The 143,696-nt window shown below is 31.1% G+C and overlaps 3 protein-coding genes and 1 pseudogene across 4 annotated transcripts; 1 reads left to right on the top strand and 3 right to left on the bottom strand.

Annotated features, from left to right (window-relative positions):
• Nucleotides 1-2,135: 2,135 nt before the first annotated feature.
• LOC142319463 (SET domain-containing protein SmydA-8-like) lies at nt 2,136-55,732 on the bottom strand. 2 transcript variants are annotated; one of them, XM_075356779.1, is made up of 8 exons: nt 55,503-55,732; nt 46,453-46,514; nt 36,138-36,464; nt 33,643-33,765; nt 15,147-15,317; nt 9,185-9,411; nt 6,392-6,742; nt 2,136-2,438 (listed from the first exon to the last, which is right to left on the bottom strand). In XM_075356779.1, exons 2-8 carry the CDS (start codon nt 46,488-46,490, stop codon nt 2,200-2,202), a joined length of 1,476 nt encoding a protein of 491 aa, XP_075212894.1. In that variant the 5' UTR covers nt 46,491-46,514; nt 55,503-55,732; the 3' UTR covers nt 2,136-2,199. The 2 variants fall into 2 exon arrangements, with proteins under 2 accessions (XP_075212894.1, XP_075212902.1); XM_075356787.1 differs by lacking the exon at nt 2,136-2,438 and adding an exon at nt 3,391-3,636.
• Nucleotides 55,733-66,383: 10,651 nt separating this feature from the next.
• On the bottom strand, nt 66,384-82,313 carry Rpn9 (regulatory particle non-ATPase 9). Its single transcript, XM_075356768.1, has 8 exons — nt 82,115-82,313; nt 79,882-79,995; nt 77,290-77,479; nt 74,006-74,142; nt 71,976-72,090; nt 68,978-69,166; nt 66,740-66,937; nt 66,384-66,555 (listed from the first exon to the last, which is right to left on the bottom strand). Exons 1-8 carry the CDS (start codon nt 82,222-82,224, stop codon nt 66,457-66,459), a joined length of 1,152 nt encoding a protein of 383 aa, XP_075212883.1. The 5' UTR covers nt 82,225-82,313; the 3' UTR covers nt 66,384-66,456.
• A 9,801-nt stretch (nt 82,314-92,114) lies between these two features.
• LOC142317535 (uncharacterized) lies at nt 92,115-112,638 on the top strand. Its single transcript, XM_075354095.1, has 5 exons — nt 92,115-92,177; nt 95,467-95,631; nt 96,814-97,047; nt 106,420-106,544; nt 112,485-112,638. The coding sequence occupies exons 1-5, from the start codon at nt 92,115-92,117 to the stop codon at nt 112,636-112,638; spliced, it is 741 nt and encodes a 246-aa protein (XP_075210210.1).
• A 30,510-nt stretch (nt 112,639-143,148) lies between these two features.
• LOC142318591 (U4 spliceosomal RNA) lies at nt 143,149-143,309 on the bottom strand (annotated as a pseudogene).
• Between the last annotated feature and the right edge of the window lie 387 nt (nt 143,310-143,696).

The raw sequence follows: 143,696 nt of genomic DNA, 5'->3' as shown, positions 1-143,696 counted from the left end.
CACAGGGAAAGCATTCATCTATTATCAAATCATCATACTAGTATGAACAAAAGATAATTTTGCAAATGACTTCTCTTTTATAATAAATTATCAGATGGTAATAATCATTGGATAATAAACAGTTTAAAGTAGTAGTAAGGCAATATTTTTAGATAAACCATTATACAGTATAGATGCATTCATCACTACATAGAGCTATTAGCAATAATATTAAGTAAAATACAAGATTTTTCTCTACTAAATATGTGTATCCTAATTAATATGATGTAATTTTTATTTCATTTAAATCTAGGTAAAATTTGTAATTATTAACATTCAACAGCAAAGTATTTAGTGAAATTCTGCATTTGGTAATTATACAAATCCAACTCATTTAATGTCCTATAGACAGGATACTCTTTAATATTATTAATGTATGAATCAATGTTTACTTTGTAAATCAAACAATTATTAAAGATTATTACAATCATTATTATCGTTAACTCCAAGTTGAGAAGATCAGTACATCACTAAAGATGATTACCAAGAATCATAGAAAATGTTATGATGTAAGTTTTGAAAAAAAATATATTTTTTAGATTTAATTTATTTTGTAGTTTTAATAAAAATTATTGTTTTAAATAACAATAAATAAACATTAATAAAGAAAAGAATTGCATTAGTAGGAACAAAAAAAAATTAAAATGGAACAAAAAAAAAATTATACATCTAAAAGATTTTGGGACTAACAACTCTCACACCCTACTGCTACTAGTGGGGATATAATAAAATTCTAATCAGGAAACTTCAGTAACACAAACAAAAAGTACACACATAAACCTTTTTCAGGAAGTGTTGGTAAATGTGAATGACTTTCATAATGAAGTGGCATTTTCATTGGAACTGCTAAAATTTTGTTTTTTTTCTCTAAAGAGACAACAATGGTCAAAATCAAGAATATGAAAAAAAATCTTATTTTCTAATTAAAATTACGTGAAGAAATTAAAGAAACAACTCTTTAAAATTCTATGTGTAGTTTTACAGTTAAAACATACAAAATCTACATGGAAGATTAAAGAAGAATAAAAATTTTGAAGATGCAATTGAAATTTTCAAGTAATATGTTTATGATTACAAATGAGGAATTATTTTAAAAAGAAAATTAGAAAATAGATGCTTCAGATGGAGAATAAAAATTAAAAGAAATTAAATAACTAATATATAAATTGTAAAAGTAATACATAATGTAATTAATTTCCCAACTAATATTGTAAACTTAAGAATTTGTTTGTAAACTTAAACAGTAGCGTAAATTATATTATACTGAAAAAAAAAATTGCTTCCCAACACCTAACTGTTGTTGGGTTGACACTCAATGTCGTAAATATGTCAACCTGTTTTAAGAGTGACAAATAATCTATCTTACGACTACCAGAACAACCTTTGTGGTAAAGAGGTTACATTTTCTTTGTCTTTGAAGGAGCAGATTTTAGGGTCAAACTCAGTTAGGTTTACCATTTTTTACACACCAAATATTTATCTCTTTTTAAGTGAATATAATCAAGCATTAACCAATAAGTTAAAGAAAATAAACAACCAACTAAGATAATTTTAAAGAATAATCTTATTAAATGTTATTTTATTTGCTACACGGAATGTTAGAAAGAATTTCAATAAGTATTTTGTTTTGTCAAGACTTAGGTTCAGTTGCATCAAAAAAACTGTTTTATTAACTGCTGGTTAGAAATGTTATCTACTAACCTGTCCAACGTGTCACCATTTTATGAACCAAACAGTAGAAATACCATGAACTAAGTGAATTTTTTAATTTGTTACATTTGTGACAATATAATTGAAATCTTCTCATCCTTCAGACCAGTATTTCTTCATAATAGATTTTTTACAACTTTACATCCCATCAAACAGTCTTACTTTAATTTAAACAAGTGCATTTTTTAAAATTCCCTGAGCAGTTTTTACTTGAATTGATTTTACAGTCAATAATTTTTCCTTTTTAGTAGTTCAATTTTGATAAGGTTTCAATAGGCACATTGTTTTATTGCCTCATCAGTAACTGGCTGAGAGTACCTCGGCCATTGATAGTGCTAGAAGAGGAGAAACTGGGGAACAATTGAATGAATTATTTTTCATTTATGAAGCCATAAATATATTCTTTATTTTATTACATATATTACGGTTATTACATAAATAACATTTATTTTAACTTTTTAATATTTCAAGGGAAGCTTTCAACTGTTCCAGAGAAGTTTGACCCATTTCTCCAATAGAACCTTCAGGAGTATTTGGATCTTCTAGAGAAAGTATTATAACAGCTTCTTGAAGAATATTCACAACTTCTTCCATTTTTGAACAAAATATTGCTTTATCCATTTCATCATATTCATAACGACTTCTAGTAAATAACATGAATGGAACATGTAATTCATATAGAATCAGTCCTGAAACAAGTAACAATAACATAAACATCTTACATCTTAGGAAATGAAAAATAAAAAGTTTAACATAAATATTGAAATGCAAAATAATATTTATTATAAAAAAAATGTTAAAATGCATAAAAATAAAATAAATATAATGTTATACTTATAGTATAATATATGAAGGTATACATACATACATATGTATGTATTGTTTCAGTAAACTGCACCACTGCTATCTCATTACAATCTGGAGTTCTTAAACACCGAAAATGTATATCTGAGTTGCATTCTGAAAATTGAAAGGTGTGAAGTAAGGAAAAAAGCTCATGACTAAAAGTCACATTTAATAAACTAGTTCCTACATATCACCAAATTTAACGCTTGAATGCAAACCAAAATTCATCGACCCAGTTCAGATTTATTTTTCTGTATTTTTTAATCTCCTACTGCTTCCAATTATTACTATATATTATTTTTATTTTCATGAATAAAATCAGATTAGATACCTAAAATAAAATAAATTACAACATGCACATGCATGAACACATGCACACACAACACGTGTGCATGCACACACACACACACACACACACACACACACACACACACACACACACACACACATACACATGATGTATGATCTGCCATAAAGTAAAACAGCTGAGGAATGGTTGTGTAACTTACTGTGCACAATGTCCAGCAGTGCACACATTCTACATTTGGTTGAATTGCTTTACTTACTTAATGTTTTTTTGCATAATAATTTACTATTGCTATTATTATAGGTATTATTATTCAGATAGACTGTATATGCTATCCACAAAAGAAAAGATGTCTTAATAAAAAAACAAAATAGTTTTGTTGTAATTAAATATTCATTAAATTACTCACTTTTTTCTTTTTTTTTTATACATCTGTAGTTTCCCCGCGCCCTTAAGCTGGACACGTAGTTAAGCATAAACTCAGGTCTGGGGGGGGGGGGGTGCCTGCACCTCAAACTGCCTCAGAAGGACACAAGGAGCCGCTCAGGCAGCCAGGACTCGTTCTTTTTATATGCCATGCCTCAAATGAGGAGTTCCCAAAAGGGAACTGACACCTCGCCTCTAGTGGGTGAACTCCCAAAGAGATCCCCCACTGGGATTATGGACTTACTCACTTAGCAGTTATCATTCTTACACAGAAATTTTCATTTCTTTCATCCACATACAATTTAAACCTGGATAAAAGAGCCACATTTTATTATGTTCTAACAACTATTTATAATATATGTTTAGTCCTTAATATGGTATATTAGGTATTCTTGAAAGGGTTGGTCGACAGATTCAAATACAAAAAATAAACAACCCTATTATCACTTAATTGTAGACCGTGGTACAGTAACAAGTGAGGATTTTACTGAGTATACAAATTATATTCACAAGCAGGTTTAAAGTACAACAGATCCTTATAAATACCATATTCATAGCTCAACTCATTTCATAGTACTACAACTACATACTCGTACATGGTAGTATTGCAGTCAGCATGTTGAGCAATACTGGGTACATTTTCTTTGCATGCTTTTAGGGTTTATTAGGCTAATGATCACAGCAGTCAAATGCAAAAAGAAAATAGTAGTAAAATTCTTCTATTTACAAAACAATATTCCTCTAAGAAGAACAGCAGCTAAAATAACAATTAGGATTTTAAAACTATGAAAAAAGTTTTTTTAATTTTTTTATGAAAAAAAAAAATGTTATTACATTTTAATAACAATAGACCACAATGCAAATATATTAGAATTTTGTGAGGCATTGACTGCTGTGATTGTTAGAGTTTTATTTAAAACATTTTTTAAATAACAAACTGAAGCAAAGTTATTATGTTGATGTAATTTTTTTACTTCTATATAACTATCTGAAATAAGTACTTTTTATTATATTATTTTAAATATCCAAATTCTGAAACATGCCCAGCTAAAAAAATGAAAATAAAAATTCAAATAAATAACATCACTGTAGTCAAATAAGAAAAGAATAACATAACAGTTATCACTAACCAAATTCCATTTACAAAAAATATATTATAGCACTTATAGAATCCAACCAACAGATTTCACATCTCAATTTAAGTCATAATTAACAAATCCAATATACAAACTGTTTCCTAAAACAGAAGTACCCTAAAACTCTCAGTCTTCAAGACTTTCCAAAAATATATAGGCCTAAAATTCTTATTAGCATTATTATAAATTACGAAAATACCCTTACCCAACAACTTGACTAATATGTAAGGTGTCATCCAAAAAAAATACATAAATATACTAACACAAACTTAAAAAAATAGTTCAGATCATACAAAACAATTCAAAAACATTCCAATCCCTCAACATTAGCACCATTTGATGTTACAAATGCCTATACATAAATATTTCAGTAACAGAAGTACTCCGATTCTTAAAAACAAATTATCATAAGAACAGATCACGGAAATAATAAAATGTTAATAAAATTACTTTACTCTCAAAAACAAATTACATACAACCTGATTGTCTTCAGGTAATATATATTGGTTGATAGATTCAAATACAAAAAAACAACCCTATTGTCTCTTAATGTAGACCATGGTACAATAACAAGTCTCTGTTTTCACTACCCATGTAACACGTTTCCTTCAACAAATAGTCAAGCATGTTTACTCAAAACATACATACACAAAATAATACAGAGTTACAAATTTGTTGACAGTACAAGTATTTTATATCGTAGAAAAATAAGCTAATGTAAACAATTATTTATGTGCCTAAACAAAATATACCAAATAAAACTTCATAGATGAATGAATGCAAACAGTACATTCAAATAAATCTTCCTGACCATCATAAAACCAACACACAAAAACACACTTTTTAAATTTACAGAATAACAATAAGTATTAACCTGTCATTTACTTATCTCAGACTACAAAAAAAAACATAAACTATCTGCTTTTAGAAATATGAAGCACATATTATTCAAAAGAACTTCATCTAAAAATTACAAGGTATTCAAAATTATGTAATACCTAACACACAAAAATGGATGTTACAGCAGATAACACTGATAACATTACTACACAAAATAAAATAAATATAATTTTTTTTTTTAATATCACACTGAATGTATAAACAAGAACTTTGAGAAAATACTCACAAATTTTAAAAAAATCTGTAATTAGTATGGCCTTGGAAACAAAAAAAACCTTACAACCCCAATTACCAAACGCAATACTCATAGTACATAAATTGAACTGTTTGGAAAACATAATATTCTATATTAAAGAGGATTCAGCTGCAAATAAACATACAAGTACAATGAATACTTAAAAGCCATCACAGCATCATAAAGTCAATATTTGGTCAACCTCATATACACATTAACAACAAACTTTATATTCTACATATAAACTAAGGACTAAGTCTTGACACATTCTAATGTAATAACTTATAGAAATTTACAATAAATTAAATGAACAGACACAACTCCCATCTAATACACTTTTTGATCAAATTCTAAACCAATGTTTCACTAATTCAAAGGCACCACTAGCAGTAATTAACTGATGTCAAGCTAAAACATCTTTTAATTACAGCAGTAAAATGGCAACAAAGAATTATATATTTTACAAGTTCTTATTTAATATACTACATTCTGTTTATCCTTCAAAATGTTGATTGTTATAAATAATTTCCATCACAGACAAAATAAAATGTTCTACAAGTTTTTGATGATGTTCTTGATTGATCTTTGAAAACAATTCCTCCTCACTTCTCTAATAAGATTATTCTAACTTTATCAGCTGTTGTTACATCTTATATGACATCATAAGTGACAAAGAATAGATTTATGAAACTGAAAATTAGCTAATTTTATCTATGCTCTCTCAGGTCAGGTCAATTGGAAATTAATTTTTTAAACTGTAAAACAATAGATGAAAATAACAAATAAATATACCTCTTATTCTAGAGTATCCAGGCTCAATTACATTAATGACACTAAGAATCTGTTCACAAAGTTCAATTTTTCGTTCAAGTAAAATATCAGGAAGGTCCTCAAAAGTATAACCATTAGCTCGACCATAAAGTTGAACTAGAGAATGTCTAATAGAAGTATTAAAAGCATGTTTGGGATGTAAAACACTTCTGTACTGTCTTAAGATCTTTTCTCCTTGTTCAATTGTATAATCAACCATTGGTAACGATTCTAGCTGTTCTATTTCTGATTCAATCAGTTTGTAGATTCGTTTAACCTGATCAGCAGTTAAATGGAATTCACAACTGTTGCAGTTCCACTTAGCCTCAGGATCTGTAAGAAAATATTTTTAGTTATTGAAAGGAAATTCATAAATGTATACTTTCTGAAATGTATTAACATAGAACTGCTTATAACAGTTTCTTCTTTGAATGAAAATCTTTAGAATATTTCTTATTTTTATTAGGTATTATTTTCCTACTTAATATTCAAAATTCTTAAAAAAAACTTTTATAAATTAATAATTTTTTGACACTGATGCAGATAATTGTTTAGTTTAGTCAGTTTCCATAAAAGATTTAATAATACAATAAATACAACTGTGTAAAAAAAGAATCAATTCACATCATAATGCGGCTTTTATGAAATTCTCATATTGTATCATGTTTTCCTCTACTAAACAGTAAAAGAATGGAATAAATAGTTAATACTAATATTTATTAAAATTAATTTTTATTACTCTTATATATATTTCTCCAAACAGTTTTTCAGTTACTGTCAGGTCTCTCTCTATCTCTTTTTTCTCCCTCACTCGAGCGCATGTGCATGCATGTGTGTGTGTGTGTGTGTGTGTGTGTGTGTGTGTGTGTGTGTGTGTGTGTGTGTGTGTGTGTGTGTGTGTGTGCAAATGTAATTACTGGTACCAACTTGCCAGTAGCTGCAGATGTAGTGCTACATAATTGTAAACGTATTGGTAAGCATGTAGTCTGGAACAGGCTCAGGTCAACCACTCCTGAGACGTGTAGTTAATTGAAACCCAACTACCAAATGGTATCCACAGTCTAGCATTCAAATCCATATAAAAGCAACTGCCTTTACTAGGACTTGAAACTTAGAACTCTTGACTTCAAAAAAAATCTGATTTTGAGATGACAAGTCTAAACACTAGACCACTTGTTCTCAAAATGGGGAATAATGCCTCCTTGAGGGTGCTGGAGGCCTTTGGGGGGTGGTAGAAGACCCACAGAAAATTGGGGACCTAATTGCGAGGTTTTAATTGCTATCATTTAAAATGTAAGTTTCAACTGAGAAATAGGATGTGCCACATTTAAAAACAACAATTGCAATTGCTGTTTTTAAGAGTGCATCTTACAAACAGCAATTACAATTATTATTTTTAACAGATGGTAAGTTTAAAGTTTTGGGAGGGGTGCTAGAAAATTGTTTATTCTCAATGTGGGCAGAGGGCGAAAACGTTTGAGAATCAATGCACAACTCAGTGGATTAATATTTACTACTACTTCTAAAAGAATATATTAACGATATGAAGTAAACAAAATCCTAAAAATAATAAAAAATTGAATGATTTTACATTCTTTTTCTGTTTAGCCTCCGGAACCATTGTAAGATATTACTTTAGAGAAAGAATGAGAATGGTACGTATAAATGTGAATGAAGTGTGATCTTGTACAATCTCAGGTCAACCATTCCTGAGATGTGTAGTTAATTGAAACCCAACCACCATAGAACATTGGTATCCAAAATCTAGTATTCAAATTCATACAAAAGTAACTAACTACCTTTAGTAGGATTTGAACCTTAGACTCTCGACTTCGAGATCTGCTGATTTGCAATGATGAGTTTACTAGACCAACCCGGTGGGTTAAGTGATTGAATGTTAAAGTCATTGAAAAGTGGACCAATACAAAAATGACCATGGAAAAGAAAAAATAGAAATATCCAATTGAAAATAAATATCAGGAGTAGCATGAGTGTGTAGATGAAATTTTTAGATTTTAAAGGCTTAAATATAAAGAAATTAAAATAAAAGCAATACTACTAGTGCAACATTTGCCAATCTTCCAAAGCTCTTGACAACAGAAAACAGACAATACAAAATGTAAATAATGTTAACTGATAGAAAGTTTAGATAAGCAGCATAGAAAGAAAATATAATTTTCAATCAACATACAAAATACAATTTCTAAAATAATTACACAATTTCAGGAAATTTTTTTGATTAAAAAAACACATTAAAGCAATTCAGATAAAGTGCAGAAATATGATTATGAAATTTTTTTATAAAGCTGTAACTGCCAAGTACCATATTTATCAGCAAAGATGTAAATATAAAGTTTTATTACAAATAAAATTTTATCTTACCCATATATTTAAAGCAGATCTAAATGTGTGTGAATAGAATTGATTAAAAAATCTTAAAATTTTATTTATCCGCTTATTTTCATTTCTCATATTTCACTGAAAATTTCAATAGTGACATTTATATAATTTGTATTGTATCAAGTAATTTGTTTTTAATTTATTATGTTACATACAACCTTCGATAAGAAACAAGTATTATTTATGCATGTATATCTGCCTTTACATTAAAAAGGGCAAATTTATAAACACTTGCAATATTTTACTAGAAATTTTGCATCAAATCAAAAATATTGTATGATCTTAACTTTTTAGTAAAGATAATACTAACCATTACAAACAAACACCTATTTTGTATATTAAAACAGTGTATCATAAAATAAATATGACACTTACCAAGAGGAGCAGTACTCAATATGAGTCCATTGTCACATTTTGTACATTTCAAAGAGCTCATATGAGTACCTAATTCAGTTGGATCTGAACAACGTTTACAATTACAATCAAAATATTTTGTAAAACGTAAATTTGCTCTTCGTGTAAGTGTCGGTGCTATGCTATATGTATATGATGAAAACAACTCTTGACCAGCCTGAACTTTTATAGTTGTTCTAACATATACCCTATTAAAAAATAAGATTAAATATTTATTAATAAAGCAATTATATAAAAATAACATAACTGGTAATAAATAAAAATTGAATTCCATATTACCACATTCATAAAAATTAAAAATATGTTTTAAATTGACATATACCAGATATACAAAAATGAAGAATATTGGGGCTTAAATTAGTTATATCTCTTAAGGATGAGGTGTACAGTGTTGTTTTAAGGTAGAATCAAAGAGCAAACAAACAGTTTTAGTTGCACACATGGCTGTGGATTGATTCCTTACACTTCTGCTTGACTGCGCCACTTGTAAATATGACTCCTGAACAGTAAATCTGTTTTTCCAGTTTGCTAATAATAAATGTAAATCTGTAGCTACAGTTCAACCTGCATTCCATAGATAGTGTGCAAGTGACAATAGCATTTGTTGATGATAAATCAGTTTGAAACAACTGGATATCTGTGTAACGTGTATCTTCTTCAGACTCCTTTCAATGACCAAAGGTGTCTGAAGAAACTGTTGAACAAGTCAGGGAGTCTTTCTTTTAGGTCTTATAGACCTAAAATATCTGTAAGGAAATCCAGCCACGAACTAGCAATGCCAGTGATTGTGTGATATATTTTAAGGAAACACATAATGTTCATATCAATTGCAGCTGTTACAGGTTTTGAAGCCTTTGAATATGCTGTGTGACATGACTTTGCAATCAAAATGTTGCAACATGAAGATTACAGGTTTCTATATCATACTGAGTTTAGTAATTAGTTAACACTTCATCTTAGTGGAAAAGTTAATACACATAACTTCTGTATCTGGGAGTCAGAAAATCCCCGTGAATTCTTGTAATGCAAAAAGGCTCCCCAGAATTAAATGTTTTCTGTACAATATCCTGACAGCAAGTTTAAGAACCACTCTCTTTTTGTTTAAACATGCTGTATACATGAGCCCTTCTTCAACTGAAAGAGAGACCAAACAATTTTATTTGGAAAGAAGATTGTGCACCTTCTTACTGCCATAACTCTTTACAGCATTGGTTGAATGAGATTTTTCACCAAGCACTGGATTGGTTGGCATAGTCCCAACGCCAAAGCTTATTTGCACTGGCCTCCAAGGTCATGCAATCTGGACCCACATATGCTTTTTTCCTTTGAAATTTTATAAAGACTATTGTGTTTCCACTACCTATTGATATACTGATTTGAGATACAGGATTGAAGTAGCTGTCACTTCCATTACTCCAGACATTCTGATTAACGTATGGGATGAATTTTCCTATGGGTTAGTTGTGTACTGTGTGACAAAGGTAAAAAAATGGTAAAAAGTAAAAAATGGTAAGAGTTACTCTTTCATTTTATTTGTGATTAGTCAAAGTTAAGAGAAATTAAATAGCTTTAAAATTCTAATATTTTTTTTTTGTACATCCTTAAAATAATGTAATAATTGTACAAAATTTCATGAATATAGTTTCCAGTCTGATTGACTTCCCTAGTATAACACCAAAGAAAAATAACAAAGTAGACTATAAATGTTTTAAAATAAGCACTATTACTTCACTGTGAATAATCTATCATTGTATAAAGATTGTATTAACCATACATAAAAACTGTATGTCTAAATTTACAGAGGATTGTTACTCAAAATAGTCACTCTGGTACATCTTGGTAAATGAAGACAGCAAGGAACCTAATAAATTATTGGCAATTAGAAATTACCTACAAAACTTTTTTCTTTTTTACCAATTCTGTGTTTAGTATAAAATTTATTTTACTAATTAATTAGAAATTGTTTAATTTTTTTTAAATATGTGATTTTTCCTTAATTATTTAATTTTTAGTGATAAATTTTTAATTCATTTGAATAAATTAATACATACATTCTGCTGATGAGATGAAATTTAAGATATTTATTAACCATAATAATAAAAATTAACTATATAGTATATAGTATACTAGAGTAACTAGAGTAGTATATAGCAGTGATTCACAACCTTTTTAACTCCACGACCACCCAAAAAGTAAAAAAATATATTTATTGAATATTTCACGATCCCGCAACACCAACCCAATGAAACCTACTTAAAACTACTTAGCTGCATTGATAGCAACAGGTATGAACATGCATGTAGAAGTGTACAAACATTAGCAATTTACAGCTTCCAATTTAATGTATAAGTGCTCCTTGTAATTTGGTCTGCTTGCATAATATTCATTGTGAATGTGTCATATTCAAACATGCATGTAATACAGTTGAGCCGGTCATGGTCTCAGCAGAATAAAAGAGATGTAAGAAATTGTAGAATGTCAGTTTAGTTTTGAAAGTGAAGCATGCCTTTATTTATGTTTATAAATGTGTAGTTTCATTGAAATAATAATATTAATCAATTGAGGTCTCAGTTTTTTAGTGTGCAGTCAAATGGTATAACTGTTTTTTTTCCCAATTAGATTCTTATGCAAAATGAATAAATTTGTGAAAAACAAAGTGAAGCATCTACATCCAGTGAATTTGTTGGTAAAAAGACAGGATTGTACAAGGATGGTTATTTAAATTATGTTTTTACCTCATTGGATGGAAAGCCACAGTGCGTTGTTTACTTTCAAGTACTTTCTGATGTAAGCATGACACCATCAAAATTAATTTGATACTTTGAAATTAAATATCCAGATTATAAAAACAAACACTTGGAATTTTTCAAAAGAAAATGACATACTTGGAGAAATCAATAAGCTTCCATTTGCCAATCAAACCATAATAATAAAAATAGCATCATATCTCATTGCATTAAGAGTAGCTAAGATATCCAAACCCCATACAACCGCAGAAAACCTTATATTACCTGCTGCAATTGATGTGGTCAGGTTTTAATAGGTGTGGAAGAAGCAAGAAATTGAAAAGAATTCTGCTTTCTAATAACACAGTATCAAGATGAATCAATGACATGGCTGCCAATGTTCGCAATCACATAATACAGCGAGTGAGTTCAAGTGAATTTTTTAGTATTAAATTTGATGAAGCAGCAGATGCGGCAGATATTTCCCAGTTTCATGTTTTGTAAGATATGAATGTTAAAGGGAGAAAATTATTAATCAAAGAAAATATGTTATTTTGCAAATCAATACCCGGTCATACAACAGGACACGTCTTTTTGAAGTTTTCTATGAAGCTATTGAAAACTGCATCATGGATTGAACAAAATTTATTACACTGAGTAGTGATGTTGCAAGGCTATAACAGAAAAGAACAGCGTGTGTTTCTGAAAAAATGAAAAGATTGTCTTACACCAAACAGAATAGATTCACTGCTTCTTTTACAGACATGTTCTTACTACAAAAAATGTGCCAATTCTTTGTAAAGCTGTAAAAATGGTTATTTTATTAATAGTTGACCATTACAGAATAACTGTTTGTTAAACTACCCGATGAAAGGGCGGAAAAAAAATATCTTCTTTTCCATATAGAGGTTAGATGGTTATCATAAGGGTTACTGTTAACTAGTTATTGGAATGCAAAATGAATTAATAATATTTTTCCAGGATAAATAAACACCATTCTCAATGTTTTTATAGAAAAATAAGTATATGTTGCTGTTGGCTTACTTAGCTGATGTATTTTCCCATTTAAATGAATTGAATGTGAATTTACAAGGACGTGATAAAAACATTTTATTAATGACACACAAAGTTCATGCTTTTATTAAGAAGCGTTTTTATCTGGATTAATCTCCTTCAAAGCAAAATTTTTAAATGTTTTCGATTATACTGAGAAACTCACTTCTGATTACTCACTTTCAATTAATTATATTGAGAAAAATTTTGATGAAGAAAACACTATTATTCACCATAGTTTGGATAGCATGAAAATGCATTTGCATGAGCTAAAAATTCAGTTGGCAGAGTATTTCCCGGAAGACAAATGTGGTCACATCTTAAGATTTACTTACATTTTGCTTTTTTCGATGAAGTGAATGTGGAAATTTAGTCACAGAAGCATTGAAAATATTAATCCCTTTCTCCATGTACTACCTCTATGAAAAGGGTTTTTTGTCTATGGTTGCACTAAAAACTAAATATATGAATTGCCTTTTATCACTTGAAAACAATTTCCTTTTGAGTGTTAGATATACATATGTAGATCCACGTATAAAGAAACTTTTAAATGAAAAACAAACATAACCATCTCATTAACTTATTTTCTTTATATGTGTACTTACAAATGTAAGTAAAATGTTTATAATAAATGTTTTTTTTTTTTCTCATAAAGTTTTTTCATTATTGTTTACATGTTAAGTTGAAAGCTAATTTTATAACTCCCTTTTCATATCATTGCCACCCTCAGGTTGAGAAACGCTGGTATATAGTAACCAATTAAACTGTCTCTTATAATTCTGAATAAACAAAACAGTTCTTAGAATAATAATAAAAACTATACTTTGATAACTAAGAAATTCAGAAGTGAACCATAAACAGAGATCTAATGAATTCTTATTTAATTGGCCAGAAATTCAAAATAACCTGAGATTTCATCAAATGATTTTTTAATTTTTTATATTTAAAAAAAAAATGGGACAAAGCTTAGGAAAACTAAAAATTTGGAGTTGCTATAAAAACTTCAAATATTTTCCTAACTTATTGAGCCATCTAATATTGTAGAAACAGATTATGGTTATTTGACCACTATACTCTAAAATTTATGGAGCCTGATCTTATCGACACAATAAATTAGTACACACAAATGAAAGTATTAATCTTTTTACATTTAGTACATGGCTTTTAACCCTAAGTACAACATGATCACTCTGAACACTAATTATTACTTAACAATAATAGTTGTGATATCTGTATGTTGTAATCATTAATTACTGTCATAATTTTTTTTTTTTTATTTATAACCAGATGTATAGAATTAACAATAAAACTAACTTAGGAATCAAAAGAATACTAAATTACTCATAAACAGTCAACTTTACACACTTTTATGAAGTTTTAATAAACCTCTGAAAGAACACAAGTACAGTAATGAATACACCAGAATTAAAACAGAATACTAAATTAATCTTTAAAAATTTATGAAATCTATAAAAACTGTTTAGAGCACAATTAGTAACTAATTTGACTGTAATAAAATCAATTTCCTTATTTTACCCTGTAAATTTTTTTTAATTACACTCAATCCTTTCCTACGGTTCAAGAAAACTAAATTTTACCGCACACTGATGAAAATTAATTTATTAACTGCAAGTAATTAATTTATTTACATCATTTATTTTCACTCATAAATATAATCTTCAAATTAAGTAATGATTCCATTATTAGAGCCAATCATCCAAAGACTTTCATTTCTACAATTTTCACATACTGTAATTAATAATTTTTTTTTTAAATAAGCCAAAAAATTACAAACAGTTATCAACAAGACAATATTTGCATACATGAGGTGAAATAAAATATAGATAATACTTATATATCCCCTATAATCAGCTTAATCCATATACTTTCAGTCTTTTTACAGTCGCCCAATTGCACCTACCCTACTCTTTTTTCTTTTTCTTTTATATGATGAGAATTTTTAGTGTGAAAAATGTCAAGCCTGATCAGAGTTTAAAATTAGATCCTTCTAAGTGATAAACAAAGACACTAATACATTTCCTCAGAAGTCATCATTTATTGATCTATAATGTAATATATCAAAATAATTATTGATCTGATACATTTATTCTGCAGAAAAATAGAAATATTAAAAAGAAGTATACCTGTAATCATTTTGTGGTATTACACTATGAGTTGTATTAGCTACACAGTTATGAGACAGTATTGCCAGCTGTGGGTAAAGGCCACGAATTGGTTTACCATTATCAGTTTTTACTTCAAAACAGTTAGTTTCTAATACACCACACACAAAATGAATTAATTCATCGTTAAACCTGAAAAAATGGAAAATTAAAGTAAATAATCAACTTTTTCATATTATCTACTTTTTAAACATAGTTACTGATATGTAATCTGATAAACATAAAAATATTTTTATTAATAATAAATATTGCCAGAATGTTTCAGTATACAACAGCAGCTAGGTTCAAACACAATACAGTAATATTGTAGTAAGATAAATAAATAAAAAAATCAGCAATGAATTACACAACTATTTCATTTTGTAAAAAAAATTCTGATGAGTAGTAAGTGGTCTAGAGTATTGGAAGTGTCAAGCAGAGGGTTTGCAATTAGAGGAGTATTAAGTTATTTAAGCGACTTTATTGATTAACAAAATATGTTTTGATCATTAAAAACTTGAAATGTCAAAACATTTTTTTTTCATTTTGGGTTTTTTTAGGTTAAGGTTTAGTTCGATGTTCTCTAAATCTAACACCCTGTCTCGTAAAAGGTAAACAAGGATTTAAAAATTTTCAAAAAGCTTTTCTTTGTTTAAGGTCAGGGGTTTATAATTTTGGAAAATTGTAGAATTTTTGATAGTCCCATAATATGAAACACAAAATACCAAAGAATTTAGAAAAAGATATATTAAAACCGAAGGGAGATAGAGCAAAAATACAAAAAAATACATATAATTATAATTTAATTTTAAGAACTGAGGGTTGATTATTTTGAAAAAAAGGTTTTTTGATCTATTTATACAATTTAGGTTTAAAATCTGCCAAAGAAAACCTTTTTCTAAGGTGCCTCTTAAGAAAATCGAAATTGGTTTCTTCACGATATCCCCAATCCCCTAAAAGAAAAAATTAACATGATCAATTAACCACATTTAGAATTTCTTGAGCCAAAATTTGGAGAAAATTGGTTTGATCAATCTGAGATATAAGCCCAAAAGCGTACAACACATATTCCTACATACATACTCATATACATCCTTACATAAATATGCTTTTTTTGTATAGATTAACTAGATCGGCCCTAAAACATAAAATTTGAAATACCAGTACCCTATTTTTGATATGATCATCATACTTTTCCTTTCAGTATAGCTATTCTAGCTATATTCACCAGGAAAGTAATACATACCCAAGAGAACAAGTCAAAAAGTAAAACAAAATTTTTAAAAACCGTTTACTTTTATCTCCACTAAAAAAAATTATGCTTATTTTTCAATATAATCCTCTCTCCTTCTATGCACTTCAGTCTATTTTTCAACAAGCATTTAATTTCCTTCTTGGAGATAAGGATTGGACGAATCAGGATTGGACGACTGATAATCCAGCAGTTTAATAACTGAAATCTTGAAGGCAAAAATTTGTAATTATGATTGTTTGAGGACGATCGTTACCATGAAACAAAATCAAACCTTTTGAAAATTTATACACCTTTCGGACTTGTTTTTTGCCAGCGATTAGGTCATTGCATACCCTTCTAACATATCCAAGAAGTTGATTCCCATTATAGTTTTTCTAGATAAAAAGGCACCTGTAACTCTCTCTAACCTAGTTTCATATTGCACAATAACTTTTGGGCATATTAGCTTTATTAAAGGATAATAGAGATTCAGTAACCTAGATTCTAACAATTGATTTGTTGATGTACTCATCCTGAAACATGAAATATAGTTTCTTCAGTGGAAGAAAACTTGTTTAAAATCTCTCCATCATAATAATAACCTGAATATTTGAAGTAAATTCAAATCATTTAATTTTGTCCTGTGGATAAATTTTATGAAATACCTGAATTTTTAAGCAGTGAACTGTAATAATTTTTTTTGAAGTTTAAACAATTCAATGATTTTTTCAGGCTATGCAAACGACTTGTTTGCACAGCATCAAAGGAAGGTTGTCAAATGTTGATGGTCATTATGGATGTAATTGGTTCAATAGGCTGCCTGTTCCTCTGCCCACAGAAAACCACAATGATATTGCTTAAGTGCTGATTGGTTGCTTCCGGGTTTGGATGGCTGGTCTCCCCCCTCCCCATTCGGTACGTTATGGCTCAAAAATACCTGGGTGTTATCCTTGAGAATTTTTGGTTCAAGGAACATCTGCAGTATGTAGCAAAAAAGGCCACTGATGCTTTTTATAGAATCCGTAGTCATTCATCCCGATTGGGGGTTGAATTACTGTACCATGCGTATCTTTTGCAAATGTGTTGGTAAAGCTATTATGATGTATGCTGCGCTTGTCTGGGCTCACCGCATGACTTTAAGGTATTGCGTGGACATTTGGCTGCGAGCCCAGCGACTCCTCTTGCTGGCTGTAATAGGCGGTTATAGAATAGTCTCGCGGGAGGCAGTCTATGTTATATCCGGAGTCAACCAACTGATATCTTGGCTAATGAGCGGAAGGAACGCTACATTTCCAAGGTAAATAACCTGTTGACGTCAGAACGAAAGCAGGAGATTGAAGATCGGGGCCTTGCGTCTTGGTAGGGTAGATGGGACGAATCCTCCATAGGTCGCTACACGCATGGTATATTTCCTTCAGTGTGATTTAAGTGCGATTGGATGGGTCTCCACCAATCGGTATATCACACAGTTTCTCTCTGGGCATGGTACCTTTCAGGCAAGTTTGGCTAGGTTTCGATTGTCCGAGTCAATGCCCGGATTGTGGGACTGATGATACAGCGGACCTCATCCTCTACTTCTGTTCCTGATACGAGGTCCACCGTTCACGAGCTGTTAGAAAACATTCCTTTCTGGATCTCTGTATTAACTGGATGATCCGTGAGGAATGGTCTATAGCGGCTGGTTTTCTCCGCGCCCTTGCGGCGTGTAGGTCTGCAGAGGGAGTTTAATCGAGGTACCAGATCGTGGAAGGATCCCGGATGTCTAGGGTTCCAGCCTATGCATTGGATTGGTTGGAGGTAGGTACATTGGCACATTGGCATCGTGCCACGATTATATTGGTGTTGTTTGTGATTTGGGGCTCCCGCTGGTGGGGTTGGCCGCGCTGCCGTGGTATGGTAGCCCGTGCGACCGGGGGCGTGGCTTCCTTCCGCCGGTGGTGGTCCTGGTTGTGACTTGGTAATGCCGCGCGAGACTCCATGACGGGACCAGGTGGTGGCGCGGGGTTTATCGCCGGCTCCTGCGCGGCCCGGAATGAGGTTATGTTTCCCTTGTTAGGTGACTTAAATTGGTCAACTTGTCTGGATGTAGGTCTGAATTTCTATGTTGCGTAAAACATTATTTTGATTGGTATGAGTTAACATACCATACGTTACTTTTCATGAGTTAACATACCATACATTATTTTGATGGTTGGTAGCACTGATTTAACTTCCAACTTGTTCGTTTTCTGAGGCATTCACAGTCACGAACGGTGCTGTCAAATCTGGATTAAGCGCGGGGTTTGCGCTTCCGCGGTTACGGTCAGTTAGTTTGAGGGAATCATGTTAGGTTGGATGTGAAGATATCCGTTTGAGGCCTCTGTGAAGGCAAAATTTAATTTTTATTTACTGATGCAAATGTCTGCCGAGGCATTTACATCGGTGGCATCCCGACCGAGACCTGGCTGATGACTGAGATGTAATCAGTTAAAGGGTCTAAAGACAACCTCCGGTAAAGCCCCTTAGGGTTCGGAAGGGAAGGGTAGGATGGCGACCGGTAACATCACAAGGTGTGTGTCTTCCCGTATGGGGTTGGGATGCCTGTTTCTCTGAATTGTTTGTCCCACTAGCAAATAACTGAATGGTGGTTCTTCAGTGAATACATAACAGTATTTATGCCTAGCAAGTGTAACAGACTTAAATTTAACAAGCCACAAAACTCATTGAATCCTTCCTCTGCACCAAATCATAGTGACTAATAAGTTTCATACAGCTATTGATTTTATAACATAACATGCATGTGGTGGTGGTAGAATTTGTGTGTATTGAAAACTTAGTTTTTTTCATGCTGATGTATACTTCGTGTCGGTATTATTATTATTATTTTTATTTATTTATTTTTTTATTTTTTATATTTTTACGGGCATCGACTGCTAAGGTCATTACCTCTCGTCACATTCTTAAAAAGAGATTATAGTATCACCATCAGGATCGTCATATGTAAGGGTGTAAAGAGCCCTTACATTTTATTTGAAAGCACAAACTAAACAAAACATTTAGACATAAAAAATAAACAAACAACACTAATGGGGTGTAAAGGGCCCCAATCTTAAAAGTTTGATAAAATATCACACAGAAATAAATGTATTTACAATAACATTATCTCTTTCTACCTGTCTCGCTTATTTATTTATTTTAGCACCCTCGGGGCGATCACAAGCGCCGTTAAGCAGCATATTAGCCGCCCCAGGATGCCGTGGCAGTTGACTCCCGCCTATAAACAGTCCCGTAGGACGTAACCCATCGGGGTCCTCCCAGCGTCATAAGAGCAATCTGACCACCTGTTCAGGATGCCCCTCAGCGGGGAGGCTGCCCTTCCCAGTCCTGACCTACTGAGCAACAGGCATGCATTGCGCCTATCCATAGCCTCGCGCCCACAGTCCACCCTTGAGGGTCCCCTATGCCATCATTGGACACACCCCGACTCCCTGCTCTTGTATGCAGGCGAGCCAGGACGGCCTAGGCAGAGGGGTTACCTTCCGTCACTATACGTGCCACACTTCGAGACTCCTTATATTTATAAAACTACCCCTTAGAGTTTCTTTATCACAGCTTTAAATATTCACTTTTATAGACTTTTCAGAAGTCCACTGGCGTGTAAATATGCAACTATTTTACTTTCATTTTCATTATCTAAATCAGTAGTAATATCATTTCTTAGCAGGAACCTCTTTTTCAGCTCCTCGTATATGGTACACCCTTCTATTAAATGCTTAATTGTAAGTATTTTATTACAAACACCGCACATTGGTCTCTCTTCGCCGGTTAACAAATATGAATTTGTTAATCGCGTGTGACCGATTCTAAGTCTGGTCACAGCTACTTGTTCTCGGCGAGTCAACTTCACGTCACTTTTCCATTTATATGAAGAAGTTTTCACTGAGTTTAACATCTGCCACTCTTACAGGAAATGCATCCAAAACATCGCTGACTGTTGCCTTTCTGGCAGCTTCGTCTGCGTTTTCATTACCTGTAATACCAGCATGCCCTGGAGTCCATACAAATACGCATCGCTGTCCTCGTTGATTTAGAACGTACAAAATCTACAGGATGTTTGCAATTAGGCCATCCTTATTGTTCTTGTTCCGAATTGCACCAACTGCACTTAAAGAATCGGAACATATTAGCACTCTCTCTTCGCAATAGTGTTCTGTGTAGCGAAGAGCTTAATGTATGGCAGTAAGTTCTGCCGTATAGACACTGGCCATATCTAGCAGTTTCCAAAAGTGGGCTTCTCCATTTACATATATGGAGCATCCAACACCATGTTCGGTTTTAGAACCGTCAGTATAAATTCTAATATGTTCTTCGTAGTTACCGGCGGTTGCTAAAAATTCCTGTTGGATGATCACTGCTGGCTTCTTTTTTATTTCTCCCTCAGAGAGATCCAACCTTGTATTTACCGCTGGCAAGAGCCATTGCAGTATTTCTCTCGTGGAAATTGCTAGTGTCTCTGGAATAGCAATTTCGTATTTTCTTCTTAATTCGTGGTACCTAATTCCGGCTGGTCTGAATAGGTAGCACGATGTTCATATAATGCGGCCATAGGATGATTCGTGAAAAGTTTATTTTTTATATGAGCAGGAAATGCCCATACGTTTGCTGCATATCTTAACAAAAGGATCTCTCTTCTATAATCTAGTGGCATTATTCCGGCTTCGGACATTAGACTAGTCGCCGGACTTGTGCGGAAAGCGCCTGTCGCATATTTTATTCCGCTATTATGAATTATTTCTAACTTTCTCAAATGCGACTTCCTAGCGGATGAATATACAATACATCCGTAGTCTAGTTTCGATTGAACCAATGCCTTACAAAATCTCAATAATATCTCTTTATCTGAGCCCCAATTAATGTTCGATAAACATTTTATAATGTTTAGGGCTTTTTTGCATCTATCACACAAGTCCTGTATATGTAATCCCCACGTAAGGGATTTATCCAATACTAGTCCTAAAAATCTCACATTGTCCTTGTATTGTATTGGATTATTGCCAACTGTCAACGTAGGCCTTTGGTGAGGAATTCTCTTCCTACAGAAGTGTACACAACATGGTTTTTCTGGTGAAAACTGGAATCTATTATTCCTCGCAACTTCGTTTAGAGCGTCAATCGCCCGTTGTAATTTGTATTTCACCATAGCTCTTTTATTGCTGGCATACACAATTGCCAAATCATCAACATAGACGCTTTTGCTGATTTCTACTGGAATGGCTAATATCAATTTATTAATGGCGATGGTAAACAAGGCACCGCTCAGCGGCGAACCTTGTGGTATGCCACTTTCCAACATTCTTTCAGATGAATATTCATTGTTGACACATACTTGGAAAGTACGGTCGTTCATATAGTTGCTGAGTAAAACTGGCAGATTGCCATGAATGCCCCATTCATGTATCTGGAGCATTATTCTATGTCACCAGGTCATATCGAAAGCCTTCTGAAGATCAAAGAAGACTCCGACACAATGTTTCCTTGTAATAAAGCTGTTGTATATAATGTTCTCTAAGTTGATCATTTGATCGGTGGTAGAATGGTATTGCCGAAAACCTGCTTGGTATGGCGATATAAGGTTTTCTTTTTCTAAAATCCAAACGAGTCGATTATTAATCATTTTTTCGAGTATTTTTCCATAGCACACGTCAAAGAAATAAGACGATAGTTATTGGGATCTGTTAAATTTTTATTTTTTTTTGGTACTGGAACAACATGTGCTTTTTTCCACTGCTGCGGGTACATTCCGTCCCGCCATATTTGATTAAATAGTTCTAATAATCTGCGTTTTGCAGTGGTCGTTTTGCAGAGCTGCCTGATCATATTATAATGGATTTCATCCGGACCAGCAGCTGTGTTGCCTGCTTTCTCCAACGCTTTCACGAATTCTTCCATTTTAAATGGTACATTATATGAGTAATTATACTGAGTTCTGAAATTTAGTAGACCTTCAAGTTCTTCTTTTTTCGTCCGAGAATCTTCTTCGTAGTTAGCCGTTTTGCCGGCCTTCTCGAAGTGATTGGACAATAACTCTGCGATTTCGTTTGGAGTGTCCTTAATTTCATCTTCATCTTGAAGGCTATATGGAAGCAAAGTTTTTACGCCCACAAATCGCCTTCACTTTCCTCCAAATGTCTGACGCAGTAGTAGTTCTGTCGATGGATGACACGTATTGCTGCCAGGATCGTTTCTTTGAGTCTATTATGAGACATTTTGTATACGCCCTGTATTTTTTAAAGGCAATAAGATTATTTGTGGTAGGACGTTTCTTAAAGGCGTTATACGCTCTTTTCTTTCTTTTAATAGCTTTACTAATTTCATCGTTCCACCATGGAACGGGTTTTCGTAAGTTTCCCAGATGTTTTGGTAATATATCTCGATGCCGAGTCAAGTATCGCATTTGTTATAGCGTCGACATCATCTTCGATAACTCCAGTTATTTCAGGGAGTATCGTTCTAGCTGTGAAGCTCGTCCAATCTGCCTTACCAAACAACCATCTTTTAGAGATGGGGTATGTTTTTCTTGTAACATCAGTTACAATTTGCACCGGGAAATGATCGCTTCCAAGCAAATCGTCTAAAACATGGAAGGTGTACCTCGGTGCTATCGATCCGCTTATGAGTGCAAGATCTATACTGGACGTTGATCCATCTCTGGCATTGAAAAAGGTTCCAAACCCATCATTTAAGAGAATAAGTTCAGAGTTCATCAGGAACCTTTCCAATTCTCTTCCGCGGGGATCTACTCGATCCGGTCCCCAAAGAGAATTATGAGCATTAAAATCACCCACCAGTAAAATAGGTGGGAGAAGCTCAGAAATTAATCGTGCTATGTATTCGGCATATACTTGCCGAATCAAAATTCGGCAAGTATATGCTGCAAACAGTGACCTGAAGCGGACGCTTCATTCTAATGGCGACGGCTTGCAGGTTTGTATTTAGATCAACAGCTTCGGCGGTAGCTCTGGTCGATGTTAATATGGCTACTCCACCTCTAACTCTCACATTTGGCGGTTGATCTCGCAGAAATATATCGTATCCTCTTAATTTAAAATTTTCATTTCGGCTAAAATGTGTTTGTTGCAAACATACAAATCGGGTCTACATCATGTACCAAGCGTTGGAGCTCATGGATGTTTGAAAAACATGCATTGATGTTCCATAGTACAATCGACTCGCTGATTTTAAATTAAATTATGGACTTGGTTTTCCTTTCAGCCAACCTTTTTTCCTCTTTTTTTCCATACTGCGAAATACTCGCAAAGGACGTCGTCGCCCGTATAGCTTTCGGTTTCCGAAACGGAGACAACCGAAGCCGCCGACAACGACAGACATGGATCGGCGCCGGTTTCAGGCGCCAATTTAGAGACGGCAACCTGGCCGACCCCCGACACGGGGATCGCACCAGTCACCGCCTGTGGAAGGGGGACACTTGCCCCCCTTGTGTGATTTTTTGTGGCCTCTGTGGTTTAGAGGCCACCTCAGTTACAGGAGGCTTGGGAGCCTCTATAACAGTCTCTGTACCAATCACTTTCTTCTTATCATGAAGGATCTCGCTAAGACGGACTTGACATTCTGGTTTGGCGTCCGTTTTCTTCTCTACAGGAGCAGCTTTCATTTTTACAGGGTTATCTTCAGGAGGCTGTATTACTATCTTTGGCTTAACAGCTTCTTTACTACTGAAAGGCTTCATCTTGTTTTCGATGATTCTTTCAATTAAGCCAGCCAAAGTGGGCGCAAGTTTGTTTATGATTTGAGTCTCATCTACAGCAACTGGAGCAGGAGCAGGAACAGCTGCCGCAGCCTGAGCATAAGTTGTTGTTGCTCTAGGCTTGCGGGCGTTAACAAACTTCTTTGCTTCGAAGTAGCTGACCTTTTGCAGGGTTTTTACTTCCTGCACAGCCACTTCGTCTTTGTAGACAGGACAGTTCCTGGATCTACAAGAATGCGTTCCCTTGCAATTGATACATGTAGGAGGCTCTTTACACGGCTCTCCTTCATGCACCTCATCACCGCACACGCATATTTGCGGTCTTTCATATCTAAGAGTAGTGTGGCCAAAGCGTTGGCACTTAAAGCATCTCATTGGCTGCGGGACAAATGCCCGCACATCCTCTAATCGATGAATCCCCGCTCGTACCTTCTCCGGCAAAGTAGGCCGGTTGAAAGTGAGGACATGAGAGGCTGAGGGTAGGACCTCACAGTTCCTTCTCATGTTCAATCGACGACACTCTATTACTCCTTGTGATGACAACTCCTCAACAATTTCTTGCTCCGAGCAATTTAGAAGATCCCGAGAGACGACCACACCCCTTGAGGTGTTGAACGTACCGTGGTAATCGACGTGTACAGCCAATTCTCCAATCTTTTTAAGCCCTAGGATCTTCTGAGACTGAGCATCATTTACAGTCTTAACATGAAGTCCAGTGAATGTTTATCTAATTTCCTTAACAGGGCCTCCAGCGCATTTAGTTATTTCCCGAGCAATGAGAAAAGGACTCACCCTCGAGAAATTTCCATCCTCCTTTGTAATGACCAGATACTTAGGTTTTGGAACATTACTATTCTTGAAGAAAGCTTTTTGCAAGCTTTTTCTAGCCTCAATTTCAATCCTTCTAGATTCTGCACTTTTTCTCCGTTTCGCCTCAGGCGAAACGGCCGGTTCTAAACGAGGGTGTTTACGTGAACCCTCTGCCACGTTTGGTTGTTCAACTTGCATGAACGTTTGATCCCTTCTGTAGTAAGGCTAGCTGCCGGGGTACACCCCCTCCAGGGCTACCAACCCTGGAGGTCCGTTCCGGTACTCCGGTGGAACCGGCATATGTCTTGCAGAGAGCGGATGCGCAGTCTCTGCATTGACTCCAGGTCCTTACACACCGAGGTTTTCAGGGCTCCCATGCGCCGAAAAACATGGGCACCTTAACTACATGCTTGCCATCGCTGGGGGCATGTGAACAGCAAAAGGCCTCCGTTACACCTGCAAATAAATTCGACCGTGACCGCCACATCGCCAACTCTAAAGGTGGTATCAATCCATGCCCTTATCGTTAAAAATTTCGTACCAGCAGGTGGCTGCGAAATCCAATCTTTAAGTTCGGCATGTAGATGTAATTCGGCCAAAAATTAACATGTCTGAGAACAACACTCGGAACCCCGTTAGCCAGCTGCATGTATTGTCCGTGAGTACAGCTGTTGCCGCCCTGGACGTGGAACGTAGATGTGTTCGGGACGTGGGAATTATCTACCTCAGGGCATTTATTATTATTATTTTTTGAGGTTTTTAGGGGCATCGACTACTTAGGTTATTAGCCCCGTCACACTTCAAAAAAAAATTAGAAAAAAGGTTACGACATCAAATTCTAATACAACTTTCGAATCCAAAGTTACGAGTCGTAACTGTTGCGTTCACGCGTTGCGTCCGGTGACAAGTGTAACACATAAGTCAAAATGTATTGTGCTGGGTGGGCGGAGATCACAGTGTCAGGCTGTCAGAATTCTAGCAATTTATGACCTTGGCAAATTCCCAGAATGCATTAAACTATTGCTAGAAAGTTTTGTCTTCTACAGTCGCTTCAAAGTCCATGGTACACGGAATTCCACCCCCGACATTGCGAGCGATCAACGATCGACCAAAATTAGCCTCGCGATCGACCGGTCGATCGCGATCTACTTGTTGGCCACCCCTGCTTTAGGCCATCCTTTCTTGCACCGTTTTTCCATTCTTCGAACGGCCTCAACTTCTGATGAGAGTGTGTCTGAGGCCTCGGACATGGCATCTTCTTCTCTTTCTGATGCCAATGACGTTCGCCGGCTTACATCAGGTGATGTAAGCTTCGATGGTGCAGTTAGCATCGTTGCAATTGAATCTAAACTCGCAAGCGATGCAATTTCGGCAGCTGATGAACTGTATTCAATCTCTAAGGCTGCGTTTGGGCCGGCTGATATAGATGCTCTCGCCGCGGCTGCTCTCTGAGCTTTTGGAGGCTCTATGCATATAGTTTTATTATCGTCTGTGTCTGGTGCTTTCTCAATAATGACTTGCACCTCAATTTCGGTAGACCCAGACTTTTCCTGTACTTTTGGCACAATTTCCTTAGCTTTCTTGTTAGAAGAAGGAGTGATTTCTTACCTTTTCCGAGTAGATCAAGATTTTTACTCATTACGTCAATTGGTGGCCTTATAATCGCAGGTTTGGTACGTGTCGTCAACGACATCAGACCGGGAACGAGCCTTCTCATGTTTACTTTGTTCTGTCCGATGAGTCGACTCAATCTTTGAATCAATGATTCTTACTATCATTGTCGAAAAACTTGGGCCCATCGTATTAAGCAACTGCTCCACATTAATTTTAGATGTGGAAGGAGCAGCCGCTGCTTCTGCATATGTAGTCGATGGTCGAGGTGATCGTGAGTTGACAATTTTCTTCTCTTCAGGGTAACTAACTATTTGAAGCGTTTTAACTTCCTGAATAGCCGTTTCCAATTTATATATAGGGCAGTTTCTTGAACGACAGTTGTCTCTTTACAGTGCATTGCAGTACTGTACATTGCAGTTAATGCAAATTGGAGGGTCTTTACATGTATCACCCTCATGTGTTTTCACATATGCATACTTCCTGCGCTTCACATCTAGCTGCAGTGTGTCCGAAACGTTGATACTTAAAACAACTCATCGGCTGCGGAATGAATGCCCGTACATCAAGCCGATGGATGCCAGCTCGTACCTTTTCAAGAAGATTCGGCCTATTGAATGTCAAAACATGCATGGCGAAGGAAGAATCTCACCATTTCTTCTCATAGTAAGTCAGCGACAATGTGTCACTCCCTGACTAGACATTTCTTGTACAATTTCTTCTTCTGAACAGTTTAGATGATCACGGCAAACAACAACTAAATTCTCTGGATGTGTTAAGGGTGCTATGAGGTTGGACAGAAACCGCAAATTTACTGATCTTCTTCAATGCCTGAACTTTCTGGCTTTACATGTCGTTGATAGTTTTGACATGCAATCCATTAAAAGTCTTCCGGATTACCTTGACAGGACCACCAGCACAATTAGCAATCTCTCTAGCTATTAAGAACGGACTAACTTTTTTGGAAGTTACCATTCTCTTTCGTAATGACCAAAAATCTTGGTTTGGGAACATTATTCCCAAACAAAGCTCTTCTTAAATCTCTACTGATTTTATCACCATCTTTTCTAATCTTATCAGACTCCTTACTTTTTTCCTCTTGGCTTGTGGTGAATCGGAGGTTTCTAAACGAGGGTGTTTACGTGCACCCTCTGCCACGAATGGTTGTTCAAGTGTAATCATTTGAAATTATCCCTTCTGCAGCAAGGCTAGCCGCCGGGGGTACACCCCCACTCCAGGGCTACTAACCTTGGAGGTCCGATCCGGTACTCCGGTGGAACCAGCATATGTTCTGACAGAAAGCGGATGCGCAATCTCTGCACTGAATCCAGCTCCTACTCACAAAAGCTTTTAGAGCTCCCATGCACCGGCATACATGGGCACCATTGCTACATGCTTGCCATCGCAGAGGGCATGTGGACAACGGAAGGGTCTCTGTTACACCTGCAATAACATTGACCCTGGCCGCCACATCGCCAGCTCTAAAATTGGTATGATTCCATTTCCAAATCGTTTGTTTGTCCATATCCTGCAGGTGGCCGAAAAATCCAATCCGTCTGGTGACCTGAAGATGGAAACAGGTAAAAAAAAAGTAATATATCCGAGGAATTTACTCGGAGCCCCGTTAGCCAGCTATATGTATTGTACATAAGTACAGCTGTTGCCGCCCTGGACGTGGAACGTAGATGTTGTGTTCCGGACGTGACGATTAACTACTTCAGGGCATTATTATTATTATTATTTTTTTCTTTCCGTAGGGGAGGAAAAAGCTCTGCCAGCACCGTCGGGCCCGCCCTGACGGCAGTACGGGGGTCACCCGCTAAAAAACCTCCCCTCCTACCATGCAGGGGCCGGATCTAAGCCATATGGTATGTACGGTCCCTGCATGATCACCCAGGCACTCTACTATCCGAATCCGTGTGCCCGGAAGGCATCCCCAGGGGGCGATCGACGAGCGACGACTCCGAGGAGCCCCCGCCGCCCACCCCCAGAAGCTGGCCTCCCTTGATCACACGTCATCGAACTCCAAGTCTCCATAGATTCGCATCTACTAAGCCTGCCATCGCCTCTCTTCATTGGCATTCTCTTGTATCATTTATGTGATCGTAGCCGAGACACACTACCACTTGTTGCTATTGCTGAGCATTACCTCGATTATATTGTTGGCCCCCTCCACACCCTGATCCTAGAGCACTACGAGGAAGTTGCGCCATCTAGGGCAAAAAAAACACTACATGCTCTGCTGTATCCAGTCCGCCGCAATCGTGACAGCGAGTTGTATGGCATCTGCCCATCCTGTTTCGGTAGTCCCGAAAACATCCATGTCCAGACGGGAACTGGGTGAAGGCGCTTAGCAACATGATAAGAAATATGGACGGTCTTCAGACGGGTAAGAGGAAACTGTTGGCCAGTGTGTACTCTTCGGTGGTGTTATATGGAGTTCCTGTATGGCTGGAGGCGTTGTCGAGAGCCAGGAACGTGAGGCGTTTGGTTATGCAACAACATAGGCTAAACATACGTGTCATCGCAGGGTATCGTACGATCAGCGCCGAGGCGGTTTCGGTTATAGCCGGAGTACCGCCCATAGACTTACAAGCGCAAATGAGAGCTTCAATAGTAAATGGAGGGGACAGAAAGGAGGCAATTGACGGTCTCTACATGACTTGGCGTGACAGATGGCGAGATTCGGACAAAGGAAGGTGAACCTATTGGCTCATAAGAGAAGTCAGGGACTGGGTGGAACGAAAGCATGGTAACACAATTATTATAATTTTTTTTTTTTTTTTTTTTTTTTGAGGTTTTTAGGGGCATCGACTACTTTGGTCATTAGCCCCATCGCACTTCAAAAAAAATAAAAAAAAGGTTCAATTATTCACATTTCTATGAATCAAAACTGTTCAAAAATTTACGTTCTTCTAACTTCGAATCCAGAATATTACTTTCTAGGCTTTCCTTTCGGCCATCCTTTCTTGCACCGTTTCTCCATTCTTCTGACGGCCTCAACCTCTGATGACAGCGTATCTGAGGCCTCAGACATGGCATCGTCTTCCTCTCTTTCGGATGCCAGTGACGTTCTGCGGCTGACGTCAGTTGATGAAAGTTTCATCGGTGCTGTTAGCATCTTTGCTAGGGAATCTAAACTAATAAGCGATGCAGTCTCCGCGGCGGATGAGCTGCAGTATCTCTACTGCAGTACTGGGTCCAGCTGAAATAGATGCTCTCACCGAAGCTGATCTTTGCGCTTTTGGAGGCTCTATTGGTACAGGTTTTTTATTCTCTACGTCTGGTGGTTTCTCAATAATAACTTGCACCTCCATTTCCGTAGATTCAGATTTTCTTGTCACAATTTCTTTAAGCTTGTGACTAGACGACGGAGTGATCCGTTTCTCTTTGCTAGATAAGTCAAGATTTTTTATTCTTACTTCAGTTGGTGGCTTAATAATCGCAGGTTTAGCTGGTGATTTAAACTGTGCTGGTGCGTCTCTGATGTCAACGGCGTCAGTCCGGGGATGAGCCTTCTCATCTTTAATTTGCTTTCTCTGATGAGTCGACTCAATCTTTGAATCAATGATTCTTTCAATCATTGTCGCAAGACTTGGTGCCATCGTGTTAAGCAACTGCTCCACATTAATTTTAGATGTGGAAGGGGCAGCCGCTGCTTCTGCGTAAGAAGTCGATGGTCGTGGTGTACGTTGATTAACAATCTTCTTCGCTTCAGGATAACTGACCTCCTGAAGCGTTTTAACTTCCTGAATCGCAGTTTCTAATTTATATGTAGGGCAGTTTCTTGAACGACAATTGTGATGCCCTTTACAGTTAACGCAAGTTGGAGGGTCTTTACATGGGTCCTCCTTGTGTTTTCTCTCCACATATGCATATTTCCTGCGCTTCACATCTAGCTGCTGTGTGTCCGAATCGTTGACACTTAAAACATGTCATCGGCTGCGGAATAAATGCTCGTACATCAAGCCGATGGATGCCAGCTCGTACCTTTTCAGGAAGATTCGGCCTATTAAATGTTAAAACATGCGAGGCCGAAGGAACAACTTCACCATTTCTTCGCATGGTTAGTCTGCGACAATGAGTCACTCCCTGACTCGACATTTCTTGTACAATTTCTTCTTCTGTACAATTAAGAAGATCGCGACAAACAACAACTCCTCTGGATTAGTTCAGTGTGCTATGCGGTTGAACAGAAACCGAAAATTCACCGATCTTCTTCAACGCCTGGACTTTCTGGCTTTGCACGTCGTTGATAGTTTCGACGTGCAATCCATTAAAAGTCTTTCGAATTTCTTTAACGGGACCACCAGCACAATTTGTAATTTCTCTTGCGATTAAGAATGGGCTAACTTTTTGGAAGTTTCCATTCTCCTTTGTAATAATTAAAAATCTTGGCTTAGGTACACTATAGCAAAATAAGCTTTTACGTAAGTCTTTACTGATTCTATCAGCATCTTTCTTGATTTTGTCACATTCTTTGCTCTTTTTCCTCTTCGCTTGTGGCGAGTCGGAGGATTCTAAACGAGGGTGTTTACGTGCACCCTCTGCCACGTTTGATTGTTCAATATTCATGAACGGTTGATCCCTTCTGTAGCAAGGCTAGCCGCCGGGGTACACCCCCACTGCAGGGCTACTAACCTTGGAGGTCCGATCCGGTACTCCGGTGGAACCGGCATATGTCCTGGCAGAGAGGGGATGCGCAGTCTCTGCACTGACTCCAGGCTCCTACTCACCGAAGCTTTCAGAGCTCCCATGCACCGACATACATGGGCACCATTGTGCACCGACATACATGGGCACCATTGCTACATGCTTGCCATCGCAGGGGCATGTGGATAACGGAAGGGTCTCCGTTACACCTGCAATAACATTGACCCTGGCCGCCACATCGCCAGCTCTAAGAGTGGTATGAGTTCATTTCCAAAATCGTTTATTATTCCATTTCCTGCAGGTAGCCGAAAAATCCAGTCCGTTTAGTGACCTGAAGTTGGAAACAGGTCAAACTTAAAAAAGCATAACCGAGGAATTTACTCGGAACCCCGTTAGTCAGCTATATGTAATGTACGTAAGTACAGCTGTTGCCGCCCTGGACGTGGAACATAGATGTTGTGTTCCGGACGTGGGGATTATCTACCTCAGGGCATTATTATTATTATTATTCAGTCTCATTTACGAGACCTCAGCAGGCTGTCGTAGGACTACGATCACGTCAGGGGCGGCGCAGGGGTCGATTCTTGGCCGCGACCTTTGGAACGCCATCTAAGATGGTTGCTGAGGCTGGAGATACCTGAACAATCTGCCTTGGTTGGGTACGCTGATGACGTTGCGCTAGTTGTCGCAGACCGCGACGTGGAGCGCGCCCAACTGAGGCTCAGTCGAGCCATGCACAGAGTCGGTGCCTGGCTGGGCGACCAAGGATTGTCTCTAGCCCTCAGCAAAACGGAGATCGTAGTTCTGACGAAGAAACGTATCGACACCCTTCTCTCCCTGCGGGTCGGGGTAGAGGTTGTCGAGACCAAGCCGGCCGCAAAGTACCTCGGTATGATGATTGACCGGAAACTCAGCTTTGCTGAACAGCTTCGTACAGCCGCCGACAAAGCTGCGGGAGCCGTAACTGCTCTCAGCCGGCTTATGGCGAATGTCGGCGGACCGAAGGCCAGCAGACGGCGATTGCTGATGCCCACGGTGCATTCCATCCTGTTATACGGGTCGGAAGTGTGGGCCCAGGCATTAAGAGTTGCGAGAAGCCGGAAGCGGTTCGCGCAGGTGCAACACACCGCAACCTTACGAGTCACTTCCGCATATCGGACGGTCTCCGAGCCTGCAGTACTTGTGGTCGCCGGCGTCATACCCATTGCTACTTTAGCAAGGGAGCACCAGGTGATCTACAGGAGGCGACGGGCAGGCAAAGACCGGGTGACTATTGCCAACGAGGAACGCACTCACATGTTCCTCGCATGGCAAGAGACCTGGGACCACGAGACCAGAAGACAATGGACCGCAAGGCTTATTCCTCTGGTCAGACCGTGGACGGAGTGCCAGCATGGAGAGGTGGAGTACTACATGACCCAATTTTTAACGGGTCACGGGTACTTCTGCACTTACCTCCATGTCATAGGGAAAGCGCCATCCCCCGACTGCCTGTATTGCCCCGGTGTACGGGACGAAGCTGAGCACACCTTCTTCAAATGTGCTCGGTGGGCGGAAGATCGAGGGATACTAGAGGCGGATCTCGGGGCACTGAGTCCCCCACAACGTGGTTGCGATGATGCTCCGTGACCTGAGCAGCTGTTAAAGTGTAGCCAGATACGTCGGCAATCTTCTCAGGGCCAAAAAGGTTTATCTGGATAGTCCTGAAAATTAGATAGCACCTAATAGGATAGGCTAGAATAGGAGGACTCGACCGGAAGTAATGTGTTAAACGGTTCCGGGTCGAGTCCTGGTAGAAAGGGGGATGGTTTTAGTCGGTAGTCTGCTGATAGTGATTGGATAATACCATCAGCGGGAGCCCGACACTCCGTGCGTAAATGCATTTCCACCTCCCACTACAAAAAAATAAAATTATTATTATTATATACTTTATATTCGTTAATTATTCTTGTTTTGATCTGAATGAATTTGCTGCAGCTAAAGAGAAATAAAATATTCTGCCTTTATCATTTTTACTTACACGTTTGCCTAAAATTAATAACATTGATGAATCATAAATGATATTATTACCCTAAATAAAAATTGTCAATATATTATTAAATAAATTTAAAATTAAAGGCTTCTTTCGAATGAACTGGATTTCTCATCTTGGGCTCCCAAATATAAGGTGGTATAAGTAAAGTGAGGGAAAAATGAAGTATGACTGGAGGGATTGGTTTTAATCTATATTTATAAAAGTAGATAATTACTGATATATATTGTCATTATATTATATAATTATATATATAATTACCTGTCATTCAATTTGCATTTTTTCAGTTTGCAAGGTGAGAAATCCAGTTCAGCAGAAAGAAGCTTTTAACTTTAAATTTAATATTATATTAACAATTTTTATTTTAGGGTAATAATACCTGTCAGATATTTACCTGTCATTCAGTTTGCATTTTTTCAACAGAAAATCAACAATATTTACTTGTTCAGTATTCCATTCTTGTTCAGCTTTCCTTTCTTTACAATGAGATTCCATTGGACCAACTTCACGTTCCCACCTAAAACATCAACACTGAGTTAAGAGTTAAATTATTTCTAAGACCACTCCAAATGCATAGGTCTATTGCAAGTATAACCATATTATATTACTGGAAAGGAATATTTGAATCAGTTAAAATATTTTATCAAGATAAAAACAATTGTAAACTAATATTATTGATATTAGCATTCTCAAATATTAAAAAAAACGGTTTATAGTCTAATAATAAAGCACTATGATGCAAATAATGGTTTACAGGGAAAATCAATATATTTTTAGAAATGTAAAATCTGCAAAGACTACAATAATCCAATCTTCTGTTAAAGCAGTATAATTCAGAAAGAGATGGATAACATAATAATCCAGGGGATTTTGCAGTTAGGAGCATCAAACATAGAATACTTAATGCAATTTTGGAGCATTTCTTGTTTTTAAAATGTCTACACGAGTATACATTTAGGATTTAGACAAATAGTTCATAAAAATATAATTCCTATGCAGATGATGTAACAGAGTATTTTCTATTTTAAATTAAATGAACTTACTAAATAATTTTATATGTTAACAAAATTTTTACTGTAAATTTCACCACAAGGAATAAAAAATGAAGATACTTGCCAGTATATCTCTATTGATATTATTGTGAAATTGTACCCTCAAAAGCAGCTATTAAATTTCTTAAGAATGGAAATGAATAGTAAACATTAAATCATTATTTTTCTCAAGCATATTTTCAGAAGCACAGACTATCAAAAAGTATGTTTATTATTAAAAAAACAAAACTTGCAATTAAAAGTCTTCAAAGATAGTACTTTGAAGTTGTTAATAGTTGAAAATTTTTTTTTTAAATATGAGAGACGAGGTATGATCATCTACTGGTGTTTGTCGAATAACACTACGAACCAGGCAAAATACATTAGAAGTAGTAAAGTTTGAATGCTTAGAAGTAGACATAATTCACTTTCTTTTTTAGTCATGGATCTTATTCTATATTTTTTTTTTTTTAGGAAGACTAGATTAGTAAATTATAGCAATTTTTTTCTGAAGGAAAAGAGGCTGTTATGTTATATCTTTAACTTGGGTTGGGAAGAGTCATAGAAGAGGGCATTTTCATTCAAACTCTATGAAGTTTCTTCAGCATAGAATCATCAGTCATATGAGCAAAAAAGGTAACATTAGTCCAATAAAAAAGAAATCAGTTTTCACATTTATTAGCTGAACAGCACTACTCAGACTATAGTTAATTTCTTAGGCTAAATGTTGATGAAAATGGATGTACTAAGCGGATTTCTCACCAACCTAGAGCAATTAAGATGCAGACTAATTTATATAAATTTCAAAAAAAGAAATAAAAAGATAAAATTATACCTAGTTAAATAAGAATTTTACTTTGTTTAGTTTACTTTATTTTGTTTAGAAATTCATAAATCAAAGTTTAATTATTTTTTTTTAAATTTATAATACTAACTGTAACAATTTCATTATGGATTATCTATAATAATATTACCTAGACTTATTATCTAATAAGTCTCTAATAAGTCTAATTTTTTTATTATCATAAATAGATAAAATAAGACAGTTCTGATGTCAAATGATAAGCCAAATGATGATGATGTCAAATGTTAAATGAAACGTAAATTAATTGTTGTAATTATATTAAATCCAACTTGACAAAAAAATCTAGTGATAAAGTAAAATAATAAATAAATCTGTTCAACATTATTTACCTCTATTAAAAAATATATGTAGAAATTAAAAAGAAGTGTTCTTATCTTTGTACTTTTTGATTTTACATATATTTGCTGAGGTAAGGATACATCCACTCCTTACATCTAAATCTAACCATCCAACATTCAGTAAATTTGATAAAAGAAAATTTGCAACATGATGCCGTCAATGAATAAGATTTTGAAGAATACTTCTTCAGAATTTTTTTTTATCATGATGTAAAGTAAAAGATTTCAATCAGCTGAGGGAGAATAGTTCTTTGTGAACTGTAAAAAATATGAAATTTACTCCCAAGATTTTATCCCTGGTTAGTGGTAGTTTATTAACCTAGATCATAGAGTTTTCCCCTTATGCTCAAGAAAGCAGGGGAATGTTAGCGAACTAATAACTGTTTTCTACTTCTATTTTTCTATTTATTCACCTAAAATGTAATTTTGATCATAGTAAATCAAATTATACTAATATTAATAATAAAAAAATTATGTAAAGTTAAAAATCTCCAAAATATTTATAACTTATACAGTTTTTCTTAATTATTATTTATAATCTATTAAGCTTCTGGTTATTTTTACTGCTAAGATAATGGTGTACAATTTCTTTTTATAAGAACTTTACAACAAACTTTTTATAAGATTTTTTTATAACAAATTTTAATTCACTTACCTTTCAGGATCACTTTCTTTAACTAATAATACTCTTAAAGGTGTTATACATTCAAATTGAGGAGATGGTGCAGAAGGATCTTCTTGAAGTTGAAAAGTGACTTTCGCTGAACTAAAAACTTTACATTCAGCCTCTGCATGTAAAGGATTCAATCCACATTCAGATGAACAGATGGGCCAACGACACTGAGAACATAAAATTGAGCCATCCACATATGTATAGCAGCCCAGACACAGTAAAGGTGAACATGATTTTGGACCAACAGCAATTGGTAATTCCTCCAGAAATGTTTCACCTGGTTCCAAGTCCCTACTGGCAACTGCATACCTTAAAAAATATATTTAAACTATACAAATATAAGTTATTTAATTTTAAGTTTTACAACGTATAATTTTAAAATGATATTGTAAAATTACACTCATGAACTAAATCCATGTTATGGCTAATTAGAGTAATTTTATCTAGATGTATATAAAAGGCAATGTCGTATGTGTGTTCGCTGTAGACTAAAAAATACTGGACTGATTTACTGGTCTTTTGTAAAATCGTCCAGAGAAGATTTAAAGCTATTGAAATTCTCAATCTGATCAGTAGAAAGAAAGTTAGGGGTATTTTGAACCGACTACTGTGTTTAGAAAGTAGTTTGAATTAAATCCAATAGATAGTGCTGATGATCTGACAATTGGATTTATTTGTATTCTGACTTTTAGTGTGACTTTTCTTCTGAAAGGTTAAATTTTGTGAAGTTCCTTAATGTTTTATAAGTTTGTAAATGTTTAGTATTAATCGTGATGATTTTGCAGCCATATCCTCTTTCCGTTAAAAAGTTATTTTCCACCGACTGCTGTGTTTAGAGAGTGGTTTGAATTAAATCTGAAAGGTAGTGCTGTTGTTTTGACAGTTGGATTTATTTACATTCTAACTTTTATAAAGCGAAAGGTTACATTTTGTAAAGTTTCTTAATGTTCAGATTTTAATATTTTATCAAACTTTCAATTGTGTTCATTTAATGTATATATTGTGGTAATTACATTTATATGTTATTTTAACATTATATTGTTAATATAATTTATTGTTAATGTTAATTTAACATTAATGTTAAATTATGCCTAATTTAACATTGGCAGCAGAACACGGTATAGCAACTCAGATGCGAACTGGCATATAGTGTATGGACGCGCTGATACAATCATCACTACCGCCGCGTAGATGACCGCGCAGTTCTCCACCAGAGCGCCCCACCACCCTCAGACTCGAATAAAAGAGCGTTCACCACGAGAGTGAACGCAATTCATCGTCGACCACCACCTGGAGAAAAACAGGAAGAAGAAGAAGAAGAGGTTCTCTTGCCGGCTCAAGGTGGGCCCTCCCGGCAACATCCCTGCCGGAGTAGCAGTCCTGACCGGCCCGCCGAGGGAGTCGCTGGACGCGGACGCTACCTTCCCGCTCCAGCTCGCTGGGCTTCAATCGCCCTGGCCGGCGGAATCGGTAGCAGTAGCCGGCACAGCGTGGGATCACTCGGGGAGAACCGCCTCGGCCGCGCCGGCGAAGGACGACCGATGCCGACCCGACACTGCGGGGCTGTGGGGGCCACCACTGCCACGCTGTAGTGGGGACCCAACTTCTGGTGAGGGAAAGCCCGGTCGGACTTCAATGGACGGGCCGCAACTCCCCGAATTCGCCGGAGACCAGCTTCCGGATCCAACAGCTCTTCACACAGCTAACGCAAAAAATGGCCCTTTTCAGGGCCACCACAATGTTATGGACCGTCGAAGTCATTCGACGACAACAGCCCTTCTCAGGGTTACCAATTACAACGAGCTGTCGAAGACAATCGACGACAAAGACGTCCCTTTTCAGGGCCACCATAAAGTTAGTAAATGCCACATGCCTTCGAAGCCATTCGGCGACAATATATATATACCCAAATCTAGCAATAGCAAATCATTGCTGGGTCGCCTAATTAAATGAATTTTTTAATTTATAAAAAGCATTTGTATGTATAAGAATCCATACATTATTCAGTTAAATTAATTTGTAAATACTTTTTTATCACTCTGATGCCCTAGAGTGAAGACACCCACCTTGTGATGATTCCAGTCATCCACACCACCCCCTCTATTCCTAGCCATGATGGGCTGGAAGTCATTTTATTGACCCTCAGACACTGATAACATATCACAGTCATCAGCTAGGCCTCTGTCAGGAAGCCACCAATTCAAATGCCTTAACAGATATTTCCGTCAGATTTTAGCTAAGCCTTAGCTTAGACTTCTTCAAACACCTTCACTCTTCTGACCTACTTTGTAATCCTCACAACTATTTACTGAGTTTGAGGAAATGAAACCTCCATGCCTCAGTCTAACACCAAAGAAAAGAAATCACAATTAAATAAACTTTAACTAGTTAGACTGTAATAATCAACTTATAATTAAGTTGAATCTATGTAATATCAAAGGACTCTCTCAAAGTATAAAAAACTGTTGATTGCAACAGCAATAATTTTGACCTGGAGCCATCCCAAGTTCATTTTAAACAAATACATAAAGAAACAGAGCAGGAATTTCTTTCCATCAATATTGAATCATTCTTAGAAGATTTCACTGGAACATCAAACCCCGTCAGCAACTCCTGCAGGGCCAGAAACCTTAGGAGTCTAGGAACTATGCTCCATTCTCTAAGAGTTTTCCAATCATTTTTATAGCACTTAAATTTAATGTAATGAGATTTTGATTCTGTATAGCAAAAGATATAAAATTTTAAACTAAGAAAAGACAAAATTTTGCTGATTTTGTCTTCAACACAGTCATCTTGCAATTTGATACATTTAGACCAACAATCCAACTTTCAATAAATTATTTATCCAACTCTGCAAAATAAGCAGTTGTGTCAACTTTAACCTCATCATTTAAGGTGAATCTTTGTCCAGTGATCCATTTCTTCAGGTTTGAGTCAAGAAAGTAATTGCTGGGAGCAAAATCCAGTGAATACAGTCCATGTGGAAGCACTTTGAAGTTAGGTCATGGAGTTCTGCAGCAACAACCTAAGACATGTTGCAGCAAATTATAGTGAAGAAAAGCACTTTCTTTTTGGCCAGATATGGACATTTAGCCAGAATTACATCTTTCAATCAGCCCAATAGTGAAATGTAATACTCCTCGGCACCACCAGGGCACCACACGACAACTTTATTTACAGATGACTTTATTTGCAAATGAAACCATTTTTTCTTTCTTTGGTGTACTTTCACTTGCTCCCAACCTGTGCTTGGTCTCTGTTGTGTAATGGTGAATCCACATTTCATTTTACTGTTATAAAATGTCATTCTTTTTCTGATTAGGCTTCTATTCTCCTTATTACTTTATTTTTCAGTATGACCCTTCATTTAACCTTCCCCTATTTCCTTCATATATACATTTCAAATATACCCACCCTTTCCTTTTCCCTTTTTCTTATTGTCTTTGACTCACAAACATGCAGAAGTTACCCCAAATATGGCATTTTACAAGATGCTTCTTTAGCTTTATCTTATTTCATGATTGTTTCTTTATGTTAACTGTTTCACAAGCCATTGCTATTGTTACATTATTTTATTCTTACTTATTCATTCTGTTATATTACATAAATATTTATTTACTTGTTCAGTTCTTCCTATTTCATTAGCTTACCCCATCTTCATTACATTTTTTTTCATAACATTCATTTGCATTCCATATTTGTCAGCGCTTTCTAATTTTGAGACCATCTTGAAGATCCTGTTCATCATCTCCCAAAAATTATCAGGTCATCTAGTGTTATAAAATTTATTTTACTTCCTCCTACACTAGTTCCTTCATGTTCTTCAAGAGCATTTTGTTTCATATACATTATATTTCATACCTTATAAAACAACATTTTGTTTTTATATTTACCAAACAATAAGTGTATATTGAACCCACATTATTACTGATTCTTAGTTTATTTATGGCTTCTATTTCAGTTCTGGTTGAACTGTTTGTAGCTCAACTTAATACTTCCCCACAACATAATTCTGAGGTGATGATAGTTTTCCATAAATTCTTAGGTTATTCTCAGGTAGTCCTTTTTTATTTCAAAAGTAACTATTTTTTAGAGCATATTTGAATTAAACACTGATAAATTATTTTCGCTAACATGTTGGTCTCAACTTGGGAAAAGTTATCTTGATTTTCCTAGGGGTTATGGAGAAAGGATACCTGAAGAGGGCCTTGTTAATTACTTTGAGTAGAATTGTTAATCTAGTTTTGTGATTTATCTGCAAGGAGATCACTCCTTCCTTAATACTACAATCTATTCTTTCCCCTTATCCTTGATCTCTTCCTCCAGTTAATATACTTTATAAGCGAATTCCTTATCTGATTCAAAGTCTAGACTTTGAATCAGATAAGGAATTCGCTTATAGGAACTTATCTGATTCAAAGTCTAGACTTTGAATCAGATAAGTTCCTAGCTAGGAACTGGCTTCAAGGAGCACAAAGCTAGCCTCAATGACTAGTTTATAGATCCATGGGCAAAAAGTGACCAGAAATTCTGGTATCACAGTTGGCTACTGACTAGTAGCCAACATGGAGGTAACATTGAAACATTCACTGTATCAGGAAGTGAAGGTTTTGTGTGATGGGAATAATGGTAGCTAACAAAATAATAATAGTTTAAATTGCCAAAATTATGTAGCTTAGAAAATAGAATAGAAATAGAAAACTTGTAATGCAGTAGCGCAGAATACAAACCACATGAATCATTCCTTTCTTAGGAGTCTGGTTAAAATTATAAGCTTATAATCTGATGGTTCTATAATACCTGAAATTTCCCAAAAAGTAGCATCCAGGAAACTGAAGGAAATGTAAATTTGGGATACAGTGCCAACAGCTAAATATGGTTAATAAACTGGTTATCATAGATCAATCCTAGGTATTATTTTTCCTAATCTTGCTGTAAATTGACAGTTCATAGTAGCTGTATTACATCCTAGGTTTGCCAGGCAAGGTTGTTTTATTAATTATAACTCAAATTAACAATATTAACTCCTGAATATTAATAAACCCCTGAAGAGATTTTATTGCTTCTATGACAGCTTTGGCAAATGTAGTTATGTTTGCATTCCTTTTCATTACCATCATTCAATTATAAGAATAATTTGCCTTTGGAGTGCAGTTTGTGATACTGGTTTTCATTAGTTGAAGGTTAATGGCAATAACCAGATTCATACTGTTGTGAGAGGATCTGATGGTCTGGATTGGGTAGTGATTACGAAAGAGAGAAAGAAAAATAAAACAGCACATCAACATTAAAGCTTGTTAAATTTATAATTATACAAGAAACGCAAGAAGAGTTTATGCATCAACTATATTAAGCAAAACAATACATTCACAAAATAAAAAAAAGAACAGGATTTCGAGCACATAATTAACTTACAACACAAAAAACATAGCATGACCAGTCTTACCGAGCACAACATTTTACTTAAAAAATAATCTAATTTTAGTATTTTATATCATATCCGACAATACAGAAACTGTTAGTAAAAACTAAATAAAGTCTTTAGATAACTTAAATCTTGTAAAGAGCTTGACTCGACGATTTAATTACAAAAAACACAATGTACACAGCCCCGAAGCTAACACACCCAAGGCACGAAGAGAATAGACTGACAACAGCTGACATTAGCATTCGCACGCAAGTCAGAATTGTAATAATAAACAAGCTTGGGTTATGTTGTTTATAACACCATTCACTGATTTGTTGACAAACCCTAGCCCCCGTTAATGCGAAATCGGCAAAACTGTGGTTTCTCGAGCAACGTTGTGTCTGCGACCTTTGACCAAAAACTAAACACATACCCTTTCTTGCATTTCTTAACATCTTAATTATTTTTTTCTTTTACTGCACTTTTTCTGATTGCAAAGCAATAATAGTTTCATAATCAATTTTACTGTCAGTAATACTACCTTTTCCTCATCAAGAGAAAGTGTGATGCCTTTCATTGAATGTTTTAATGTCTTACCTTCAAAACCACTTCTGGACATGAGTATAATCAACAATTTCATTACAATACTTTTTTTGTAAAATATTTTCTCTTTTATTCTAGTAAAAGCTCTTGAATTTGTACTCCTTAGATACTTCACAAACAATTTATCTTAGTTGCCTCTATTTAAAAGAAAAACTGGTTTCAACACACTTATTTTCTATGCCTCCAATAAAGTCAACAAAAATATAACTGGTCCTGTAGGCCTTTCTTCTTAAACCATCATCAATCGATTAGAAGTATCAATATCTAAATTATACCTTAATATTCAGAAGTTCACCACAATCAAAACAAAGTTAATGAAGTAATATTGTTGAGTGAATTGTTCTGATCTATTTCTATGATTTTGTTCAATAATTAACTTTACTTTTATTTCTTTAAAAAAATAAATAAATAAAATTAAAATTAAATAAGATTCTGAGATTATAATGGTTTGTTTTGGTGTATGAATATTTTGGGTACATAGATGCAGACAGTTTTTGTTTATTTAATGAACATTATACAAATAAAAATAGTATAATATTAACCTTAATAATATTAAAAGTTATTATTAATGTTAATAATATTAACCATAATCTTAAATTAAAAAAATGAATTTATTAGCAGAAAAACAAACAAACAAAAACTTTTTTTTTTCATTTTTACATTTTTTTTCAACTGATGCAGTGGATTTGTTTAAAAAAAACCGTTCAAAACAGTCAACAGTATTGTAACTTTTTTTATGATTTAAGCTGCAGTTATTTTATTTTTGTGTATTATAAATCATTTTAAATGGTATTCTATAAAAACTTAACATTTTTTATTTTATATAGGCATACTATTTTCTATTTTTATATAATAAAATTAAAACTTTTTCTAATCCTAAATTTTTGTTAATTATTTGTCAGATAAATGTAATACATAGTCATATTTTATAAAATTCACTTAATATGTTTTCCATAGTTGATTTAAATAACCATATTAGGTGAGCTAGAATATTTAATTATAGTATACCTACATTATAAATAAGCCATTAATTCTAAAACCAAAATATATAGCTTACTTTACACTTTCTGCTGAAAGACCCCTCTCAAAATTACCACTTTATTCATTGAGGTTTTACTGAAGATGTATATTAAGTAAATGTACAGCATGTATAATTATACAGTATTTTACTTTGAAATAAAATAACATGCAAAAGCAATATAAGAACTAAAGTTATTTATCAAAAGTTTAATACAGAAATTAACAAAAAATAAATGATACTGGGAGAACAATACACTTGCTTATTATGTGTATATACAGGTACAGGTACACACATACACACACATATATATATATATATATATATATGTATATAAATATATATATATATATTATACAGGTTAATAACATATGGGAACCCATACAATACTTTTCAACTGTTAAACATAGAAAAAGGAAATTTACCTAAAAACGATCTGTTTTTTGGGATGAGACCACCACATCCAAGCATAGGCATGGCATTTAGTATTTATTCACAGCTGGTTTCAAAAGTCTCAAATTAAAAATAAATTGTTTGGATGTAAGCATTTGTTAAATTGCATTTCTTAGTATTTCATTACTGAACAGTTATTTAAGAAGTACTGTAGACCACTTTTGAAACTAGTTATAAAATGGGCACCATTTGTGTTAGGCATGCCATAGCTCAAAGTTTTATATGTCATAATCTTGTTTTTCAGTTTTCTTTAAAATTATGTGTCACAATCATTTCCTTTCCATAAGGGTTAGAGACCACAAATGCTCGGAGTTGGTAGTCTCATACTGTAAGATAGTTCTTTTCAGTGTAAGAATATCTACTAAATTTAATTTTTCTATGTTAAACATTCTATGTTAACCTTGAACAGTTATTTAAGAGTTCCCATATATACATACAGAATAATCATAAATGATAGGTTGGGTTTCAGTAGCTACAAAAAGGGCATTATAAATATTTTGAGAAATCATGTTAGCATAAACCCTCAACCCCAAATTTTGTGTAACAGCCATTTTAATCAATGCACCAGTCTCTGTGTTATTACTTAGGTGTGTTTCTTTTTTGTTTAAGAAAAAGCACAGTGTATTATGTTATATATGCCACTAAACTCACTGAACTAAAACATTTGAATGGACTGAAATCAATAATTTAATTAAATGTTCATTTCAATATGTGAAAAGGAGCACCATATAGAAATAATATTTATAGTTAAATTGGTTCTTAGAAAGCCAAAAAAAATGAAAAACAAATTTTTTAGACAATCTCCACTCAGAAGTTCTAATAAATCCATTGCTGATCAAAGCTTCCAGTTACAAATTCCAAAAAAAAATCAATTTATTATAAAGTTTTATGTAAAAGATTAAGTTCTATGTAAAAGCAGTTTTATACATAAAAAACTAAGCTTTTAAATGAAATAAAACTTCATATATATTTCACTTTCTTGTGGACACAATAACTGATGTAATTTTGCACTGAACACTTTCTAATTGATACATAAAATATAATCACCCAAAATCTTGTTCGAGTTTATTAATGGGCAAAATCGGACCATGAGGGTGGAAGTGGGAGGCTTTTTCAAAAAAACAAAATATCGCTATAAGTTTCTTATTAAGTAAAACATCAAATTCATTTAAAGTTCCTACTATTTGTTTGTTTTAGGGAAAAGGCCCTAAAACTTATTTAAGTAAAGTTCCTTGATATCACCAACCATTGGCCAGGGGGGGGGGGGGGTGGAAAAAATGGGGTTTCGAAAACAAAAAAAAAACATACCTCCCTTAATAAGCACAATACTGAATCAATTTAAAGTGGTCATTAGTCCTCTAAATATTACCTAAAACTTTTGTCTGAAACAAATTTTGATATATGGCAAGGGATGACCAAAATGTTACTGGAATTGTAAGAAGATGGCGCTTGTTGTATGCTAAACATGTGAAACATTTTTTCACGTGCAATCATTGTCAAATTGAGTAAATTTGAAGTTTTTCTTAACTTTAAGGTGGAAATTTCTTTTATTCCCTACTTAGCACTGATGGAATCTACCTCTACCTTACGGCATGCCGAAAGGGATTTTTTTATTTGCTGTAGAGTCTATTAATAGAAATGATTATCTTATATGTTAAATGATTATTGCTGAACTCAAAAATATATATTGAATTTATTTTTAATGAGATATTCCACCCCCCATACTTTAATGCAATTTTTAGACAGGCTTTGAATGAAAAGTTTGCAGATAGATGGATAAGCAGACAAAGCTGTATATCCTGACCGCTAAGAAATCTGGACCTAACCCCTTGTGATTTTTTTTTGAGGGTATACATTAAAAACATTGTTTACTTGCAAAAAATTATTTAACCTGAATTATTTAAAGGAAAAATTAGGAAGCAAATACAATTATAACTGAAAGTATGTTATAACATGTATGGGCAGAATCAATTGGACATTTGCTGAGTGAAGAAGGGCAAGTATATTGAAATTCATGGGTTATGTAACAAAATTATTGAGAAGGATAATTTGATAAAAAAAAAACATTATTAATTTTATTTAATTCATGTCTTAAACCAAATTATTCTTCTATGACCCTGTATATTTAATTAACTATAATTTAAAGGATTAACAACCAAATAGGATGTTTAAACAATTTTTTTAATGTGTAAATAATGCATATAGTTTGCTCTATCGTTCACTCCTAATAAAATTTAGGAAAATAAAATAGAATTTACCGTAGGTTAGATGTTAATATTGGACATCAAATTAATAGGGCCATTCATAATCATACTCTTTAGATGACTAATTCACTTCATTCACCTCATATAAAAAACTCATGCCATTTAGTTTTCCTTCATTTTCTCTTTTCTTTGTTCATCCATGTCAAAATATTTTATTAATCAATAATTAGTTGTTTTACATTTATATATATATATATATATATATATATATATATATATAAAATCATATGTAGTATTTACATTTTTTTCATACCTAACAAAACAAAGTAGACTTTTAACTGTTTATAAAAAAATTGGTAGTCATAAATCAACTAATAGAAAATAATATATAATTTTTAATTTACCATTTAGTTTATTTGACTGTGTCTATATTTTGAAGGATATAATTGTTATTAGGAAAAGAAATACACTGTATTAGTAATTTAATTGTAGTTTAATATTTGTCACTTGGATATTGGAACATTCATAACAAATAAAACTATTTTGTAACTCATGCATCCATCACAACAGCATCAATCTGAAGAAACAGGTTACATTAATTCAAATCCTTACCTTCCTACTTTATCATTTCTTTCCACTTTAAAAGACATTTTCAATGAAAATTCACCAGAAACCTAAATAGTTAAAATATTAATGAAAAAAATAAATAAATGCAACACATATTATATGTTTATATTTATAAATAAATAGAGATATATTTTATGACGTAACTGATATATTTAAATGCATCTCTATAGGCATGTTTAAGTATGTGTGTGTATATTTATATATATATATATGAGCCTTTGTATTAACGTAAAAAAATTTTTGATCAGCATGATAAAATGTGATAACACTTTTTTAAGAAATAAAAAATTATTTATTAACGTTTCGTTTTTAAATTACTTCAAAATTATTCTTTCAAAAAAATGTTTCAGAATCAATTATGAATCTACTTCACCAGTAGGCCAGTTGCTTTGTAAATGATAACTTAACTGTTGAAGGAGTTATATAATTAGCTCCACAAGTGTATGATATGAAGAGACTTTAAACATTTTAAGAATTTTAATTATTTATGTTCCAGTATGAGAACAGCATTTTAAAATATCTTTATGCAATGTGGACACTGTGAAGATTGTTTTCTTGTGAAATGTGAACTTTGTCCTTATTCCTTATTTTACAATTATGAACAATTTTAATCTTTCTTAATACATGCACAGAATTTCCAGAAATCTTTTCATAGTTATTCCATAGCTCCTTCATTATGTTGTTAACTGATTACCAAACTCCATTTATATGCAATTCAATATATTTTTAACAAATCAAAAATAGGAAAAACAGATTAAGAGCAAATAAAAATAAGAAATAAAAAATATTTGAGCAATTTAGATGCTGCTTTATTATAGCGATCTACTATTAGACGTGACATAAATTCATTAACAAGTACCAAAAAAATACAGCCAAGGATTAAATACAAAAATTGGGTCAATTTGTATAAATATAATATAGAATCAGAAATATATGTTAAGACTCAGGTTTCATTTGCTCCTTTTTTATTAAAAGGAGGAACTTTAAAATTGATTAATGGAGGACTTTTAAATTTTAAAATAAAAATTTTCACTTTTTTCTTACTCTTTATTCATTCTCACTTTTTAGGTAGATTTTATAAGAAAGCTACCTGTTGTACCATGATTCAACTTCTGGAAAATTTTGACATAAATTTTTACATTTTGCATTTCACATCCCCCAGACCCCAAAACCATCGTCAGTTCAAAAGTTTATATGTACATTTATATATATATATATATTTCACTTTCTTGTGGACACAATAACTGCAGTATTTTGTGCCAATCACTTTCAAATTAATACGTAAAATATAGCGACCCAAAATCTCGGTCGTGTTTGTTAATGGGCAAAATTGGACAATGGAAATGAGGGAGCTTTTTCAAAAAAACAAATTATCGCTATAACTTTCTTATTAAGTAAAATATTAAATTCATTTAAAGTTCCTACTATTTTTTGGATAAGGGCCTAAAACTTATCTAAGTAAAGGTTTTGATATCACCAACCATTGGCCCAGGTGGTGGAAAAAATGGGAGTTTCAAAGACTAAAAAAATCATAGCTCCCTTAATAGGCACAGTATCGAATAGGTTTAAAGCAAATATGACACCAATCAATCAGAAATTGAATTGCAACATTTTGATGATATTTTAGCTTCGAAACATATACAAGTTAAAGAAGTTTTGTATGTTATAGAATCCAAATTGCAATATTTAATAAATAATAGTCAAAAATCACCTAATCGAGAATTTAGTTCAAACACAACATTTAAATAAACACAACCCATTAATATACCTTTATTTAGAGGTGTGTTAGAGTGGCAGCACTATTTTAATACATTTATTGATTTAGTACATAATAGAGATGAATTATCTAATATTCAAAAATTACACTATTTACATTCCTCTTTGAAGGATGAAGCCTTAGCTATCATTAAAAATCTGCCAATAACAAATGAAAATTATGTTAATGCTCTAGAATTATTAAAAATACAAGTTCATAACAATTGCATTTCATAATGCTGAGTGCATTTTAAGGTCAGATTCTATAAAAAGAGAATCCGTGGATACTTATCCAATTTTATTAATGAAATTTCCTCATATGTGAATTCGCTTGAAGCAAAGAAACTTCCTGTAAACAAATATAAATTTATTGTCATCCAGCTTCTAACATCAAAACTGGACTACAAAACCTCAAGATTATGGAAAGAAAAGTTGTCAAAACAAAGGTTTCCCACTTTTAAAGACTTTATCTAATTTCTTAATTCCAGATGATAACTTCTACAAAATATTAATAATGCATTCACTTCAAACAAGCAAGTGAAACCAGAAAACGAAACAAAAAGAGGACAGCATTATAAGAATTCAACCAAAGCTTTTAACAAATGCTTTACCTTGAATGATAACAAGCAATTTAAAGAAAGTAATGTCAGTTTTTATTCAAAATTTAAGTCTAAACAATGTTTATCTTGTAATTCAAACCATCATTTACAATAATGTAAAGAATTTTTAAATTTATCCATCAATGAATGCAGAGACTTTTTGAGGCATAATAATTGTTGTTTTATTTATTTAAATAAAGGACATACTATTAATGAGTGTTACTCAAAAAATGTATTTATAATTTGTACTAAAAAACATATATGGACAGAATTTATCGTTCTAATTTAGATGGCAATAAGCCGGAAGGTAATATTTATTATTCATTTAATAATCAGTCAAACGAAAATATATTTTTATCAACAGCCATATGTAACACCAACGATATATGAAGTGCGACAATAAAGTAATGAGACTGATTTTTCTTTGCAATTTGTGGCAACCCTGCAGCTTGCGTAGGCACACCATCTTTGACCTTGGTCTATAAGCTACTTCTAGTCCAAGCGGCACATTGATGCAACTGCTCAGTCGTGAGTTGTGCTGTACTAAGTGAACACGTGTTTGTGTCTCTCGTCACAGAAATGAAACCACAAAATATTGCGCAACGGTATGCCATTTCTTTTTGCGTTAAATTGGGTGAAAACGCGACGACAACTTATGGTAAGCTTCAGAAGGCTTTTGGAGAGGAGGTTATGTCAAGAGCTCAAGTTTTTCGGTGCCATAAAATTTTTAGTGAAGGCAGAACGAATGTTGAAGATGAAGACCGCAGTGGACGACCATCAACCTCACGGACAGATGTCAATTTGACCAGGGTGCGTGAAATTGTACGATCTGATCGAAGATTATCCGTGAAAATGATTGCAGAAGAACTCAACATCAATCGAGAAACGGTTCGTCTAATATTAACTTAAGATCTTGGTATGAGAAAAATTTGTGCAAAAATGGTACCCAAAAATCTTACACAACAGTGAGAAACACGGAAAAATGTGGCAGCCAATCTGTTAGAGCAAACGGAAATCAATCCAGATTTGTTGAGCCGTGTTATCACTGGTGATGAAGGTTGTTTTTTTCAATACGATCCAGAGACAAAACGCCAAAGTTCGCAATGGTGTTCAAAGCTCGCATGTCAAAGTCAAAAATGAAATGCATGCTTGTGTGCTTCTTCGATTCCAAGGGAATTGTTCATAAAGAGTGGGTGCCTCCTGAACAAACAGTTAACCAATATTTCTACAAAGAAATTTTAGAAAGACTTCGTAAACGAGTTCTTCGTGTCCGTGCCATCATTGCTGATAATTGGATTCTGCATCACGATAATGCGCCATCCCATACTGCTCTGTCAGTACAGCAATTTTTAACCTCAAAACAAATTTCAGTACTACCACAGCCACCTTATTCACCAGATATCGGTCCGTGCGACTTTTTTCTATTTCTAAGAGTCAAAATGGCGGTCAAGGGACACCATTTTCAAACAACACAAGATGTCCAAAAAGCTGTGACGAGGGTCTTGGAGGATATTACAGAAGATGAGTTCTAGAAATGTTACCATCAATGGCAGAAGCGCTGGAATAAGTGTGTGCAATCAGAGGGGAACTACTTTGAAGGAGACAACACTAAACATGACTAAAACGGTAAGCAAAATATTTTTTCATATCAGTCTCATTACTTTATTGTCGCACCTCGAATATGGTAATCACCATTCATGTAGAATCTTATTAGATTCTGGTAGCCAGGCAACTTTTTGCTCATATAAATTTGGCCGAAAATTAGGACTTAAAATTTATTTAAAATGATCTCTCCATTTCAGGCATAAATAACTCATTATCTCAATTCAGATACAATGTTACACTTTACATTCTCGATATAAGAAATTTTCATTAAAGTGCAATGTGCTGTTTTATTTGATGTATCAGACAGCCTTCCATCAACCACATTTGACATTTCTAATCTTAATCTTCCTTTTAATATATTTCTAGCAGATCCCAAATTCAACATAGCAAATAACACTGGCACACTGATTAGAGCTCAATTCTATTTGAGTTTTATCTTGCTTGGGAAATTCATTCGAAATTCCAGAGATCCTATTATTCAGGAAACTAAATTAAGATATATACTTAGTGGTTGCCTTCCCAGTAATGTTAAGGGCAACAATACTTTCACATCTTTTCTTGCTTGTAACACTCATAATAATCTCTCAACTATAATTGAGAATTTCTGGAAAATTGAAGAAATTAGTACTCTACATGTGAAAAACATTTTCAATCCAACACTACTCAAAATAATCAAGACAAATTTGTTGTGTCATTAACACACAAAGATAATAACATTCAACTAGGTGATTCTTTGTTAATGCTAAAAATAGATTCTTATCTTTATAAAGAAAACTAATCAAAAATGCCAACCTTAAAAATAACTACTTCACTTTCATTCAGAAGCATTTAGAATTAGGTCACATGTCATTACTAAATTCCAATGATTTGTTAATTAACAGATCGATTGTATGCTATTTATCCCACCATCCAGTATTCAATCCTTCTAGTCTAACTACAGTCACACTACAGTGTCTTTGACAGTTCAGCTAAACCACTAATGGCCTATCCCTTAATGATACTTTATTAGTCAGACCTGTAGTCTAACAAGACCTATTTTCCATATTGCTTAGATTCAGAATCAATAATTACATCATTACTTCTGACATAGCTAAAATGTATCGTCTGGTAAACCTAGTGGTAAATGTTAAACCTAGTGATTCAAGTTTGCAACGTATTCTTTGGCGTGATTCTCCAGATCAAGAAATAAAACATTTCGCATTACGAACCATAACGTATGGGATCACACCATATTTAGCCAGTAGATTTCTAATTCAAATAGCGAATGAGAATAATTTTCCCCAAGCCTTTAAGGCCATTTGAAATGATTTTTATGTTGATGATCTCATAACACATTCAGATAACTTAAATGAGGTTATTCAATTGAAAATTTATGTTTCTAAATCATTACAACATGGTTTTCCACTCCATAATGGTTTTCCAGTAATAGTAGTACCATTTCTTCTTCTGAACACAATTCTCCCATTCCTTCAAATCAAGAACAGAATTTATGTAATTTAGGAGTACTTTGGAATAATTCTTCAGAGATGCTACTTTTTCAAATTATTCTAATGATTCTAAAAAGCACACTAAAAGAAATAATCTGTCCATTATAGCAGGTTTGTTCAATCCTTTGGGACTCATTGGTCCTACTGTCTTCTCACATAAACATTTTATGCAATTGTTGTAGCAACTTAAAATTAATTGGGACAAAATACTACCCAACACATTACTAACACACTTGCTCAATTTGTACAACCAGTTATATTTGATTGAATCAATTAAAATAAATTGTTCCATCAAACCTAACATTGATAGTAGAATTAATTCTATTCAAATACATGGATTCTCCAATGCCTCTATACAAGGTTATGGCTATTGCATTTACATACGAATTGTATATGCCAACCATTCAATTTGATCTAATTTACTTTGTTCTAAATCAAAATTAGCACCCTTAAAACAAATTACACTACCAAGACTTGAACTTTGTGGTTGTTTACTACTTAGTTGTTTATTATTAAAGGTAGTTACTGCCTTAAACATACATTTTGATGAGATAACTTATACACAGATTCTACAACAGCACTTAGATGGACAACCATCTAAGTGAAAATTATTTGTCAGCAATAGAATTTCTGAGATTCAGAAAAATACTTCAAATGCTAATTGGCATTATGTCAAATTCTCTGATAATCCAGCAGACATATTGTTTAGAGGTTGTACATCAAGTAAATTACTTGACATGTTATTTTGGGGCATGGTTCTCAATGGCTTTTACAATCTTCTTTCCATTGGCCAAAAGATAATAATATTACTTTTAATAAGGTAATATGAATTCTGAAAATTTAATAGAAAAATGGCAAAATATAGTAACATCATTTTTATCTACTGTTGTATTCGATTACACAAAACAAACTTCTTCACTACATACTTAATTTGCACATTTAGTTTCTGTTTTTGATTTTTTCATAATGCTAAAGCAATTAAAACGAATCATTGGTTTCCTAACTACAAAGTAATTAAATCATACTCTTAACTTATTTTATTCAACAATAACAACACATGCATTTTAGTAACAAAATAAATAATCTTAAAAACAATCAAACTATTTCTAATCATAGCAGACTTATACCACTTGACCCATTTCTGAATAATTTAGGCTTACTTTGAGAAGGAGGCAGATTACAACACTCTGTATTACTTTACCATGTTAAACATCCTCTTATTTTACATCCAAATGCAATTATTACAAAACTGATTATTAATGCTGAGCACTCATATCATCTTTTGCATTTGGGTGTTCAATTAACACATCATTCTTTATGTCAGAAATATTGAATTATAAATGGTAAAAGAATTATTTATTCTAATTTAGATATTGATTTTTTTTTGTAAACTGAAGAAAATTCTTTTGAGATGCACTTCTGCAGAATTGAAAAGAGTCATTTCATTTATATTAATTTTTGTTTCAAAAACTTATAAAAAAGCCTTTTTTTAGTTATAACATATTTAGATGAACAAAATCTTATAAAAAGTATGATATTTGCAATTTTCCTTCCCCCTCCCAAAAAGAAACCCTTAAAAAAGCGATACTTTCTAAACATGAGAGATGTATATATGTAAATTTTATATATATATATATATATATATCATAATGAGATACATTTTTAGAAAGAATAGTAACTTGTGATGAGACATAGATCCATCACTATTTGCCAGAAACCAAGTAGCAAAGTACACATGGAAGTATTTATCATTCTATAACCTAATTAGGTAAAATTGAAGACCCATCTATGAGCCAGTAAAGTAATGCTAAGTAGCTGAATTCTTGAAGTCCAGTTTTTTTAATTTTTGGAAGGACAGTGATTGAAAATAAAGTGAAGTCTTTGATACTGAAAAATTAGTGATTTAGAGAGAAGAGGACTTTTAGAGGGCTTCTTCTTTAGGATAATACTTGTCAATATATTATATATATCTTTTAAAAACAATAAAAAATTAGGCCGAAAGGCTTTATTATATCCTCTTATTGTTCACACCTTGCCCCATCACTTGTTTCCTAATTTTTTCTATGATTCAAAGAATCATTATGTGGAATGAGATTTCTCAGCAATGAAGAAGCAGAACCAAATAGGCACTTACTTATTTTAAAACAAAACATTCTTTGCTCTTATGCAAAAAACTATAAGAAAGGGTGAGTTATATATGATTGTATTTAGGAATTATGTGGAAGAATACATCAATTGTTAAATTTAATGGTTATTGGTTAAAGTACATTAAGAGTCTTTTGTTTTTTTAGTTATTGAATAATCCTTGTGTATATGAATATATATATACTTTTTCTGAAAATTCAAATAATTTAATAATATATTGACTGCTTCGTTAATGTAAATCACCATGAAATATAAATCAACAAAACACTCTTAATTGATAAAACACTTTTTTGAATGTTAGTAAACTTTTCTGTCCAGTACTGGAATTATGCAATACTTAAAGCGCGATATCTTCCTGTATATATATATATATATAGGGTGTGTGTGCATATGAAGCTGGTTTCTTTGTGATTGCTTGGCAACTATAAGCTGTATCTTATGCATGTTTTCATGTTTTATGCTGGTTGAATTTGGTGTAAATAAGTGTATGAACTGTACTGAGCCTTAGATTACAATTTTCAGCATTCTTAACATCAATTTTAATTTAGAATAGGGACTTCAACCATTATTCTAAAGGAAAAGCTGTTTTTATGGTTTATTAACAAGCATATACTATTTTTTTTTAAATTAAGGAAAAAATAAAAGAAACTGGAATATTGTAAACAGGCTACTGTAAACTGTTTATGGATTTCAGGAAGTACAATCAAACATAATTGAAACAACTCTTGAAGGAAACTTTTCTTCATAATCTTGATGAGGATTTTCTTTTTAGTGATAGGTAATAACAGTAATCCAGAGGAAGAGTGAGTGAATAATCTAATTAACTAAATGATAATATAGCATAAAATGGCTATGTATATACTATATTAAGAAATGTTTGCAAGAGTGTTCATAATAATTACAATTCAATTATTAAAACCAGTTCGGTAAATTTAAAATCCTCATAAACTGTGTTTTTTTTCATATTCTGTAAAAGAACTTAAAAGTATCTTTAAAAACCCTACATTTGAGCTATGCAATTAAAAAACTATTAATATTGGTATTTCAGTTTTAAGTATCACTTTGTTTATGAAAATTATTCTTTAAAGAAGTAATTGAATAATAATATAGACAACAAATGTAAATTAACTGAAATGGATTTAAATAAGGAGATTAGAGTTTAGATAGTACCAAAGAAAATTTTATAATAAAATTTCTTTGTTATATTAGAATGGTTTATTAATTTTTTTTAATTTATTTCAGTTCCTATTGAGCTATATCATATTTCGGACGCAGTAAGTACTCTTAATATCATATCACTGTATCATGTGATTCAAAAACTAAATCAAATACAATCAGACGAATAAGCAAACTTTTTAATTACTGTGATAAATATTTTATTTAAGCTCCTAAATTAATTTAAAAAAGAATTTTAATTATCGAATAGGTACATTAAATTACTTACCGCGTTAATTAAACAAAGCAGCAACCCAGCAACGCATTTAACCGACGACTCGACACTACTGAACGAACGTTGTCGAATATGCTAGAGAAAACAGTAAACAAGCAACCTAATTTTAAACTTCCATCAGTTGCCAGAAAGAAATACAGTCCACAATCACGTTACAAAGCTTTTATTTATTTTGAACAAACTAAAGAAACAATCGAGAGTACAATAAAAAAACAAACTTGAGTACGCTCACTTGTGTCCTGCGTGTGGAAGTTATACGTCTATTAATTTCTACCAGTAAAAAAGTATAAAAGATATAATAAGTTATATGATACATTTTTTTTTATCATCTTATCTGTATCCATACACAAAAGGTAATAAACAAAATTGAAAAATTTAATCCAACTGCGTTCTTTAAAATATTGGGTTGGTTTTTTTTAAGATATATTTATTATCATTAATTACAAATCCATGTACTATAATCTAATACGTAATCAAAATGTTTTCATGCCAGGTAATTTATTTTTGAAAAATGATATAAAATATTTTACTTAATGTAATATTTATTTTCCTCGTAATTTTTAATAAATGACAAAATTTCTTTCAAATGTAAACGTAAGTTTTATTAACATGTGACTAGGATTTTTTTCCGATTGGAGGAAATCGTTAAAGATGAGAAGCTGTTTCATCGAAAACTAATAGTTTTCCGCTGCAAAAATAACTATTGGAAATGACTGGAGAAATAATTTTTTTTATTTTTATGATATATCAAATATAAATATATATACGCGAGTATAGAGGTGTTCATAAAGTAAAGCAACCCTTAAAAGTATCTTTAAATCTATAATATCTCTAAATAACTGCACAACAATGAAACAACAAACAAAAGAATTTTTTAAATACCACTATTGGGATGCACGTACGCCACGTTTGAAATAAGCCATGAAAAATTTTTAATGGGCGCCATTTTCATTAGGATTGTCGTTTTTTAATGGCAAAAATTTGTTTCAGTACTCTTTAAAATAATTTTTCACAATCATACCCTTTCTAATTAAATGTCTGTGTTGCCCTCATGGATACTTGCAATGTGATGGTTTCATGCCAAAAAAATAGATCGTTTCAAGTAAGCAGCATATGCTGTTTCATTTTTCTATGTTTACAGTTGAAAAATTATTTAAGGGTTTCCCTACTTAATAATTAAACATTAGGTATATGTACGTTATAACGTAACGTAGGTATTGTCGTGTGTGTTCACTTTTAAATTTATAATATTTTGAAAAAAAAATCGGGCATCATTACTTTCAGCGATAGTGTAATATCATTGATTATTTTTTTAATGTAAACAGACAAGAATTATCATTAAAACGTACTAGTGATGATGTAAACATAATACTGGCCAAAGTTTCAGAGCATAAATCTAGACTAGAAATAACAGATGTTGCATGGCTTGTACTATATTTAAAGGTATCGAGTCAATATCAGTTGAAATTGGCTAAATTGAGAGAAAAGAAAGACAAATTGCGTATACCATTTAGAAGTTGAGAAATTCATCAGAATCAAACAGTCCCACAGACAAAATCTATGATTTGGAATGTAAAAACATCACAATTAGATAAACCTAGAAATGTTATTGTAGGGTTTCAAACAGATAGATTAAATAAACCTACAAAGAATGCGTCAGAATTTGATTCGTGTAACGTTAAAAATATTAAAGTATTCTTAAATTCAAACTGTTATCCATATGAAGATTTAGAGGGGGATTGAATGTTGATGTACAAGATGTTTGTCGAGTTTAAACAATCTTATTATAAATTGACCGATTCACCATATACATTTTCACATTATAAAAACAAATATCCCTTGTACGTGATTGATTGTTCACGACAAGATGAATCGATAAAAATGGATGTTATTGATTTGAAAATTAATATTGAAGTTGAAGAAAATTTTAAACCCAATACAACCACATATTGTTTATTAATGTATGAAAATATAGTAGCTTACTCACCATTAAACGGCAAAGTAATTAAACAACCTTCATAATTAGTTTATTTCATGAACTATTATTTATTTTTTTTTGTAGTAAGAATTGTGCTTAATACACGCTTTCGTGGTGAAAAATTAACTACAAAGAATCTTCTTTAATGTATTGAATAATTTACTTACATACGGGTGTAAATTGTTGGGGGGGGGGGGGAGATTACAGCAGTATGTAAGGTTGTGGTAGGGGAGAGATTCTTTAATGTATTGTATAATTTACTCAGCTACTGCTTAAAAGCGGTGGGGGGGAGGGAATTCAAGCAGAAACTGAGGTTTCTATAATACTGATAAATATCTAAAAACCACTTCAGTTTTTTTTTTTTTTATTACATTTTTTGTAAGGGGTTCGATGGATCAACCAACGCAGTCACTGTTACTGTATGTGCGAAGCGACTGACTGCACCTCCTCCGGTTACTTAACAAAAGCATAAAATAAAAGTAATTAAAATTTTGTTAAAAATGAGAAACAAACCACGGCCACCTCCTAGTGGTGTTTGTCTGGTAATGCTAAGAGCAGGGCAAAATACATTTTTATCCATACGAAGTACAGGTAACCAGTTATAACTAATATTTTTAAGATGGTGGCTGACTGTTTTGAAGCCCATTCTTAGTAATCTAAGAATGTAATGTAAAAATGTTTCAGTTATTATACAGACCAAACTGTTGTTCTGAAGAGATTACAATACACAGATAGTTTAAATAAATTGAACAGGCATTAATCTTTATTTATCATTATTATTCTCATAAACATGATTTTAATGAACAGATAGGGTTCCAGAAGGCATAGTCTCCAGGCTAATCGGAAGGACAAGTGAAGGGAGCCCTAACCGGCTAAACATGGTATGGTGACTTGTATGGTTGGTGAATCACTAGCTAAACAGCTAGTTACGATACCACAGATAAACGATACTGTGTAGAATTGAAAATATGGCATTAAATGTTAACTTAATAGCTCATCAAAAACATTGATTTTTTGCCAAACAATTTGATGAGAACACAGATTTAAGAAACTACATACTTAACTTACAGTTTATGTGTGGTATGTATTTCAAAGTACAAATTTAAATGAAGAGGATTATTTATTTTGTGATGAGCTATCAACACAAACTACTGCTGATGAAATATTCAAAAAGCTGGATGATTTCTTTATAGAAAATGGACTAGAGTGAGAGCATTCTATTGACTTCTCTTCTGATAGTGCTCAAACTATTACAAGAAAATTTGAAGGTGCTATCACCAAAGTAAAATCAATTAAAGAGAAGTGTACACTCACTGCATCATCCACGCAGAAGCATTAAAAACTATAAAACGGATGTCTGAACGAACATGTTCTCCAGGCCATCGAGGTGCCACTGGGTTGGTCTAGTGGTGAACGCGTCTTCCCAAATCGGCTGATTTGGAAGTCGAGAGTTCCAGCATTCAAGTCCTAGTAAACCCAGTTATTTTTACACGGATTTGAATACTAGATCGTGGATAACGGTGTTATTTGGTGGTTGGGTTTCAATTAACCACACATCTCAGGAATGGTCGAACTGAGAATGTACAAAACTACACTTCATTTACACTCATACATATCATCCTCATTCATCCTCTGAAGAATTATCTAAACGGCAGTTACCAGAGGCTAAACAGGAAAAAGAAAGAAAAGGCCATCGAGGTGATCATAATTTTATTAAATCGCAGGCTTTAATCTCTAATTTATTTCCAAAACTCCGTTCTGAAATAGAAGTGAACACATTCAGTTACTACTACACAAAAGTAACAAAGCTTTCTAAAGGAAAAATGCTTAGCAAGTTATTTGACCTATATCAGTGGTGCAGGTGTTCCTAATGGATATAGATTTTGACTGTGTGATCGACTTATTTACCAAATATTCTCAATCATCTCAATGATTTAAATTTAAGTTAGCAAAGTGAAAAAACAAATCAATTTTCAAAATAAAGGCATTTATAAAAATATGTCAAATGATGAATAATAGTGTTTCAAGGGAAAACCTGTATCTTTTCTAAATTTGGAAAATTTTGTGACAGTACAAAAAACTGAAATGAAAGATAATCTCATCAATAACATAGAACACCGTTACCTAATGCTCAATTTTGAAGAATATTTTGAGGAAGACAATTCTGAATTCATATGGATACAAAACCCTTTCATACTGGATATCATTTCTAGAGCCCTAACTAACAAAATAGAATCTTTGATAGAACCATCTTGTAGTGGAGATTTGAAATGAAATTTGGTAAATTAGTTTTGTGAATATTGGCTAAAGATTAAAATAAATATCTATTGTCATTCAGAGAAGCTTTGTTATTTTTAATTCCATTTCCTATCACATATCTTTGTAAAACTTGATTTTCTGCTATGGTGACAGTAAAACATAAATTTTGTAAGAAACTGAAACTTGACCCAAACTTGTGCTTAGAATTAAAAGTTTAATTGAACAAATCTCTCTTTATTTATTTCAAGAATCCTGGATTCTTGAAAGGATCACCATCCTTCTCACTGAGTTTTCAGTCTTCAAGAATATTGTAATCAGTAAAATATAATCAAGAATCATTTAAGTAAAAATATAACATTTCTTTGTACATAAATTGCTAAATAAATTTCTTTGTATAATCAACTAGAGACAGATAAACATGATGTTGACATGGTTTCACATTTTTCTGATAGATGTTCAGAATTCAAATTGTTCAAATTGCATTTATTACAATTAAAATTATGATTGTCTGGCCAGTAGGTTGAAGGTTTTGAAAACCTAAGTAGACCATGCCACCAAAGTGATATGTTAACCAGTTTATTTGGAGAATAACCTTGGGATAATGCATCAGCTGGATTATCTGTAAATTTAACATAGTACCAAATAGCACCTGCACTACTTTGTTGTATTTCTGAAATTCTGTTAATAAATATCTTCTAGACAGATGGTTGTCCATGAATCCAATGAACTGTGATTGTTGAATCAGTACAGAGATGTATCCCATCAAATTGTATCTTTAATGCATAGTGGTTTTTACAATAATAAACAATCACATAATTCAAGCCTGACAATGTTATTTGCTTTAAGGGAGCAATTTTGGATTTAGAACATAATAGATTAGTATATAAATAAAATTATTAGTATATCCATATATAAATGCAGCAACCATAATCCTTTGTGGAAGCATCAGAAAATCCATGTATCTTTTTTTCCCGGTGAGCTGCAGGAATACCATTTATGTACTGAGTGTTGGGCTCACTAACAGGTTCCGCAAGATGTTCTTAAGAGTGCATATGTGTGCCTGCACCCTTTCGACTAAACCTCCTATCTCACAATTCTCCCCCCTCCCACAGGGCCAGTTCAGCAATTAAGGATTACTCAGCCCCAGGGGTGTCTTCAGCTTAGGGGTTCAGGAGTCCCTGTGCCTCATCACAGACGCCCATCCTCACAAGCATTGATGAATGGCAACTCCATTGAGGGCTGTCCTCACCCCTTTGCTCTAAATTTCTGTAGGCATATAATTAAAAATGTTTGGTTATTTTCTGAACAGACCTCATATTTCTAAAAGAAAATTATTTATTATACCAAATGATATCTTATTACCATCTTAGACTGTCAATATTTATAATATAGGCTCAAATTTATGCAGTTGCAGTATGATACTTGATTTACTTCCTTACACAAATAATCCTTACAATCTAAATGAAAGATTTTAAAATGCCTTTTCAAGTTTTTTATTTAAAAACACCCACTATAAAAAAAAATAATTGGATAAAGACCTGAAATTTGATGAGGATAAAAATAATTACACATTTTTTAACATTTGTAAATTAAATGTTTTACATAATTGTTTTATTGATGTTGTAGAGCTCAGAAATTAAAATATATTACAAAAATCTTTGCTTTTCCTGTTTCCTGCAGTTTAAATGAATTCTTAATAAGATAATAACATAAACCAGAATATGCTTTAATCTGGTATAAGTTATGTTTTTCTCAACTGTTAGTTAAAACAGCTCAAAATATGCCTTCTTTTGTTAATTAGACTACAGATGTAGCAATTTCTACAACTTTAACAGAGTTAGATTTATGAAATCTGTTATTTCCTAACTTAAATATTTACTAGTAGGCAGTCTCCTTTTGATAATAAGTTTGTTACCTGTACTTCAAAATTTACTAATAGGTTAAAAAATTAAACTCATTCCATTTTTAGCAGAACTTTTCATGCTCAAAATTTTTAATTAAATTAATTATTAGAATTAAAACAGAAACTTTCACAGAAACTACTTTGAAATTTCAAATAGGGAGTGTTGCTGCGAATCTAATTTAATAATCCCAATTAAATTTATCATCTAAGAGAGTCAAAAATATTAAACTAACGACAATAGAAGTACTACTGTTATAAGAAAACTATCCACTTAATTAACAGTTATGCCTGCCCAATCAATTAAAAATTGTTTAAAATGTTGATTCTCTTAATGTTATCCATCTATACAACAATTCCAACCGCTGAGTAAATCGTTGGTTATGTAAACCGTATGAATAAGTAATTGCCGGATAAACAAGTATTGTTAAGCATTTTACTTTAAATTTACATTGAATTAATCATTACATTACGTTACAATAGTTTCATACTTCTAGTTAAGTTCACATTTTTAAATATATATAAATATGCTGCCTAGCTAGAACAGATATAGAATTTAGTAGTTTACTTAAACATTTTAAAGGAAAAGTGTCTAATACATAATATTAATAATTCTAACAATGATTAAGATCAGCTGGTTCATTAACAAATAAGAAGGAAGATGATAGATGTTTACATTTAAGCAAGAGGACAAAGAAAACAAATGAATCTGAACACAATCTATCCAATAAATAAACATTATCTCTTCTATAAACAAGAATTTTGATTCTCTTGTTCTGCTACCTCAATTTCAAAAAAATATCATCTCCATACAAGCAACAGAAACCAAGAAATCAGTATTTCACAATACAATTTGATTTAGAAGATATCCAGTTGCACTTCTCCTGCTGGGGCCAGACTACATACAAGTTTCCCCCATACTGCTGTCCTCACCAATTGCCAACAAATTTCCTGCTCTCTAGGCACCCTTTATTATTTTTCTTATCAAGCTATAGTGCAATGATTCAATTCATAGTTTCACCTAATAAAGCATGCTTCAACATGTCACAGTTTTTTTATCTCTGTTCCATCCCTCATAGCTTATCTATAAACAAGCATCAACTTGATATATTATATCTTCAGATGTAGTGAATGAATCTACATGCAATAACCTTAGAATGGCCATTATTTCATTGTTACTTCAGGTTTGATAAAAGCCTAAAAATGCCATAGAAAATTTATATATTTATAAGGTGATAAATCACTTGGTTTTTCAGAATATTTAAAATGTTTAAAAATGATCAATATAATTCTGGCTTTTGGAAGTTTAGATCAAAAATTATATGAAAAAAAATTTGTTGCACTTCTTGAAGTCTCATTTACTCCTGGAAATGTTTAATAAACAAATTCATTTTGCAAAAACTATTAAACCAATTTTGATGAAATTTATGGTAAATTGTATCCATTTGAAGTACCCAAATCTCGAACACAATTGTTTTGTCACTGAATTATAGACACCTCAAATTAACTAATTTTTCATTAATTTTTTTAAACTATTTTTTTTCAGGACAAGTATCTAAAACTGAATTTTTGATTTCAAACCAGTGCTATCTTGTAGGAAATTTCATAATGAACAAATTTTGTTTAAACAAAATAAAACATTGGATTTAAATCCAATGTTTTTCAAGATATTTCAAAAAACCGTACGCATGTGTTTTCACCTTCTTTTTTGCTTCATTTGTTCGTAACCGTTTTGGCACAACTTTTAATGGCTCTTGGATTCCCTTTACCAATATTGTTTCTAATAATTATACCTCCTCACATCCAAATTAAGCATTTTTAAACTTCATCCTCCTAGAATATATATGAGGTCTACTTTATGGACCCTTTCATACTTGTTATTTATATAGTGAATGAATTTTTAAAATTTCTAAATATCACTATTTTTTCCCCAATTTCAAGTACGATTATTTTTTTAATTTGTACATTTTTTATAATACTAAAAAATTTATTTTTTAAGGATTAACATTATACTACATATTAGAACATATAAAAATTATGCTATTTATTTTTCTATGTAGTAAATATCAATTTCAAGGCTGTAGAAAGTAATTGTCATCAGCAAATTCTCTATATTTAAAATCAGGAACAGCAGATTTTATTTTGTTATAGCCCCATAATGTGAACAGAATCTTTTCACATCACACACAATAATTTCACATAACAGTTACATTTTGAGTTTAACATGAGCCAAGGACATTTAGCACATTCTCCTTGCACGCCAGGTAATTTTAACCAGTTCATCTCTATTTTTTCAATGGCTTTTTCATATTTCTCTGTTCACATCACATTTGGTATTTTTCTTCCAGTTCATGCTTTCACTTGAACAGATTGAATACTGTCTTGTCGCATCACCATTTGTCATAATACTTTCCAAAACAATAGTCTAAATGCTATAATTTTATTCATTTTATCCACCAGCTATAATATATCTGATCATTTTTTTGTTGATTTTTTTCAACTGATTATTAATATTGCTCTGTTGCTGTAATAATTCAATAAGTTGTTCTTTTTACACATCAGTAGCATTTAACATGGCATAAGCATGATTTCTTCATAACATCATCAGTAATATTTCAGTTTTTTCAATCTTGAAATTTTAACAAATTTGGTTTTTCTGAATAATTTATAAGGGCATGAAATCCACTTTCTTAAACGAATACAGTGCGTGGTTTCTAATGTAATGTAATTTTGAAACCATCTCTCACAGACAATGTTCCAAAATCGAATAAAATTTTTCTCTATACTTATCAAATATTTTTTTTATAATGGCTTGTCATGCATTTCTATATTCAAGGAATGTGTAGCTAAACTGTGGCTTTTAAATCAAATACTTTCACATAATTTTCTTTTTGTGTAATAAATATCCAGCATTCAAATTTAGTAGCATCAAGTAATGAAGAGAATAAATCGTTTCCATGGATAGATGGCAGTGATGCTGTTGTGAAGGTTCTCATGAAAAAACATCGTTTAGGCATAAGTATAGGAGTAGGTGGCCTGAACAAGTTAAATGTTAAAATTAGCAAACATCAGGTTTTTTTTTCATAACAGCTGAAAAGACGCCTGATCATATTCACTCATGCAACAGATATTGCACATTAATTAACCCATTCATTGTTAATTTAAGCTCTCTCTCATATGGATTGCATTCCTGGCCAAATAAAAAAATTTAAATATACTTTTCTTCTTATAAGCATTATAAATACATCTCTGTATTTATATTTCCTAAATACTGAACCAGTTTTTATTTTTTTAAAAATTAATTAATTTAGTAAATGAATAAAATTTACAGAAACCTCGAAAATTATCTTCATATTAACTATCAAATGAGCAGCTGCACTGAACCTTTACATAAATTTTAACTGTTTTATTTTTTGTCTTGTTATTTTTACAATTATGTTACATTGAATATTTTTTTAATAAAGGTAAATAATCTTTTTATTAACTCATTATCTCTTCACATACACATTCACAGGCACGCAATTTTAACATACATTATAAAATAAATTTCTAAATAAATTAACTACTTTTGTTAAAAATAAAAACTAATACAATCATGTATGGTAACAAATGCCTATATCCAAATACTTTAAAAAAACAAAACAAATATTTCAAAAATAAGTAGCTAACTGCAAAGGAAAATAAAACAACTGTTGAAAAAGCTTGTATCATACAAATAAAAACCGACAAAAGTTACATCTATTTCTACAATATACTTATCAGCCATATTTAAAAAAAAATCATTTTTTTCACACAAAACATAAAAGAACTTTACACACAGTAAGAATGTTAAAAAAAGAAAAACTGCAATTATAACACTGCTCAGACATTATATTACATAAGCCATTACAAGATGGTAACAGTGTTAATAGTGCTATCATTATTAATAAAAAACTTTAATCAAAGAAATAAACAATACGAGAATAAATTAGCATTGATGGACTAAATTAAGCAGTTAAGGAAAATTCCACTAATATGAGTAAAATCATAAAAGAATTAAGAAAAAACTAGGTTCAAATCAAACTGGGAATCCAATTTTTTTACTTCTCACTCATGAAGTACACGGCTTCAAATCCCAGAAATGTGTGAAAATGATGAGACTCCTCTTTAAATGTTTGGAATTTCAATTGTTTTAATAAAAATTATGGTGAAAATCAAACTGTTAAACACATCACAGACGTTCGCCCTAGGACAGCTTATGAAGGGAATCCTGAAGATTTCCTGATGGCGACTCCAGAATCAGTAGCTTATTTGTTAAATCTTTGTTTGTAATTTTTGACTGTAATTGGTGTTGGGTTTTGGTGCCAAATGCTAAATAAATGGTGGCAAAAGGTAAAAATAAATTCAAGCTAAATAAAAAAATGCTAAATTTAAACTGTCTATAATGTAGGACTTTAAGCCATAATTATTTAATAATATAAAACAAAACATGATAAAACTGGAGAATAGATCAAAACTGTTAAAGTATAACAAATCTTATTGTACCATTAATTAATTATAAACCTAGATATGTACCTGAAACTGTAAATAATAATAATAGTAGAAAAATATAAGAGTAATTAATTATTCATAATATAGGATTCCAAAAGCTTTGTTTAAATATAAAATTAAAAAAAAACACTTATTGGATATTTCTAGCATATCAGATACCACTTTTACCAAAATAACAGAAGGAGGATGTAAAAAATAGATTGTCCAATTAAATTAAACAATTTTTTTATATTTAAGAACATAATTACAATATTATATAAAAAAATTTAATAAAGATTTAATTAATTGATAAGAAATTCATGACTTCTTTCTTCAAGCAATGATTCCATTGATTTCACTTCTCTACACCATAAATTAAGTCGCTGAACCATCGAAGAAATCTGTAAACATATGAAAAAATTAAAATTAAAAAAAGTTTTATTATAATTACATAATAATTTGCTGGTTAAAAATATAATGTTGTAAATGTAATCATCAATAATTTTACTACTTGAGAAAAAGGTTTTATGATATAAAATCTTATGTGCTAATTTAGAGTATACCTTTTTAGTATTTGTTTATTACCTGATTTTTATCAAGGACTCTAGGTTGAACCCAAGTCATGTGAACATTTCCAGCGACTTGGTCAATAGATCCTTTTACAAGTCCTTGAGCAAATGCTTTCATTACCAGTAACTCAACTTCATCAATAGCCAACCCAGTTTCTTTTGAAATCTCTTCAAATGTAAGCAATCTATCATTTGCAGGTCTCTTGAATGTCATCTACAAAAAAGTAATAAAATTCAATAAAGAAAAAGAAGTAAGATGAGAATAGCTTAAAAAATTAAACTTTTAAACATTGGAAAATGAAAGCATTTCAATGTTTTCATACCATGAATAAAGTGTGCTTTGGACACACAAAATAGATCTCTCATAATTACAGAACACTTTGAAGATATGTAGCATACAATAAACAGCTTTTTTTTTAAATTAAGATAACCTTTTCAGAACAGTACAAAAAAAAGGTAACAAAAAATAACATCTAATAAAAATTAAAAATTTGTAATGAAGCTAATTCACAGATTAATAGATTAATTGAGCACCAGATAGTTTTACAAAATGATCCACAAATTGGTGACCTACAACTATTTAAACTAATAAACTGGGGAACACCAGAAAACAAATAATTTTGATAAAATTAAATAGCAGTAACTTCAATTATTAAATACAGTGAATATTATTAATTAAATGTGATATAGTAATATAATTAAATGAAAAATTTAAGGACAACAAATGATAATGATCATATATACTAGATATTGTGACATATTTACTGCATATACTTCATATTGAGATTTAGAAATATTTTGAGTTAATCATTAACATCTAATCTAATACGGTATTGTTACAGTGACCACCACTGAAAATAACACTTGTGTTGCTAATAAACAACATTCTAAAAACAAATTTTAAGAAAAAAATATTTCTAAATAAAGTAGATAGGAGAGATTTTAATTTTTTTTAAATGTGGAAAAGAAAATATCACATTGTACAGTTTTAGAAATATCATTTTAAATATACAATAAATATAGGTAGAAATACAAATTTGAAACTTTATTTGTTGGGTTCAGAAAATCCTTTATAACTTAATGCAATCTGAATATGACTGAACGATCTTTAACAACATCTACAGTAAACTACTACTTTTCCTAGAATAGAAATTATAAAAGGTAACCAACAACATATAAAATACAAATATTATCTACCTGTTTTTTCCTGGATCACCAGATAAACACCATTACATAATTCATTTTTTAATATAAATTATTACCTCTGTTGATGCAACTTTTTTAAAGTTTACAACAGATTCAAAACAACAAATATGCTTATTAAGCAGTGTTAAAAAACTGATGTTTCTCCTGAAGATAAACATAACCCTATAAACACTATTTCTTAAAATTTTAATTAAAAAAAATATATTTATGTACATATATATAGATATATATTATAAAACTGATTTATTTACATACTATTTATAATTCATTATATTTTCTTAGATTTATTTGTTTTAGTTGTTTACTTTTAGTTTATTGTAAACTTTAAAGTTAGTAATTAAGATAATTATTCAACACTACTGATTCTATACATAATGAAACATTTGGTGTTCACAAAGTTCTTGTTTTTTTTTTTTTTAATAATAATAGCATATGTTTTGTTTAATAATGAACCTGATTACTGAGACTCTATTTCACTGATTTTGTCACTTACAAGTAATGAGGTAAAAAAGACATGCTATCAAAAACTGGTTAACAAAACCAGTACTGGACTTCTCCAACAATGGAATAGAAAAACTACTGATAAGTAGAGCGAGGTAAAAAAATAATGTGTTATCAATGACTGTCTCGCAAACCCAGTAATGAATTTCTGTAATGATGGAATAGAAAAACTAGTGACATTAGTTTTTGAAATAATAATGATAATAATAGAAGAAAAACAAATAGTTTTGTCGTAATTCAAATAGCTTTTATTTTTAATTCTGATTTATTTCATAATTTATTATAATTATTTCTGGATAATTCTCTTATTTCAAAATTACTATTTTACATGATATTGGTAAAACTACCAATATCATATTAGCGATATTTTATCTGTGTTGACATCAGAATAAATGAATGAGTATATCAGCAGGAGTTACAAATTTGTAAAGTTATAAGTTTTATGTCTATTTTTCTATTAGAATCAACACAAAAGTAGGGTATCACAGTTATGTTAAATGTATCTTATAGTGAAACATAAGTAACTAAATTTAAACACATCACTAACCTCCATTAGACAAAGAAGATAAATCTTTTGACGAAGCTTAAATTGATGTTTAGCTAAATCAGGGACAGTTTCCCACTGGGGTTTCATCTTATCAAACTTTGCTATATCACCAGAATTAAATGCTTTTAACAAATCAACAAGCCATACATTTGATGTTGATTTCAGCGAGTCCAAAACGGAGTGAGCCAGCTGAAAAAGTAATTCCAGTAATTTTTTTAAATCTACATATGTATCAGTAAATTATAAAATCCAGAATTATAATACAAGACTAAAATAAATAGAACACTTTTAACAAAAAATAGCTAACGGCACTTACCCATATGATTAATTATTAAGATTTTCATATTCATATTTTCTTTTCACTTTCAATTTAAAAAATGTTATTTAAATATTAAAATAAAAAGTTAATTTTTTACACTACAATGGGTAGCTGAAATATAATGAACATTGAAATGTAATGGGAGAGCAACAGGTGCTGCCAATTTGTAGTTTTATTTCCCCATTACAAACATTGTAAAACTCATTCAACTATGTCTTCTCATTTTCTATCTGTAGCCATTGTTATAGAGTCAAGTATAAATGCTACATCAATACACAAGCAGAATATTATTGCAGGGCTACCATAAAATCTGACAGTGGGTGTCATGCAAACTCACAGAATAAAACAAACAACGAAAAGAATGTTGTGACAGAAGACGTAAACACTGGGTATATTCATTACAACCCAGAAGAAAAATTGCAGACCATGGAATACCACCACTATGATTTCCCACAATCAAAAAAATTTGAAGCAAAACCCTCTGTAAAAAATCCTCTTAAAATTGTTCTGAGATTACAAACAAGTATGACTGACTACCTGGAAACTAGGTCAATTGTAAATTCTTATAAATAGATAATAAACAACTCAGAAGACATGTGTATCATGTTCAATTATCCACTGAACCAATCCAATAATTTTCCAACACACGATGCTCGGCCAAACGCATCATGTGCAACTAATTGCCATGCTCTTTGAAAGAGCCACGGCTCTTGAGAAATTAAAATTTTAATCTATTCCACATCCTCCTACTCACTAGATTTAGCTCCCTACCATTTTCACTTCTTTACTCAATTAAAGAGGAATATTAAGGGTATTCGTTTCACCATAGATGATGAAATTATGGGAACTCCATGAAGTCATGAATCAAGATAAGACTACCAGCAGAATGAGAAAACTGGTTCGTCATTGGAAGAGACTTGTCACTGTAAATGGTGACTACATGGAAAAATAAATTAAGTTTTTATAGAAAATAAAACGTACTTTTAAACGACACTTGTTTATTTGCAAATTATAAACAACTGTACATTATGTTTCAGTCACCCTCATAAAGATAAAATATGATTCTAGAACTTTCTGTATGCAATATCTTATGTGTATAAAAAATGAATTACAATAAGTGTGATAGGCGTATTGAATAACAAGAGATCACATCTCATTCTTAATAATGATGACAATTTTTTTTTGTTTTTCATAATAAAAGACTCCCATTTTAAAACAGTTAAAAATACAAAATTACAGATAGCAGGTAAACTAAGTGTTTCCAAACATATGCTAATATAGTTAGTTTTATGTTTTATTTCAATGTGGGGGTATCATCCCCTGAATTCTTGAAATGGTTTTCATAAACAAATATATATATATATATATATATATATATATATAATATATATATATATATATATAATTAATATGTGCAATTTAAAAATAAATTAAAAGAAACTTTTTTTTCATTTTTTATGGGAGAAGGAAAAATCTCTTTTTGATCTACATTTACCAGGGAAGTCTTAAAAGGTAAAGAATAATATTTTCAAAGGATTATCTTTAAAAAAAGGCAAAAAAAAATTTCTAATAATTTTTACTTCCTTGTACGAAGTAAAAGAAGTATTGTGATCATGAAAAACAATAAATAATAATTTAATAATAACAATAAAAAAAAAATATGAAAAAATCAGAAGTTAATTAGTGATATTAAATTTTATGAACTTTTAAAAATGTGTATATGTAATTTAATAGTCATGTGGTGTCCACATCAGATTTTTTTTTTAAAGTACAAATATACAATTCCTTAATTTTAACAAGTATCTACTTTAAACCATCACTTACTAATTTTACCATAAAAATAATTTCTAAAAATACAAAACACTATAATTTTTACTGACTTAAAAAGAAACCTTACAAAATCAACAAAATAATAATATAATTTTAGTAAAGTTTATACTGAAAAAATAATTACCTTTTTTAATATTTTTAATTTATTAATTTTAAGTCATTTTATTTCTTACATTAATTAATTAATGTAAGAAATTACATTATTATTTTTCAAATTATATTTTTTCCAATTATTTTTTCCAAATAATTGGAAAAATCCTTTTAAATTACCTTTTTAAGATAAAACACATCTTAATAGATAAATTTTATAGAATAAGCAACCAAAATCATATATAAATGTACAAAAGTGACAGTAAACACATATACATAGAGGACTAGTACCAATGAATAATAAAACACATTAGCAAAATTATTTTATTTTAAATAATAAGCAATTTTTAAATCTAACTCGATTAAAAATTAAATAAATATTCCAATGCTTAATGAATTTAGTAGGTATCACAATTTTGCTATTCATTACATCAAAATGATTATAATGCACTAAGAATTCTTCCAATACAGTATATCTTTTATTTCCCATCTCACATCAGTTTTTCCAATCATGTAAAATTATAACTATTCATGTAAAACATCCTGCAAATAGAATTGTACAAAGAAGATGCATGCATTAGCAACAACTGGGACTTATAAAAAAATAGAGGGCTTCGTGAATTTAAAAGAAACAAGCTCATCCAAAAAAGTAAGTAGGTTATTGGATGATAAGACAGTTAAATGTTTTTACATGACTACATGACCAATAAGAACAGGTTACAGATAAATCTTTTTTTAAAGACATTTCTATAAACATACCAATTCACCAAGATTGTAAACTCCTTCACCAATCAAAGCAGCAAGACCCAAGAAGAAAGCATGTTGAACTTGTTCTTCCACACTTAAATCATTAACATCAATACAACCAAGATATCTGAAAAAAAATTAATAAATAGTAGCATAAAACATAAAAAATCTCTCCATTAGTTCTTAATTTAGAGTGCATATTTTGGAAAAAGAAAAATAACAAGTCATATCTGTTGACTGATCAGTTTACATGAAAAGAACAATTTACTAATGTATGATAGAAAAGTTAGAATGTTTTAAAGAAAATATGTTTTTAAAAAATTAAAGCAATAATTTTCTTTACATGTTTTAAAGAAAATTACAGTCTTAAAGACATTCTACAAACAAATGTATGCATAATCCCATATCTTATTCAAACTCCAACAAAATACCACCAGAGATCAAGCAAATTCACTGAAAAAAAAAGAAATGAATGATAGAAAGAACTTCTTTTATATTATATCCATTCTAGAATACTGTAAATATGCAAAAGAATTAAATAAATTCTCAGTAAAACATTTTCTTTTTTACATACAGCATTTTTAACATATATTCGATATATACATTACACATATATGTTGTTGTTTTTTGAACACTGTGACAGTTTGCAATTGTGAGAAGAGCTATATACTTTTTTTGTATTGTATCAGTCCAGATGAGACTATTCTACACCTTACTACGTGATTTTATTCAAAAAGGGAAAATTGTGAGATTTTGTACAAAGCTTTCACTGCTTACCCTCCAAATTCGTTATATAACAACTTTTTTTGTCCAAAAATGTATTAATGATCCTATTTCTGGTTACATTAACAATATTACATGTTTGAATTCCATATGTATACTCTAAGAAACATCATCTATTTAAGTGGTTTGATAACACCAGGCTGAATCCATTCATCAAAAGTATAGAAAGGCTAAATCAATGTAATCATTGATTAGACATAATTTTGCCAAATCCAAAGATAGTCAGAAGTTTTTAAGTGAATTACACTAGTTTGTTTATACTAACAACCTACTAATTATTAAATTAATAGTTTGTCAATTACACAACACATATTTTGTACATTTATAATATTTTTGACAGACATTAACTTTTTTAGTTGTTTGATACTTATGGTTTTATTATTACTTCTTTATTTATTCCTTACCTCATTTCTTTTAATAATGAATCTAAAGTTAGAATTTAATTAATGTATTCTTGTATATGATATCTGCTGTAGTTTGCTGTACCATTATTTTAGGTTTTATACATTATCAATTTATGTACTTCACGACAATCCCACTATCATGTGTCCCAGTTCAGATCTAGTGCAGATAATAAAGTTTTTCATTTGAGGTTTACAGCACACATTTATCACAAAATATTAGACACTACATCTCGAAGTATACATCATTCCAGTGTGGAGCAATAAATATACTTCATCATTCTACTTGGTTGCAGTACATAGAACAGAAAAATACCGTTTGTAGTACATTTTTAAGAAGGACAAAGCAATCCCTTATCTTAGACAACACATCCCCTACAGATTGTTTTATTCTAAACAATTTGATAAGTGATATGACAGGGATAAAATTGTTATATTATAAACACCTGAGGAAGTTTAATATATTGTACATTTTATGTCTATAACAAATCAAATTTATTTATGTGCGTCAATGCATCTTCGGCTGTAAATGGATTAATAGCAAGAAAAGAATAAATGCTGATATGTAACTTGTCTTACAAATTGGAAACTAATAATTTTGAAACAAACAAGTATAAAGAAAAATATTTTATAAACAACAATACAGCACATCTCTTAATTTTACCTACGTTATGAAATTAAATAATTTTAATTCTCAACTTTTCTCTCTAGATTTCTTTTATTTGGACTTTAATTTTATTTGGGTGTAATGCATTTGGTATAAATTGTAATCTTAATTACAATAAATCCATTACAATTTATGTTTAATAACAGCAGAACATCATTATGCAATAATAATATAATAATTAATATACACACCTCAGTGCTGCTGTATAATAGTCAGCATGTTTACCAAGTTGCCGGTAGTACTGGCTGGAAAGTTGGTAATGCCTACCATGGACAGGTGTTATACCATCTTCATTATCCAAAATTTTTTCAACATCATCAATAATACGCTGTAACAAACATACATACTCACATATAATATATAGTTTATATTCTAATTAAATCTATACATTACAGTAGAAACCTGATGATGCAGATAAGAAAGAATTACCAAAGTTATTTCTTTAACATCCCAGTTTTTATTTAGAGCAATAGTAATAAAATGTTTAATTTCATTAATTATTTTAAGATTTACAAACTTTCAATCCTTATAAAATAACAACAGTACACAGTCAGAGCATAAATATGGAAGACCAGCAATGACTTTATTATACAATAGGTAAGATTAGACAAATCATCTAGCTGTAGTTTATTCTAGCACAAGAAGCAAGGAGTGAAAAAACTATCCTTACTTTTATACATTCATACACACCTTCTTCTTCATGTAAATTTTAGAAGTTATTAAGCAATATCGACTTTTCATGAACTTTTTTTGCATCTTTTATTATAATTTGGCCAATTGCCATAAGATGCAAGCAGTAACATAAAAAATTATAAGTTACTAAAACTACCAGAATTCAACAGGTTATGATAAAAACTTTCTAAGAAATAAGCAAAATATACATATAAAATAATATATTTCTTATATATACCTAATTTATTTATTTTTTTATACAATTTTAAAAGATATTTTGCAGTACCTGAAAGACCAAAAAAAGGAATGAGCTAAAAAAATGGATTTATTTCAACCAATTTTCAGCAAAAATTAAAGATGTTTTTCAAAAGTTTTCATATGCATCTTAAGTTTCAAATAATAAGTACATTTTTTTCTTATACTATCGAACTCCATCTAATATTGCTGAACTAATTACAATAAAATAAAAGAGGTACTTCACATCTGATCTTTAAAACTAAATACAAATTAGAAGTAATACATAAAAATTTAAGACATTCTAAAAATTCTTAAGTGACTATAATAATGTCTTAAGTTAACTTTCCTTTTAAATTACTGATAAATATGAAAGAAACATTAACAAGATAGAAAAAAGATACTGATTAATAATGAAACTTATGAACTAAATGATAAATGAATATTTTAATTTGGATTCCTTGCTCTTATTACCAATTAACTACAGAACATACACAAGTAATAATGACCTGTTTTGAAAAACAAAACACGTTGAGGTTGAAATATGAAGTCTAGCCATTGCATTAAAACAAACAAACAATTAGTAACTTTTGTAAAACAGTGAACTTGTTTGTACTTTTTCTTATACAACTGCAGTATAAATATTTTAAAAAAGTACTCTTATCATTATCACATACAACTAAATTACAAATCAGGGCACCTGTATAAAAAAAAAAAAAATTCTTTTTAGGAACGATCTATCTGCCTTTAGCTATAAACCAAGACCAACTAACTGATTTCAACAAATTTTATAGGCCTGTCAGAAGAAATATTCATCTGTACAATAATAGAAAATCAAACCAAACTAAAACTATTTTAAAAGGCATGTGTTAGTAAAATAGGCAAATATGGAATAAGATCCACAGTTTATTTAAGTTTGAGATGACAGTATAAAGTATACAGCATAAGTATAAAAGTTTAACATAAAGTTTAACATGAAGTATAAGTTTAACATAAAGTTTAACACTACGTTTACACACAGCTGTGCGGAGCATCTGTCATTAGTCAACTAGCACAACAATGAGAGAGTAACATATGTATTAAACATATTAATACATATGTATTACTAATAACTAACCTATATTATTTACATTTTATTAAATCACATTTTATTTTATTAATTACATAACATTCAAAACGTTAACAGCATGTGTCTTCATTTATCATAACTAACAAACGTTACAATATTATAATCTTATGAAATTGTCTGTTGCAATTTTAGTATGTTTATTCACTTATTTTAATATGGAGTGAATCAATGAACAACAGTTTTTCTTAATTTCTTCATTACTGTATCTGTATTTTATCCCTTTAAAATATGCAGAGGATCACTTTCATTACTCTTTTCGGTGTTAGTGCAAAACCCAATTCCCTAATATATAAGAATACCCTTAAACATTTTTTTGCTGTTAATTTCAGTAATTGGTGTATATGGATAGATAACAACTGTTTGATCATTTTCTAGAATAAGTCTCCTCTGTCCCAGTACATAAAATTGTCATCTGAAAAATCAAAAACCTGCCTTCCTTCAACAATTACAGATTCTTGTACACTTGTCCACAATGTAACCTATTCTTCATCATGACTGGTGTCAAAATTTTTCTGTGGTTTACGTGCTCTGTTTCCAACTTCTAGTAGCCCACTTTGAGTTCTCTCAAGTGGGCACTTCAATCATTAGCCTCACCTTCACTTCTACCTTGGATTTATTTTATTTATATAACTGTGGATTCAATTTACTTTTTCTTAAAATAATCTTCATTTCCAGTTGATTTATGTTTATAACCAAATTCTTTTTTCTAAACTGAAAAAAATATGTTAAATAGATGATTTGGTCAATCTAAACTTGTAAAGAATCATAAGTTTACATCAATCAACAAATTAAAAGTTTAAATTAATAATAATTACGCACTGTATTCTTATGCTTTTTGTTTTATATCACTTTTTGTACAGGGACAAAGAAACAATCTTGGGCAATTTCCTTGGTTTTGAATTCACTTACAATATAATAGAAAATGCATATTAAATAAATAAACAAGGGACTTACAATACTTCTATTAAACAGAGTAAGAATATTCATAGAACATAAGTTTCCAGTTACCAGAGAATCAAATTATAAACTAGCCACTAAACAACCTCTAATAATTAAAACTGTACAGCAAACAGCAGAATTATGAATTGTATATGAATTACCAGGAAGGAGAAAATAAAAACTAAAAACCTCTGTCTAAATTAATCTGTCCACTATTCAGTATATTTCAACAATTACTTAAGTATGTTTGACAACTATCTTTCAAACTTTTACATCTTGACAAAGAAATTTTTTTTCATATTTTAGAAAAATTAGTAATTCTTTTATTTGAATAATTACTATAATAGAAATCTAATGTAAATATAAATATGCATGCGCGCATGTATGTGTGTGTGGTAAGTGGCACACCTGGAAAAAGAAAATACCTTCTTCAGATCTATTGACCATGATAAATTAAGTATATTTTCAATGTGAAAAAACACCAAAATCAAATTAACAAACCTTAGTTCCTTCTAAATCACCTAGTTTCTCCAATAAAATTTGTCCTTCAAGAACTTTACATAAGGCTACAGCGCAATTACTCTCTCGCACCTTAGGTTCAGTGCCTTCAAGAAATTTAATAGCTTCTTTTTGATCAGCAAATTTTGGTACAATACAAGCTATGATTTCCACAAGAGCTAGTGGATTTATTCTGCAAAGAAAAAAAAGTTAACATGAAAAATTAAATTTTAAAATAAGAAATAACAACTTTTCTAAATATAAATCAAGATTTATATTCAAATTACATTTGTGTTTATCAATGTTTTTCTTTTTATACGACTGCCCAAAAAGGAGTATAATGTATTTCACGTGTATGTATCTGTTTGCTTGTTCCACAGTATTGGAACAATCACTGTTGGAATCCTTATGTTACCGGGAGGTGTCATAAGATATATTTAAATTAAAAAAATTTGAAAAAAATTATACTATATACAAATAACACAGTAAAATCAATATGTCAAACAAAATGAACATTGTCATTTCCAAGATAGAGGCAATAGGAAGTATATAATATGTGGGCATTTATCAAAGTTAAATATTTTAACCAAGTCATATTGGCACAAAGCCTTCATAGATCTAATGGCAATGGTCTGAAATTTAGGGGCTCCACACTTCTACATTACACTGTCATACACTGCATGACCAGACATTTTAGTTTTTCTTTTTTTTGGCAGTTGTGTATTTTTCATTTTTAACAAATTTAAAACTTGTTATCATAATAAACAGTAACTTATATAGATTATAAAAGAATTAAAACTTTAAAAGAATTAGTAAATTCAGAAATAGTTAATTTTACAAATAATGCAAATATAAGGTATAAAAAAATATTATACAGCTGATATTGATCACACTGATCATAGAATATTACAAATTCCTTGTAAATTAGGTGTAAAATGATCTATTACAGCATATGTTTTCACATTAATAACTCAAGCATTGACTTTTTTGTTTTCTCAAACAATTATTTATAGAAAAAAGCACCCTAGTTCATATAATGTTGCATAAAAAACTAGATCTTCAATATGACAAGTACATCTTCAACAGAAAATCGTATACTATGTTACAATGCAGTGACTGATATAAACTAAGACAAACCATATTTATGAAGAAGCAATAAAGATTTATTTACATGCTTATTATTTCGGTCATTTTATTTGTTAATATTTTTAAATTTAATAAAAATAACAGCATTTTATTTTTAGCACTAATTAAATAAAAGCATTTTCAAGATTATTAATTAATTGAAAATCCTACAAAATAAGAAGAAAAAATTAATATTTTGCTACTTACACAGCATGATGTATGTCATAATAATGACATGACATGATTATTATTTCATAATAATCTAATATTTATTATTTGCTTTTAAATATACTTCACTGGAATTTGTGTCAACTGAGCTCAATTATTGATAAATTATAATGAAACATAACTCCATTAAGTTACAAAAATGAAATTAAACAAGTTCCAAACTTCTACAATCAGCAAACGTAACCTAATGTTCGCTTCACCCACTAACCTAGTCTAATTATGCTTAAATATTATATTTAAGCTGAGTAAATAATATTTAGTCATATTATTTAAGTAAATAAGTTGAGTATTATTTAAAAATTGATATGAGTAAATAATATTTAGTCTGAAAATAATATACATTACACTTATGCAGTACTGAATTACAAAATTCTTGGTGAGGGTACAAAGTAACTTACAAGGGATGTAACTCAGATGAAAAACGTCATATTGACGCTTTTTCTGATTTTGTATCAATACCCGAGTCATTTTCATTGGAAAAGAGTATATAAAACTGTGGTTATTAGAATACTAATGTTTGTTTCATAATTGCCTTTTTTCCCTTCTCACAAGATTATGAAAAAGTAAAAAAATCTATCATTATTATTGCAAAAATAGGTAGTCAGATTTAAAAACTATGGCACAGCAATATTTTTTTCTTGTTTATTGATGATTAATATTTTGAACTTAATAACATGCCAAGATTATTGTCCTTTGAATGCACATCATCTTTCTAAATAATTACCTAGATTTTTTCTACAATGTTTTTGATGATTCAATAACACAGCAAAGTCACTGCCAAGTTATACAATGCTTAGTATAATATAGAGTGGATTAATATATATATAAACCACCAAAAAACAGTAATTAGATAGTTAAACTTGCTAATTAATAACTGGTTTAGTATTAACCAATAACTGGTTGTGCAGTAACCCACATCTTCAGTTGGTATTAAATTCTATATCTATTACATAAAAACATTCTTTTAATAATGTGTCATTTTATCCAAATCATGTTTACTATTTGAAATTTTGAATATTATGAGCGTATATGTAAATTTTGCTGCCAAATACTAGAATCTAAATATATATATAATCTAATAACATAAATAAATGTAATCTAAATAATCTATATATATACACACACACACACACACACACACACACACAGATTAGTTTCTACTTATGTACGAGTGTAATGCCATAACCAAAAAGGTAAGTCATTGTAAAAATGATTTTTTAAATAATATTAATAAAAACTTACTTATTTTCAAAGTTCTGGATAAAATTTTGATAGAGCTGCAGCAGTTCATCTCCTTTTTGCAGATTTGGATTTTTTACAAATGCTCTCAGTTTTATAGTTAACTGGTGCCACAATCTGGGGAAAAATAAATCAACAAAAATTATGTAAAAAATATACTCAAATAGTAAATAGAAAAAAATTATTACTAAAATAAATTGTATAACTCTTAATGCTAACATGGGTATGTATAATATTATATATTACATGTTTATGTTCATTTTTATTACTGACAAGTAGGTTTCTTTTTGCTAATATTTTTTTTAATTGCATCTTTCTGAAAATGTTCAAAAAAATTTGGTACTTGTATATTAGCCAGTTGACCATAATCATAATGATCCTGTAATTTTGCAAATACTTCAAAGTTACAGAATCATTAACAAATTTCACCTAAAATAAAAAAATATAATGAAAATATAAGCATTATTGCTTATAAATATAGATATAAATTAACTAAACTTAACCTAAGCTTGTTTCGCTAACCTCGACTAATTAACAGTAATGTTTTGATTATTTAAATAATAAATAATTGCAATAACTACTGAATTTATTATTTAAATACTCAAAACATTACTGTATTAATTAGTAAAGGTTAGTGAGTAAAGCAAGTGTAGGTTAAGTTTGGTTGACCCACTGGGTTGGTCTAGTGGTGAACGCGTCTTCCCAGATCAGCTGATTTGGAAGCCGAGAGTTCCAGCGTTCAAGTCCTAGTAAAGCCAGTTATTTTTACACGGATTTGAATACTAGATCATGGATACCGGTGTTCTTTGGTGGATGGGTTTCAATTAACCACACATCTCAGGAACAGTCGAACTGAGAATGTACAAGACTACACTTCATTTACACTCATACATATCATCCTCTGAAGTATTATCTACACGGTAGTTACCTGAGGCTAAACAGGAAAAAGAGAGAGGTTAAGTTTGGTTAAATTATATTTATAAAATAAATAAATATAAATGGTAATATAATGGTTACATTGGGTGATATTAACAATACCCAAAAATTTGCAATTTGTGGGTCGACAGGCTAATACATAAGTAACAAAAATTTATTCCTAATTTATCCTTTCTAATTTATTTTCATTATTATTAGTGTAAATAACCACGCCATTAATCACATTAATGTATGTATGTACTGAGTTCATGAATCCAAAGATGGCTTGATGTTATATGACTGTGTTACTGTTATTATTACAAACAGGTTTTCTAAAAACTGTAGTTTTTAGAAAGTTTTACAGCTGTTCATCAATTCTATTTTAATGTGTAAATAATTATGTGATATTTTTGTACGACATCCTTCTATAACCAACATGGTGTTAATTTAGACTGTAATATACTAATTAAAAAATATATATTTATTAATGAGAAAATGAAATGGCTGATGAATCTACAGCAGATTGATTAAAATGTGTCTCTATAAATAAATGCCTTCTTATAGCACTTAAGATGTTAAGACCAAGGAAAACTATAAACTCAAACTTGCTCCAAAGTAGTAAAATGTGATTATAAACATACACAAAAGAAATGTATCCAAAACAGTAAAAATTTAAAGATAACTATTTTATATCTTATACAGAACAATAAAAAATAAAACTTAAGTTTATATAAAAGAAAAATATATACTAATAATATCTTTTCAAACCATCAATTGGGCAAAAATAAAATTTTACAGTATCAACAATCGTTCTCATATATTTAAACTGTTTTACAAGAAAATACAGCACATTATTCATACATTAGTACAACAAAATGAAATTTATAAAATGACCTTTATAAAATAACAACTCATTTTCTTAATACCTGAAAATGATTCAAAAAGTTCTTTTCAGGATTTATTTCTTTCTTTACTCTAGATTGTAAACAGGGCGTGGATTACTACAATCCACCACTTTATATGGAGTATATACTACAAATAATGTAATCCAATATTATTTTATAATTGTATTATTCATCCTTACATAATAATGGTGCAAAATGAATCAAATACAATACATTACAGTATGAATGTAAATACAGAAACGGTCATTTTTGTGTTATACAATTTGATTATTGATTAGGTCAGAACCAAACAGGAAATCACTCACAATTTTTTCTGATGATACGAGTAGAAAATTCAAAAAAATATTAAAAATAAATTAGTCAAGAGATAACCTCAAAACGAAGTGTAACCCCCATTGTTTCGTTCCTTTACTTACTTTTTATTGTACAGTTCTTCAATCTGGGCCCATTCGCTAGCAAGATTTTTGTCTGAACATGACTGCTTTAAAGCTAAATAATTTTCCTGAGACGCTACGCCTAAAGACATTTTTTCACAACAGTATATAATGAATTGCTAATTTTCAACCTCGCCTACTTGGCTCACTAGTTAAAATTATTGTTGGTTATGGATATATCCGCGTGATGAATCAATATGAACGGTTTAAAAGATCGTTAAGAAAATGAAGCAACGAAGATTAAATTACAGAAGGTATAAATTTTGTATTATGTATTTTAGAACAATGAAATCGTAGTATAAGTAAATCCTAATATATTTTACATTTTTCTGTCAACTTTAATCGTTATTAATCTAACTTATGGCAGAAGTTCACAGTGAAATATCTGAGGCTTTTTAATAACTTATAAAAATCAAAAACATTTTCAGTATAATTATCAACATAGAACAGATTTGCGTTACTGTTTCCGAGAGTAGTGATGATTACTGCACATTCATTACGTCGGTGAAATGAAAGGAGTCGTAGGTACAGAAGGCTGATTATTATTTTCATTTTAGTGTGGTTGGCATACTGATACGCAAACGTTTACTCTGCTCAGCAAAAAGGGAAACAACGTCACTTCTCACTTTCTCTAATAAGCCTGGCATGGGATGTATGTTATTCTTGAGAATGGCTATCTATTTTTTGTTTTGTTTTTTATCGAATCGCGTCAGACTATCAGGAACCGATACGTTATAGCACTTAATATATATATAGAGTTCATTTTTATAATTTTATTTTCATTTCTGTTATGCAAAAAATTTAAATGGTTAAATAAGGTCAAAGAGTAAATTCACCGGTTACTAATTGAAAATTTTTAAATGCAGGATAAAAATATTTAAGTTATGTTAAATCAGTGCTTGATTTAACTTTTACTTTCAGAAAGTATTGAATTTGTTGCTTCGATTCCATTGTTACAGGCACCAACTGCAAATCCCGCTGACTGGATCCCCGGTGTTCCTATTCCTGTTGTTCTTATCTTCTGACTATGAAATTCAGGTGTGAATCTGGTAATTAACGGGAATCAGATAACGGGCCTTACACTTCAAAGAGAAAACAGACTCCTGCTGTTAGAGCCAGAAGACTTAATATGTATGATAGGGTTACAGATGGACTTATTCCCGAGAGTGAGTACATTCCTTTCTTATCTGTATTTCTCTCTCACACTGAATGTCTTATTAACATGCAAAATTTAATCATGACAGCAAATTTGTGCTGAAATGAATTAATTTTCTTTTAAAGTAACACATTTTTGTCATAAAAATTTAGGCTTAACTAACTTTAAGACGTTTTTATGAAATCTTAGGCTAGACTTGCTCCTAACGCTAGGTTTTCCAATTATACAGACTGATTCCAAATTGCACGGCAATCACTTGAGAGATGATTCTATAGCAAAAAATAAATATTAAAAAAACATGATGGACAAAAAACATTGCTCTTTAATATAGGATAATTAAAGACCGTGCAGGTGACAATTTTGTATACAGTATAATTTTTTTTACTCCCGGTAACCTAAGGATTCCAACGGAGGTCATATATCGGTTAAGCCTTTGAGCTGCTACGGTGCAAAAGACAAACATATACCCTAAATTCTTTACACTCCTTTTTGGGCAGTCATGTAATAAGAAAAAAGTTATATAAACGTAGATTAGTAAACGGTTTGTTACAGAGTTTCGGCACGTGAAATATTTGCTTTGCTTTCTCCTCCTTCTGTGAAATTAAACTGTACTAAAGTTCTTGCGGAACAAATCAAGGAGTAAATTTGGTGCTTCCTTATGTTTTTTTATCTAATAAATTGGATAAAAGGGTCCCAACTTCTATCTCTCCTAGGTTTTAAGAAAAACGAGATAAAACACAAAAACTTTTTGTCGGAAAATACACTTTTTTAGGTTTGGAATAAAATAAATTTGTTAATTTATCAATAAAAAATAAAAATTTCTAATTAACTTTGTAGAGAATTTAATTCTGAGAAAATTGATGTAAATAACGTTCATTAAAATTAAACACAAATTTGAGTTCAACTAATCAGAAACAAAACACATAAACTGGATTGGAAAAGTGATAGGATTTTAAACAGAACAATTTTAATCAATTTTGAACAACATAATATAAATGAAAACAAATAGAAGACTTATCAATAACATATAAAAATGAATAAAAAAATAGATTTAAGAAATGAAAATCACATACTTTTTGGTTTTTTTTTTCTAAAAATTATTAAATATCAAAATGGCTACTTGATAAAGCTGCAAACATTTCTTCAAATCAGTTGCTCAATGGCGTCACCATTCTGTTCAATGCACAGTTCAGCTCGGCAAATCCACGTTAGCCGGGCACGTCTATAGGATCATTATTATTCCTATAAGTAGCTCCAGCTTCTGTTATACGATGTCTCAATTCTTCTTTTGTGCTAATACAAACGGAGTAGACTAACGACTTCATCCAATTCCAAAGAAGCATTATTAAGGCGAGAGATCGAAGTGGTCATTTTACTAGTCCGTTTCGAGCAATCCATGACTTACTAAATGAGTTATTTAAATGATTCATCTCATCACGACAGTAATGAGCATGTACGCCATCGCTGAAAAACCACATCTACACTCTATCTGCAAGTTGAGTATCTTCCAAGAGTTCCATCAGATTTGTTTGAAAAAAATAAACCGCTCTCCAGTAAGTCTTGGTGGTAAGAAAGAAGGGTCTGTGATAATCAACAAAACCATACAACACATTAAATGAAAAAGTTCACTGGAAATGACTTGAAGCAGATCTATGGGGATTTTCTTCTGCCTGCGTGAGTATTTCGACAATTTACAATGCCATTTCTTGTAAAACAGGAATCATCGGTAATTAGAATATTACTCAGGAAATCAGGATGATGTTCACATTTACTAATTAACCACTGACAGAATTGCATCCATTTATGAAAATCAGGTGGTAATAAACCACCTGATAGATGATAATGATGATTCTTGTACAAGTGGTGTATGGAATAGGTATAATTGTTGCTCCCATAACGTTTGCCACACACTTGACTGTGAAACATGTGACAACATTCCAGTGCTTGAGGTAGGAGATGATTGTACCACATTCAATATTGCTTCTTTGGAATTGGCATTTCTCACTAAACGTTCACGACCAGCATTGAATCGTTGTGGTTTAAGCATACCTGTTTCTCGAACTCATCTCTCCAAAGGCTCAAATGTTTCAAGATCCAGTACTCTTTGATCTGGATAATATTCTTGGTATTCATGCACAGCAGCCAAACCATTTTTATTTTCTTTACCAGAAATTAACAACATATCCGTCAACTATCCAAATGAAAACAGATTTGTGCTATCACCCTTTGTGAATGACTGACTGAACAGTAATAGCACAAACACCGCTCAAATAAATACTCAAATGCTATTTTCTGTGTACTTTATGTTGAGGCCTGAAGTAAACCATCTGCATGTGTGTAGTGCGTGTAAATACACAACACACATACTCACACTCACCCTTTCAACCGGTTGATGAAATCCACCTGGTGGACAAAAATGACACATCACTTTTAAAAATAGCTACCACACAATAAGAACATTAATCATTACTTACGTCTGTTATTAATCTCAGATTATCACATTATTAGTTATTATTATGTAATTATAAACATGTTAGGTCTACAGCAATGTAAACAATGCACTATTATTGAAAATATTATACTAATTTCAGTTTCCTAATTTCATAATGTTCTTATTATTTGCTACTTTAAGCATCTTAATGCATACTTTAAGCATTGTGGGTAAACAAACGTACTGTGTGTTAGTGCAAGTATTTGAAATTCAATTTGGTATTTCAGGGTTTACGTAAAGTACTTAACAAATTATTTACAAACCTATTTATGCTTATCATTTAATTAAACCATTTGTATAAACCTTTGTATAACTATTAACTGCATATGACAATTATTGCTGTAATGGTAGAACAAAAGATGGTATTTTGTTTTTATATTAGCATGTATATTTAACAATTTATAACTTTTTATTAATTTAATAAACATTAAATGTTTTAAAAAATACTGAGCAATAGGCTTCTGTTTCTGTACTATTATTACGTTAGAAACTAAATCAGGCACGCAGTAGATGTCGGAAAATTTTGTATATACCCGGCTCATACTGCCTTGCTCGGCACCTCCGTTAAAGCCACAACTGGCAAGGAACGGAGGGGGTGGTGTAGCAACCAGACACGCTACAAGGCGGGATCTTCTCCCCTCGGGGGGGAATCTAAATGTTTACTTCAGGCTTTAACGTAAAGTTGACAGATACAGAATGGTGCAGAAAAACGGGAGATTCTGAATTTGATGTTAAGCAGTCCTGTAGGTGTACCATAAGTGGGAGAAAGACGTTAGACTGTTACCAACATGGTAACAGTGTGACAGCTGCACAAAGAGTGTTTCGGTGACACTATGAGATCCTGCCCTGTGGTCAAGTTCCTTCTTCACACACAATCAAAACTTGGCTTCGTAACTTTGAAGAGATTGGTTCAGCTTTGAAAAAAATACCTAGTGGATGAGTGTTGTTTGTACATATGCCAGAAAACATTGTGCCATGAAACCTGTAGTGGTAAGGAGGCCTCATCGTTCGGTGAGGAAAATTGCCTCGTCATTGGAGTTTGGTCTTCGGAGTGTGCAAAGAATACTTCATAACCTAAAATTTCATCCTTACAAAATTGAAATTGTCCAAGAACTGAAATCGAACGATTTTGTATTCATTGCATCTGCAGTTTTATGAAAAACTATTATCTAAAATCAATGAGAATGTTTATTTTATTGAAAATCTTTGGATGCCACATGAAGCTCATTTTTACCTAAGTGGATGTGTGAATATGCAGTACTTCCAATACTGGACACAAACAAACCCTGCTCAGCTTTACCAGCATCCATTATACAGTGCTAAACTTACTGCATGGAGTCAGTTACGTGTCATTGGGAGTGACAGGCCCTTACTTCTTTGAAGATGAATGGGGCTCTGCTGTCCCTGAGATGGTTCAACATTATGTCGACAAACTAGAGATATTTTTCACTCCTAGGCTCCATTATCTTCCAAATCTTGACCTTCAACAAACCTGGTTTCAACATGACGGAGACACCTCACATACTGCTCGACAGTCTACGGCAGCAGTGAAACATTTGTTTGAGGAACACATAATTTCAAGGATTGCTAACATCGCTTGGTCACCCCAGTCTCCAGAGCTTTCAATCTGTGACTTCTTTTTAAGGGGAGCAAAAAAAGGGAGGCTTTGTTTATTTTTTTGAAGAGCATTGTGTATCAGACTAGACCAAGAAACCTTGCCCAGCTCAAAACACAGATTGAAGGAGTAATTGCCAACATCCAAGAGAACAGATTGCACCATGCTGTGCAAAATTTTCAGAATCTACTTACTGAATGTGTATGCAAAAATGGACAACATTTAAGTCAAGTAATTTTAAAAAAATAACGTATATTGAAATTAACACTCTTATATTATATATTTTCAATATCAAATAAAGGTTAACTTTACTTCACTTTTTCTAATTGTTTAAAATTTTCCTGTTTCTCTGGGCCACGCTGTATTAGGCCCTAAACCTAACAGTTAATCAGATGTTATTGCCAACCTATGAAAAAAATAAAAGTTTTTAATATGTTTTAGAAGGATGTCTTTCAAATTTATTTTTATAATTTTTAGCATTTGTACGTAAATTTTTCAATTAAAAATCGTATCACTTTACCGATCCAGTTTGTGTGTTTTGTTTCTAATTAAAGTTGAACTTCTCATATCTGGGTTTAATTTTAATAAACGTTATTTACTTCAATTTTCTTAGAGTTAAATTCTCTATAAAGTTAACTAGAATTTTTTATTGGTAAATTAACAAAGTTATTTTACTCCAACCCTAAAAAAGTGTACATTCCGACAAAACAACGTGTTTTAACCCGTTTTTTTAAAACCTAAATGGGATAGAGGTTTGGGACCACTTTCATTCATTCAGTTTCTTAGGTAAAATTTACCCCTCGATTTGTAACCCAAGAATTTTAGCATGGTTTAATTTACAGAGGGAGCAGAAGAAAGCAGGGCTAAATGTTTCGCGATTGACCTCTCTAACGAATCGTTTTCTGACCTATGTTTATACGAGATTTTTCTTACTTTTGTCTGTAGAATCATCTCCTGTGAAATAGTCGTGATATTTGGAATCATCTATACAGAGTGTATCTAAAATGTTGGGCTGGCTATACCTTTTCGGATTCTACTTGTAAAACTAAACAAAAAATATCCTTAGGAAAAATGGCAATTTCTTTTTCATTCTCCCACTGCCCGCCATTTTGTTATTTATATATATAAAAATTTATATCTCAAGTTCCGATAGAGGAATCACATTAATATTTGGTAAGCGTCTTTGTAATAAAGTTTTAAAATTAGAAAAAAATCAGTACTTAAATACCTTCTCAAATTAAAAAATGGCGGCCATTTTTATTTATCAGTGTTATATCTCCATAAATATAAGTTTCATCAAAATGTATGTTATATGCTAAAATATTGTTTTTTATTTTGAAAAAAATGACATTTAATTTTTTTTTAAATCGGTTATCAAGTAGCCGAATTATGGCAGAAAATTGATGTAATTTTGTGTTTGTTTTCATGTCTTCCTCTTTACGTTCAATTCGATTAAATATTATTTTTTAAATTATTTTAATTCCAGTATTGTATATTAGTGTCAGATTAAGTAATAATTTTCTCACTATAAAATTGAATATTACAAAACAATTGATATTAATTTTTCACTTTTGAATAATTTTACACAGCGATTATTTCTGCTGATTATGTTAACATTGTAAAAATGAAGCTTCTTTCAAGGAATAGTGTTCAAAACTATCACAACCAGTGTATTTGGAGCGACGAAGATCCTCATGGTACCTTCCAAAGTAGCCATCAACAAAGATTTTCCCTGAAAATATGGGCAGGTATTTTTAATTACCACCTTTTGGGTCCTATCATATTACCAAATCATTTAAATGGAGAAAATTATCTTGCTCATTTGACCGAAAATCTTCCATATTTTTTTGAAGATCTACTACTAAAATTAAGAGGAAATATGCATATATATATATTAAGTAAAATATATATATTTCACTTCGATGGAGCTCCAGCACATTTCAGTCAGTCGGTATCAGATTTTCTGCATGAAACTTTCCATGAAAAGTGTTTAGGCTGCGGAGTGTCAGTGCCTGATCACCTGACTTAACTCTCTTGACTCTTCCTATGGGGTCCTTTGAAACATATTGTTTATTCAACTCTAGTATCAACACCGAGAATCTTCAACAAAGGATCCAAAGTGGATTTCAAAAAAATTGAATACTAGAATTTTTGAACGGTTAAGACAATCTCTCAGAAAAATCTAATTTAAATTTTAATACATTAATTCTAATGTATTAGAAAAATGTAATGTAATTTCTAATGGTGGACACTTTGAACATCTCTTATAACTTTTAACAATTGTTAACTGTTTATTTTAAAAAAAGTATACTTAATTTTCTACAATAATTAACGTAAGATTATCACAGATAGTTGTTTTATATTTTTAATATTAGCTCTATTATTGTGAGAAAATTATTACTTAATTTAATACTAATTTACAATATTACAGTTAACAATAAATATGAACAATTAATTATTTAATCGAATTGAACATAAAGTGAAGGACATGAAAACAGACACAAAATTACAACATCGATTTTCTGCCATAATTCGGCTATTTAACAACCGATTTAAAAAATAAAAGACTTAATATTTTAGCAAATAACATACATTTTGATGAAACTTAAATTTATGGAGATATAACGGATTGAAAATAAACATGGCTGCCATTTTGTAATTAGCGAAGGTATTTAAGTCCTGAATTTTTTCTAATTTTAAAGCTTTATTATATAGACTTACCAAATATTGATGTGATTCCTCTATCGGAACTTGAGATATAAATTTTTATATAAAAATAACAAAATGGCTGACAGCGGGATAACGAAAGAGAAACTGCCGTTTTTCCTAAGGATATTTTTTGTTTAGTTTTACAGTTGAATACGAAAAAGTATAGCCAGCCCACCATTTTGAAACCCTCTGTGTATTGTCTTTAAATTTCCAGTTATCAGCTATCTTCACATCATTGATGATTAGCGATAAAAAAGTTTGACAAACATTTATCAGCATTAAGTACAAAATTAAACGAAGCAGAACTTTATTTTCATTTTTGAATAAGTATTCTCGGGATATAAATCAAGAGTTTAATTACGGAGACAGACAATTATAAATACAAGTCGTTTAAATGGATTTTATTCAATGTAAATCTGTTCACTGAGAGATGGAAAAACAAATTTGATATATTTAATTTAAAATTTTCACATCAGCAGCTGATAATTTTCACTTATCGAAGCGCTTTATCGATAGTTCGGTAAGTGTGAAGTATTTCGTTTTTATTTTTAATAGCAACGAGTACGCTGTTGTGAGTTTATTCAATCTTATTCAACCACCTTAGCAACTGATAAATAGTAACTTTAGTTGTTCATAGGTTGTTAGATTACCGATTATTAACAATTTTGTACTTCTACAGTTATATTACAGGGGTTGGATCATTTTTCAAATAATTTTTTTCCTTCTAACCCTAGTTGCGTGTTAATAAGCCTCACCGGTTGTTTTGAACTTAGGAAAAGTTAAATATGATTTTTGTTTAACTCATGAAATGGACCTAACAGGCTCATCTAAGGTACTGTGCGCAAAAAGATTCCAACTTTTCTGTTTACATTTTTTGTTAGTCAGTTTTTATGTATAAATTAAAATAAAAAATGCACTCTTGTTTTAGTGGTTATTTATTGTAGTGTATATTATTATTATAGTCATTATTTTAGTAGCAAAAACACCACTATTAGCTGAAAAAATGAGTCCTTTATTTCTTAAAAAGAAAACATTTTTGTGATGTTTATAGGTGGAAAAAAAAATTTTCTGGTTTGTTGGAAGTTAATCTGTTAATGTTAGTTCCAATACTGTTAGAATACTTATTCAACCTCATAATTCAGGTTTTTGTAAAAAAATTTACATTCTAATTTAGTAATTCCTACAGTTTGCTGCTTTATTGGGTTGTTAGAATATTTTTAGGTTTCTTGGAAATCATGCAGATCCACATTCTGTGATCATGGTATTTTGACATTTGAAGGTTATCATCATAAATAAGCTTTTGTACTTAATAAAAATCACTTGTTTTCTAATTAATTATCCATTGAGCAGGGTCAGGATAATAGTCTGATTATTATTTAATAAGGATTTTATATATATATATATATATATATATATTGCACCCTTTTTTCTTGAGTCAGTATGATAGTATTACAATTTTTAGTTATTGAATGTAAATAATCCTTTGACTTGTTTGTAATTATAATATAATTTTGATTAACAGTATTTAATAAATACAGTGAGCTATTTCTTCAGGTTTGGGAGAAGAAAGTAATCGTTAGGAGACTTGTAGCTATGTAGTCAAGGATTTTTTTCACCAACCCAAGACGTGTGTGCACTTCCCAGATTATTGTGGTGAAAGAGCACTTTCTTTTTGGACAGATATAGATATTAGCCTGAATAGTCCCTTCAATCAGTCCAGTAGTGAAATGTAATATTCTCTGGTGACAGTCCATCATTTTACAGATAGTCTATGAGAACCACACAATGAAAATCCCAAAACACTGTAGATATGACTTTTCTTGGAGATCGAACATTTTTGCTCTCTTTGTGACACTTTCACCTGCACTCACCGCCTCTTTGGACTGCTGTTTTATGAATTGCGTAAATATGTTCCTTCAGAAACCTTCAGTCAAATGTGTTTAACATCAGATATTAACAAACATGGCACCAACAAGCAGAAAGCTTTTTCATATCCAAAATATTGTGTAGAATGTCCGTCTATTGGCCGTCTATTGAGATGCTTGCAATGTCAGCAAGCAAGCTGACATATTTGGTGATTATTTGATAAGGTATTATGAATTTTTGTAGTGATTTTATCTGTCGTAACATAACAGTTTTATCATCTTTGGTGCATTTATAACTACTTTTAAATCAAAATTCAACAGCCAACTCTTTTGCGGTCAATAATTAAGGGGGACAAATCCTTTAAAGTGGAATAAAATTTTTATTTGTCCATCAGGATTAAACCTTTCAGAACAAAGTACTTTATTAAAACTTGAACTACAGTTTTATCAATTTTACAGAAAATTTAAAAACTTGTTTTTCTTGAATGCCATAAACAGGCAACTATACATGCTTGTCTAAATCTTTGCGGTACAAAGTATCTCTTCAAGGATCATATTTGACAAGTAACATCATATTTGTGCCATTACTGTGTCAGGCGTGAGAACTTTCTGAACAACTCTGGTATAAGAACTCTTTATTCTTGCTTAAGTGTAATTTACTTTGAAAACAGTAACATTTTTGATTAGTTTGGTTATATGGTCTGATTTTGACATGTTGTTTGGCATTGAAGTTTAAATGTGTACTTAGATACTTGAAAAGAGATGATGATGTAGGAAAAATATCTTAACTTATGAGCAGAAAATTTTTTACACAAAAATTAACTGATAAGGTCTTCAATCTTGTAAAATATGATTGAAACAAGAATAAATAAATTATCTGGAAATAAAGTAAATTTGGTTTTTAAAAGTAAATGTGTATTTTTCTACATCATCTTTATTTAATACCACAAATTTTTTTTTTCAAATATTATATCGATATTTTTAATTCCATGCAAGAGTAATTTTCTTGTTTACTTTTAAACCAATTATATACATTAGCCTGAGCTTTGGTATTTGACAAAAAGTGTTGATCTGTCAGTACTTGCATCAAGTTTGAATCCAACTAGAACTCTGATAGTAGCCTAATTGAGACACCTTGCTATTAAATGAAGGAGAATATGAAATTTTTGTCCATGGCTTCTCTGATTCTGCTTCTCTACTAATCTGAAGTAAGGCATTTTGCTAATTTGCAAAGTATTTTGCCCAACTTTCTTTTTTTTGATGATTAATTCACCACATATGCGATAAAGCGTGTGCATGGGAATATGAAATTTAAGTTTGCTGCAGCATATGAAAAATGCCATGCCTGACTGGATTCGAACCCAAGACCTCCAGATGAAAGGCCGAGATGCTACCACTCTGCCACAGAGAGGTAGACTAGCAATGATGTTGGCGCTTTTATGCATGATCAGTGGTTTATCTGGTAAAACCATTGAACTTAGTTGTATCTTTATTAAAATTCATTTTTGTGCTATAAACTTTATCTTAAGAATAATATCTCAAGAAAGGGAAAGTAATGTCAAACTTAAAATTACATATTTAATATTGATAAAGGTAATTAGCATTACCTTTATGCTAATCATTTTGGATAAAATTGTTTAAAAAATATAAAGTAATAGAGAGAGAACTAAAATTAATGAGAATCTTCTTATTTCATTTGAGAAACTAAACAAAGTTGTTAGCAGTTGCAATAGTTTGTTGGGTACTGAAAAGAAATGCAGACTAATTATTTCTGATCTGGTTGTGTCAAAATTGTATTTCCATTCAAAGATATATAAATCAGGCAATTAAATCATAATTTTCTGAAATAATTACTCCAGCTTTCATTTGACAGAATAGTTAATCCCCATCTGGATTCACTGATAATCCTTTCACAAGTAATCCAAAAATCAGATTAATTTTTAAAGATAACAAAATTGATTTTGGTTTATACAGAAAAAAGTATGCAAGTGAAATAGATCACAACAATATTTTCCATCCTATGCAACATAAGAGAGCAGGTTTTAATGCTGTGGTTGACAGACCAATTGGGTTCCACTTTTTCTGGAAGGTTAATGCAGAGAAGTAAATTTGATGAATAATTGTGATTTTTAATTTGTTTTACTGAAGAAACCATTAACTTCATACAAAGAGATTTTGCAGATGCAGCAAAACAATCCTACTACAGAATAATAGAGAAGTAGGTTCAGATAATGTATGAACAAAGTTGCATATTGCTCTCCATGCAGCAGCAGCATAAATTTCTTTTCATCACAACTTAAGTGCTGTAGGTCTTGAAAACTAGCCTTAGTCCTTAGAAATACAAAAAATATAACCAAACTTGTTTGAAAAAGAGGATATTTACAAATTACTTATAAAGACAATAATTACAATTTAGGATATGTAAGGCAAACTAAAAGAAGATTAAATCTAGAATAAAGGAATATTGGGCTCATTATAAATACAGAAGACCAGAAAAATCCCAATATACCAATGTTTGAGTGAAGTCCATCATAAGATGTTGGGATGATGTAGCCTAAGATCCTAGGAAATTAGTCAAAAAGTTTGTTTTTTAGAAATGAGATTTTTTTAAAACATAACGTAATAAAAAAAATTAAATTGTTGGAAAAGTTACTTATCACATTAGTGATGCTGAAAAACAATAAGAGACTAATATATAATATCTTAAATATAAAAAATCTATTAAACATTTTTTTGTGAATATTTTGTATCGTAAAAATATTAAATGTTCTTTCGCTTACATTTTGTTCATGGTAGGGATTATCTGTTTAATTAATTTAAGGCTCATGTATCTCCCTCTTTTTTTAGATATTCTTTTTTACCCAACCTGTATAAGAGGACTGCATTAGGTCGTGGTGGAAGTTTCAGTAGTTTAGATGTTCTTAACTCCACTTTATTTACACTTTAATTTATTTTTTTTTCTTTTGGAGGGTGAAAAACACTTTTGTGTTATCATCGCTCTGTTAACTTGTTACTGCCTAAATACCAATTATTTTTACTTTTATATCAATTAAATACCAATTCTTTTACTTCACACTTGAAACACTACAAATTATACAAAGTTCTTTAAATTCAGAGTTCAAAGGCAACATCTAATTGTATTTTTTACTCTTATTTTCAAAACATTTGAAAAATATTTGTTTACAGTTTTTTATGTATTGTTTGTTTGCCAATTAATGTTAATAATTGCTACATTTTTCATTTATTTATTTAATTTTCTAATTAATTAATTTTTTTTATGGAGATTATTTCCTCAATACCTCCTTAAAATGATTGTTTAACATATGAAATGGTTGTTTAGATTTAGATTTTAAATAACATTTTTTGTAAACAGTTTGAGAGTTTTTTGTGAGATAACTCATTATATTAAATTCTGATTATTAATAATTTGCTTAATTTAAGATTTATTTATTTAAAAGAAAAAGATTTATTTTTGGATGTAATTTTTTTTTTTTTCAGAGTAAGATAAGAAAATTAGACCGAGCAAGGAAAGAGATACCAAAACTGCCATGGTTACCAGTTGCTGAAGATAAACCAACTGTACTACTTTCGCAAACTTTTAAACATGCAGAATTTCCACCTTTGTTTAAAGATAAAAGTTGGACAAAATCAGTTCCATTTAAGGTTGATCTGTATTAATAATATAATTAATTATTTTTGCATTTGTGAGAAATATGCTTATACATTGAAGTGTTTGGAGTGGTGTGTGAAACTTCTGGAACTCTAATAAAATTATTTTCCAAAAGTTTTATTTCAATAAAAAATACACCATTGAACAGAATAATATACTTTGTCTTCATGTTTAAACCATAGTTAATTCTGTCTTATACAAAAAGAAGTATCACCTTTTTACTTTAAAATTCTGATTATGTATTAGATTGTTTTGCTGTTGGCAGATTGCTCTAAATTTCAAATATTAAAAACTAAATAATATTAAGCATTTTAATGTAAAAAAATTCAACAATACTATATAAATATAAACTAAATGTACTTACTCAAATGTCTATTTTAACTTTTTTATTGATTAATTAATATAGTGTCTTTTATGATGATTTCATTTATTCATAAAAATATAACTAGAGTTGTTATAGTTGTTTTAATTATGAGTCATTTAGTTTTGTTTATAAATTGTCATATTTTGTTCTCTCTCTTTGTGTGTGTGTGTGTGTGTGTGCACGCACGCGCGCGAGTCAATCTTGTCATACTGTTTTAAAAGTGTAAAATACCATACTTTTTTCCTGTTTAGCCTACGGGAATCACTGTCAGGTATTACTTGAGAGGATGAATGAGGATGATATGTATGAGTGTAAGTGAAGTGTAGTCTTGTACAGTCTCAGGTTGACTATTTCTGTGATGTGTGGTTAATTGAAACCCAACCACCAAAGAACACCAGTGTCCACGATCTAGTATTCAAATCCGTATAAAAGTAACTGCCTTTACTAGGATTTGAACGTTGAAAATCTCGACTTCAAAATCAGCTGGTTTGAGAAGACGCATTCACCACTAGACCAACCTGATGGGTCATAAAATACCATACTACAAACAAATAAAATAATTTATTATAATATTAAAATTTTGATGAGTTAAATAAAATAAATGTTTTTTTTTTCTTTTTTAGTAGAATTTATTATTCAGTGCTCAGGAATGAAACATTATGCATTTAATTCAACAGTTATCTAACAGCTTGGCTTGTATTAGTGTTTTTTAGAATAAGCATTGAGATTCTAAGTTAGTGATGTTTATATTTCATTATGTTTACTGTATACTGTTGCAAATTGTTTATACATAATTAAAATTTTTTAACAGGATCGATTTGAATATTTCCGGCCTATGGATTCAATTGCAAGTTGTATTACACCAAGTGCCAATATGTTACGACTTGTTGATCTACCTCCTCCAAAACGAAAAATTATTAAACCTTCAGGATGTTTAGATGAGAAAGGAAAGCTTCAATATCCTCCAAAAGATTTTAGATTTGAATTAAAAAAGCCTAAAAAATCTCTCAGGCAAATATTTCGTCCTAATGTTGTAAAACTAAGGGTATGTATTTCATCTAACTATATTATTTGGGATTAATGCACTAATGCTATGGTGAGATCAAAAAATAATCGGAATTATAATTTTTATAAAAAAAAATGTTTTTCGATATTGATATTGACCCCTTCAAAGTTGTCCTCCAGAAATTTGACACTTGCCAGGGTTTCCTACAATCCTCCAAACATTTCTGAAAAGGATGTTTTGATATAATTCTAAGTTCAGTTAGTGATTCTTTTTTATTTCATATACTATTACAAATCGTTGTCCTTTCAACGTTGCAATCCAAGAATTGCTTGTCCATATTTGTGATTGTTTTTTTTTGGATTGTCTAAGTTAAATAATAATGTGGGAGAAATATGGTTTGATTTCACAAAACCTTAATAATTGTGAATATTTTCATCAGTTTTTGATGTATTAGGGCATCCAACCCTTTTGTTCTTTTCATGGCTTTCTTGAAACCAATTGTACTCCTCATAAACCCTTGGTATGTTATAACATCGTTGCCAAAAGCCTTTTCTAAGCTCTTCACTACTTTACTGCCCTTTATTCAATTTTTATTGCAAAATTTAATGCAAATCTTCATTTTGTCATTTATAAAAAAAATAATTGCCATTTATAATAAATTAGGTCTTTTATTTAGTTAAAAAATTTGATCTACACCTTTAATACAGCTGAAAATATTGATTTACATATGTTGAAAAAAGACGAACTCTATCAAAAAGAAAAAAGACGTAAAAAAAAAGTTATCTTTATTTTTTTATCAGACCTTGTATAATATATTTTGTATTAAATTAGTATAATGTAAAATTATATGCTTAAAAGTAGCAATTCAAAAAATTGTAAGTAATACAAAAAGAAAATGTAATAGATTTATCGCAGAATCTGCAAAAATAAGTGTGTAAGTACACAGAATATAGTAAAGTCTGTGACAAGTTAGTCATTCCTCCTAATATTATACTGGGTCAATGGAGTCACTGAATATCAATGTTGATAAAGCAGATGTAGTGCATAAGAAAATATTATGCTACATCCATTTTCTAATATCAGCCTTATTAAAAAATAATAATTTCAATAATTGTAGAGATTAAGTGTTATGGAGGTCACACCTATAGAAATTGTTTAAGTTGTTAACAAAATAAACAAAACAAACATTTGACTTGTAAAAAAATTGAAATGTATCAGATCTGGGGAACTGTTTGATCAGCCATCTATTGCTCTAGGAAAGGTTTATAGTAGAGTGCAAATTAATCATAACACAGGGAATTTTTTGTTTATTTATAAATTGTGGTTACACTGTTTGACCACATCCATTCTTTAAGTTGCCTGTGTAATGTGAGGTTATTGTTCTTTGTTTATTTAGTAATTTTCACATTATAAATGAGGTGGCTAAAAGCAAAGCCAGCAATCTCCTCCAGTGAAGTAAGTTTTCCAGGAGAGACCAAAATCATTTATAGGTATTTTTCTGAGGTGGAATTCTTTGAAATGCCTGTAAATTCCTAATTGTAGCATTAAGAATGTATGCTGCAAAATTTATCTAATTTCTATACATAGAATAAAACAATTTCTATTTAGATGTAGTTAAAAAAGATTTTCTAGGTTTCTATTTAGGTAAAGCAATTTAGATTTGGGGATTGTTGGTGCTGCATCCAAAAAATCTTTACTGCTTACTTTGCAACTGGTTGGAGATTGCTGATTTAGCTAGTTAAACCTACATTACTTTGAAATGATGAAACGTGTTTTTAACTATTATTAAATTAAATTGTATTTACCATAAAAAAATTGAATTAATAAACTGAAATACCAGCATTTTATTTAAAAAGATTACTATAATTAAGAGGTTAGTGCTGATGGTTGTGGGTTACAATAAAATTATGAAACACCAATATATAAGAATAAAAAATGTTTTTATTATCTGCTCAAAAATGTACAAAATAAAACTTTTATTACATAGCTAAAAAAACTTAATAATTTTATTTAAAAAATTTAAACAAGTTCCCTCTTTTGGATCTTCTGCAACAACATGACCAGGTTTTCAGGAATTAGGGTTTTATAAACTAATAAAGCCAGTTATTTTTACATGGATTTGAATACTAGATCGTGGATACCGGTGTTCTTTGGTGGTTGGGTTTCAATTAACCACACATCTCAGAAATGGTCGAACTGAGAATGTACAAGACTACACTTCATTTACACTCATACGTATCATCCTCTGAAGTATTATCTAAACGGTAGTTACCGGAGGCTAAACAGGAAAAAGAAAGGGTTTTATAAAAGTCCAGTTCGGGATTTTCATGCCAGTTTTCTGTGAAATGAATTTAAAGCAGTATTTTAACATCAGAAATTTTTTACATTGACAAGTCCTCTTGTATTTTGTAAAATTAGGTCTGAGTTCATGTCCATCACTTGCTTATCCTTTTTGTTAATAAATCTGAATGAAAATGTCTCTTGGTAGTAGAATTCTTCTCCTCAGACCAAAACATTTGACTTGCTGAATTTAGGCCTTTTAAGGAAATAGCATGTACATGGTGAAAACTTGAAGTATCAAGAACTCACTGGGTTAAAAATGGTATTTGCCTCTTTTTTCCAGTCATAGATTTGACATTCAGCACTACCAACCTTTATCAGCCTTGCCTGTTTTCCATTTATTTTCAGATATTCATCTGGGTTCTCAATAACTTTGTTTTTATTAATTTCATCAGTAGAGATACTAAAAGCTCTTATTAGGAGGAATGAAACTATGGCCTCTAACTGGAAATATTAATTCATCTGATTTCAAATTTGGGGAGCATCCAAAAGCCAACCAGTTCAAATTGCAATAATAATCTTATTCTTGTTTTGCCCCCCACAACTATCAGCAAAGTCCACACAAAGCTGGTTCATGTATATCTGTAACTACCCTGGACTACTGTAAAATTGTGTAGATAACACTCTCTCTTGTAGTAAGCCTCCTGATCTGGTACCTCTAGTAATGGTAAGTTTTTTGGCAATCACATGACAGAACCATGACACCAGAATTTTTCTTTTTTAACAGTGAATAAAATGCTTTGCTTGCCTTTTATGATTATATTTTGCCCTACAATCTCATTCTTTTTATCAACATCTTTTTCAAGTTTGATTTTTTCATTAAATTTTAAGTATGTCCAGCACATATCTACCGCATGGACTTCCAAAACCAATATTAAATACATGGTTAAAAATAAATCTAAAGTAGCATTCTTTGACTTTTAAGGTTTAGTCTTCTATGTACTCAAAATACATTTAAGTAATTAGCAGTATTGAGCTCTGATGGACAATATTATCTCCCAGTTTGTGTACAACAGTAATGTAGCTTATTGCAAGTTAATCTAGAAATGAATGAAATCATGGACTTCTTCTTGGTCTCACACATTTGTGATGTTTGATCACCACCCTCTTTTCAACAGGTGCATTCCTGTTTCAGCAAAATGTTTAGTAACGAATTCAATTCTTGATTGACTTACAGTAGATTTAAAAATGCTTTCTGATAAATAGGAAAATCACTATCATTCTTCTTAACAAAATATTTAGTTTAGTAATTTTTACTCTCATGGTTATGAATTGTAGCCCAACACCATTTGATAGGCATTATTTTAAAATAATTAAAAACAAATGTATGTCTTGAAGACCTATCTTTATTGTCATAATACAGCTTTACAATTTCCATAAATTGTAACACTCCTGCATGGTGAGTTCTGAACATTGAAAACTTTAAGTATTATGGCCGCAGTCAGGATTTTAACAGTATCTGGAAAGCAAACAAAGCTGACAGTCCAGCCAAATTCATCTCAAAATGGGCAATAAAAGGTGGGTAGCACTAACTTCAACGGATTTGTTTTAAAAGTACTGTGTTGGCTTGAAACAATTTAAAGGAGTATGAATATTATTAGGTGGTATTAAAAAATGTAATAAAAAAATATAGGCTAACATGATGAAATGTATACAAGAGAAAATTAACCTCAACTTTGTAGTTACATTTTGTTTCCATTTTTCTGTCTAGATGTTTGTTTGCTGGCTTGAAATGGAAACACAGGCGAAGGTTTATTTACACTTTCCATGTTTTAAATTTTTTTATCCTTCTTACAAACTAAAATATTTTTACAAAAGAAAACAACACAACACTCGCTAACAAACCTTTGAAAAACAAACAAAACCCCATGTTATGATTTTCTGCGTCCAAAGTTATAGGCTTCTGGTTGGCTGATTTGGACATTGCTGGTCCATTAAAAAATTAAATAATAATTTTGCATCTAAATGAAATATCAATATTGATATAAACTCAAAGAATACAAAAATACTATTATCTCATTTTCGGTAACAATTAGCGTTGCTGGCTTTGCTTTTAGGTGCCTCAAATAATGTTTTGTGAAAGTTTATTATATTTTTTTATTAAAAAATTATATTTTTATATTTTTTGTTTTGTTTGTCTTGAATAATGGACATAATTCCAAGAAAACCTTTGACAATTGTTTCTCTTTCTGATCATACCAGTATGAGACAAGTAGATTCTGAGTGTGGTGTTGGACACCATATTCAGAAGTGAGTGCTTTTTTAAAACAATTTAAAGAAACTGTTTCTTTTTCATCTCAAAGGAAAGGCAAATGTGGCTGTAAAAGAAAAATTACTTGCAACAAAGGATTGGTTTTTAGTGAAATAAAATAAACTTGATCCAAAATTATTATCTGCTTTGGACTTAATCGAAAATTAGCAGCCAGTGTAACAAATTTGCACATGACAGTTGTTAGATGCCAACTTCTTGTGGTTGAGTGAAACGCTTGTTAGCCAGATAAAAAAACTGCTTTTAAAACCAGAAATGTACAAAAAAGGCTCTTGTGGACCAATGTCCATACTAACTGAACCAAACAAGACTGGAAAATGTTATGTTTTCTGACAAGTCACATTTTTATGTTCAGGGGCAAAGATTTCTATAAGTCAGAAAAGCATCAGATGGAAATACATCAACTCATATCCAACAATCAGAAAAAAACATCCCCAGAAAAAATGTTTTAAAATTGATTCACATTTGAAGGCCCTTGTTCATTACTTCCAGTAAATGGTATGTTGAAAAGTGATAGATATATCAAGATTCTAAAGGTAAGAGTTGTGACACTTCTTCAAAACAAATTCTCACAATGCAACGGAGTGTTCCAAGATTTATCACCATGCTATACTGCCAAAAAAGTTTTTGAAGAAAGAAACATTAAGTGCTCCCGTGACTAGCCAACTCCACTGACTTAAACCCAGTTGAAAATCTTTGGGCATTAGTCAAAAAGCTACTCTTAAAAATGAATTGTGCCACAAAAAATGACCTCATTAGAGCAATAATATCTCAGCATGATCTCGTGATGAAGAAATAAAAAAAAACAAGTGGGTACACTTATTGAATCAAAACCAGATTGTTTATGTGAAGTGATGAAGAATAAAGGAGGACATAGTAATTACTAGATATTCACAAATTGTACAGGTAAGATTTTTTTTTTAAGTAAAGTTTTATTAAATAACAATCTGTGTTTGGATTAATTTGCATGCTACTCTATTAAATCCTGTACTGTGTGATAGTGCAGACGGAACATAGAAGCTGGAAGTGAAAGTTTTAATGATTATCCATTTCTAATTTTGGAATGAGAAAATTTTTTAGATTACCCAGGAACATTATACCATTTATTGTATAAGTATTAAGAAAGAAAAGTTGTACATCTTAGCTTTTCTAAGCGTATAAAATAATTTATCTTCAGACTGTCATCAATGTGTTCCAAAGATTTCCACAGATTTTTCTGCCATAGATCCTGGTGTTGTGGGTGTTCACCATAGTACTGACATGAAAAGGCGTTGACTCATATGTAAAAATTAAGTTTTCCAGGAATATCTTGTTTCCTCTATTTGATTTATCATTTCTATACAGAATTCATAACAAATTGTCTTATCTGGACCATCTTATCTTATATGATTTCTTGCACAATAGTGTAATTACATTTTTTCAAGTTCAAACATTTATGTTACACTTGCCAGAAAGTCATACATGGAATATCGTTTCACAAGAATCATATTATGCTAATTTATGAGAATTATGCATAAAGCGCTCTGTGTTCTGCAGCAGTACGAAAAACACATAGGCAATGTGTTGATGCTTCCTGTTGAACAGAACGACTAGTAAGTAAAATTCTGATGCCAGGCTTAAATTCTAGCTCTGCTGGTAAATACCAGGTACAAAAATTAAATTGAACCGCAATCACAGATTTTATTTCATGAAACCTAAGTGAACACCTCAACACCAGTGAAAGTAGCCATTTTGCTGCTGAGTAGTAGTAGAACAGATGCTGCCAGTGCTTGTGATAAAGAAAATTCTGTTGTGGCACTATGTGAATCAAAACATGGGTTGTTTTTGACACCTCAGCTGAGAGATAAGTATTCTGAATAAACTTTTATACTTTTCAAAATGGTAAAGTTCTTTTTGAATCATTTGTATTTCTAAAATGATATATTTCATAGTTATGGAATAACTGTATATATTTTAAGAATTTGGTGATTTTCATGTAATTAATCCTGTTAGCTTTTTAAAATGAAATTTTATATTGTGATGAAATAATATTCTGTAAAAAAATTAAGCACATGATCCATTGAAATTTAATTTAAAATTAAATTCTGATTTCAGTTTATCTGAAACTATAAACTAATAAAAAAATGAAAAAAATTATTGATGATATAATTTGAAGATTCTTCTTTACATTTTATGTGATAGCAGTTCAATTAATGCTTGAAACTCTTCTGATAATTTTTTATTTATTTATAGTATCATGTTTAAATTGACTGCAAATCATTAGCATGCAGTGATGCTGTAGAATATGTGCAGATTTTTTCCACCTGTTGAAAACATCTTTGGAATTCTAATTTTAGGATTATATATTATGTGACTTAAAATAAGTTCTGTTTTGTATAGATTAAATATGAATATAACAGTTCTTTTAAATGGTAAATATTATTTAAGAACAGAAACAATGTCAAAAATGTAATATGTAATCTTTTGTTCTAGAGTAGTCAGACATTTTGATGCTACTTTACATTTGTTTCTATTCTATGTTACTTTTACATCCTACTACATTTATATCCTCAGTTATTTGTTGTTTTTTTTTTATCTTTGTCTTCTATACAATTTTTCTCCATGCATTTCTTTATTACCAAATTAATTAAATCAGGCCTGATATGGTCCACCAACCTAATCCTTTCAAGATTTTCCTAGTTCTGTCACAAATTTTTCATCTTTCCTATTAAGACCTCTTCAATTTGTAATTTTTCAAACCCATTAATTTTGGCAGTCTTCTGTTAAACAACATTTTTTGTTTTGTGATTTTCCTATTGCTCATATTTTACTACTATTTTTTCATCTTCATACATTCTTACATCTGTATTAGATGTAAAAACTTTATTTCTGCATGAATGGTCTCCTTATTTATACTCATTTGTCTTTGATCTCTACTTGTCTATCATTTAATTTATTATGCTCCATTATCTTATTATTTAATACTCATTATTCTCCTTTCTGTTAAATTTCATTATCTTTCTTTTATCCTTATTTATTTTTACAGTAAATTTCTCTCTTAAAAAAAATAAAACAACAACGGGTTGTATAATTTTTCTGACTTCACCAGTAAAGTTATGCAACTCTGGTTATCAGGGGCTTTACTCTCAACAAACTACTGCTTACTAGGGAAAAATTAAGAGAATATTAAACTATGTAAGTAAGTAAATAAATAGCTATACAAAAAATTATTCAATTCTAAATAAAATATTGATATTTAAGACCCATGGTGATCATAACTCCCCATCTCCTTGAACAAATACAAATAAAATTAAATAGGGTCACTGATGTTATGTATTTTCAATATTTATAATATTCAGGAATCACAATAAAAAGTTTCATAAAAATCAGTCTGAAACATCAAGTAATACAATGACTAGTGAAGAAAAGCTAGAAAAAATAGGTATTTTATCCCATATACATGAATGAAATTACCAATTGCATAACTGGAATCTTCGGGACCTCTGTTAGGTACTGCTTCAGAGGATGAGATGAATGATAATTTTTGTAGCATATGAAAATGCCATGCCTGATGGGGATTCAAACCCAGGACCCCCAGGTGAAAGGTCGAGATAATACCACTCACACCACAGAGGCCGGCATATATGGAATGTTAACTAATGCAAGTTCACTTTTGGGCTTAAGTCCAGAAGGAACAAGAAAGAAAAAAAGTTTTTCCCTCTAATTTGTAGAAGTTTGAATAAGAATGAACACCATCAGAAAGTATCTTAGCTATCTAAAGGGCATTATATTATGTGAAATATTTATTTACCTATCCTTTGAGAAAAAGTTTGAAATATGGGACCCATAAGATTTTCTATCTCTCTGCAACTCTTGACCAATTATTTCCAAAATTAAATGGCATCAGTGTGATATGTATGGAAATAATCATGCTAAATTTTATCCAAATCAGTCAATTTAGTTTGGAACCAATAAAAGCAGGCCAACATATAAATAAATATATATATATATATATATATATATCCTTCTGGAATTTTCCAATGCTAAAATTATGTTTTTTGGTTTGAGGGTACATGAAATGGGAGACCTGCAAGAAAAATCCTGACATGCAAAATATTAGCATACTGTTCCTTATATACTCGTAATATATAGTATAAATATATAGCCAGGAAAGAAATAAAGTTATGCCACTCAAATGTTTTTCTAACTGATTTATGATTTCTGGTATGACATTCTTAGCATTTTTATTTCTTCTTGGATCTTTACAGCTACTCTCAAATTTTATCTTTCAGTTCCTTCATTTTTATGAATACAAGTTGAAAAGCAATCACATTAGCTATATCCTTGTCCTACTCACTTCTCAATCAAAATTTGTCTTTTTTCATTTTTTATTTTATCTTACATTTTCTATCTTTTCTTACATTCTTTATTATCTTTAGAATTTTTATATTTTATAGATAATCCATCAGTTCTAATGTACCTTGTGTTATCCATGATTTTCTGCTAATTGTTATTTTTCTATTTAAAATTTTCTCTCCTACCTAAATTGCCCATTTATTTTCAGTTCAGTCTTTTATTTGACTCTGCTAGTTTTACATTAATTTACTATGTCCCTTCTCATTTTTTATTTAATTGCATCAGTTCTCCTACATTTCATTTCAGGAAAGTTTTGGTCAGAAACAGTATCTGCTTCTGGATATATTTTACAGTCCATAGTATAGTTTCAAAAATTTATTTATTACTATGTGGTGTAATATTTAGTTAATTGATTTAATGACATTTCTTCTATTGTATAATGTTTTGTTTATTGTTATTTTTTGTAGGACCTACTAACTGGTGAATATGATAAAAAGATGCAAAAGATAGAAGCTGCTAAGAAACAAAGAAGAAAAACTGTTGAAGCCAGGAGCCTTCAGCTTGAAATAAAAAAGAATGAAGATGAAATAAAGTATGCACATTATTTGATTTCATCTTCCATTCATGAATTTTTCAATTCAAACATTTTTTTAATAAATAGTGCATGCCAACACAAACAGTTGGTTCTTTATTAGTTAAAAAATTACTGTCCACCGTGTGTTGAACTTACTATCATAGATTGATATTTTTATTTAAATAGCTACCTAAAAGTTCCTGAAATTAGCTTTTAAAAAACAAAAAATAATTATTAGCCAGAATCCCTTTCAGAGTAGTTTTCTTTGCATGGATATTGCAGCCCACTGTTTTATCCATGATTTGAAACACTTCTGGAAGTCATCTCTCATCTCGGTGTTTATAAGATCTTGTGATTTATCCTAGATCTCTGTTTGTTTTGGAACACTTAACTTAAGCATCGGTTTCATCTTTAACAGGAAGAAATGCCATGTGGTGAGCTCTAGTAAACAGCAAATTTGTGGGATGATTCTTCATGTAAGTCACAAAAACTTTATGCACAAGTGATGTGTTGGCGTTCACATTGCTACAATGAAGGAACCAATTTATCTTGTGCCATTTGTCAGTCTGTTTGCATTGGATGTCTCCTCTGTGCTGCCTCATAATTTTACAGTAGAATTTTTCATTCATAATTTGACCTATCAGAAAAAACACTCTGTGCATGGTACCATTAGAGGTAAACAAAAAAAAAACCTGTCATGTTTCAGTTTTTTTTTGGCCATCTGATGTAAGAATCCTTAATTGCAACAACTGCTGCTTTGTTTCAGGGTTGTTACTGTTACTACCATAAACTCATGATTCATCACAGTTATCCTGATAATTAAATATAGTTTAGTTTTTGGAAAGTTCTTTTTTATATCAAAGTGCAGACTTGAACATGGTGCTATTTTTGTTATGTATTAAGCAGCCTTGGAACATATCTTGCAGCAATGTGCCACATGTTGAGCTCCTGCAACTACTTTCTAAAAAACTATGATAGACTTATAACTCAAAAAGATCATGGTTTTTTCTTTGATCTTGCAGGATGTCATTTGCTTTGTTTTAACGTGTGCTTGGTCAAAGGATGAACAGATTGTCTAACAGATCAACAGTTAGTGTGTGTTTTTAAAATGATTGTACCAATCTTTATGTTTGGTCTGGAGCACACTGTCCAAATGTCTATAATGTCATTCATTTTCGTTTCAATGTAGAATTGCAAAACAATACAAATACACCATTACAAAAACAGAATCACAGATCCATAGAGGATGATATCGCTTGGGGACTGACTATAAAGAAGTGCATCTTGCACTGTCCAGTTCATACAGCACATAAAAAAAATTTAATAAATATTGTGTAGCACCTCATATATTTCTTGAGTAGTTCAGAATATTTATTAGTGTTACCTATTTATATGTAATGCTCTATAAATTCTGAAGATTTTTTTTTAAATAGGAGATTTCAATTAAACATAAATAACCAATTTTTTAATCTATATAAGAAAATACAGTTAAAAAAAAAAAACAATTTATTTGTGCTCACTATGAAGAAAACATATACTTACAATCACCACTGTAAAAATTGCCCACTATTTCTGCAAAAAACAATTATATAAAGAGAATAATGCTCATATATTTCTGTTGAAGTTGATGTCAGTACAGGAAAGAAATATTAGTAAATATGATGTGATGTATTTTATTTAATGGCTGCAGTTAACGTGAGATCTACTGAACTTTTAAATGAAAGTAGTTAGTTGTAGCCATCTTTATGTTTTTACTAGAAATTTGTTTGATCTGTTTTACAAATTAACAATTTCACTCATTTATTTATTTAAATTGGAAAACCAGATTACATTCAGAAACCAGTAGATGGAACCAAAATCGGTAACCCCTTGTCTAAATTCCCTAGCTGATCATTTAATGGATAATTTGCAAATAAAAGTTAAAAGAGAATGTTAATATTTTCTGTTGAGTTTGATTGAAATATGTGGATGCTTTTATTGGTGTTTTTTAAGAGTTCTCTTTCCATTGAAATCCTGTAAAAATTTAATCAAATCAACAAAGATATATTTTTTTTCTTCAGTCATTTGACTGGTTTGATGCAGCTCTCCAAGATTCCCTATCTAGTGCTAGTCGTTTCATTTCAGTATACCCTCTACATCCTACATCCCTAACAATTTGTTTTACATATTCCAAACGTGGCCTGCCTACACAATTTTTCCCTTCTACCTGTCCTTCCAAAATTAAAGCGACTATTCCAGGATGCCTTAGTATGTGGCCTATAAGTCTGTCTCTTCTTTTAACTATATTTTTCCAAATGCTTCTTTCTTCATCTATTTGCCGCAATACCTCCTCATTTGTCACTTTATCACTTTATCCACCCATCTGATTTTTAACATTCTCCTATAGCACCACATTTCAAAAGCTTCTAACCTTTTCTTCTCAGATACTCCGATTGTCCAAGTTTCACTTCCATATAAAGCGACACTCCAAACAAACACTTTAAAAAATCTTTTCCTGACATTTAAATTAATTTTTGGTGTAAACAACTTATATTTCTTACTGAAGGCTCGTTTAGCTTGTGCTATTCGGCATTTTATATCGCTCCTGCTTTGTCCATCTTTAGTAATTCTACTTCCCAAATAACAAAATTCTTCTACCTCCATAATCTTTTCTCCTCCTATTTTTACATTCAGTGGTCCATCTTTGTTATTTCTACTACATTTCATTACTTTTGTTTTGTTCTTGTTTATTTTCATGCGATAGTTCTTGTGTAGGACTTCATCTATGCCGTTCATTGTTTCTTCTAAATCCTTTTTACTCTCGGCTAGAATTACTATATCATCAGCAAATCGTAGCATCTTTATCTTTTCAACTTGTACTGTTACTCCGAATCTAAATTGTTCTTTAACATCTTTGACTGCTAGTTCCATGTAAAGATTAAAAAGTAACGGAGATAGGGAACATTCTTGTCGGACTCCCTTTCTTATTACGGCTTATTTCTTATGTTCTTCAGTTATTACTGTTGCTGTCTGGTTCCTGTACATGCTAGCAATTGTTCTTCTATCTCTGTATTTCAACCCTAATTTTTTTAAAATGCTGAACATTTTATTCCAGTCTACGTTATCGAATGCCTTTTCTAGGTCTATAAACGCCAAGTATGTTGGTTTGTTTTTCTTTACTCTTCCTTCTACTATTAATCTGAGGCCTAAAATTGCTTCCCTTGTCCCTATACTTTTCCTGAAACCAAATTGGTCTTCTAACACTTCTTCCACTCTCCTCTCAATTCTTCTGTATAGAATTCTAGTTAAGATTTAAATCTTCATAATCCAAATCTTTAAATTTACCTACACAGATACTGAAGATATTAAATTTACCTAACACTATTACTTTATATGCAAGTATAAATTTAAACATACTCATATTTCTTCTTCCTTTATTGGGTTATCAGTATGAGATATCTGTGTAAACATTTTTAACGCCATGTGGATTTTTCCATTAGGATACTGTATTTTAATTGACAAAAATGAACTACAAGGTACCACTTCATTTATTTGTGTCACATACTTATTTACATATTCCTTTTTGGTTTTCTAATTACAAAAATTCTATTGTAATTTTATCCAATCTCCCCAAAGAAGTTACAATTGTTAATTTTTTTATCATAATTATGCAAATTTATCTACATTGGAAAGATGTTTTTCCCTAATCTTTTGTTTGCCAAATGTTAATCAATCTAATTTATAATTACAAATTCATGAAGCTTAATTTGTGCTCATTTGCAGAATATCATCTATTGTTTCAGTAACTTTACTTAAAGAAAGTGATGAAGTTGTGGTCCACATTATCACATTCCTTTTGGAATTATTCTTACAAGTGTTAAAGTAGAATACAATTTTTGACATCAGAAAACTTCTGCTTTAATAATTTTAGTAAAATGATTATTTAAAAGCATACAAAAAATATAACTGTATTATAAATTACTCATATCATAGAGAAATGAACTGCAAGAGGGTTGTGATCACATTGACAAAATTGTTGGTGTAGGCTGGTTGCTACAACCCACCGGGTTGGTCTAGTGGTGAACGCATCTTCCCAAATCAGCTGATTTGGAAGCCGAGAGTTCCAGCGTTCAAGTCCTAGTAAAGCCAGTTATTTTTACACGGATTTGAATACTAGATCGTGGATACCGGTGTTCTTTGGTGGTTGGGTTTCAATTAACCACACATCTCAGGAATGGTCGAACTGAGAATGTACAAGACTACACTTCATTTACACTCATACATATCATCCTCATTCATCCTCTGAAGAATTATCTAAATGGTAGTTACCGGAGGCTAAACAGGAAAAGGTAAGGCTGGTTGCTACAGGAAGGAGAGGTAGTACCCTAATTCACTTCTTAAGAAGTGTATGAAAATATATCTCCTTACATTCTGTTACAAAAGTAGAATAACTCTATATAATACTTTACTGTATTTCAGTTTTAATTCATTCCAACAATGCAGACAAATTTGTTTAATATTTGAAGTTTAATTTATTATTAATAAATCCATCACATATGAAGCCACAACTGAAAATATCTGTGAATGCATATTTCTTTTTCTAAAAATATACTACTTGGCAATAAAGTCTATAAGATAACTAATAAATTTAGAAAGAAGAGAATTTCCTTTCTAGGACATATTTTCAGAATGGAAGAGACCAGACTTATCAGACGGATAATCGAACTTTTCTGGAACAAGAAAAGCAGACCGAACTGGTTATACGAAGTACAGAAAGACATGGAGGAATTAGACATAACCCGTGAAAACCTAAAAACGAAAACCGGAAACTATGAGAAATTAAAAATTAAAGAAACATGATTCCTATCAAAACCCAAGAAAACAATAAGCCGGGTGTACTCTGAACAAGAAAGAGCAAGAAGATCTGAAACCCTTAGAAATTACTGGCAAAAAAGAAAAGCTGAAAAACAACAAATCAGCAAGAAAAGAAAGAACTTGCCAAAAAAAAAAAAAAAAAAAATGAATTAAAGTGATTCCATTATGGTCTTAAAAGTAATAAAAAAAAAAGTATAAGAGATAAATGCTGGTGAATACTAGGTAAGCAATAAAATATAAGGAAATATAATGAATCTTTGTGTATCATCTTAAACATTAAATATTTAATTATTAATACAATAATTAAAAGTCATAATATTTAAAAATAAAGTATTTGTGTGTACAGTTAGTTCATAAATACTGTGGCACATACAGTGTAAACAAACTGTTCTTTTTTTATGTAGATCATGATGCTTTTAATTTTTTTAATATCTAATGGGTTAATGAACCAAAGGTTTATATGAATTAACAAGAACAGATAAACAGTTATGATTGTAGCTCTTCTTTTTATGGACAGTAGCATTCTTTTATGTTTTATTTATTTGTTTATCTATGTAATATTGAAATATTATAATGCTTCTATTTATTAGTTATGATTTTTAGCTGTTAATACTGTGTAAAATTCTTGTCTTAAAATGAATAATGCAAGAGCTAAGTGCATTTAATGATTGTTTTAGTAAAAGTTGCGCTTATCGTATTTAGTAAAAATAAAGTTTACTTTAAAGGAATTTTCTTTAGTTTTAAGAAAATTAAATGTTTTTCTACATTATGCAGCAAAACGTTATTGTTATTGAGTTAGTTAGTATTCGGTAAATGTTAGTTGTATTCAGCTGCATACTAATTTCACATCATCTTAAACTAAAAAGTGATGCTTAAAACTCATTGCTGATTTGTATTTGTATACTCTTAAATCTTCCTCTAATAAATTTGTTAAAAAATATTTCTCAAGTAAAAATAATTTATTAAAAAAAAATTGTTAAAAAAATAATAAGTTAAAAATAATTAAATTATTTTCTAAGACTCAAGTTAAATGTATGTAGATTTGTGATACATACATCTAAATGTGTTATTAGTTGAAAAAAAAAATTTATTTATTTTTAACAGAATTCTAGAACAGTTACAGGCTGTGCTTCCTGTTCATCCTGATGATCAATTATTTGTACTTAGACAGCAAGTTGAAGCTGAACAGAGTAAAACAGTCCGACCAGAAGATGTTGAAAGAATACAATACTATTTATTTGAGGTATTTATGCTTTAATCTTTTCTGTCTTAATATTTACATTACGTTGGTATTTGGTGAACCAAAGTTGAATAGGAAAGAAGACCTGCTCAAAGTTTCCAGATTGCTTGTACAGATTATGTGATCTACCCTTTCTAGTGTCAATCTGGTAATCACGAAAGACACACTGGGTTCACAGATATTCTCAGAGTGTTCCTCGCAGGTGTTCTACCAGATACCCAGAGTGTGAAATAAGATATTAAATATGAGGAAGAGAGGCAGATGGCACAAGATAACCACTGAAAAATCATGCTTTGTTGCTTGCATGATTTTTTATGTTTGGAAAATCCCCATCCAGAGAATAGATTCAATGCTCCCTGCAGGTAGTGGCTACCTGAACCACTCACAACTCCTCAGGAAATAATACCATTTATACAGCATACTACTGATCAATATTTTTTCATTGATCAGCTTACACATTCATGTATGCTGAAGTAAAATTATTTTTTTCTCAGAAAAACAATCATTCAATCTTAGTCTGAGAATAGGCTCAGTCTCCCTAAAGAAACACAATTAGTAGATTTAATTAAATTTTTGGAGAAGAAAGAGCTCCAGCTTTGTTTGATTGGAAACTCATCTTCTAGTTCAGCATTTCATGCAGCCCCTGCATAGTCTTACTAGTAGAGTGAGACTGCCAAAAGGTTACCGAGTTGTAGTAGCTAACACAGTTCTCCAGGAAAGTAATGAAGGATAAGGATAATGGGAGCATAGAAGGAGCCATTCAATGTACAGAGGTATTATCTGTGATGATCATATTAGTCATCAAAGAAACACCCTTATCCATTACTGGAATTATGTGATGTTTAAAATTATCTCACTGAAGTGTAAACGCTTGAGCCTGCCTCCTAGAATGTAAAAAAAGATTGTTGATTGATAAACTGTAATAATACTGCACTGGTTGAGCCATGTTGGCTTCTAAAGTCTAAAGATAATTTTGTAGGAAGCATTTTAAATGAGTAAATATTTTAGTTTAAATATCATGTATACATCACAATATTTATAGAATAGTGTTTTGCCTGTGTAGATTTTCTATCTCCCATTCAAAGGTCTGTGGAATGTGGTTTCATATTTTGTATTTAGAATTAAACCATTATTAATGCTAGAAGAGAGCTGCTGCCTGTTGACAATAATGAGATCAGCTTATAGAGTAGTAGCTTATAGAGCTTATAGAGTAGTAGTTTCTGTAAGTATTCCTAACTCATTTCTTATTTTCATGTTATCAATATCTATATCTCATCAATATGTTGATTAGATATAGTGTATCAATATCTTGATACTGAATTTCCTGATATGTATTTTATTCATCATTACAATTAACCTCCTTTGCTTCCTACAGTCCAGTTTCATTTAGGCTTGCCTTTGGAAAATATGTAATAATCACCTAATATTCCAACAAAAATTTTCAATATCCTTTGTCAAATTAATCCAGATGTAATTAGATCATAAATTATAATTTACATACACTGGGTGATTGATTGGGTGTATGTCTAGATCAAAAAACTTGCTTGCGTGATCTTATTTTGAAAACCAGTATTTTTCTGCTAAACTTTGTCATACTCATGAGTTTGCATCACTTTGTGGAGGTGGCTAACCTGTTTTTTGTGTGTTTTGATTTGGTAAATGCACTTCAAAACTGTTGGATATCTTTACAATGCATCTGATAATTTTGGACATATAGTCACAATGAACATGTTGTTTTCTGCTATGTTGTTAATTATGTAAGAATTCCTAATAAACAGTTTTATTTCTCACTGTAATTATTAATCATGAGTAGGGAATTTAGCTAAAATCAATTCATCCACAGAAATATAATTATGAATCACCATGTCATGCTGAAATTTGATGTGTAAGGGGAGTTCCAAACATTATTGATATTGTCATTTTGGTTTGTATTGTAATTTTTGTTGTTGTGGAGCTCTTGAATAAATTAACTGACCTCTGTAATTTTTCACTCCTGTTCTCTGATGTAATTCTTGTTGTAGTTTCAGTTGATATCATTCATGGTTTCTTAACTACTCTGACAGACGTTAATTTTGGTTATCCAAGATATTTTTTCAACTTATTTAACATTCCTTTTTACTTCCATTTAGACGGTAAAAGTTTTTTTAAATTTTCTTTTATCAGTATTAAACATAGAAAAAAATTCTGAAAAAAGGAAAAATCACTTGATTAAGATTTTACAACATATCAAAAACAATCATGAACTGAAGAAAATTATGGTGTTTATGATGGGGAAATGTTACATCTAACAATGAAAATATTTAAGATTTAAACCACAGGGACAGTTACATACATAGACCGATCAAAATAACTCATTTAGAGGTGAAAAAATTATTACATGAACTTTTATAAGTGGAAATGGTAAAGGGGCTTATAATAAATGTAAAAAAAAATAAATGCGCGAGCAGGGGTGGTGAAGGATTGATTTGGAGGGTTGAAAAGGGGGTGAAAAATAGTATTAATGCGATTTTGGCAAAAGTTAACGTCAAAATAATTTGTGGTTATTTAAGACACAGAAAGGTATACTTTCACTAAGTTTTGTCAAAATTAAATTATTTTTGCAGAAATGAAAAATAAAAAACCAAAAAAGATTTTTCGTATTTTTCTCAGAAATTTTGAGTTATGTTAAGAGTGACCTTTACAGAAGTTGTAGATTTTTGCATGGTCTAGAACTTTTGTATTGGAAAATTTTTTTTTCAACCCACCCAAATCACTCTGCCACTACCTCTGCTCATGCATCTATTTTTTTTTTTTATGTTTATTATAAGCCCCTTTACCATTTCCACTTATAAAAGTCCAGGAAACAATTTTTTTTCTCTAAGTGCAAATTTAGTTGGACTATAATAATAAAATGAATTCTTATATACAAGGATAAATTTTTTTAGGATAAGTATATGTTCAAAAATAAGGAATATATTTTTGTTTTTCAGAATTAAGAATATCATTATCGTTAACCCTGTAGTAGTCGCGTGGTTGACAGTTGTCAACCACCTGCCATTATTTAAGGGTTATTCCCTTTCCATAACCCCCACCATTCTGTCCCTTCCAGTAGCTTTCAAGAAGACCCTATTGTTGGAATCTACAGTGTCGTCGTTCAGTTTACCCTTCAACTAAGAAAGGTATTTCACCTCAAACTAGTTTGGTTGACAAGTGTCCCCCACGCGACCTTTTAAGTTATTTTACCGGTAAGTAATTTTTTCTTTAATAATTTGTTTTATGAGATAGATATTTATCAATTTGTTATTTTTCATCTATTTAGTTTTTTTCCTTCCAATAGAAATAATACCTAAACCCTATTTTATTTTTATTTTTACATAGATCATGTCACAAACTAACAAAAGAAAAGTAGAGTACTCATCAGATCCCAAAATTTGGCAGCAGTGGCTCAAAGAATTATCTGATGAAGAGGAGGAAAGGGATCCCAAAGAATCGGATTCAGGCGAGATAGATCATCTAAGTGAGAGTGATCACAATACGAATTCTGAGCAGTCAGCTGATGAAGACGATGATTACGAGGGTGAGTCACAAAATTCATATTACCTCGGAAAAGATGGCAAAACAAAATGGTTGAAGTGTTTACCTAAAAAAAACGTCAAAACCCGCTCAGAAAATATCATAACGCACCTCCCTGGCCCAAAAGGTCAATGCACTTTGTATTTACAAATCGAATTCAAAAAATAAAGTGAGCAGAAGTATATTTTTACAAAATTTGGCATGGGAAATGGTTAAACCACAAATTCAATATAGGTCTACAATATTGCAACTACCTATTGAATTAAGGCGCCGGGCATGTATCCTTCTTGGTACTTCAATGCAAGAGCCAGCATCAACAAAAGGAAGAGAAGGTGCTAGAGGACGTTACCATGACTGTGGGCGACAAAGAGATAAAACCACAAGGAAATGGTGTGATAAATGTGAAAAGTGGATGTGCAATGATCATTTAAAAAGTGTTTGCCAAAATTGTTTTTAAAATATTTGTATTTTGTATTAAATTTATAATATTCATAACAGTTAAAAATGTGTTTGCTTTTATAATAGAATCTACTTACGGTAAATTTGTGACTTTTACTTGTACTTAAAAATGCTTTTGTTTGCTTTTACACTATATTTTTCAAGTTATTTCATGATTGTTTTTATTTATAAACCCTTTCTAACATTAAAGTAAGGCATAAAGATTAATAATTAAGTAAGTATTAAATTATAGGATACCAAAAACAAAATTATTCTGTGGGTGACACTGGTCAACCATGCGACCATTCATGTAACTGTTAACCGCGCGACTACTCCAGGGTTAAAAGTTAAATTACTATTAAAATTAGTCAACTCAGAAATAGTCACAAAAAGCAAATTTGTCGTTTGATGTAGAGATATTTTGTCTGAAATAAATCTTCATCAGGAATAATAGAAATCTGGGTGAATAAAAATCTGATGGAGTACTTTGAGTTATTCCACTGTAATAATATGTTTATTGTTGTACAGTAATGTCTTGATAAAACTAAGCTTTTGCAAAGATAATGGAAACAATGAACATGTAATTAAGATACTCACCTACATTCACAATCACTATCACTGTTGTCCAGAATTTTGTACTGCAAATAAAACTGGTTTTGTATTATTTCTACTTCCATTGAGCTTTTCCTAATTGGGTTACCGTAAGGGCTTATTACATGAATACTAATATCACCTTGCTAATAACTTGGTGATTATATGGTCCAGTGAAATTAACTAGCTGAGTGAAAATAATATTACCTATATTGCTATGTTGAAAAACAGCTAGTGGGTAAAATCCTTATTTGAGTTAGATTTTATAACATAAATATAAATTTGTCCTCCCAGGGAAAGGAATGTAGGTTCCCTTCCCATATTTCTAGTTTTTTATGAGTTTGATTACAAATCAGGTCATATATATTGGCATTTCTTTTATTTACAATGTTTTTTTTCAAAATACTATTTCTGAATGGAGAATTTTCCTTGCTCTGATCCATGAGTAGTTTGAACTTGTATGTTATCACTCCTGACAACCACAACATGTTAGACATCACCAAACTATATTTAAAAAAGGAATTTAAATATTTGTAAAGAAAAAAGGAAAGGAAAATTGTTAAAGAATAAGTTAAAAATGTTTAAAAAGAAGTCTTAAAGAAAGAGTTTTAAAAAGAAGAATTAAAGTATTTTTTTGGAAGATAGTCTGAAAAGAACTATTTTTATATCTAGAATATAATGTAGTTAATGGAAAAGATAAAGTAAAGTTTGAAAAAATGACTTTTTTAGTAATTTCTCTATTCAGAAAGTAACGTTTCTGTAGGCAATAAGAAATAAATAGCTAGTTTTTATTTCTGTAGGAAGTAAATTAGCAAACAGAATATTAAATATCTAGATAATATTAGATAATAACTATGTCTAGATAATATTACATTTCTATGGATTCTTTGTAAATTAAAAAAAAAAAAATGTTGCATACTTGTTAAAAAACCTCTATTATTGCAAAGATTGATTGAACAGTTAGTTGTTCACTTGTTTGTTTCAGGGAATACAAAAAAGAATGATAGAACCATATGATGAAATATGGTTAATGAAAGCCAAACAGAAGATATTACCTGAGTTATTGCAGTAAGATTAATTTACATTACTACATTTATGGTTTTACATATATATATATATATATATATATATATATATATATATATATAACAAGATAGTAAGTTTAAGTAATAAGAAAGTAGTTCATTCCTAAAAAAGTTATAGAGTTTTACTGTAACGTATTAAAAACTTGCAGAAAGGTATATTTATTTTGATGATTAATTCATTATTGTACTTTGTGATCAGGATTTAACTTTTTTATTCTTTACTGATAGGCTGCTTTAAAAATTAAAAAAGGTAAATGTGTTTTTTTACCCTGTGGAAGATTTTTTCAAAAGGCTCAACGTGTGTAGTTATTTATTGACTGTTGTATAATTTTTTTTATAGGAATAAAACAATTATTGAAAGTTGTACTAAAGAAATTTATGAAGATTATGAAAATAGTATGCGAGTAGCATTACTTGACTATATAATGCTTGATCCAAATGAAAGAGACCGAATTGGTATACAGACATATCCAATTAAGTATCCTGCATTAAACATCAGAGCACCAGTTCCATGGCATCATAGTAAAGTAACATCTGAACATATCATGCAGTATAACTATTATTGTAGTTTTCCTGTTATTTCAGCACTTTCAGATATTTGGTTAAAGTAAGTGTATATGTACTTAATCTTTGTATTATAGAGCACGCGCATGTGTGTGTTTAAAAATGTGCATGTTTATAATAATTTACAAGTTTACTTACATACATATTTTTAAATTTTGTTCTTAAATGACATTACATAAAGTAGTATAATTTCCTGTTTTACAAATTGTATTTTTAAATCTTGGTAGCCATAGCTATCAGTGGGGGCCTATAAATTTATGTCGCAATACATATTTCTTTTTATAAAATATTCTGCTGCTTAATAATTTTTACATGTTTGTTTCACTTATAAGTAAGAAGACTAAATTATTTTAAAACATACACAACACATTTTTAATTATTATGGTACAAATGTTATAGCCTGAGGATGTATAGCCTCATATGAGGATGTTATAGCCTCAGGATATCCTGTTTTATCTGATGATGTCTTTCAGATATTCTAGAGAATACAAGTGTCAAATCCTAAGAATGTTCCATGGAATATATTCTTGTATGCTTATCCTGTAGATATTTCCTGGGATATTATTAAGGATATAGTTTTATTTCCTAGGGATGTTCTTATTAATAATGGGACTTGTTGGAGAACAACAATTAAAACACCAATTTTTCTGACTATGTTTTTGCATAGAACATTTTTAACAATTGACATTAGTGCATATTACTATGATATTATTTTTATTGCATAATGCTTTAGTAATAAAACAACTTTTCTCCCCTCCCAAACACTTTTAACATATCTTAGTGTGGAAATTATAATACCTTACGGTGGTTTTGGAGGATAAACAGAAAAAGAGAGAGTGCGGGAATTTAGCATTCTAGTTGCAGTTGCAGATTTTGATATCGTTAAATAATACATACATTAATAGTACTTTAATAGTATGTATGTTTATCTAGTGTCATTTTTTCAAACACAAAAAGACTTGTTTCATTTTATCCAATGATGGATAATGAATAAAATGTGTAATTAGCTATGTTAAAATATTTTCAGCACTTAAAATGATCTAGCTGAGGATCTGTATACACAGCTTGTGCAGTAAAATTAATGTATTATTATATAAGTCAAGTAAATTGGAAAAAAGTTGTGTTCTAAAAATGATTTTAGAGAATTTTTTTTTGTAATTAGACTTTTTAAAATTTTAAGTATATCCTGCATTAAACATCAGAATACCTGTTCCATGGCATCATAGTAAAGTAACATATGAACATACTTTGCAGTATAACTATTATTGTAGCTTTCCTGTTATTTCAGTACTTTCTGATATTTGGTTAAAGTACATACTTTAACCAAATATCTGAAATAAAAGATAATATAGAAATAATCTATATATCTATTTAATCTGAAATATATCTATATATGTACTTAATCTTTGTATCATAGCATGTGTTGTGTGTGTGTGTGTGACACAATTATCAGTAGATGCTATGGAAAAAGCATATACAGTTGTCTCATGAAAAAATGGAAAAAACCTCAGGGCATTTCTAAAAATGAAAGTAAAGAGAAATTTCATATAAATGTGGAGTTGGAAATCAATTTTTTTCCAGTTACAGCTTGCAAAAAATTGTGTCCTGATTTCTACTTCTAAGGTAAATCTTTTGAACTTAAATTAAGGAGTAAATTTGTGATGATTTCATATAGTCTTTGATCGGAAATTAAATAAAACAGGTCTCAGAACTGTGTGTCCATTAATTTTTGAGAAATGGTTGTAAAATACAAAAAATTGGTGTTGCAAAACATAATTTTTTAGGTTAGACGTATAATAACGTTCTTAACTTGACAGAAACAAATAAAATTATACAGTAGAATTTACAGAGAATTTGTTTCTGAGAAAATCTAAGTAACATAAACTGAACATGAAGAGTTTAACAAATTTGAATTTTATTAAAAACAAAACCTACTGAAACAGCAGAAACTGCTGCCTTATGTAATTTTTATATAAATTTATTTTTAATAATTGAATTTTTCCCTTTGTATTCCCAACATTGAAATCATTCTTGTTTCAGTTAAGGATTATAATACATATTTTTTCTGAGGAAAAATACTGTATTATAATCTTTTTTTCTGAGGAAAAATACTGTATTATACAGTATTGTATTATACTGATGTTATTTTTGAATAATTGATTACTTTGAATAAATGTTATATTGATTGTGATGTGTTGTACATAGACTGCACTGTGTATAATTGTATGTAATGTTATTTATGAGTAAAGCATTGCATAACAATTCTTTCCTTCGGGCCCTAATCAGATTGTTATGTAACATTGAAAATTTCACTTTATCTCTACTTTTTGTTAATAATCCTCTATTATATATAAGCAATTTTTTTTGTAGATTTAAAACCAGCTATATTGTTCCTGTTAAAGAGTTACGAGATGCAGGTTTTCCATTATGGCCTACTGATTTGGAAGATTTAGTGGTGAAGCTTTGTAAAGATGCAAGAAATATGCTGCTTAATGAGTAAGTGTCTCTATTTTTTATTAAACTGTTAAAAAAACTGCAGTATTTCAAATTGTTTTGAATCAGTATGGAAAAATTTTAAAGAAATAATTTCTTAAATTAAAAGAGTAAGTTTTTAATTTTTTTTTCAAATTTTTTATAAATTGTAATACTTTAAATCATTGGTTCTGTTATATCTGCTGTTGCTGCTTTTGTGGGTTCTACATTCATTAATTTTGCAGTCATTTGTCTACATTCATTTATTTTTAATTCTTTGAAAATTATTATAGTGGTTGTTATAATATATTTACTGTTACTTTAGTACTGTAAAATCATGCAGCCCATTTTAAAAAAAATTATTACATGAAATTATATAATATAGTGATTTATAAAAAAAGCAGTAATTTTTGGTTAAACTAGTTTTTTCCAACTCTTCTAATGCAGAGACATTCTTAAAGATAATGTTTCTCAGATTATTAATGAAAAAAAAAATCATATAAATATGAAAATGATTTTTTTTAAGTTTTGCTCACTCAAAAATTTTCTGCTGTCTTTTTTTTTACCTAAAAGGTAAAATAGAGTGCAACACTCTTACATGATTACAATTTGTAAGGCCGAATGTATGATTGAAGATGTCTTCTTATACAAAAAATTAAAAAAATAGTTGGTTGTAATTTCATGCATTGAATATTATTTGAGAAATCCCTATCAAATATAATAAAAAATAGCCAAAGAATATAAATTTTCTTCACTTTGTAAAAAGTAACAAATATTGCAGAAAATAAGAAAATTTCTATAAATTTTGTAAAGTATTTAAATTCTGAAAAAAATTATGCAAAAAAATATCAGTAGTAGACTCAGTACAACAATAAACAAGTTATATTTTCAATAAAAAAAATCTGAAAATTATGATGAAACATAATTTGCACTGATATTTATTTCAAAACACTTCATGAAAGAAAAAAAAACATACTTATAAATTAATTATCAACTCAAATTGTTGTTATAAAGAGCCTGAATGATTCTTTCTGCTTAGCGAGTTATACAGATGATATTCTCCAACAGTTATATCCATTGAATATTGGTATACATAATATTTTTACATTCCACTTAAAAAAAATAAATTGTAAGGTTTATATTACGCTATCAGAAAGGCAATATTATATATATATAGTTCACCTTGGCCAGTCTATCATTAAGGAAATGCTTGGTTCTATTCAGAAATTAAGGGGTCTTTCAAACTGAGTGCAAAAATTGACAGATAGTGATGGTAATGTTGATTTTTTTTTTTAATGTTTCCAACACCATTTTTTCAGTAGTTTATGATAAATCATCATGGAATGTTACCCACCTCAACAAGGTTTACATATCATAAAAATTTATTCTTGAAATAAAGAATCAATTACAGCTATTTCATAAAATACACTTCGCAATATTTACAGTATCATAAACAGTCAAACAAAAGCACAGTTCATCTTTTGGTTAAACAATTTGAAGAGAATTTTCTCTACTTGATATTGAAACACCAATTCACAAAAAAAAAAAAAAAATGAAAGAAGTTAAGAGGATATTGCTGCTGTAACTGCAAATGCATGCATAAAAATCGAAGTATATAGGTTTCACATCGTTCACAAGAATTGGGCCTTCCTTCAACAACATGGCGAATTTTGCATCAAGATCTTGGTCTACACCCTATAAAATTCAACTAACTCAAAAATTAAAACCACAGGACCATTCTCTGCATAGATGGTTTGCTGATTATACTCTAGAGCCCTCCTCTATGAATCATGAGACCTTGCCGTTGGTGAGGTGGCTTGAGTGCTCAGGGATACAGAGTAGCTGGACCGAAGGTGCAACCATATCGGAGAGGTATCTGTTGAGAGCCAGACTAAGGAATGATTCCTGAAAGAGGGCAGCAGCTCTTTCAGTAGTTGTTAGGGGCGTGAGTCACAATGACTTAAACGGCCTATATCAACATCACTCAGTCCTCTGAGTACTGCGCAGCTGAAAGCAATGGAAAACTACAGCTGTTTTTTTTTCCAAGAAAATGTGGCTCTCTGCATTTTCAAAAGCAATAATGGAGGCGCCTTCCTTGGTAAAATATTCCGGAGGTAAAATAGTCCCCCGTTCGGATCTCTGGGTGGGGACTACTAAGGAAGGGGTCACCAGAAAAGTAAAAAATAACATTCTACGAGTCGGAGCGTGGAATGTTAGAAGCTTAAAAAAGGTTGGTAGGCTAGAGAATTTAAAAAGGGAAATGGATAGGGTAAACGTGGATATAGTAGGAATTAGTGAGGTTCGGTGGGAAGAGGAAGGTGACTTTTGGTCGGGTGACTTTAGAGTAATTAACTCAGCGTCAAATAATGGGCGGGCAGGCAGGAGTAGGTTTCGTGATGAACAAGAAGATAGGGAGGAGAGTGGAGTATCTCAAGACACATAGCGATAGAGTCATTGTAATAAGGATAAAATCAAAACCTAAACCGACAACGATTGTTAACGTCTATATGCCTACAAGCGCCCATGATGATGATGATGAGGTAGAATGTGTATACGAAGAGATTGATGAAGCAATTAAACACGTAAAAGGAGATGAAAATTTAATAATAGTTGGAGATTGGAATGCAAGCATTGGAAAAGGCAAGGAAGGAAATATAGTGGGTGAATACGGGCTGGGCAAAAGGAATGAAAGAGGGGACCGACTTATAGAGTTTTGCACGAAGTATAATTTAGTAATTGCCAACACCCAATTTAAAAATCATAATAGAAGAATATACACTTGGAAAAAGCCAGGCGATACTGCAAGGTATCAGATAGAATATATCATGGTTAAGCAAAGATTTAGAAATCAACTCGTGGACTGCAAAAATTACCCTGGAGCAGACGTTGATAGCGACCATAATTTGGTGATAATGAAATGTAGATTGGGGTTTAAAAACCTGAAGAAAAGGTGTCAGATGAATCGGTGGAATTTAGAGAAGCTTGAGGAAGAGGAGGTAAAGAAGATTTTTGAGGAGGACATCACAAGAGGTCTGAGTAAAAAAGATAAGGTAGAAAATGTAGAAGAAGAATGGGAGAATGTTAAAAAGGAAATTCTTAAATCAGCAGAAGCAAACTTAGGCGGAATAAAGAGAACTGGTAGAAAACCTTGGGTTTCAGACGATATATTGCAGCTGAAAGATGAACGTAGCAAATATAAGAATGCTAGTGATGAAGAAAGTAAAAGGAACTATCGGCAATTAAGAAATGCTATACAGGAAGTGCAAACTGGCGAAAGAAGAGTGGATTAAAGAAAAGTGTTCAGAAGTGGAAAGAGAAATGAACATTGGTAAAATAGACGGAGCATACAGTAAAGTTAAGGAAAATTTTGGGGTACATAAATTAAAATCTAATAATGTGTTAAACAAAGATGGTACACCTATATATTATACGAAAGGTAAAGTCGATAGATGTGTGGAATATATTGAAGAGTTATACGGAGGAAATGAATTAGAAAATGGTTTTATAGAGGAAGAAGAGGAAGTTGAGGAGGATGAAATGGGAGAAACAATACTGAGATCTGAATTTAAGAGAGCATTAAAAGATTTAAATGGCAGAAAGGCTCCTGGAATAGACGGAATATCTGTAGAATTTACTGCGCAGTGCAGGTGAGGAAGCGATTGATAGATTATACAAACTGGTGTGTAATATTTATGAAAAAGGGGAATTTCCGTCAGACTTCAAAAAAAGTGTTATAGTAATGATACCAAAGAAAGCAGGGGCAGATAAATGTGAAGAATACAGAACAATTAGTTTAACTAGTCATGCATCAAAAATCTTAACTAGAATTCTATACAGAAGAATTGAGAGGAGAGTGGAGGAAGTGTTAGGAGAAGACCAATTTGGTTTCAGGAAAAGTATAGGGACAAGGGAAGCAATTTTAGGCCTCAGATTAATAGTAGAAGGAAGATTAAAGAAAAACAAACCAACATACTTGGCGTTTATAGACCTAGAAAAGGCATTCGATAACGTAGACTGGAATAAAATGTTCAGCATTTAAAAAAAATTAGGGTTGAAATACAGAGATAGAAGAACAATTGCTAGCATGTACAGGAACCAGACAGCAACGGTAATAATTGAAGAACATAAGAAATAAGCCGTAATAAGAAAGGGAGTCCGACAAGAATGTTCCCTATCTCCGTTACTTTTTAATCTTTACATGGAACTAGCAGTCAAAGATGTTAAAGAACAATTTAGATTCGGAGTAACAGTACAAGTTGAAAAGATAAAGATGCTACGATTTGCTGATGATATAGTAATTATAGCCGAGAGTAAAAAGGATTTAGAAGAAACAATGAACGGCATAGATGAAGTTCTACACAAGAACTATCGCATGAAAATAAACAAGAACAAAACAAAAGTAATGAAATGTAGTAGAAATAACAAAGATGGACCACTGAATGTGAAAATAGGAGGAGAAAAGATTATGGAGGTAGAAGAATTTTGTTATTTGGGAAGTAGAATTACTAAAGATGGACGAAGCAGGAGCGATTTAAAATGCCGAATAGCACAAGCTAAACGAGCCTTCAGTAAGAAATATAAGTTGTTTACATCAAAAATTAATTTAAATGTCAGGTAAAAATTTTTGAAAGTGTTTGTTTGGAGTGTCGCTTTATATGGAAGTGAAACTTGGACAATCGGAGTATCTGAGAAGAAAAGGTTAGAAGCTTTTGAAATGTGGTGCTATAGGAGAATGTTAAAAATCAGATGGGTGGATAAAGTGACAAATGAGGAGGTATTGCGGCAAATAGATGAAGAAAGAAGCATTTGGAAAAATATAGTTAAAAGAAGAGACAGACTTATAGGCCATATACTAAGGCATCCTGGAATAGTCGCTTTAATTTTGGAAGGACAGGTAGAAGGGAAAAATTGTGTAGGCAGGCCACGTTTGGAATATGTAAAACAAATTGTTAGGGATGTAGGATGTAGAGGGTATACTGAAATGAAACGACTAGCACTAGATAGGGAATCTTGGAGAGCTGCATCAAACCAGTCAAATGACTGAAGACAAAAAAAAAAAAAAACTCTAGAGCAGCTCGAAGTAGATCCAGTTTTCACAAAAAAAAATTTTTTTTCAGAAGGCTCATTTTTGGCTTAATGATTTTGTAAATAAGCAAAATTGCAGTATTTTGGATAAATAAAATCCACAAATGATTCAACAGCAACCATTACATCTGAAAAAATTACTCTGGTGCAGATTATGGGTTAGTGACATCACTGGACCATTTTTTCAAAAATAAGCAAGGAGGTGCTATTACAGTAAACAGTGAATGGTATCAAGCTATGATTTGTGAGTTTTTGTTTGCAAATTTAGAAAATTTTGATTTGAATGAGATCTGGTTTCAACAGGATGGTGCCATATTATACACAGCTGCTGAAACAATTCAGCTAATCCATAAAAAATGTGGTGAATCAATAATTTCATGAAATAGTAATGCTAGTTGGTCACCAAGATCATGTGATTTGACTTTTTTAAACTTTTTTATCAACTTAATTGATAGCCAAGTTTACTGTAATTTGCTTTTTTTTGAACAATTTAATGTTATAAGGTTCAAAATAAAATAATTGATATTACCCACACTCTTTGTTATATTGCAATTTTACTTTTAGTGCTGAAAATAGAAGACCCTATAAATAGTAGACAAATAAAAATGAGGTAAAAAATGAGGCTATTTTATGTTCAAAATACATGTTTGTGTCTCATTAGTAGGTCATCATCTGAAACTTTAGCTCTTAAATGAGTACTTTGGTAGCTTATTTTGAAGAAAACTTATTAATATGATTTGACTTCACTCTATCTCAATGACAAAATTATTCACGATCATTGCTTTTATGTTCTGATGAGCATCATTTGCAGTAAGTAAATGATATTTCTCTGTTTGCCTAACTGTAATTATAAATACCTGCCTATTAAAAATATTTTGATTGAGAAATTGGCAGTTTCAACAAAACCTCAATAGTTTCAAAGTCTCAACAGTTTGTGTAGCATTATTTATGTAAATAAAGTAACCATAAATAAAATGAACTATCTGCATATTCCTCAATTATGAAATTGATTTGTGTTTTTTCTGTACCTTGCTTATTGTAGTCTGTAATTTTAAATAATAAGTAATTGATAAGTTAATAGTAAAATAGAGTCATGTCTGTTATATAATTTCTTATTCCTATTAAATTTTATATTGAAAATTAACTTGTCAATAAAAATAATACATTGTAATAACAATGTTATCAATTATTACCACAACAATGAACAGAAGCATTATAGTGCTTATGTCAGCAAAATGATTACAGAAGCAATGGACGCTATAAGAATAAAATACCATCTTTTCCATTGTGACATTATTGATTTTTCATCAGGTTGTGGTACTGAGAGAGATTATAAACCAAGTTAATTGTGGTTCTACAACGAATGGTAAAGGAAAAATGATCTTAATGCCTTGATGTTTATTCTGCTTTTAAAAATATTTCCCAAAAAAACAAATGTTTATCATAAAATTGTTATAATTAATTACTATTTATCATTGATAACTGTAGAATAATTAAAAATCTACTCGCTGGCTTTTTTAAATAACTACGTAAATCAGAGTAGGACTTTGGTTTAGCACTTCCTTTCTGTATTAAATTGCATCAGGTAAAGGAATGACAAAACCACTTACACTTTTGACTTACACTTTTGTACTCTCTCATAATTATCTTGTAGAAAACATTTTTGCTGAGTTAGGTTACATTAACAACATATCTAATTACACTGGTCAACATGATTTTTTTTCTCACAAGTACCAATAGGGGTATTTAGTAGCGTTGCTACTGTTGTGCAGGTTCAGACATGTATAGAAATGTAGAAACGTCATCTAATGTAGCACACTGGCATCAGAATGATGCCAGTCGTGAGAAAGTAGTGACCAGTAAACACATCATTGTGAGTGCTTTGTGTGGCTGAATATTTGGGTATTACATATTTACAACTTTATTTCTTTTAATTAGTCATTAGTTAAAAAATGCTTAGAGTTTGTTTAAATCATCCTAACAATTTTTGTTATGTATATGGTGAAGTGATGCAAGTCTCAAAGGCGAAAACTTACTCCATTAGTAAAAACGTGTTATGAACTTTATTCTGGGTGTAAAGTCAGGGACCAAACAAAGGTCTGGGCTCCACATATCTGTTATTTATTGTGTTCTATGCTTCTCACTGCATGGAAAAATGGCACACACCACATACAATTTGCTATCCCTATGATTTGGAGCAAACCCAAGGATCACTCTGCTTAATGAATTAATGATTTCTGCTTAATAAACATTAATAGGATTATATCAAAATCAAAACATACAGTGCTATACTTGATATATGCAATATGCAATGAGACCAGTTCCGCACTGCGAAGAATTGCCCATACCAAAGCCTCCAGAACATGTGACGTGGCATTAGATGAAGAGAGCGCAGAGTTTGATGGAAGTAAGAAAGAAAAAAAACAGATTTAGGCAATACAACTTTTCAACAAAGCAGTAGATCTGAGACTCATTTACTGCCTCAAGAAAATTTTAACGATCTCATATGAGATTTAAAGTTATCAAAAAAAAACAGTCTGAAATGCTTGTTTCCCGGCTAAAAGATGGAATCTTCTTCAAAAGAATGCAAAAATATGTACTTATAGTAATCGTCATTTTGAATTTAAAGACTGTTTTTCTGAAGAAAAAGGCTTAGTGTTTTGTAATGACATTTCTTTTATGGAGACACTGCGTAATGAACATAACGCAACAGAATGGTGCTTGTTCAATGATTCATATAAAGTTAGTTTAAAAGCTGTGCTTATGCACAGTGGCAATAAAATAACATCAATACCTGTGGCTCACTCTGCTAGTATGAAAGAAGCATATGAAAACTTTAAATTTATATTGGAAAAGTTTCAATATGCAGTGTATGAATGGAATATTTGTGGTGATTGAAGGTAATTGCACTTATTCTTGCTCTGAAGCTTGGTTACACAAAATACTGTTGTTTTTTTGTGTGAATGGGATAGTAGGAACAGAAAAAAACCATTTCATTAGAAAAGAATGGCCTAAACACGAATCACTCATTCCTGAACAGAAAGATGTGAAACATGACATTGTGTTATCCTAAAAATGTATATCTACCTCCATTACATATCAAACTAGGATTAATGAAGAATTTTGTTAAGGCCGTGGACAGTACTCCTAGTTTAATTTACTTAAAACAAAAATTTTTTAAACTTAGTGATGCAAAAATTAAAAAAGGAATATTTGTGAGTTCATAAATATGATTACTAATGCATGATGAAAAGTTTGAGGAACTATTGAATTCACTGGTGAAAGCAGCTGGGCAAGCATTCAAAAATATTACTCAGAATTTTTTGGGAAATCAAAAGGTGGAAAGTTACCATGATATTGTCAACAATCTTATAACATCATATAAAAATTTGGGTTGTAATATGTCCTTAGAAGTGCACTTCCTGCACTCGGACCTAGATTTCTTCCAGAAAATCTTGGCGCAGTGAGTGGTGAGCACGGGGAACACTTTCATTAGGAGATTTCATCTGTGTAAAAGAGGTATAGAGGTATCAGGGCAAATGGAATCCTAATATGCCTGCCAATTATTGTTGAACCATCAAGAGGGATGCTCCACAGGTGAAATATAGCAGAAATCATCATTTCTTACTTTCTAGGCGAGACAAATGTTTGAATATTGTGTAGTTAAGAATGCAGAAAGTATTAAAATGTTTGAAATTATAAATGCCTGTCTCTCAGAAACCTTACATGATGGGGAAAAAACGATACCATATTTGAATTCAGGAGAAAAAATACTATCAGAATAACATAGATTTCTTCTTGAGACAAAAACATTATTTTTTGTTCCCCAGTGTTATTGATAGAATTAACATTAATCTTAACTCTTTTATTATTTTTTTCACAGTTGGCTTGTAATGTGTGCAGAAACATTTCTTAAAATGCGTCACACTTGGGGTTATTTGGTATCCGTTGAAGAAGGAGCTTCAACTTTTCTTGTGGAGCGATTATTCTCAGTTGCTAATGCATTATTATCTCTTCAGCTTAGATCATTAATTGTTGATTCATTAAATCATTTTGTTGATTTGTTTACAGAATATAAGGTTTGTTTTATTTATTATTTTAACTATTGATAATATTAAAAATTAAATTTCATTTTTTTTGCTGATTTACAAGTACGTAATATTGTTTTTTTTATATTTATTAGGTTGTTAGTATATTTATTATCCTGTTAGTTTATCTGAAATTGTTTTATTTTTGCTGTATGCAATTGCTTATCTTTTTATTTGTATGATTGATTTTTGGAATGGATTGGAATATTTCTAAAAGCACCTATGTTTTATTTGAAAAATTGATATTGTAAATTTTCAAGGAACTAATCTACTGTTGAGTTAGATAGGCTCTTAGGATTATTTGTTATAGAGTGTAAAACTTATGATGTAACAGATTTTAATAACTATGTATGCTCATCAATGACATGTTATTAAATTTGGTAGTTACAACTCATTTTAAAGTTTGTTCTTTTCTTAATAAATTGGTGTATTATAGTATTGGTGTAGCCATAATAAAAACATTGGTTCACTTTCCAGCCATTACTAAAGAAAAAGTATTTTTTTTACTAATTTGATTTTGAGACCAAACAGCATGTGAAACTTACAATGCAAAAGATTTTCTTTGAAACAGACATTTTTACATATATTTTTAATAAATTAGATAAATTTGGGACCTGGTATGCAAGGTTATCAGGATTTAAAGAACTCTTTTCAGTTCTACAGAATACAGAGAAGTGGTTTAAATACAGTCATTTTGTATTATTAAGGAAGTAAATCTGTATTATTAAGAAAATATAAATAAAATTATAGTGTATTCAATGAACATAATAAAATTACTGTGAAATAAATTAATGTGAAATATTGAGACAAATGACTCTGACTGTATTTTAGCTTTTAGAAGAGGAATGCAGGTACATGTTCTTAGTAATACTTGTTTCCACAGAAAAAAAAATTTCATTTGGTATGATAAATTAAAAATAAATAAAATCACTGTTATCAAAATACGTTTAAAAACAAAATATAAAGATCATAGGGTGATAATGAAATAGGTTTTGAGTATCTATGGAATGTATAAATGAATTGTTATTATCCCATTTTTTCAAGTTATCTTAAACTTTTATGAATATCATGTATTTGTTTGTGATATGGTTAATATATTCATCAACTTCAATAATATGACTAAAACTAATTACTAATTTACTAAAACTTGCTATTGGTCCTGGGTAAGATGGTAACTACTCCATTCACAGTCACTTCCTCTGTGTGCTTAGATTTTTTTTTATAATGATAGATTGATTGTCCAATGAGCCAGATCTGTTTCACATTTTCTGATGGTTGACCACTCTTGGTGATTACCACCTGCAGCTCAAAATCTACAAGCCTTAAAAACTGCATGCCACACAAAAACTTGAGTTCAATCTAAAGAAGGTTCTTCAAAGAGTAATGTAGCATCTCAAAAGCCTCATTTGCTGTTATATCAAGCCATTTACATAAAATTTGATACAAACCTGTTATTCTAATTTAACAACCATTAAAGATTAGTGCTTACATATAATTATAAAATCATAAATACTGACTGAAGACTTAATTAATATCACTTTACTGAAAGACTGGGGAAGCTCCTTGGGATTAATGACTTTCAATATTCTCTGTGGGTTCATTGTAAAATAGTGACAAAAAATTCAAGCTCACCCTTAAAAAAGAATTTTTTAATTTCAAAAATTAAAACTGATCAGAAAATAGTGAAAAAATTGTGTGGATTTAATCACAATGTCTAATAAATCAAAGAAACCTCTTCTAACTTGTAGTGTGCTGTATGTAATCTTGCCAGATAATTAATGGATCCATTAATTATTTGGCAAGATAATGACATGTCACTTTACTTGTCACATGTGGTGCTCTAAGGTACAACAGGCAGCCTGGCTCAATTCTGCTCCATTCCTGGGATTCTGTTTCCAAAAAAATTTCACTTGTATTGTGTTAGGAAAGCATCTCAATATTTTGGGTAGCAAACCATGTCCTGGCTCCCATGGATCTGAGGCACGGTGCATTGCCCTGGTGGTAAATACAGCTTTCCCTGAGGAGTTTCTGAGCAGAAGGTATGAACACTTCTTCCAAGTAATTAACATTTTTCATTGCAGCACCAAATTATCTTACACTCTTCATGTCCCCTCAGATGTGATGTAGCCCCAGATTATTGTAGCATTACCAAATTATCTGACTGCTGTGATCACAGGCTGAACAGAAATTTTACTGTTTTTGTTGTGCAAACTCTGGTCTTATGTCAAGAAAATATCTCAAAACAATATTTATGTAAGACAATATTTATTCTCTCCCAGAATCCTTTACAAAATCATTTGCAAAAATGGAATTGTTCCTTTTTATTATCATCATTTAGTGATGTTTGCTGATTAAATAAGACTCATGTCTTGTTCATTCTTTTGGTTCAATTATATTGCTTTTTTTGTTAATTATTAACAAAAAAATGAAAACAAAAAATATAAACCTTAGACAAAAAGTCAAAATAATAATGTAAATAAACAGATAATAAAACAACAATAAAGATTCAAATACTTAAACAACAAAAAATATATGACACCCTATCAATTATAAAAAAATAAGAAATAGAAATAAAAAAGTCAAAAAAAAAATAAGCCCACCAAATAAACAAATCAATTATTTAAAATACAAAAAAGGATTAAAGAAAACAAAAAAAAAAAAAAAATTTTAACATAAAGTCAATCTATCTAAATAATCTCTTCTAGAATTATGAATTAAAAAAACAAATAAAGAAAGCCCTAAAACACCATTACAGACCCCAAACACCAAATAGATAATCAAAAAATAATAATCAAAATCAAAATAACCCATAAATCCAAAAATAAAGAAAAAAGAATAGAGTAATAAATATTCAAGACCTAAAAGACATAAAAGAAAATGCCTACGAACAAATAAAAACATAATTAATCTAAAAAAAAATAACCAAAAAAATAAATAATTATCATAAGTAAAAGTTTAAGATAGTTTAAAAAAACAATGATCTTGTAAATCATAATTTAAAAAAAATTTATCTAAATAAAATCAGTAAAGAAAAAATCATCTTTATTATCCAAAACTAATATATTATATTAAAATACTTACTGAATTTTCACAAAATACATAATTTTATCAAATATTATTTTATCCCCAATATTAAAACACCCTATGTCACTAGGATCAATATTAATTTTCCAAACAGCCTTAATGTGCAGAAACAATTCCACAATAATAAAATCATCATGATACCTTTACATTATATTTTTAACAACAGTAGGAGGACTAATAATGATATTCATATAAAAAAAGAATTGCATCAAATGAAAAATTTAAACCAAGAATAAATTTTTTTTCAATTTGATTGATATCAATACTAACAACAATTATAGTGAGTAAACTAGACCCAACCATAGAAACAGTTGTTAAATTAAATGAAACAAAGGAAATAATAACCGAATTAACGGAAGAAAAATCAACAAGAAATTTTTTTAGAATATATAAAATAAATATTACACTCACAATAATAACAATTTTAATTATTATATTAATCTCAGTAAATAATATTGTAAGAACATTTGAAGGACCATTAAAAAAAACTTATGTTTAAATCAGTATGAAAATCAAGACCACTAAATTCCTTTTTAATTGATCTACCAAGACCATCAAATATCTCATTATGATGAAACTTTGGATCACTACTAGGAATATGTTTAATGATTCAAATTGTTTCAAGATTATTCCTAGCCATACATTATTCACCAAGAATTGACAAAGCTTTTAAAAGAATTGTACACATTATACGAGAAGTAAATTACGGATGATGATAATTCGAAACATTCATGCAAATGGAGCATGAATGTTATGTTATGTCTTCATACATACCGGACGAGGAATATACTACGGATCATTTAAATGAAAAAAAAACATGAATATCCGGATCAATAATTCTTTTAACATTAATAGCAACCGCATTTATAGGATATGTTTTTACCATGAGGACAAATATCATTTTGAGGGGCAACAGTAATTACAAACTTAATTTCAGCAATTCCTTATATAGGAGAAATAGTAGTACAATGAGTATGAGGAGGATTTGCAGTAGATAACCCTACACTAAACTGATTTTTTACATTTCACTTCATCGTACCTTTTATTCTATCAATAATAGTAATATTACATTTAATATTCCTACACGAATCAGGATTCTCCAACCCATTAGGTATAAAAAACAATATTGATAAAATTCCATTCCATCCTTATTTTACAACCAAAGATATTATGGGAATAGTAGCAACAATAATAATTTTATAATAATAATTAATACAAATCCATTCCTTACTATAGAACCAGAAAATTTTACACCAGCAAACCCCCTTAGAACACCCCCCCCCCCCACATTCAACCTGAATGATACTTCCTTTTCGCATACTCAATTTTACGATCTATTCCAAGAAAATTGGGAGGAGTAGTAGCCCTAATCATATCAATTATAATTATCATATTAATACCATTCTCAATAAAAATAAAATTTCAAACAAGATCATTTTACCCAATAAATAAAATAATATTTTTAATAAAAATTAACACATTTATTCTACTTACATGAATCGGAGCTCGGCCAGTAGAAGAACCATATATTGTTACAGGACAAATCCTGACCACAATTTACTTTTCATTTTTTATTATCTATCCACTGTCCACAAAGCTATGAGATAAAATATAAGTTAATAAGCTCAAAGCAATGTAACTTGAAATTATATGAAAGCATAAAATACTATTAACTTTTATATCACCTTAAAATAATGAAAAACAAAAAACCCTAAAAAAAATAAAAATCAAAATATAATTTAGAGTAACAGGTAAATATCTCCTTCAACACATATATATTAACTTATCATAACGATACCGACGAAAAGACCCACGAACCCAAACAAAAAAATAAATAATAAAAATAACCTTAACAAAAAAAAAATTATTCAATCACCCCCCAAGAAAACTAAACAAGTAAAAAATCTCATAAACATCATATTTCTATACTCAGACAAAAAAAATAAAGAAAATTTAAATGATCTATACTCAACATTAAACCCAGAAACTAGCTCAGACTCACCTTCAGAGAAATCAAATGGAGAACGATTAGTTTCAGCCAAAATACATGAAAGAAAAATCATCAATAAAGGAAAAGAAAAAACAAATCAAACATCCGACTGAAAATAACAAAAATAATTTAAATTAAAAGACTCACAATATAAAATAAAACAAAAAATAACCAAAAAAAAAAAACAACTTCATAAGAAATTCTCTGGGAAATTCTTCGTATACAACCTAATAAAGAATAAACAGAATTAGAAGATCAACCAGCAATTATAATAAAATAAACCCCCAAACCAGAGCAAAAAAAAAAAAAAGACAATAACAAAACCCAACAAAATTAAAACTAAAAGGAAATATTAACCAGAAAATTAAAGAAACAGAAAGACCTAAAATAGGTACAAAAAAATAAATCAAATAATTTTCAAAAACAAGAAAATAAAATTCCCTTCTAAACAATTTTAAAGCATCTCTAAAAGGTTGTAATAAACCAAATAAGCCAACCTTATTAGGACCTTTACGAAATTGAATATAGCCTAAAACCCTCCGTTCAAACAAGGTAAGAAAGCAACACCCAAGAGAATAAAAATAAATAAAAAAAAAGAACTAAGAATAAACATTTACTAACTGTAAAAATACATAAATTTTAAATTTAAAGCACTTAAATCTGCCAAATTAGTAAATAAATTATTACATTACCAAAAATCCTTTCGTACCAATTAGAATAATTTAAAAGACGATAGAAACCAACCTGGCTCACGCCGGCTTGAACTCAGATCATGTAAAATTTTAAAGGTCAAACAGACCCAAAACTGTAAAACCTACCCCACAGAAACTTTTAATCCAACATCGAGGTTGCAAACAAATCTATCAATAAGAACTCTCCAGATTTATAACGCTGTTATCCCTAAGGTATCTAAATCTTTTAATCAAAATAAAGGATCAAAACCTCATATAAAAATGTAAAAAAAAATAAGATTAAAATTTTATTTATCACCCCAACAAAGTTTAACCCACAAAAATTAAAGAAATAAACTAAAAAAAAAAATTTTGTAAACAAAATAAAGATCTATAGGGTCTTATCGTCCCTCTTCTAAACTTAAACTTTTTAACTCAAAAATAAAGTTCAAATTAAATTTTTAAAATAAAGTATAATTTTCGTCAAACCATTCATTCCAGACCTCAATTAAAAGATTAATTATTATGCTACCTTAGCACAGTCAAAATACTGTGGCTATTTAAACCATTGAGCAGGCCAAACCTTAAATAAATCACAAAAGAACATGTTTTTGATAAACAGGTGAAATTATTTTTTACCTAATTCATAAATAAAATTTTTAAATCTACTAATTCAATCATAATTAAAAATTAAAAAAATTAATTAAAATCCAGTAAAAATATAAATAAACAAAAAATTAAATTTTAATCTACAACGAACTTTAAATGATGAAAGATTCTAATCCAACAAGAAAAAGAAAAAAAAAATTATATGAAAAAAAAGAGCTATCCACCTTAATATAAAATTTCAAAATGAAAAAAATAAATAAATTAACAAAAATAAATTCTCTATTAAATCAATTTACCAGATAACCAGCTACAAAAAGAAATGAATTTCATGTCAAAACAATCCCAAACTTATAAATAATTATTCTACAATAAAATACAGATTAAGATAAATCTTCATTATACAGGAAAAAAAAATAAATTTAAAAAGTTAATTAACCCTGATACAAAAGGTACTAAAAGAAATTATTATTCTAAATAAAATTTATCAATCAAATACAGTACAATTAACTAAATTAAAAAAAATCAAATAAAAAAAAAGAAAGACAAAAAAAAACCTATCAGACTCAACTGAATTGAACAGTAAACAAGCTTATTGTAAATAAGAATAACCCAAAATCTGATTCTAGATACACTTTCCAGTACATCTACTTTGTTACAACTTATCTCAATTTATGAGAGTGACGGGCGATAAGCACATAATTAAGAGCAAAATTAAAAAAATTAATTAAAAAAAATTACTATTAAATCCAAAATTCAAATTTAATCAAATTAAAAAATCAAAAAACAAAAATTAATATAACCCATAATAACCTCTTTATAACTGCATCTTGACCAAACATAAATCTTTTAAAAAGAAAAAGAAAATAAATTTTCATTACACTCAACGACAGAGATATACAAAAAAAAAGGTGCAAAAAATCGTGGAATATCATTTAAATTACAGGTTCCTCTAAAAAGATTTAAAAACCGCCAGACCTATTAAATTTCAATTATAAAAAAACATACTACCTTAGAAAAAAATTACTAATTAAAAATAACAGGGGATCTAATCCTGGTTTAAATTCAAATTTACATAGAAAAAAAAAAATTATATAAATTCACCTAAATATAAAATATTAAAATTAAAGTTAGACTAAATTCTAAAAAAATTGACTTGAACCTGAGGAATAACCACAAATGCTGGCACAACATTTTTTGGTTCTAAAAAATATAACTTAAATTAAAAAACTTTTAACACTGAAAATAAAAATTAACCATTAAGGATATTTAACCTAACAAAAAAATCAATTATATTGAAAAATCAATATAATTGAAAAAAATTATATTGCTTTATTATTATCATCTCAAGAGGCCTTCATGTCCTTTAAAAGATGCCATGATATTTGCAGAGCTATATTATTTATTCTTTTTAGAGGGCTGGAACAGCTTATCATCTTGTCCTTGAAATACTGGACAGCCTATTTATTCTAGGCTTGTTGATTACTATTCCAAACTGATAATAGTACTTTATAGTTTTTTAAACACAAATTTTGGGTAATATTATAATATTAACAATTTATCTTTATAATATACCAACCATCATTAAACTGATTATTTACTACTTAATCATATTTGAATTTTATGTAATTCTTATCTAAAATTTAGCTATTTTATAGGGGTAGTCTAAACATTGGTCCGGCTCTGTACAATTGCTGCAAGTAAGTCTGAAAAATTCTGATGTTACTACATATATTTGTACATTTGCATACTTAAATTCATCACTTCGTATTTATATAGTTAAGGTTTTTATCTATTTTTCTTTTTTTTTTAACAGGATGGAAATGATATGCCATCTGGTTTTAGTGATTTTTTATTTATAAAGCAGCCATTGATCAGAATTTCTGTCATACCTAATGTTGATACTAATGAACTTACATTACACCCAAGTCTGAGGGATTTAAGACACCAAATTCATGGAATCATTCAAAAGATTTTATCAGTTAATCAAGCAGTACCGAAAATAGAGACTTACTTATTTCCAGGTGATATACTCATTAATTCCAGTGGAATTAATGAAATTCTTTTGGAAGTATCAATAAAAAAAAAAGTTTTGATTATATTTTTAATTTTTTTCTGTAATTCTCTAAATATGCAGGATTTACTTACAAATCTTGTTTTCATAATTTAACGTAACATTAAGCAGAGAAATATACACAGAGTAATTACAAATAAACATTTTTGATGATTTACGAAAAAAATATTTTTCAAATAAGGAGATTATTACTTGCAAGATTTCACAGAAAATTTCTTTTATATCTATATACAAGGTGTGATCAAAAAATACGGTGAATAATTTTTTATTAAAAAAAGTAATAAGGTTACATAGAATTCGATTTAATCTCCTTCAAAGTACTGTCCTTGGCTAGCACTGCACTTATCCCAACGTTGACTCCATGACTGGAGGCATTTCTAGAAGGCGTCTTTTGGAAGGGCTTTCAGCTGCTCGGTCGTGGCCCTCTCAATGTCAGCAATGGTTTCAAAACGTTTTCCTTTAAGCACAGTTTTAATTTTTAGGAAGAGCCAAAAGTTGCATGGTGCTAAATCCGGTGAGTATGGCAGATGTGGACAGACAGGAACACTTTTTTCGGCCAAAAACTCGCGAATGAGAAGCGACGTGTGACACGGCGCGTTGTCGTGGTGAAGCACTCACCATTCGAGTGAAGCACTCATTCGTCTCATTTGCAATTCATTAGTTAAAATGCTTTGAACAGATCCGTACGAGATGTTAAGATCTTCCGATAGCTCTCGAATAGTCATTCGCCTGTTTGAACGAACCTTTGTTTCCACTTTTTGCATATTTTCAACTGTTTTAGAGGTTACTGGACATCACACACGCTGCTCGTCTTCAACAGACTCATTTCCGTTTTTAAATCGGTCATACCACTTGTACACAGTCTTCAAAGTTACCACATTATCGCTGTACACTGATTCTAACATTTCGTGAGCTTCTTTGGCACTCTTTTGCAACTTAAAACAAAACTTAATGTTAATGCGTTGTTCAAAATCCATGTTATGCAACAAACACAGCCTCACTCTAGCGGCTCTGGCAGCTGACTGGCAAGCTTGAACGTGTTACAACTTGTCCCTGCCTGTCTCAGTTGATCACGCTGTTGGACAAATTACAGCATATGGATGTAGCGTCGGCAGTTGCAGCTATAAAAATTCATTCACCATATTTTTTGATACCAAGATTAACTCAAAAATATCAACATGATAGTTCAATTTTTCCCAAACACATGAAAGCATATCCCATTCAACATTAGTAACAGCATTTGGGGTATGTAATTTTAAGTCATCTCCATCAACAGAAAGGTAATGAACAAAAACTTTGCTTTTTATAAAAAGTTTAAAATACAATTTGTTTATTTCAAAAATTAAAACTGATCAGAAAATAACTAAAAAATTGTTTGGATTAAATTACAGTGTCTAATAATCAATGAAACCTCCTCCAAAATATAGTTTTATTTAGTTTTGCCAAGCAATGAATGGATCAGTTCCCCATACTCTTTAAATGTCACACAAAACTTGTTGTGAAAAAAGTAACAAGGCATTAAGTTTAAATTTCTGTATGGCTGACCTATCAGTGTCATCTTATTATCAATTTCATGGCCAATGCAAGACGTTGAAAGGTGCTCATCCAGGTAATTTTGAACCTCTACATGCCAATGAAATGGAGCTCCATCTTGAATGAGAATGAAGCTCTCAGTGTCTTTCTAGAGTTGAGGCATTAAGCATTCACTAACATGTCAAGATAAATTGATACATTTGCTATGTATTTGTGAAAAAAGAATGGTTGTACACAATTTTTGTGAGAAATAGCACAAAATGCAATCACTTCAGGAGAATGGAGTATATACTGCATAGTATATGCTTTTATATCTAGTGACTAGATAGTATACACATTTACATCTAATGACTAGACAGTATATGAGGTGTAGTCAAAAAATATCCAGCCTTAGCTCATAAAAAGAAAATTACTTAGTTCACTGACTTATCCCCTTCAAAGTAGGTCCCTTCTGATATAACTCACTTATTCCAGCGATGTTTCCATTGTTGAAAGCACTTTTCAAAGTGCTTTCAACAATGAAAAGCACTTTCATTGTTTTAGTGAGCACAATAAGACCTCTTGTTGCATATCTTTTGATCTCTTCTCTGCCTTTAAACCTCTTTCCTTTCTGCAGAATTTTAAGCTTAGGAAAGAGCCAAAAATTGCAGGGAGCCATGTTCGGTGAGTAAAGGGAACATGCTGAAGTTGTTTGATCTTGTGTTTTGTTAAGAATCTCTGGATAAGTTGTGGTGCATACGCCGAACCATTGTTATGACAGCATGAAGGTCATACTGACAGTCTTTTTTTGATTATCAATGTATGGTTCATCATGAGTTTGCTCCTCAAGGACACTGTCAATAAAGGGTATTACATAACTGTTCATCGTTCACTAAGAGATGCTGTTCAATGCAAGAGACCATAGGTTTGGGAAAATGGCAACTGAAGAATTCATCACGACAATGCTGAAATCAGAGAAAAATTTTTCATTAGGTATGACTTGATGAAAATAATGAATTTTTAAACCTACATTCAAGTGTTAAGACCTATGTTTTTTCACAATTAGAACATACCTGAAAAAATATTTTCATTTCTTTTTTGAGAATCCCTATTTAATTAATAATATTAAAAATACATTTTATATTACTTATGTAAATAACTTCGTTATCATCTATCAAGACAACTTTGATCCCAGTTAATTCAAACAAATAAAATTATACTATATAATTTATTTCATTGTGATATATATTTACAGATATGAAATTGGATCAGCAATATCTAATAAGTGTTAGTGAAGCTGAAATAGAAGTGCAAGATATAATAAATAGACTCTTATGGAGCTATGATTGTAATACTATTGGGCCTGTTTTATACCTCTCGAACTATCTGCCATTTTTATATATTTTATCTGGAGAAGCTAAGGAATCACTTGATAATTTTTTTAAATCCGAACCATTTCCATATTTGAAGGTATAAATGTAACATATTTATTTTATTCTAGTTATTTACAAAATGTCTAAATTAAGTTGTGTTTTTTTTAATAAATATTTTCTGTTTATAGAAAATAATCTGTACTAATAATTTTTATTACAAATAACGATAAAGTAAAACAAGCCCATCAAATTGTGTATCTTTATTGACCTTAAAAGATGTAATAATTTTCATTAATTTAATAAATAACACTGCCCAACAAAAAAATTGTTTGTTTAATTTTTCCTTCGTTTTATGAGTTAAATCTTACTAATTTTGGGTTGAGAAAAATAAATATGACAAAGAAAAATTTTTATTAGCTCTAGTTTCTTTGATATACAATAGGTGGAAGTATTTTATTTTAATAGATTAATAGAAAACAATACATTTTAATTATATACACCAACAAAATAGAAAGTCCATCTGATATTTTTTTAATGACAGTTACATTCTAAGAGTTCTTAATTGATGGAAGAATACAAGGCAGTTGATTGGATCTGAAAAGAATCATGTGGTGGCTTCATGAGATCGTTATCTTTTGACTTTCCTCTTGTAAGTGAGATCCGGAGCATCCCTGCACACTGACCAGCAGTAATCCACAAGTATTGCTTCATTCCAGCAGCCCTGATATCTTTGTTCTATTACAGAAATATCCTGATGGAATCTTTCTCCATGTTCATCACTGACAACTCCACAACTAGGAGGGAAAAAGTCCAGGTGTGAATGGAAAAAATTGATTTTAAGGGATGTGTTGCATCTGAATTAAAGGTGTTTTTTCATAAGTACTGTCACCAACTAACTGTATTTTTATCTCTTTTGTTGCATAAAAATCCATGAATGACTCCCTTTAAGTCTTCCCAAGCTTCTTTTTCATCTCCCTCCGAAATTCGGTCAAACACATGAAACTTTACAAGTTGTGAAATTTGTGGTTGAACAAAAATACCCTCATTAACTTTTGAATCACTTAATATAGGAAATTTTTCTCTTAAGTACTGAAAGGCCTGTTCTTCTCAGTTCATACTTTTAACAAAATTATTCATCAAACCCAGCTTTATATGAAGGGGTGGAAGAAGAACATCTTTTGGTTTCACGAGAAGCTCAGCAACAACATTTTTCTTGCTAGCGTTAAGATTTCCTGCAGGCCAGTTTGCTTGAATATAATGTAATTTCCTATCCTTTCTGTCCCACTTACATAAAAACAGCCGTATTTAGTGTACCCCCATTGCATTCCTAAGAGTAGAGCGATGACCTTTAGATCACCACAGATTTTCCACTTCTGTTAGCACAATTGGTTGAGTCAGGAGGATTGCCATGTTTGCATAAGTCTCCTTCAAGTGAACTTTCAACTAGTGATAATCGCACCTCAGATGAACTTCATTGGTTATGATATCGCCACTGCGCAAAGTTTCTTCAAGTAAACTTCATGACCAACAGGAATACAAGGAAGACAGTTGTTGTTAAGTTATACAGCTTTCAAACTAAGCTTGGAGGAGTCTATGAGTAGCCTTCAATCAGTTTGATCATGATTCAAATTCAAACATTTCATCAAGCCATTAACGTTACAGCAAACAACAAGATTGTTTTTCTTCTCAAAAAAAAAGAAAACAGATCCCTATGACAATGTCTGTACTGTGAGACCCTGACATCACATTGGAGAAGATTCCGTTGCTGTTGTCTTGACCGTAGAAGTTCTTCCTTCTCCTTTGACAAATCAAGGTCTCGAATAAGATCACTCAATTCTGCTTGATTCCATCTGTGCAGTTTATCATCTTTTTCGTCAAAATCAGAGTTATG

Source organism: Lycorma delicatula, chromosome 1 (genome assembly GCF_047948215.1).
Source record: "Lycorma delicatula isolate Av1 chromosome 1, ASM4794821v1, whole genome shotgun sequence".
Taxonomy (NCBI): domain Eukaryota; kingdom Metazoa; phylum Arthropoda; class Insecta; order Hemiptera; family Fulgoridae; genus Lycorma; species Lycorma delicatula.
The sequence above is the reverse complement of the archived record's forward strand: the minus strand, read 5'-3'. Positions and strand labels throughout refer to the sequence as shown.

Excerpts from the sequence above, each read along its gene's own strand:
- LOC142319463 (XM_075356779.1), bottom strand. The coding sequence starts at position 46,490 with ATGTCTTTTAAAGTGGAAAGAAATGATAAAGTAGGAAG. Across the intron at positions 33,766-36,137 it reads AAAGAAAGTGATCCTGAAAG|GTGGGAACGTGAAGTTGGTC; the intron begins GTAAGTGAATTA and ends TTGATGTTTTAG. Across the intron at positions 15,318-33,642 it reads AAATGCAAACTGAATGACAG|GTTTAACGATGAATTAATTC; the intron begins GTAAATATCTGA and ends CCATTTTTTCAG.
- Rpn9 (XM_075356768.1), bottom strand. The coding sequence starts at position 82,224 with ATGTCTTTAGGCGTAGCGTCTCAGGAAAATTATTTAGCTTTAAAGCAG. Across the intron at positions 77,480-79,881 it reads ATCCAGAACTTTGAAAATAA|AATAAATCCACTAGCTCTTG; the intron begins GTAAGTTTTTAT and ends TTTTCTTTGCAG. Across the intron at positions 69,167-71,975 it reads TTTACAATCTTGGTGAATTG|CTGGCTCACTCCGTTTTGGA; the intron begins GTATGTTTATAG and ends TTACTTTTTCAG.
- LOC142317535 (XM_075354095.1), top strand. The coding sequence starts at position 92,115 with ATGTCCGTCTATTGGCCGTCTATTGAGATGCTTGCAATGTCAGCAAGC. Across the intron at positions 92,178-95,466 it reads CAAGCAAGCTGACATATTTG|AGTAAGATAAGAAAATTAGA; the intron begins GTGATTATTTGA and ends TTTTTTTTTCAG. Across the intron at positions 95,632-96,813 it reads CAAAATCAGTTCCATTTAAG|GATCGATTTGAATATTTCCG; the intron begins GTTGATCTGTAT and ends ATTTTTTAACAG.